The sequence below is a fragment of the Heteronotia binoei genome, chromosome 2 (assembly GCF_032191835.1).
Source record: "Heteronotia binoei isolate CCM8104 ecotype False Entrance Well chromosome 2, APGP_CSIRO_Hbin_v1, whole genome shotgun sequence".
In the NCBI taxonomy this organism is placed as follows: Eukaryota; Metazoa; Chordata; class Lepidosauria; order Squamata; family Gekkonidae; genus Heteronotia; species Heteronotia binoei.
The window spans coordinates 168,883,674-169,004,286 of NC_083224.1; the positions used below are offsets into that span (position 1 = coordinate 168,883,674).

The 120,613-nt window shown below is 42.2% G+C and overlaps 3 protein-coding genes across 4 annotated transcripts; 1 reads left to right on the forward strand and 2 right to left on the reverse strand.

Annotated features, from left to right (window-relative positions):
- Nucleotides 1–2,284: 2,284 nt before the first annotated feature.
- On the reverse strand, nucleotides 2,285–51,771 carry SWT1 (SWT1 RNA endoribonuclease homolog). Its single transcript, XM_060232397.1, has 18 exons — nucleotides 51,329–51,771; nucleotides 38,187–38,259; nucleotides 37,185–37,240; nucleotides 34,594–35,347; nucleotides 33,294–33,359; nucleotides 31,516–31,645; nucleotides 31,305–31,403; nucleotides 28,776–28,964; nucleotides 24,725–24,818; nucleotides 21,220–21,344; nucleotides 19,857–19,999; nucleotides 18,991–19,129; nucleotides 15,865–16,010; nucleotides 14,666–14,850; nucleotides 10,504–10,635; nucleotides 6,889–6,955; nucleotides 4,731–4,795; nucleotides 2,285–3,201 (listed from the first exon to the last, which is right to left on the reverse strand). Exons 2-18 carry the CDS (start codon nucleotides 38,241–38,243, stop codon nucleotides 3,096–3,098), a joined length of 2,553 nt encoding a protein of 850 aa, XP_060088380.1. The 5' UTR covers nucleotides 38,244–38,259; nucleotides 51,329–51,771; the 3' UTR covers nucleotides 2,285–3,095.
- TRMT1L (tRNA methyltransferase 1 like) lies at nucleotides 51,664–80,751 on the forward strand. 2 transcript variants are annotated; one of them, XM_060232396.1, is made up of 19 exons: nucleotides 51,664–51,831; nucleotides 52,368–52,532; nucleotides 52,572–52,601; nucleotides 54,372–54,624; nucleotides 56,856–57,014; nucleotides 57,990–58,100; nucleotides 58,916–59,029; nucleotides 59,685–59,749; nucleotides 63,400–63,529; nucleotides 64,167–64,290; nucleotides 66,043–66,122; nucleotides 66,505–66,745; nucleotides 69,880–70,092; nucleotides 71,565–71,755; nucleotides 72,388–72,466; nucleotides 74,386–74,552; nucleotides 78,044–78,103; nucleotides 78,332–78,458; nucleotides 80,203–80,751. In XM_060232396.1, exons 5-19 carry the CDS (start codon nucleotides 56,858–56,860, stop codon nucleotides 80,426–80,428), a joined length of 2,085 nt encoding a protein of 694 aa, XP_060088379.1. In that variant the 5' UTR covers nucleotides 51,664–51,831; nucleotides 52,368–52,532; nucleotides 52,572–52,601; nucleotides 54,372–54,624; nucleotides 56,856–56,857; the 3' UTR covers nucleotides 80,429–80,751. The 2 variants fall into 2 exon arrangements, with proteins under 2 accessions (XP_060088379.1, XP_060088378.1); XM_060232395.1 differs by lacking the exons at nucleotides 52,368–52,532; nucleotides 52,572–52,601; nucleotides 54,372–54,624.
- A 1,318-nt stretch (nucleotides 80,752–82,069) lies between these two features.
- Nucleotides 82,070–102,565, reverse strand: RNF2 (ring finger protein 2). The gene is made up of 7 exons (XM_060232398.1): nucleotides 102,291–102,565; nucleotides 91,161–91,249; nucleotides 90,751–90,911; nucleotides 89,587–89,802; nucleotides 87,515–87,787; nucleotides 86,167–86,338; nucleotides 82,070–83,708 (listed from the first exon to the last, which is right to left on the reverse strand). The coding sequence occupies exons 2-7, from the start codon at nucleotides 91,245–91,247 to the stop codon at nucleotides 83,607–83,609; spliced, it is 1,011 nt and encodes a 336-aa protein (XP_060088381.1). The 5' UTR covers nucleotides 91,248–91,249; nucleotides 102,291–102,565; the 3' UTR covers nucleotides 82,070–83,606.
- Between the last annotated feature and the right edge of the window lie 18,048 nt (nucleotides 102,566–120,613).

Below are 120,613 nucleotides of genomic sequence, written 5' to 3' on the forward strand. Positions count from 1 at the left end.
GTTTTTGTATTAAATGACCCCCACATGTGATTCTTGATGACCCTCTGCATCATATTGCTTTTCAGAGAGTACAAGAAAATTCTGCAAAAGCTGCCTCTGGCTCAGTAAACAAGTTGTTTGGAGGTCCTGTAAAGAAGTAGCAGCAGTACAAAGTGCTTGTCCTTTTAACCAATAACACTATTTACTGCGAATATACAGGAGGAATTACTTCTGTGGACTGTACATTTGTAAAGAGCAATTTGCCTCCTGGATATACTGGGTCCTTCAGTCCAGCACTGATCCTGCTTAACAACTTTTGGATTCTAGACAGAAATGGTCCCCATATTATCAGATATGAGCAGTATTTTACCCTAGATTTCAGATAACTCGGCTTTGAAAATTCCAGTGGAACTACCTCACTGAAACTGGAGAATGCTATCTTGTAAGTTTCATAAAGCACATGAGCATTCTCCGTTTAAACCTTTAGATGTCTTGTGCAGTTCTATAGTGTTGACAGGCAAGTATAATTTGCACTGCCTGATTCTAAAATAGTGAAATTTATTCCAAACTTTAGTTATGCATTGGGTTAAATTCGGTGAGCCACAGCCACTAGGGTTTCAGATCTTTACTGCATTCACATCCTCCCCTGAGTAGTTTTTGACCACGATAAAGCTTATTCCTGGGACTGTGGGACCTGGTGGAGGTGAAAAGATGCAAAGCCACCTTTTCTTTCTACCAGAGCAATTTCATAACATAGATCCCACAACCCAGGAGAAAACTTTCCCATTGGATGGAAACAGTCACTAAGCGGGGGAGATGCACTGACAGATTGCTGAATCTAACTCAACCATGTTTTTGTAAACAATGACATCACCTAAACATGTGCATATATACTCTGAAAAGGAGCAGGAGCAAACAATAGATCTTCCAAGATGTTACTTGCCTATCATGTATAACATAAGTCTCAAGATCACCAGAAGTTTCTCTGTATCGACAGGATTAAGTCCTGGGTTGCTGTATTCCTCTAAGAGTATCACAGGAATGATGGGAGCTGCATTTTTTGTTCAACAATTGTATCTCAGAAAGGAGAATTCAAGTAAGTATTCATCAGGTTGAGAGGCTGAGATCCACCTTCCCAAAGAAAAGCTTTAAAGAATTAAAAGCCATAAGCAATCACAGTAGGGGGGGGGGGAGAAAGCATTGGGCCTAAGCTTGCAAAGAACCACCACCATCCTCACATATTCTTTGAAGCTGTATAAGAAATACAAATTAATAAAGCTCTACTTATGTTCTCGAAGAGCCAGCAGGAAGCAGACTCCAGACTAATCCTTGAGGACTATCCCTCTTCTCACTGGTCAGTTCTGCTTTTAAACCAAGGACAGATTTTCCACCCATCGTTTTTTTTATCCCTAGGATTCCAGACCCTGACAACTAGGGCATAATCAGCCATTTTACGTCCAGCTGCTGCTTCGGTCTGTCACTATACGAGTAAACTAGTAGCATCTTGGCAGATTATAAGCATCACACCAAGTATTCCATCTACTTGCAGGACTCACCGTGTGTGTAGAATATGACTCTTATGAATGATTCATTTGCTGCTTTTACTGAAAGGTGTGGGGAACCAGGGATATGAAACCTGGAGGGAGAACAGTGCCATCTGACTCCTGCAGTGTTAGCAATAATCTTTGGTGATCTTCTGGTTCTAAAGTCTCCAAGAAGGTCTGGATACCTGGCAAAGATACTTCACAGGATTCTCACGGCAGCAGAAAAAAGTCAGAAGATGGCCACTGTTCCACTAGTTGCCCTCTTCACCACCCAAACAGCCTTTTGACACTGGATTTGGGAGAGAACGAGTGGCCCAAAGTCACCCATTCAATTTTTATGGCAGAAGGAGAATTTACCCTTCAGTTTTCCAAGATCTCACTTCAACCACCTAGTATGTTTCTTGGCATAAAATAGCCTGTATTTTCCAAGGCGCTTCTTTCCCAATTCCTGTCATTTGTTGATTAGCTTGAGAATGCCTTTTGAGAAAGTGGTCAAGCGAACAAGTATCCAGTATTTTCACACATTAACATAAAACCTCTTGCCACCCTGAAAAGAATTGTCTTGTATGAGGAACCATGCTTTTTAGAGTTGCTACTCTCCTGGATATAAAATAAATGATCCTACAATGAGCTGATGAACAAGCTAAACCAGCTGGACCCTTTTTGAATATAAACTTAAACCATTCAAATCTCACTTTTGTGCTTTGCAAGGGCAGATATTCTTGCCTCCAACAAGATATAGATGAAAGGAAGATCAAGAATTCAAGGGGAGCAACAACAATTTATGCCTTTTTTATCCTGCAAAGGCTTCATGTTTTTATGTATACAGAGTAGGTCAGAATCCCTCAAATGGTAATTTGCAATAATCTTTTGATTTTACATTAATGGGTGAATTATATTTTCACCCTGCCCTTCTTCCAAGAAACTCTGGGCAACATTCATAGTCCTCCATTTTAATCTTCACAACAACCCAATGCTGGCTCTCAATGTATCTTATTATTTGACAATAAGGCAGTTCAGCAATTTACTGGAAGACTGGCTCAGTTTACAAATATTTTACAAATATTTTTTAGGATGTCAAAAACAACTATACAAATAAATAGCTTCACAATTGTGTGGCCTGCTTTAAGATAAAAATCAGCAAAAATACAGCAATGGCTAGAAAAAGACTATAATAGGCCGGTTTTTACTCATGCTTCTCAGAGATAGAAATAAATTTAAAAAGTTAAATAGTAGTGAATTTTGTAAATAAATAGCAAAAAAGCTTTTTGTATTCTTCTAAAAGGTGCAAAAAGCATAGAAGCTTTATACACTTGCATCTATTCAATGAAAACACATTTTCCCTGGCAAATCAGTTACTGCTGCTCTTGTAAATCAAGCCGAAATCACTGTAAAAATGGAAATGAAATTTTTCTGAAGGTGTAGGGACTGCAATCCTAAACTTGTTTACTTGGGAAAATAAATCTCAATTCAACTGGAATTATTCCCAAAGAATTATGTATAAGATTGCAGCTTTAGGCTAAGAAGAAAAAAACAATACTGTTCCTTCATAAGCTTCAGACGACTGCAGGATCACAGCCATCCTCTGTTTTTGGCTTCCAAACCGACAGATTCATAGAACTGTTTAATAGCATGTTCCAGTTGAACTAGCTGGCTACAACCGATTGACAACCGTTCCCTGGAAAGAGTGAAAAAAGAAAAGTTGCAATTTGCAAGTACAAGCAAGGGCCTTTTTCAAGAGTGATAGCAATGTGACTTTTTTTTTTTCAAAGTAACTCTTATCAGAAAACAAATCTATTATTACTCAACCTTAATCACAATAATCAAAATAAGATTTGAATCCAATGGCACCTTTGGGGGTATGAGCTTTTGACAGTCAAAGCCTCCCTTCATCAGATACAAGTTTTAACTCTTGAAAGTCCATATCCCCAAAATCTTGTTGGTCTCTTAAGGTGCCACTAAACTCAGATCAAGCTGTTCTGATACAGAACAACATAGTTACCCTCTGAAATAATCAAAATACCTTGCACCAGTCTCTGTGCTTACCACGGTTTCACTGTAAATGAAGATAAAGCCATGAGAACTTTTAAAAGCACTAGTAAAAGCCAGTGATTAGTTGCTCTTGCAAGTACATAACCCTTGACCTCAAAGTCCCACACCTCCTCTTCCAGACACTGAATAACACCACCCCCTATTAAGTATTAGTATATTAAATAGTATATAAGGAAGACCTCCAAGCATGTACAAAATGCCATTCCCTCCCCACAGCATGAGTGCAACTGTCCTGACATACTTGGAATTAAGGACTACAGGACTTCACTTTAGAGCAGGACTCCATCTAGCTATCAAATTTTTATACCACCCTTCCTCTAAGGCACTCAGGCCAACATACATTATTTCACCTCTCCTGTGTTTTATCCTCACAAGTATCCTGCAAGATAGGTCAGCTCTAAGACTTGTGTGACTGGACCAATTTCACCAAATTCACTATATCACTGGCTCTCTGTGCAAGTCTGGAGCTTGGTGCTGCTTAAAAAATACATATATCTGCCATCTGCTTTGACTGTATTTTGAGAAAAAGCAGCTGAGATTTTATTTGCCTTAGGTGTACCCCACCTTTCCCCATAACTGGGGATCCAAATGGCTTGCATCATTCTCACCTCAACTTTTTCCTCCCAAAAAACCTTTGAGGATGGTTGGGCTGAGAGCGATTGGGCCAATCAACAATGTTCTCACTCCCCTGATCAATATCTCTTCTGTTCAAATTTCAGTGGTAATGAAAATCTACATTTCTGAACTCCAGAGCAGCACTAGCAGCAGAATGTTTAACAACACAGCCTAACAGACTGCCTCTTTGAAATAATCCCAAGGAACTTGCACGCTATACAAAAGCATGAATATTTAACATGTCCCCAAATTAATTATAACCTACTTCAAAGACTGGAAGCCTAATTAACTGCTGGATGGCAAGATAACAGACAAGGTCAGACATAGCCTATGGTTCAAAGTCTGAAAAAACACTGGCATCATAGGAAACTTTGTTCATTTATTCTAGTGAGTACATGTACTTCACACAGGGCAAGTGGAAGCTCTGAAATTCACCTCTGTGCAGGCATACGCACGCACATGTGCACACAAACCATTTTGCTGTCACTTCAAAAATGTTTGAATAATAAGAGAGCAGTTACAGAAGTTTAAAAACGTTACCTGTACATCCCCTGGGAAACACAAGCATAGAACTCTTCAGCAGTAAAAGTTATGCTAGTGTTTATCTAAGGAGGGAGAGAGAAAAAATGCTGAAATGCTTGGAAAGTTTCACTGTCTTAAATGGCTGGCATTGCTTAATGGGACACATTCATCATAGTTAAGAAGAAAAAAGACAAGGACTGCTTCAGAGATGTCTATTGTTGAAATGAAGGACTGCACCAAAGGTCATTTTCCACCGGTGGAAGCACAGCAGAGGAGATCTTGCTGTCTTCCCACTGCAGACATTGCTCCATTTGTTCTATTTTTGAATACCGTTTGTGCTCAACCCCTGAGAAGTATCTGGGGAGCACCACAGCCAGAGGATGCAGAAGTGCCTTAAAACTAGTGGAACAGGGCCTTCAGATTCAGCTCACCATCTTTAAGGGAGGGGATGGCAACTAGGCCCCTGACCGAATGCAGCCCAAAGTCCAGCAGTTGGACTGTGGGAACAAAACTAGAACACATGACACTGAGTGGGCTATGAATCTTAACATTATATACTCTGATTGGGAGCATCTTCCCAGGGACTCAAGCACTGATCTTTTATGTAATTTACCACTGCCTTTAACTGGAAATGCCAGAAGTGGGTGGAGACTGAGCAGCAGGCCCACCATCCTCACTTGCTTTTCAAAGTAAGCTACCAAGAAGAGCAGTATTGTATCCTATAATCTCTCTTGAATGGCTTTTGAATGAATCTTTTTTTTTTTGGGGGGGGGGGGGGAGGATGAACATAGGAACATATGAAGCTGCCTTATACTGAATCAGACCTTTGGTCCATCAAAGTCAGTATTGTCTTCTCAGACTGGCAGCAGCTCTCCAGGGTCTCAAGCTGAGGCTTTTTCACACCTATTTGCCTGGACCCTTTTTTGGAGATGCCAGGGATTGAACCTGGGACCTTCTGCTTCCCAAGCAGATGGCTCTACCACTGAGCCACCGTCCCTCCCCAGTTGTCCAGTTGTGAAGGGGGTCTGCTGAAGAGGAAGAAAAGGACATTGGTAGAGATGCGTACTTGAGGGGAATTTATCTTAACTTGTGATTCACACTACACAAGGTTTGCCCATGCTACTAAATTTAATTATTTCATACCATTTAAATTCTAACAGTTTCCTGGCCTGATTCAATATGGCTTCGCTGACATTCTTATGAGTTTCTTATTTTTAATTTTATTTCGTACATGAGAATACAAAATACAGCTCAAAACAGACCCATACACACAACTTTACTCACAAATAATCCTTTTGGCATAATGTGAAATCCAATATGCTTCACAACATCTCTTATTAAACAAAGGAGTAAGCCTAACTAACTTTACTATCTCCAAGTTTTCCTCAATCCAGTTTATTTGGAAGGTACTTTGTCTTCCAAAAACTAGCCAAGACCAACCAAGTGCTCGTTAACAAGCATTTAACCGCTTATTTTATCGATGCATCTAGCACACTGACATAATTCAATAAAAACAGCTCAGGGGCCTTGGGTAGTACTATTCCCAAGACCGTTACAATTGTATCAGCCACCATATTCCAGTATTTCTGTGCACACTCACATGATCAATGTGGGGGGAAAAAATCAGCTTGTAGCTGAGAAATCTTTGATAGCCTGGACTGAAAGGCAGCGTAAATGTTCTTTCAGTCAACAAGTGGACAGATAAATGCTTTCTGTCTTTTACTGGAAATCCCTCCCAAGACAGATTCAAGAGTGCACAGAGGCAATAGAATGCCCACAGTGCCAACATTTTGTCCCATGGTGATCTCTACTGGGGCAATTAAGCTTTGGTCAATTGATCTTAAAAGTTGCTCTAATCCTCCCCCCTCACATGATTCTATTTGAATCAGTCAGACCTCAGCAGCTGATGTGCTAGACTAATACTGTGAGACAGATTTCTAAAGTTTAACTGTCTAACTTGTGTGACAACTCCTCAGCTGTTTTGGGGGCCCACTTTCATGTTCCCTTTTCCACAGAAGATGTATAGCAATCTCAAGTTCTGGGGAAGTCTCTCACAGTTTAAGTATCTGTTCCACCTTTCAAGTTTGAGTTGTATGGGAGTATTCTGATTCCCCTCCCCCTCCCAGCAGGTACATACAGAATAACGCCAACTAAATATTTTGACAAATAAACCTACCTTGTTTTTAGTTAAGAAGTTATAGAGGGCCCAGACATCCTGAAAGCTATTGTTTGGCATTAAAATTCTGAAAAGGGAAAAAAAACCAAGATAAAAAGATAGACACCAAAACTCTTCATAAAGTATTTTAATGTGACTATGCAAAAGGTTCAGATTACCATTAAGATTAAATATTAAGAATGGCATTATTAGCATGTAAAAAGAATGCGGGGGGGGGGGGGACTAGAAAAGTTTGCACTTCTGTAAGGAATGAGTGTATAGCTTTCCACAAAATTTTAATAGGCTCAAAACACAAATGCCTTTGCATTTATAATGTCCAGTACAGACATCATTGCTTTACAATGGCTAGCATTAGCAATGGTTCCGTGCCTTAACGCTGGGTAATGTCCTGTATGAACAGTAAAATAATGTTTTAGTTTGCTAAACTGAGCCCCTGTCCTCAGAGGGGCACATTCCTAAGATCTGTTTGTCACTTTGCAAGCAGAGAGGGATGGAAAGGTAGGCAAACTTCTTTCGTCATGGAACAAAGCAGGTACCTCATTCCTCATCAGAAGAAGTGTGCACGCACATGAAAGCTTACGTTCTGAATAAAAGTTTGTTGGTCTTAAAGGTGATACTTGACTCCTGCTTTGTTCTACTGCTTCAGACAAACACGGCTGCCCACCTGGATCTATCTTCTTTAGTCATGGTTTGCTCCCACCAGATTAACATTTGACCATGGTTTCACATCCTAGTTTGTGGACAATCTGTAACCATTAGGTAGAAGATATTGGATTTATATCCCGCCCTCCACGCCGAAGAGTCTCAGAGCGGCTCACAATCTCCTTTACCTTCCTCCCCCACAACAGACACCCTGTGAGGTGGGTGGGGCTGGAGAGGGCTCTCACAGCAGCTGCCCTTTCAAGGACAACCTCTGCCAGAGCTATGGCTGACCCAAGGCCATTCCAGCAGGTGCAAGTGGAGGAGTGGGGAATCAAACCCGGTTCTCCCAGATAAGAGTCCGCACACTTAACCACTACACCAAACTGGCTCTCCCAGTCAGATGGAAGCCCAGTCCACGGTTTGTGAGTTTGAGTCCTAGGAAATTATCACTGTCAAGATTGCCTAGGGCAGTGCTGATGTAATAATGCCAAATTGCTCAGCCATAGTCATGCATATTCTCCTATCTCCCCCTTTTAAAGTGCAAAACCCTCTATCCAACTATGTTATATAGCAGGGGTGGCCAAACTTGCTTAATGTAAGAGTCACATAAAATAAAAGTCAGATGTTTGAGAGCCACAAGACATGAACATCAGAGGGAGGGAGGTTGGGAAGGAAGGAAGGAAAGAAAACAGAGGGGAGGGGTAAAGAAAGCAATTTTAAATGCATTCTCCAAGTCACTGGCTGGCCGACGGCAGTGGGGGCTTCGAGAGCCACACAATGTGTGTGAAAGAGCCACATGGGGCTCCTGAGCCACAATTTGGCCACCCCTGTTATATAGCCAGTGCCATTATCTGCTGTTAGGGCTAACCAGATCCTGACTTAAGGAAGAACCCTGTTTAGCCCCAGATATCATCTGAAGCACACAATGCCATAACACTACTGAAGCTAAGCAAATCTATGGTCTTCATACCTGAATGGGAACCCTACATGCGCCTCCTTAAATTCCATGGATAAAGAAAGGACAGATAGATTGCCAATGTAAGTTAACCATAGTTAATGACAGTAAGGCCTAATGACAAAATGCATGCTTGTGTTTGACATTTCCTCAAACATTCCTTGAGCCACTTTAAATATGTGAAAATCTGAGGCTATTTCCACTCAAATGATTGAGAAATTTCTTTTTATATGCAACAGGTGGAGAAGATATGCTGAGGAACTTTTATGTGCTACCTTTTTTGATGGATTAGCCACAGTCTCCCAATATAACTTACACTGAAAGCTACTCCAACATTAACCTGTCTATATGCACACTGACAGATAAATTATGGGTAAGGTTTCAGCATGTACATGAAACCTCAGTTGTATTTCAGCTGCAGTGTCATAACTATTCACCCAGCATGGCTCTTTTTATGAGCATTACTTTACTTCTTTCAACTGGATAAAGATTCTTGACTTAGGAAGAGGGAAATCCCAAGTATTCCAACTGAAATTTTATTAACAGCCCAGGGGGCTGTGCTTCAGTGTTGGGCTTCTTAGCCAGACAAAGGCATTTGTTGCATCCTTATGGACTTCAATCCTACCCATACTTTTATTCTCAATGCCACATATGACTAGCAAGAACATTCTAAATTTTGTTCTGGTTTTTGACCATATTAATTAACTCATTCAAATATTCTAAATTGTACACACACAAAAACACAAATGGACCTGATTTGTACATAAGATGCAAATACGCATGCATTTTGGAGATGTGAACAGAATTCTAAGTGTAGCATATATGTTATAGGCAACAAATACCTACAGCAGTCCAACACTAATGGGCAACAATGGGAACCAGTTCTTCAGCTATCTGCTCAAAGATTTCTATGCCTAGATTGCACAGCCCAACATAAAGCCAACTTTTATTTCAATTAAGGGGCGGACCGCTCAGAGGGGACAAGCCACACTGTGGTATTTTCTGCAGTCCCCCTAAATTGCCATTAGATGGCAGCAAATATTTATGTATTATTAAAATACAAGGAACAAATCTTTTCAAAAAGGATAATTCCATACAGGCAGCCAAGTTAGTCATCATCCAGCAAAATTAAAAAGGAGTCCAATGAGCATCTTGACGAATAAGGACATTTATTCCAGCATAGGCTTTTATCTGATGAAGATAGGAGCTCAGATTGATGAAAGCTGATTCCTGTAACAAATTCTTAGTTTTTAAGGTGCCACTGGACTTATTTCATCTTTATGGATAACAAGCTCGCCGCATGAGCCACCACCCAATATGTTATTCCCAACATATATGTTTCCAGACAATTTGTTTCTTTTCCTTTTACATACTACATCTCTATGCCACCTTGTGTTAAGTGCTACAGCTGGCTTCTCGGGCTGGGTTCCTTCTGGCTCCTGCTGGATACCCAGAGGGGGCTCCAATCCCTGTCCCTGGCGTTTCTGTGCCCCTCTGGAATGCCTGCCTCCTCTCCACCTGTCTGACCTGCTGGCAACAGAGCCTCATAAACTGCTCCCTGCTCAGGCCGGTGTGGCTTTTCAGGCTCTTGGGAGAGCTTTAGGACTATAGAACATTGCATCAGTTCTGACTCAACTTATTAATTCTAGTTGGGCCAATCACACTGCCAAATGGCCTGATCTGTGGCAAACACCCCAACCCCACCCCAGTGCTGGTCTCGTAATCGCTGCCAACAAGATTTGTTCACCTCAGGCACATCACACCTTCTTGCCTTCAGATATAGGAGTTCCACTGCATGATGGTGAAGCTGCCTTTCATGGCAAAGCCCAAGGGCCTGCACTGAAAAGAAGATAGCTGCTAGCCAGCAGGTCATAATGGAAGGACAACCGATATTTCCAATGCCTGGAATTAATACGGCTCCACAGGCTGTATAAGCTCCAACACATAACCAGGACACTGCTACATTGAACCTCAGCAAGCATTCTATTGTGCTCAGCATGCACACACATGCAACTTACTGTTGGATTCCTGTGAGAATTTCATTCACAGCTGCCATTAATTCCTGCAGGCCTAAGAAAGCTTCTTTGAACGATGACCTGTACTGAGCAGTGTCTATTGCACTGAGATCCAGCTTCTGGAAAACTTCGAGCCTAAGGCAGGGAAAAGGGTGAGACTGATTTTGAAGAAGCCAGGTACTACATATAAACAAAGGGAGGGGAGGAAGGAAACAGACAAGTCTATTTCATTTGCTAACAAAGGCCTGCTTGACCCCTCAATTTCAGCTCCCATTAATGTTCTGTAAGTTTACCACTGCAGTCACAGTTGGGCTGCTTCGACAATTTTTATTTTGTGTTTCTTTATGCAAGGTATGTGTCAAAAAAAGGTAGTCCTCTGTGGAAGCACCAGTCATTTTTGACTCTGGGGTGGCATTGCTTTTACGACGTTTTCATGGCAGGCTTTTTACGGGGTGGTTTGCCATTGCCTTCCCCGGTCATCTACACTTTCCCCCCAGCTAGCTGGGTACTCATTTTACCAACCTCGGAAGGATAAAAGGTTGAGTCAACTTGGAGCCGGCTACCTGAACCAGCTTCCGCTGGAATCGAACTCAGGTCATGAGCAGAGGGCTCTGATTGCAGTACTGCAGCTTTACCACTGCACCATGGGGCTCCTGTAAGGTATGTGTAGGACTGCTTTTCCATACAGCTCCAAGCAGCTTCTGTAGAAAAATAGCCAAACTAAACCACCACCACCACAAATGAGACTTTTAAAAAATCAAACCAATTAAAGCCAAATCTTTCTTTAAAAGCTTTGCTTTATGCTTGTTCCTGAGAAGCGGTGAAGATGTCACAGTCCTCATTTTTTCTGGGCAGCCCATTCCGTAAGGGTGGGGCTACCACAGGGCTAACCTCCCTTACTGAAGGCACAGTAAGCAAACCCGGCTGGGACAAGCAGAGTGCTCATCCTGAGCTTGTAATGGGAGAGGTGGTCCAGAAAATAAATGTGCTCTAGGCCAGTGGTCCCCAACCTTTTTGGCACCAGGGACCTGTTTTGTGGAAGATAATTTTTCCAGACTGGTGGGGGGTGGGATGGTTTCTGGATGATACAACTGTGCACTTTATTTCTATTTGTTTGGTGTCATGGTTAAGTGTGCGGACTTTATCTTGGAGAATCAGGTTTAATTCCCCACTCCTCCACTTGCAGCTGCTGGAATGGCCTTGGGTTAGCCGTAGCTCTCGCAGAGTTGTCCTTGAAAGGGCAGCTTCTGGGAAGAGCTCTCCCAGCTCCGCCCACCTCACAAGGTGACTTGTTGTGGGGGAGAAAGGTAAAGGAGATTGTGAGCCGCTCTGAGACGCTGAGATTTGGAGTGGAGGGCAGGATATAAATCCAACGTATTATTATTACAATGTAATATATAATGAAACAACTCACGGCCCAGTTGCTAACAGGCCACGAACTGGTACTGGTCCATGGACCGGGGGTTGGGGACTCCTGCTCTAGGCCACACAGAGCTTGAGAAGTCAACCAGCACCTTAATTTGAACACAGAAACAAACTGGCAGTGAATGCTGATGTTCTGACTGCAACCTTTGTATGTTGACTGGAACAAGAAAAGCCTGTCATACTTACTCCAGTCAAAATCAAATCACTGCATTCTGCACTAACTAGGGTTTCATTGGTAAACCAAACTGCTGGTGTAACTGAGCAAGGAGAGGAGAAGACACTGAGGAGACAACCTCTCAGGGCCTCAAGGAGCCTGGAATTCCAGACTTCTACCAGAACCTCTGTTGAGTCACCTTCCAGATTTCCCAAGTTCTCCAAAGCATTCTGGAAACCAACTGGGATCCATATACCTCTACGGGCAGATCAACTTAACTGGGCTTTCATTCTAGTGGAGTGATGTGGGGAAGATCATCTGTACCATGAACTGGTAATGATCTGATCTTTTGTTCAGTACACCCTGTCAATGTACAGAAACTGAAGAAGATATGAAACAACCTTTTGCTGCAGTTTATCTCATCTTGTGTTCTAATAGTCAGCTGTGGCCCCCATCAACTGATAGCTAAATCTGCACATCGGGGCCACATGGAGACTAACTAGATCTTTCTATGAATTTGGGGGACTCCCCAAGTTTGCAGAAAAATCTGAAATCTTTTAAATACCACATTGGGGGGGGGGGGGTTAAAAGCCCTACAAAATAATGCATGGTTTGCACAGGAGCAGACAACACAACACAACTGGCTACCACCTCCACCATGGCGGTGACAGTGACCAGGAGCTAATGCCAGGATCTAAGAACCATTTGTGCCTAAATTACATCTTGACAGTATTGTACTACATGATTAATTATTGGTGAGCACTGGTTCCTATGCATAATGAATTGCGATGAGAAGACTGAATGACTAAAACATGCTTTTGTCTACCTGGGATGCATGTGGTCACCCATGTTGCCCACAAATTGCACAGAAGTTGACAGCATATATGCTGCAAGCAACACGTGGGTGCTTTGTGGTCACATAACTCTTTAACTATAAGACTATTTTGGATGTGTTATGAACAATAAAATATTGGACTTTTGAACACAATTTTTGGACACAAATAGTTTGAGCTATATTATATAATTCTGAAATTACTGTGACACAGTGGTGGTGGTGGTGGTTGTAGCCTGGCAGCAAAGGCAGTGAGCCACACCAGATCCAGTGACAGCAGCTGTGACGGTAATGAAAGGGTTAACAAGAAAACTAAGGATGCATAGAGCCTGCGTCAGGTGATCTGAGGGTGGGGGCCAGAGTGCTCGGAACTCTCAGAGGTGATTGACAACTAACGGCTGAGGGCAGTTAGTTAGTGTCAGACTGAGTCTAAGGGAGACTGCTGAAGAGAGCAGTTGGTCTGAGACAGGAGCTGAGACAGGAGCTGAGGAGAGTCTTTGAGAGAAGCAAAGCTCACTGTTCACTCTATAAAGACAGCCACGGGGCTGTGTGTGACTAGAGAAGAGTCACAGTTAAAAGACCTGAGAGGTCACAGACACAGAGACACTTCTCTTAAGAGCTAAAGAGGTGGTTGAGGGAAAGATGTGGGTCTAGAAGTCTGAAGGGCTGGGAGAAGAGACACCAGTCGACTTAAGGGACTTGGCACATTATACCCAAGAGGCCAACCCAGATTAGTGTTGGAGAGTGAAAACTGTTGGATCTGTGAAACCTGAGAGACCTAAGCGAAATTGGTATTATAAAGCCTGAACTACGAAGAAACTGTTAACTGCTTGAGATACAATATAGCCCATGTATATATTTCCCATTCCCCAGTTGAAGACACTGTGTGTATGTTAATTTCTGTGGTTTACTTTAAAGCTCTCTGGTGCCAGTATATTGGGAAAACTATCAAAGCTGCTGTGGTCCCCTACCTACAAACTGAGTTTATATCCATCTGAAAGCAAAACAAAAACCCCGAAGAGACTAGTAGTGAGAAATCCATATTACACCCACCCCTTGAGTTCCATAGCCGTGAGGTAAAATTCAAGAGGAAGAACTGAGGTGGAAGAGGGGCTGGAGTAGCCATAAGCCGCATATAGAAGCGATCCAGTGAGACCGCGAGGCGCGCTGTTATAGCAGCACTGATAAGGAAGCTGGGCCCAGACCCAAGAGCAGCAGCGCTGACTGCAGTGGAAGCAGTGGCAGGAGCAGCACCTGCAATGGTGGGTGTGGGGGAGGAAGCCACACCAGCCTGGCAGCAGGAGCAACAAGCTGTGATGGGGGAGAGAAACTGGCGGGGCAAAGCTAGGAGCTGTTTTGGGGCTGCCAGAGTTGTTGGCAATAGAAGTGCCATAGTGACCATGGAGGGTGACAACAGGCCCAGCAGTGGAGGCTGGGTGGTGCTCAAGGCTGGCGAGGGTTGCAATGACAAGTGAGAAGGGAGCCATGGCACCCCAGCACTGGCGGGAGCAATAGAGGGGGGGAGGAGCTGCTGCAGGCCAAAGCCAGGACAAGGGCTGTGTCTGTCTGAGTTGTTGTTGATTGGGGAGGGAGGAACCATGGCCTTGAGGATGCATACAAAGATGTGAAAAATTAGAGGAAGTATACAATGACATGCAATGGTTAAGAACAGCTCTAATTTCAGATGATGGCGTACATCCAACTATAGGTAAGTTTAACAAAAGCCAGGCCCAATGGCCATTGGAAGAAATTACCTGTACAGGTTCATTGTGTTCCAGACACTTTCAAGGACAGACCAGATTTCTTGGTGTCTAGTTCCTTGAGCCAATGGCTCTTCTGGTAGTGGCTCGGTTCTTGCCTCAGTGTGTTGAGTCAAAGCTGTATCTTCCATTTTTTCACAGGTCGCTGTTGAAGAATTCTGTCCAGTACCTGTCTCAAACTTAAGCAAAAATGAGCAAGCAAGTAAATGTATTGGATCTGAAGAGATTAACAATACTGCCATGGTAAAATTAAATGCAGAGAAGTCCAAAGCAAAGACTATAAAAGAAAATGTTTCACTCAATACTTGCATGCCAAGAATGGCTCATTCTTTTAAAAATACGTAATGTTTTAATGAAGCATTAACTTCTGTTAGTCGAGGGAGAAAGATGTATCTATTTATAGTTATGAAGCAGTTACTAACAGCATGAGTTTTCCTTAATACTTAAAGCATCACACACGTGCTGCAAAGTTAATGCATTTACACTCAGCTGGTACTTGAAAGAGTTGAACTTTTGAAAGGAACTACATACCTCCAAGCACCCTCTTATATTTTGCTTATGAAAGGTTTGCTGCTGTAGGTTTTGAATAACTCAGAAAGCAGCTGGGGGGTGGAAAACACCCCAGGGATTTTAATAAATAAAATAACTTCCACCCCAGACTGGGGGGAGGGGCCTCCAGCCAACTCCACATATTCCGTTTTTAAAAATCAGTCACACGGGAACCGGGCAATAATTTCACCACAATCAATGCTAAAAATCTCCCATCCAGGAGCACAAGGGACAGCATCCAAGCAGCCTCTCAAAGTGGTGCAGTAAGTGTGGCCTGCCTGCTTTTGTTCAGCCCATCTGCCTGGAGCAACTGGCAGCACATCAGAGGTATTCAGAGAGAGCATCTCATGATGCCACAGCCAGCACCTTACTTTGCTTCCTTTTAAGTGAAGCTCGGCATCATGCTAAACCATTCTCTTATTTAGATGCCCTCTCACGCATGGCATCCTGGACCATCCAAACCAGGCAGACTCTGGCTTTACTGGTCCAGCTGCAACAGCAAAAGCTTGCTTGCAAATACAGTCACTGTATTATAGGAGGCTCCAGAGGGGACCTGAGAGGTGAGAGGGCATGCTCCAGCCCTGAGCTTAGAAAACAGTTTGCTGTTAGGTGTGAATTAAACTTATGCCAAAAACATCTCTAACCTTCTTGAGAGTCTCATACAGATTCTTCACTGAAGCAAAGGCCCGCGGAAGGACACCATTATAGCTTGACCTTGAGCTGAATGTATCCAAAAGCATTTTGGTTTCCTGAAGCACCAGCTGGACTGTCTCATGGCTATCCTCTCCAGCTGAGAGGGTCGCTGAAAAGAAGAAATGGCAGAAGGTGAACAGGCAGTGAAAAGCAAACATAGCCGCAAGGCAATTCTCAGATTAGTTTCATTCAACCTCCACTTCAAGAGCAGCAATACAAAAGTAAGACACTCACATTTGCTTGGCCACTACCTCATACAGCAATTCCCAACATAGAACTGCCAGTGTATTTCCTGATGCCTTTTTGCATCTTTGACAATGCATCCCTCCCCAAAGCAAAGAGGTGACCCTGGGTTTCCTCCACCATGGCAGTGTAGAAGGTTCTTTAGAATACCAAAGAGACACCCACTTTTGGGTCTACAGAGGGCATCCATTCACAACTGCAGCTTCCTCCATGCTTGGCTTCCAGCACCCCAAGGCAGCCATTTTGTGGCAGTATCCACTTCCCTTTCCCAAAATTCCCATAGGATCGAGACTGGGGGCACCAATCTAATAAATGCCCAAACCTCAAAGAGATCGTGGGCTTAACAGAGCCTCCTATTTTAATGACCTGCTAGTCACACCCATTTTAGGGGAGGTGGGGCTTCGAATCTCTTGTCTGGTGAGCCTGATAAATCAACCAGTATGAGTTCCTTTTTGTATGCCCTTCCATTCTTGAGCACCAGACAAACATGCACTGAGGAGCCCTGACCTGGATAGCCCAGGCAAGCCCAAATTCATCAGATCTCAGAAGATGATCAGGGTTGACTGTGGTTAGTACTTGGATGGGAGGCTGTCAGTTTGGTGGAGCGGTTAAGTATGCGGACTCTTATCTGGGAGAACCGGTTTAATTCCCCATTCCCCCACATGCACCTCTTGATGTGACCTTGAGTCAGTCCAAGTTCTCACAGAGTTGTTCCTCTCAAGAGCAGTTTCTAGCGGAGGTCTCTCAGCTCCACCTACCTCACTGGATGTCTGTTGTGGGGAGCGGAAGGGACAGGCGATTGTAAGCCGCTCTGAGACTCCTTCAGGTAGTAAAGGGTGGTGTATAAATCCAATCTCTTCTTCTTTGAAATACCCAGTTGAGAGGTGGGGGCAGGCTTATTCAGTCACCTCCCTGAATATCCTCCAGGCCCCCAACAGGGGTCAGTCACCAGAGGGCAACATGACTTTCAGGTGCAGGGACACACACACAAAAAATACAAAACCCCAAAAAGATACAAGGGGAGAAGTTTTTTCCTGGCTGCTGATACCAGAAGAATGCTGTGCCAATAAGGCAGAAGGTATTATGATGAAAATCTAGTGTGATGCAGTGGACAGAGCACTGGGCTTCAAGCAGGATCCAAGCCCTTGTTTTATTATGAAGCAAGAGGCAGAACAGGTTAAGTTTACTTCTCCTCTCTGCAGTCCCCCTATCTGCATAGTTATTAATCCACACAGCTCCCACAACCTCTAGACTCTACACAACAGCAGATAGGATCAAAACCTTAATATTTAAGTCAGTGTTAGACAGGCAGTGTACAGGCGGAATCTGCAGAATTGCTGAAGCATCAGTAGATACCTGTCATGAGAAAGTGCCTTCTCTATATTGATTAATCTTTCCTTTCCTTTTGTATCCTTATAAGCTCACTGATTCACAAATCTTGAACAGCAGAAGACACTTATTTTTTTTAAACACAAAATGTTTCTTTTTTAAACAGAAAACTAATATATACAACAAAAAAGAGCAAAATGCAATCTGCAAAATTATACCAAATCATTACAGAGTTTGATTATTCTTTTCTTTTTGTGATGCAAGGGCTAAAAGGACAGACAAATTTCTCAATTGCTAGAACAATCTTAGGATCCTTATCACTGATCAAAAGAGCCAGGGTTTCTGGAGTATGGAGGGACGAGTGGTTGAACAAAGGCCGAATCTAGTAATCCCACATAATCTCAAAAAATTTGCATTCCAGCAGAGTTTGAAAGGATTTATCATTCCTGTTAAGGTCACAAGGATGGATTCTATCAATGTAGGGCCTATTCAAAAATGTCCCTTGCTATTGATTAATCTGACAGTTTAACTGAATCCCAATGCAATACTCCTTTTCCTATTTGTACTATCTAAATAGGAAGAATAACAATTGACAAACCCAAAAATGTTATCACCTGCATATCAAGAGGTTATCATCTGCACATCAAAGTGAACTGCTTAACTACTCTCAGTTGGGGTATCACCTGCATATCAAAGTGAACTGCTTAAACACTTTCAGGGGGGGACCTATATTTTTATTCCAGGAGCATGGGGGGGGGGAATCATGCTAGTGATTGTCTTAAGATGGTCAAGGGGGCAGTTGTCCAGTTGCCCTATAAAATGACATCAGAAAAAGGAATGGGGTAGAAGGTTTGTATGCGCATGCACATTGGCATGCCTCGAGGAGAAACAGGATGGCCTGTATCTACCACTGGAAAGGAGCCCCCAGGAATCTCGCATTGCACCAACCTAATGCTGCTGTAACTTACATGTCTCTAAGTATGTGAATGTACATAGAAAGCTAGACTGTTATTTTATAGCATCAACTTGCTTTTACTTAAAGGATGAGCTGTTTTCTAATCTCTTTTAATAACACTTGTTGCTTTTACTGGCATGTTCTACTGTGTGTGCAAAGGTCCAAACCTAGACTCGGTACATTATCAAAGACAGGACATCCCAGGATTCCAGGGAAGGAACAGAGGGATCAAATCACTTTAAACATTGCCTGACGGAATCAGGAGAACCCTAGGTCTTGTCACACTACCCCTCTTCCCAAACCGCCTTCTACAAGATCATTGTAACCAGTTCAAAACCTGTTTTAAGACCTCTGCAGAGTTAACTGGGATTTTAGTATTTTTTTAGGTGTTGAGAATTTCTGGAGACATACAGCTCCTTAACAGAACCACAGTTCTGAGTATCCTAGGTGGGAAAGCCATCATTAACAAAATTTAGGTATTTTAAATATGTCTTTTGATTCAGACTTTGAAGTGCAAAATACAGAACATTCCCATGAGCAAACATTTTACCTTTACAGAGATGTGTTGATAGATATTCAATGGTTGAAAGATAGCATCTTGGTATGATCTGTCCAAAAACAGCTATCCAGTGTTTTTTGTAGCATTCCAGTAGGTCTGCTAACGTCCATGGAGGTGTATGATACACTACCTAGAAAAGAAGTTTAAAACTTGGTGATAAGATTTGTGTTTCTAGAACTTAATCAAATATTATGTCAGAACCCTGTTGCTAAGGTAACAATGAGTGCCTCCTCCTGACTCAAAGGGGGGAAAAGGTTCATACTTTCAAAATCTCATCTCTAGTCAAGACAATCAAGGATACCGCTTCCGGGAATGGAACACCAAGCAGCATAGACTCCTCCCCTTCCACCAGAAACTACGCTATAGAGCATAGGTATCCAATGTTGCCCAATACCTGAAATCCTTAAGCGATCAAGAAAATGCTTGGATTTATACAATCTCATATTTATTTATTAAAATATTTAAATCCAGCCTTTCTTTGTGGAGAATCAGAGTAGAAAGTGGGAGGAGGAAATGCATGCCTAAGTCTCAGTGATGTAACAACAACTTATGCTCTGGCATTAAGTCTGAACCAGTTCACTGCCATCAGAATACGAGATGCACTGCAAAATCATCAAAAGCAAAACAGATGAGTCTCTGCCCTGAGGAACTTACACTGAAGATCAAATATCCTAGGTATTTCTGGATTCAAGTATATGCTTGCCATTTAGCTAGAACCGACAGGAACTACTAGTAAATATTTTACATATAAACAACTGTTAAAAGTGTGTGTCTAACTAAATTGCAACCATCATAACTGTAACATTATAGTTTTATTTTTTAAAAACATGTTTGATTGCATACTAAAAGACAATCACCTCTGTCCACAGGTCTCCATACGCAATCTTCATTTCTGCTTGCAATATACATGACAAGGCTTCTCCCAAGCTTTTTTCAAGGTCACAAATAATGCCTAAAAGATGGTCAGAAGACATCTCCCTAGGGTTCTTGGGCACTGTGTCTGTTAAGCAAGTACAATGGGTATTAAACTTATTCAGTTGAATGTGTTCACAGTTTACGTAAGAGAATGAATTATTACATTCCATTCATAGCCTTTGGTCAAGATGACTGCACTGCCATCAATGCTGGCTTGCTTTAAAGATTCTCTTCCATATTTCAGAAATAAAGTATCTACTGAAAATCCGTGCTGTCTGGGAGACAAACAGGCATACCAATGTTTTAATGAAAAATTGATGTTCATACAGTTTCTAGCACGCCGCTAAGCTAAAAATAAGTGAATTCTGTATAATGCACATAAAATCCTTTAAGAGGACAAGGAATAAGCTTATACTGGAGCTTTGGTGCCGTTTCATTAGTTTCTTCATCTTATTCCTGATAGGCCACCCTCTCGTGAAAGGTCTTTTCAGCCTTTTCATTCACAAAAGACATGAGGGCTAGGGATGATGCTCCATCAGCTATTACAGGATAAGGGATAAGAAGAGAAGTTTCTGCAAAAGCCACATTGCTCTATTTCAGTTGCACCTGCAGTGGGATCAATTACTTGCCCTTCTGCAGACAGGGCTGCTTTTCTTCCTGCTCCTCCAGGCTGCATACTATACAGCTGGTAACTGCTGTAATGCCCTCTCCTTTAACCTTATATAAGCCCTCATGAGGCATAATGGATACCATGTACATCTAATACCAAAATGGCTGGCCACTGTGCCATTTGGAAAAGCAGCCAAACCAAGCCACCTGACAGGCAAAGTGGAGGGTCTCTTTGTACTTGGAGCATAATCCAGATTTGCAGGCAAAAAAAAAAATGATTTTGTAAATTAACCAAAAAAACCAAGGTAAGACTAATGAGGAATGAACATACTCCAGGACGCAAAAAATGTTGGCAGTAGCCAAGCATAAGTTGAAGGGGGAAGGGGAGGAGAATCCACATGTTCAGGCCCCTAAGAGCTTACAGAATAAAATTTCTATATCCCCCACCCTTTATAATTTCTAAACAACCACAGCTTATGTCAGCAAAGTCTATGAATTCCATCCCTTGTGCTCTAACATCTGGCAGAATTATCAGCACTGTAGGAAACAATGATGGTTAATGGGTGGACAGAAATTTTAATCTCATACGTTACGTTTCCAGACACGCCCTGCCCCCAAGAAAGGTTATTTGCAAACTAAAATATTAGTCGGTTCAGATTGTTTTGCCATTTAAACAATGGGCTAAGAAAAACTAACCTTGCAACAAAGTACTGCAAGCTGCACTATTTACAGCCAGCTTCTTGAGTGCAGTAACCAGCTCTGCTTTTCTAAGTGCCTTTACTTCACTCACCAGGGCTTTATTGCACAAGTTTTTATCATCCCTGTGGAAAGAAATCTGCTTTTGTTTTGTGTTCTTGGAATGGGAAGGAAGACAGCATTGATGTATTTTATCCTATGGCAGATGAGAGCCAATGCCTATTATAATGACTGGCTCTGTATACACTTTGAAGCCATTTAAAGAAAGAACTTCTAAAGAAACAACATGAGTTGCCCTTGACAAATCCCTGTTACGTACACTATACACATTTATCTGCACTCTGCAAGAGAAAGGCAGAGGATGCACACAAGTCACGTACTTCATTAGCTACCTGTTCAGAGATTTTCCAAACCTGTTCAGGTTTCCCAAAATCACTTTTACTTTTATACAGCTTTATACATTATCAAAGCAATCCTAAAGAAAACAGAAACACACATCTACATAGTCTTTAAAAAGCCATGAAAACAAAGTTAGAGAAATCAGCAACAGGTGTATCCTCACACCTTCAGCTCATTTAACTCCAAAGGCCTAGTGGGAAAGAGTAGTTTTGCTTGCCTGCAAAATGATGACAATGAAGGGGATAAATTCCTCCCAGAGAAGCTAATTCCCCTCAGTAACCAATGAAAAGGCCTTGTTGCTGGTGAGTGCTAATGTTGTGTCCATTTTAAAGGGACATCCTGAACAGTGCCTCATTGGCAGATTAAGTGGAAGGATTGACAGGGAAGCAAGCACTCTCTAAGGTCCTTTGGGCCCAGACTGTTTAAAACGTCAAAAGGCCAAAAAATAGAACCTTCAATTGTGCCTAGAAAGATACTGATAAACAATTGCTGGTCTTATGTGCTCCCTTCTGCTTACCTCCCAAATCTGGTTGAAAGTTAACTGAAAAAGAACAAGATAATCACTGTCATCCAAAAAAAAAAATAAACTGCAGCTGATCCACCAACAGCTTGTCCAAAACAGCAAGCTAGGTCTATCACTACATATTGCTGGATCTATGGATTCCACCACCCCCCACCCCAGCTACAGCCTGACCACTATGTCCTTCAAAACAGACCATGATAATAATAAACTTACCATTTAATTGACCAGATTCATAAAAGACCTTGTAACTGGTGGTATCAACAAGGGGTAAGTGGTGGGCTGGACCTATCCAATTGGTTTGATGACAGCCTCCAGGGTAGTCAACTAACACTCATCCGAGCAACTGCAGTTAGCACAGTCCTTGACTTCTGGCTACAAGTTTTCAACCAATATGGAGTTGTGCCATCCTGTTCTGAGGGTGTGGGCTCATACACAGTGCTGCCTCTCGGGGGGGTGTCATGGGGAAGGGCCCACACCAGCATCCTAACCCCCTCTCGCCATTGCTTCAAGCTCCAGAGATAATAACTAAGCTGCCACTACCAAGCTTTTAACTTATAGAAAGGGGGGGTACATCTTGGCTGTTCTCCTGCCCCAGGTTCTTACAAGAAAGATCCTGAATGCTTTGGGCTTTCTTTCTTTATATAGGTTGTGCCATGCAGCAGACCTGGAACTGCCACAAGCAAGACAAAATGTACACCTGTCAAGCTCCTCCTCTTAACACAGCAATGAGGATGAAACCAGGAATTTATTAAGGGGTTAAAAAAATAGCAGCCAGGACAAATTAACAGATTTCTAAGGGGTTTGGAATAACTCAAGAACTGAATAATATCAAAGTGGTAAAAGCTACAAAGACGACACTCAAAAGAACATATTAGCCCTAACACATTTAGCTACCCAGTTATTATTCCTGTCACCATCGTTCCTCTCTGTGAAAAGGACAGGAAACCAAAAAATCAACCCTGCCATTTCTAATCAAGCCTCTAGCAACTGAATAAAAGTGAACAAGATTCTTTTCTCCAATTGTCACCAGTTTTCCTTGGCAACAGAATCTTCTTCTATTCATGACAAGGGTCTAAACCAAAATGAATGTGAGCAATCTGCAAAACACTTTGCAGACAGGTTCACTTTTTGATATTTGTTTAGATTATATTCTGTGAGCTTTATAATAGACCTAGAGCTTGGTCCAGGCCATTTTTTTTTAATTTGGCAGAATTATATTTACCTATCTTGCTCACAGCAAGTGTTTGGATCTTAATTATATCCTATTTTGAGTATTTGTTAATTCCACACACTCTCAGCCTAACTTTCATAACTGAGATGTTATGAGGATAAAACAGAACAGAGAAAAGATATAAGACACTTTGGGTCCTTGTTGGAGAGAAGGGCAATGAAGTAAATAAATGACTTATTTAACTTTGTGTTTATTCGTCATCTTATTTTTATCTTCACTAACGCTTATATTTTTAAACTCGATGCATATATGTAACACGTGACCATCATTAATGAGAACCTTTCGGCTGAAAAGTGTTTAGCTGAATATGTTTTCTGTGGTCTATACATTGTATCTAATAAATGTTTTGTTTGAAAATGATGTTCTTTACTGGGGAACTGATCTGGTTTTGAGACTATGCACACTTTACAGACCATTATATTCAGTTTAAATGTTCATAACTTTTTTGGCTTCCTCCTCAATTTCTGTTTCATTTTCTAAATGAATGGAATCTGCTGTTATTCATGTGAATAACCATTATGTAACCAGCCAAGTTCCAACTGTTTTGTATACTTTTCATTACATTTAAAAAATGCTTGCTTCTTGTATTTAGATACTAAAGTATTTCCTGGTTAAAGAACACATGGATCACCTTGGCAATCAGAGCGATTGCCCCAGCAGTCCTAAACGAACTGCCAGCTTTTAAGCATTACAAAAGGGAGCTTCATTCCCTGACCTGGACAGCCCAGGCAAGTCCGATTGTGTCAATCTCAAAAGCTAAGCAGAGCTGACTCTGGCAAGTACTTGGATGGGAGCAATGTTCTCTCTAAGCTGCAGAGGCTTGTGAGCAAAAATTCTACTTTGTGAGCTACTGGCATTAAAGTTGTGAGCTACTGTATAAACTGATGTGCTCTGGGGTCAAAAATGTGTGAGCTGGAGGCTAAAAATCTGTGAGCTAGCTCACGCTAACTCACTTAGAGGGAACACTGGATGGGAGATCTCCTTTGAATGCCAAAGCCAGATGCAGGGGCAGGCTTTATCCAGCTACCTCTCTAAATATCCTCCATACCCCCAAGTATGGGTCAGTCACCAGAGGTCACCATGGCTTCTAGTTGAGCACACACACATACACAAAAAAAAATATCAAAAGGGGAGGGGGGGCTTCATTCTTCATTAGCCGCAATGGATCTCCAGAATTCATCAGTACAGAAAGGAGCAACTCAGACTTTAAGAGGTTTGTCTCATGGTCACTGACTTATATCACCATATATATTCTTAAAGAGTGTGTGTGTGTGTTCATGAGGAACTACTTTTCTCTATCTGAAAACAACTCTCCAGCTGGAAAACAAATGTGTCATTCTCATAGGACTTACGTCAGTAATACAACTTCGGCTTCAGGGAAGAGTTTCTGGTACTGCAGGCAGCATTGCAACACACGATCATCATTGTTCTCAATATTCAAACCATCTATGAATTCAACAACAGATCAGTATGTTCTGAAAGTATCTGGGTGCTTAATACAGAATAATATATTTGATGAGCTCTAGAAAATCAGATAATACCCCCTTTCATGCAGTATTATGGACACACCATATTCAGAAACAACAGAATCTGCCCAATTCATTCCGAGTTGTTCCTACGATTCAAGAAATGGTGGAAGGAACACACAAGCCTGAATCTTACTTGCAGTCTCTCCCAAAGTGAAATCTGTGAGCATTGTTTGAAAAGGCACAGAATCTTTTTGCAGCAGAATTTTCTCCATGGAATCATTTCCAAGCCATAATCTTGTCTGTACCAGGAATCCCTACAAAGGCACATTGTCAAACTTGTAGCAATTAGGAAGAATCCCTTCTATGAGACCAGGAAGGATAGTAGTTTTTTTTTCCAGGGTCATCAACATGCCACAAATGTAGCTGCAGAACAGTACAACAGGAACTTTGGGGGATCTCTTTACAACAGGGGTGGCCAACGATAGCTCTCCAGATGTTTTTTGCCTACAACTCCCATCAGCCCCAGCCAGCATGGCCAATGGCTGAGGCTGATGGGAGTTTTAGGCAAAACACATCTGGAGAGCTACTGTTGGCCACCCCTACTTTACAAGACTAGTGTCTTTTTTTCTAGTTCTCATAGTACTTTCTCCATATTGTTACATATCCAAAACGGTTTGCATGGAGTAGATATAACCCAAAAGACCCTGGAAATGAACCATTTGATTCTATCCAAGTTTACTCAGAAGCATCCTCCTTATTTCGTAGTGATCATTTAGAATTGAAAGTACGAAGTTGCACAGTTAGAAAGTTGAGCATGAATCTTATCAGATTTCCTTTTAATCACTCAATAACCAAGAGTTCATAAATGAATAAGACTAAAAAAAGGCTGATCTTCAGAGTTGTATATACACTTTAGTGAGATGCTCCTACATTAGTTTTGTGATGTTCTTGTGTACCTGTTCCTTCTTCTGTACCTTCTGTAGTAGCAGAAACAAAATGTAGACTCATGCATTTTGCTGGCTTCCCCCTTGCATGCAGCTACCCTTTCACTTTTCTGTTTAGTAATAACCCCTAGTTTGCCTTGTTGCCCCAACTGTTAGACAATGTAGCAGGTACCCACCAAGCCAAAATCAGAAATGCACTGATTCAAATACTGATTTGAAGGGTCACCACTAGTAATCGTTTGCCAATCCAGACATCATGGCAAATAAATAGAAAACAGAGAGAGAACTCACGTGTGCAAGAGGGGAGGAAATACACAAACCAACACTTCATTTAAAAGACATAATTTCAAGTAGATTTGGATTAGTTTTATTCCATCGGGGCAATGGCCATTACAAGCAATAAAAATAACGCACAATAGAATACAGTAAAACTAGATCAAAACACTATAAAATTATATTTTGAAGCATAATTCATAAAAATGGAAATACTCCTGTACTGTCTGTTGACTGCTAGTTAGAATCTTAACTGGCCTATACTGACTCTAACTTGTGCAGTTTAAAGGAGATCTTGAACAGATATTGTGCCCTATGATGATCCAACTTAATTAATTTGTACCATGGTGAGAATTTAGTTTCTAGTATATCTTGTCTGTCTGTGGCAGCATCCTGTGTGTATATTTGTGCCTGGCCATTGAAATCAGCCCAAGAAGCTCCTCAAACAACATCTGGAAAGTTATATGTTTGAAGGATTTTGTTATAGTTGAGTTGCCACTTGGGATCTTTTAGGCTTACTGAAAAGCAAATGCTTGAAAGATGACCTACTGGGGTTCTCTTCAATTTCATAATTTCAAGTATCATAAGCTACTGCAAGTTACAAAAATTCTTGATGTGTATTTACCAGCAAAGAATTGTAAAAGTTCTCACCAAGTCAAACTTCTCTAATGCAAACTATGTGACTGACCTGATTCTTATCAAGGATGTACTTTCAGCAATAAATGTTGATGCCTTGCCTTTTATTATAACGTTGCACCTTCACTGAATATGTTCCAATTTCAATGGCGCTTTTCTCAAGTGAGAACTGACACCAAAAATTTCAAAAAAGTTAATGGTTAGTTACTTTAAAGATGTCTATACCATCTTTTCCCCCAACATGGGATGAAGTTGGCTGGACAGCTTCAAACTTTCCTGGATGAAGTGAATTGTTTTCCAGTTTGGTATTAGGTCTGGCTATGGACTAAAACAGCCTTGTCCACCCTAGATGACCTGCACTGGGAGATGGGAGAGAGGCTCCCTGTTGATTATCCTGGACTTCTCAGTGGTTTCTCATGACCATAAATTATGGACCACTTTTCTGAGCTAAACTTCTGGATAGCCTTTCTGAGTGACAGGCACTGTTCTGCAATGGTCACAGTCCTATCTGGAGGGCAAGTTTCAGAAGGTGGTGACTGAGGGATTACTGCTCAGCCCCTTGACCTATTGGGCCCCACAAGGCTCCATCTTGTCCCCTGCACTCTTTAATATCTACATGAAACCACAGGGTGAGGACATCTGGAGACTGGGCTAGGTTGTCACCAATACACAGATTATGGCTCTAGAGTGCAATTCCAGCTGATCCCAGGAAGGCCACAGAAATCCTGAACCAGCGCCTGGAAGCAGCTTCGGGAGTGGATGTGGGCTAATAAACAAGCTTCATCCCAACAAGACAGAAGTGCTACTCATAGACAGAAGGTCTGACTTGGGATTTAAGGTGTCACCTATTCTGGATGGGGCTGCACCTTGAAGGAACAAGTCCATACTATGGGGGTGCTCTTGGACCAAGGCCTACTGCTGGATAAGTGGCAGCTGAGGCCAGGGGTGGCTTGTAGCAGCTCTGACTGGTTAGTCAGCTGCGGCCTTTACACTGTGATGCATGCCCCAGTTACATGTACATTAGATCACTACAGTGCACTCTGTGCGGGGCTGCCCTTCAGAAGTGTTTGGAAACATAAATGGTACAGAATGCGGCAGCCAGCCCATTGATTGGCAGAACTCACAAGGACCATATCCTTCCAGTCTTGGCCCATCTACACTGGCTCCCAATTTGCTTCCAGGCACTATTCAAGGTGCTGCTGTTCACCTTCGAAGTCCTGTATAGTTTAGGATCAACATACCTGGGAGTTAATGCTTCTGAAATGTGATTTTATTATGTCTGTTTTAAGTTGTGAGCCACCTTGGTGGCTCTTGTGAGGGCAGAAAGATATAAATTTTGTAAAATAAAGATGGCTTACTAATAATCAGTAAAACAAACTAACGCAAAAGTATAAAAGCACTGCTTTAATATCCCCTTCAGTCATACGTTTTGCCCCGTTCTGATAATCTGGTTGAGTTGTTGGGGCTTGCAACATTACACTGTAGATTTTACAGCCAAGCATGTATAGATCTTCTGGAACCAGTACTGGGGTGATATTACACTACCCTCAGATCAGAGGAAACTAAAAATGTTATTGACTGGAATCAACTCAAGAATTACAGCCTCTGTTGCCAAGTTTTTGTTTTCTGCTATGAAAATAAGAGCAAAATTAACATCCCATGTGTAAATGTTATGTCTTTAATTTTTTAATTTGTGGTTATGGATCCGGACGAATACTGTATTTGGAATTTTTGTAGGTTATTAATTGTCAATTGTTTTGTGTTTGTATGGCTTGTAGGCTGCAATAAAAGATCACTACTACCAGAAGTGACGAGGTGAGCATCAACTGCCTAAGCCTAAGCAAGCAATGCAGAATATGGGATTCCAAAGGCATAGGCAATGCAGTAACCCTTCCCCACTCCTATACGAAGGGGTACCCACTGGGGTACAACACCTCCAAGCCCTGTCCCTGACACGATATTCAGAAGGCATTACAAACAGAAATCTAAGAAAATATTTTCCGTTATTCTGATTAGATAGGGAGTGCCAACATTAGTCAGGCAAATCTGTGACAGAACCCACCACCTTTGCTACAGCTTACATGTTTGCTGAGAAGCAAGTTGCACCGATTGTCCCCACAGCTTTGGATCCTGGTCTTTCAGGCACAGGTGGATGAAATGTACAGCAGGGATTGCCTTTTGAGCAACATTTGCCAATATTTTTCCTCTCTTTAAATTGTCCAGTTCCTGTAAGACCACCCAGGGGATGACAAGCACAAATTTGCCAATGCCTAAAACAGAAGACAAATATGGTTTTCTCCCTAATAAACATACTGTAGTTCTACCAAACACTGTTTCCAATATGTTCATTTAAATACAGATGCTGTAGGTACTAATAATCTTCAAATTCCTGTATACCAATATACAGGGATTTTGATTAACAAATTATATTAGAACAAGGAAATGCCAAATTCTAGTCAGTAATGACACCGATTGATTTCACACTCAGCTTACCCCGCTCTCCCGTTCATCTTCTCTGCATGGCGTCCGCTGGATTTCCCACTATCTGCGTCAGAGCTACAGGAAGCATCACAGCTTTCGCGCAGCAAATGGAAACCGCTAAAAACCAGTTTCCGTTTGCTGTGCGAAAGCCACAACGCTTTCTGTAATTCTGGTGCAGACAGTGGGAAATCCGACGGATGCCGCGCAGAGAAGATGAACGGAGAGCAGGGTAAACTGAGTGTGAAATCGGTCTCCGATTCTTCTTATTCTCTTCACAAGTTAAAAGAAAAGCTATTTTCAGAATGTATCAAACTCGCTCATCAGAACACAACATGTTTTCTAAAAGCCAGAATTCTACAAGAGTCTCACACGTGCAGAACAGGGGCAGCAGAGCAAGGATTGCCACGTCACTGAGCTGAACCTCCCTAACTGAAGAACAGAAAATATTTCAACCTTCAAGTAACCAAGGAGCAGTTAGTGGATGCAGAACCCCACCTGGACGCTAATTTCTTCCATCTCAATTTTTAAAAATGAGTTATTTTAGTTTGTAACATGACAAGCCTGTTTTCAGGAAAACGTATAGCTAAACTATCAGTAGAGAGTCTAAACATCTCCTGCCTGACTGAGTGCTGGAGGCAACTGCCCCAGTACCCAGATAAAAGAACTTCTCTAGTCCCTGCCAACCTCAGACAGTGGGGGTAATTCAAAATAGCATGTGTTCTGCTTCTTCTCCCCGGATGCCTCTTCCAATGAGAATTAGAAACATGGCACCAAAGAAGCAGAACACAGATTTTTCAGCTCCTCCATTAAGGGTTAGCCTCAATTGCAGGCAAATTCAATGGAGAAGGAGCAACTCAGCTTTGTCTGTTCAAGGACCAGAGAACTAGCCTACTGCAAAAGGCAATGGCTTCAAACTCTATTGCATAGCAATAAGAGATGCTTCATCTGCTAGCAAAGATGCAAGACAAAATGTTTAACTAGTAATACAAGTGGGAGAAAGAAGCCAATTTAAATGCAATAAATGATTAGTGACCAGCAGGGCCTTTTTTTGTAGAAAAAGCCCAGCAGGAACTCATTTGCATAATAGGCCACACCCTCTGACATCAACATTGTTTCACACAGGGCTTTTTTGCCGAAAAAGCCTAGCAGGGACTCATTTACATATTAGGCCACATCCATGGGCACCAAGCCAACCAGAACTGCGTTCCTGCTTAAAAAAAGTCCTGGTGACCAGCAACCTAAACAAAGGGACTAGGAACCTATTGATGAACAGCCTGATCACAACACATTGAGGACAGAACATGCTTGTTCAAAAGGCACACTAAGAACAGAAGATTCAGAACAAAGCTTGAGTCCAGTGGCACCTTTAAGTCCTACGAAGTTTAATTCTGGGTATAAGGCTTTCCATGTTGGCACATTTCTTCAGACAGCCCATGTGCAGAAAAACTTATATCCAAAATTAACCTTCATTGGTCTTAAAGGTGCCACTGGACTCAAAAGTTGTTCTATTGCTTCAGACAAATGCCTGAATCTAGAGAAGACTCAGGTTGTTTTATCTTTGAGCATCACATTCTGACAACCAGAATAAAAAAGTTAAGCTACACAGATGCTCCCAAAGCACCTGAGATGGATTTCAGGACTCCAGACTATCTTCCTTGTTCCAGTGATTATGTGCGTACCTAGTTTTGTCTTTGGAATAAGGCCAAAATTTACTACTTTAATCAGTCAGGTGTGCTGAAACTCAGCTTCATGTAGTTTGTATTTTTTTAAAGAGAAGAAATCAAGTGCCCATGTCTTTCTGTATTAAAAGGAGGCATGGAGCAATAGAGAGTCAGCCAGGTTGCCACATTGTGTGCCATTCCTTCACCTGTCATATAAATCTGGGGGTGGGGGGAACAATAGACTGTTCTGTTGAGCTTTGAAAGAGTCAGTGGGTAAAACAGAAAGCATGGCACAAAAGCTAGTTTACCATTTGTTATAAGAAGGGGGAATTTAGAATATTGCCTCCTGAGAAGCAAAGTGCACAAACAAAGGTACGGAGCACCAATAAGGAATATATGCAAAGCAATAGCTGTTGGGCAAGATATATGGAGAATGTGTATTTCAGCTATGCAGTTAAGTCCACGCACCTGGGATATCTGTGTTCTTCAAAGTCTTGATGAACTTTAGATGGCTGATCAGTATGTTAGTATCAATCACAATCAAAGTATTCATGTCAGAAATGTTCCCTGTTACAAGAACAAGCAGGACAGTAATGAGACATTCAATCATTTGGATTCCATGTTCATTCCTCTCTTCCCGTGGAGGAAACCAGAAAACATTCTACCCAAGTAAGCTTACTAGAAGACTTGCTTGCTTCGTCATCTGGAGGATCTATCTCCATGCTGGTCAACTCTCCACAGGTCTCCACCACAGGCAAAACTATCTTTTTGTCAGCACGAGCAGCATGCAGATCTTCTACTATCTGCATCTGTGAGGACAGCAATATAGATGTAAAATAAACCATGTGCACATTTTGATCAATTAAGGCCAAGAGTTTCCATATATGAAGAAGAGTTGGTTTTTATACCCCACCCTCCACTACTCAAAGGAGTCTTGGAATAGCTTACAATCTCCTTCTCTTCCTCCCCCCACAACAGGCACTTTGCGAGGCAGGTGGGGCTGAAGGAGTTCTGTGAGAAAGAACTGTGGCTGGCCCAAGGTCACCCAGCAGGTTTCATGTGGAGAAGTGGGGAATCAAACTCGGTTCTCCAGATTAGAGCCTGCCACTCTTGACCTCTACATCACACTGGCTCTCAGAGATCTTGCTTCAGCACATTTTCAGACTCAAACAAGTAACAAGCTTATCCACAGCCATAAGCTTGGGCCATGGAAAACAATGTTATTTACAGGAGGAAGAAGCTCTCTGTGCTCTTCGTGCCTCCTTCTCCCTGTTCTCCAAACTCAAAACTGGCACAGGAATAACTGGGGATGGGGGGGGGGGGGAAGAGAGAAGGGACAGAAAATATACTAAGCATTTTGAGTAGGCCATGGGATCACATGCTGACACCCCCATTCCCGTCTGTGATGCCAAGCCTTAAATCAAAAGGAAGTATTTTTTCTGGCATTAACCATAGTTGAAGTTATCTGCTAAATCACGATTCTTCCAGCAAAATAGATAGATGACTGGCAACGTTAACCTTTCTTAGTGGAAAGAACTCATACTGGAATGATTACGTTGGGTAATAATTAATAACTATTGTATGACATTGTGCACAGAATAGCCAGGAGATGCTAAGATTGTCTGGCAGCCAGTTCTAGCCCTTTTAGCGTTGTTATGCACCACTAGGTGGCAAGCTAGCCTTGTTTTTTAGACAAGAAACATCTCAGAGGTGGTTTCCCAATGCCTGCCTCTGCATCACAACCCTGATATTCCTTGGAGGTTGCCCTTCCAAATAATAGCCAACCCTTAGTTTCTGAGATCTGATGAGATTGGACTAGCCTGGGCTATCCAGGTCAAGGTACTATGTGAGGTACCGGGAGAGAATGCAGTCTCCTTATGCTTAAGTGAGCATCCTCATTATGCTTGTACCAGCCCCACATGGAATCATATAGTTGGAAGGAACGTATGCAACACCAATAATGTTTATAATTACTGGAGGTTATATCTGCTGATTAGGGTCACCAACTTCCAGGTGGACCAAACAGAATTCAAACTCCACTGTGTTAACAAATGCAAAACATTAATATACTTTACTAAGTGTATATAAATCAGCTTTTTTTCCATACAAAGTATCAGGTGTACAAGAATATATCTTTATAAGCAAATAGGTGACTCTCTAAAGTCCTCATAACTGTTGGAAGTCCCATTATGTGGTTGATTGGCTGTTTCCAAAACTCTTTGTCAAAGAACATATGCTAACATTCATTAGTCCATTGGAGACATAAATATCAAACACCACTATTCTGTCAGAATTACTCCTTAAATGCTGGTCTGGTGGGTTCACTATAGTCTTATCTCACTAGAATGCAGAAAAATAATTTATCTCTGGACATGACATCCTTAATCCATGTCAAGCTGTGTTGATTATAGATGTATAAGACAAATATAAGACTAATAAAACTACATAGCCTCTAACCTCTTCATCTATATTGGTAGTCTCAGTAGGTTCAGCTAGGAAAGAGTGGTGCAGACCTCTGATGTTCTGTAAAAGAAACAACAGTATTAGGATCTCATGTCATTAGGATGCTTTATGACCATTAGCCAACTTCAGTGTTTTGGTTTTGAATAGAAAGGTGTGATATAAATAATACCTTAAAGTCACACCAAAAATGTTACATTATAGAAAACAGGGTGAACCTTGTGGGGATGAAGTTTTACTAGCTGGAAGCAATTTCCACACCAATTCCTGTTCTACAATAAAAGCAGCTACCCGAATGTGGGGCGATTAGAGACCTATGCAGTCTTTTCAGCCTTCAAGAACAAGTATTATAGAATTAGATAACTGATACTGGACTCTTGCTCCTTACCACCAATAAAGATTGAAAGCTGTGCCGTTAGGTTTCTTTCTTTTTTCTTCATCTGTTTAACTAGAGAGGGGGGTCTCTCCAAGTGAAATAATGTGCTGATTTCAGACTGGGTCAAATCAGTGCTAGTGCATCAGTGCTAAAAAGGCAGCCAGGAGGGAAATGTGTTGAACTGGAACTTATGGAACCATAAATGTATTTTAAATACTTAGCCATCTACTTCCAGTCATTAAACTATAGAATCCAACCCAAGTGCTTTGATTCATAATCACGGTGCCAGATAGGCACTGAGAAATCTAATCTTTTAAAAAATCCTTTTGAAAATAACTCAAAATAATTTCCTTTTAATTCTCCTTTCCCTTTATTCAACACACCTACAAAATGTGTGTCTGTGGGGGGGAGGGACAGAGAAACCAAGTCTCAAAGAAAATACCAGAGCATGGCAATCTCAGTGTAAATTGTGCTTGGCAGAAAAATCCATCCACCCACCCTCGCTCCCTCTGAAGAAGAACAAAAGGTTATACCTGAAACAGCATGTTGCTGCTCCTAAAGGAGCCACAGGAGGAGTCAGGCTTTGCTGTAATTCTGCTGCAGGAGCACTGGCTTTCACTTTCCCTCCCCCATCCCTTCCTCCCAAAGGGGGCGAGCTCAGCCAATTGAGGGAAGGGAGGCATGGCTTGGTTCTTTCCTGCGTGAAGCAGAAACCGGGAAGAAGGATCTTGGCAAAAGCTAGATGCTGTGGCGGCGGCAGCCCCACAGAAGTAAGTAAGAGGGAAGTAGTTGCTCAGGGGAAGGATGAGAAGCTTGCAGGGAATGGATATGGCCCATGGGCCACATTTCTGACACCCCTGCACTAGCAAGTGAAGGAGCTTGGCTATTTCAATTTGTTTAATTTTTGTTTTTTTACTTTACCTGATTCACATGCAAAATTTCTTCCTCCCTGTTCTTTATGCATGCCCTTGCACAATAAGTATTACCAACAGGTTCAAGGCATTGCTGTTCCTTCTGCTTTTGATACTTCCAACCTCTGGACAGTTCAGTCAACGAAACATGTTTCATCTCCTTGTCGCTTTTTTTGGGTAGCTCAGGTGAAGCATGCTTTGCTGTTTTCAGAAACTCTGCTTTGCCCTTTTGTAAGACTGACATCCTATATGAAGAATCATCAAAGGCTGGATATGGCTTTTGGGAAAGTTTCTGCAGTCTACTGACTGTAGTCAAATTGGAAGGCTTTTTCCCAGAGTGGGAAGAGCACAGGGTAGGAAGCACGGTTTCCACAGACTGCTCTAGCATATGCGTCACTATTATTTCTTTTTGTTTGGTGTGTTTCACTCTGGCCTTTTTCTTCTTCTTCTTCTTTTTCTTCTTCTCCCAGCTGTTTAGGACCTTCAAGTCTCCCAACTCCTTTTTCCTTCTTTGAGCATTAGATTCACTGCAGGCATTTGATTCAGAGTCTTCACTGCTAGGAAAGGCTGCTGCAGTGTCCTTATTGCTCCTTCCATCTCTCTGAAGTGTAGCCTTTTTTTTAAAATGCAAAGTGACCTTTTTACGCTCCTCAGTGGACAAGAAAATAAAAGTGTTGCTGCTGGTTCCTTCTGAAGACTGTTTTTCAAAAGCTTTGAGATCAAGGCTTCTTTCTGTTTTGGTGCATCCAGCGACATCATGAAACCTGAGGACGCATCATGGAGAGGAACTATTACAAAGGAACTTGTAAAAGGTGTTGGTTGAAATGCAGTTTCTCAGGGAACAAAACACAGACTTTTGAAATTTTAGTTACAAGAGGATGGTATGAAAGGGAAGGAGTCAACAGCTGAGAATATTTTCCCCTCCTCCTACAGCGCAAGACAGTTCAGCAGCCCACGGCTGCAGTATAAGGACCCAGGCCCAAGACCATCGGCAAACAGACCAATACTAGGATGCTAAGCCAAACACCAGATGGTGTACTGCATTGAGGAGCTACAAAACAAAACCTCTTGAATAGTGACTGGCTTCCCCTCACCATCCTGTGTCTTCTTTGTGTGTGTGTGTAAAAAATAGAACGCGTGGCATACTTTTCTCTATAGGCACACCTCCTAGCAGCAGGTCCTTCTGAAAAACAACAAAAGCAGCTGCTCTACAAGGCTACAAGCTATGGGCTGATTGCAGAATTTACTGCAGCATTTGGGGCCAAGCAACCAGCAAGCTGTTCATCTGGTCCCAGACCTGAGTGGTACCAGTGCCAAGAGGAGGGTATCTTTTACCACCACCACCACCCCCATGCTGTATTGGAGAGTACTTCACCCTCCCTAAAATCTTAGGAGCTCAAATGGGGATTTTCTTTGAAGGGGGGTGCGACAGAATCTTGGTTTATAAATGTGAATTCATCAAAGCAAAGCAAATGTTAGGCATCATTTTGTGCATGTGAATAGCTTATAATTTAACAGGCAGAGGCCTGACAAAGATGGATGAGGAATCCCTGCATTCCAGAAGGCAGACAAATATCAAGGAAGAGGAACTTCATGCAGGGGAGTAACGGATCCCCGCCTCTTCCACATTATCCAGCTACAAGTCAATCTAGCCAATCAACTTAGTATGCTCGTGAGTGGAAATTTAGTTAACAGGAGGCTTAAGATGCAACATCACCTTGCTGATTTAAAAGTAATGTTTTTCCAGCATAACTGGAGATTCCCTCCAGAAACCCTTACTTCGTCTATGGGTCACTTTAGTTCACCATCCCTACTGAAAGTGGAAACACATAGGCACCTGCAACAAGTTTTGCCCAGTGCTTAGAAGCTACAGAAATTCAGCCCTAATAGCTTCCTCCAAAAGTCCCAAAGCTCATTGATGCAGCCCTAGGTTGGTAGTCTTTATGGGTTAAAAAAGCAGCTGTCACAGCAAATAGGTAGAACCCAATCCTCTTCCTTTCTGGCCAAGAAGGGACAGGGTAGATCTCACTCCTTATGTTGCTAGGAATAGTTTCTCCTGAGCAAAGCAAGCCCCAGTGATGTGGGGCACAAGAAAAACCACCTATTTGCTCTTGTGAAGAAGGGTATTCTTGATTGCGCATCTCTCAGTGCTGGGGCTCAGAACAGATGTAGACAAGTCTGACACCTCTTGTTCAGTCTGAGGAATGGTGGGAAGACAACCCCCAAGTTTCCTTCAGACACAGTGCATGCTAAGTGACTGAGAGAGAGTAACAGTAGCCTAAATTCAGATTTTACAGACTAACAAAAGTTATGTTTACAAATGAACAGCAGTTTGATTCCCTTCATCCTGTACCCAAAAGAGAAAAGAAAATTAAGGTCCCCAGCCATTCTCCCATGTGGAGAAGCTTTCTTTAGATGCTGTAGTGAGTCAATTTAACTGGATTAAAGCCAGACAATTAACATAATCTAATTACAAACTGAACTCCAATCTTTAATTATGCAAAATACATTAATGTCTAACCTGTAAAAAGCAACTACAAAAGAACAATTGATACAATAATATTTTAAAATTACTGCCCTTAATTGCAAAGAGCAGTTTACCTTTGACTCCACAGCTGTTCTTTGGCATTACAATTGCTTTCTGCCCCATTGTATTTCTGAAAAAGAACAACGTTGACAGCAGTTATAACAGCCTCATCATAAATATGTAGCAGCACTCCAGTCCTCCACACCAAATGCGCCACAGTAGAGGGACTGCTACTTATTTAAAATATTGTAATCATGCTTTTTGACACATGCAAATCTACAGTATGGTTGCCTGGTCTCCCACTATAGCAATCACAAGTGGTCACACAGTATGAGTAGAATGGAATACAAAAACAACTGTATGAATTCCAAATAAAACTTCAATTACAAATAATCAGTCATGTACATGCACAACTACAGAACCTGGAACGCTCCAAAAATATGCAGTACTATATTTACAAGATTGAAAAGGTTCAAGGTAAATGGCAGAACCAATATTCCACAGAAGCCAAAATCCAAATTCTAATCATAGATGGAACTTCAAAATCCAAATTCCTTTTTAAGCATCCAGTGCTTCCATTTCTGTTGAACCTAGATCTCATTAAAAACAAAAAAATCCTGTTTATTCCCAGTAGGGTTACCAGCCCCAAATTGGAACCTGGAGTTCTCCAGGAATGACAACAAATCTCCAGATCACAAAGATCAGTTCCCGTCTAGGAAATGGCAATTTGGAGGGATGAGTCACAGAGTCTAAGAGAAATGGCAGTCCTAGTGTGGCTACAAGAAGGTAGATGCTCAAAGACTTTGTCTTGACGGACCATAAAGAGTAGGACTATAACCCTAATTCCCAAACTTTTACTTAACATAGGGGTGTGTAATGTGCCAAAAAGGAGGAATTACTAATATTCAAAAGTGTGTCAAATACCTGAAATGCATTATATTACTGTTATTGCAAGTGACGGGATCTGATCCATTTGTGAGGTTATCCCAACCTGTTTTCGGCAGCACACAATATTTCTACATTGTGATTGTGAACAAGTTCCAAGTACCATTTTCTCAGCATTCATCCTTTCTTACCTTGCTGTCTGATGTGTCACATTTTATGTTGGGTTTCCTGTTGTCCCTTTGGGACATGCTAACACTTCAGAACCTAAAAAGCAGATAGGATATTACTTCCAACACACATTTACAATAATTATTTTCAGGGGAAATTATTTGAACAAAACTGGCAAATATAAAACTTCTCCTTATGTGAAATAAAACTCATAATTAAAGCTGTTTTCTTGTGAGCAATATTTAAGTTACTGATCAGTTTTCATCCCTATATCTAACAGAACCAGTTCCCTTTGTGGGTGAAAAATCAGCCAAATCAAACCAGACTTGGGTCCTTTTTTAGGGTTCTTCCAGTTGCAATAAAGAGATGCAGGATCCCTTAATACTCAGGGAGGCCTTGATTTCAGAGAAAATATCACTATGGGAAAGGAACAATAAATATTTCAAATTTCAGGCTAAGAGGAGATAAATTTCCTTTATGAAGACAGATAGGCAGCAAGAGGATGAAAAAGGCAAGATAGATGGCTATTTGGATATCCTAAGTTAAGAAATAAAGGTTTGGGATGTGAACCATAATGTAACTGGAGAAAGGATGAAGAGCGATGCATGATGGACCCATTCCAAATTTTATGATAGGGTAAAGTTAAACCCTTCCAGAAGGCCTAGACATCCTCTCACAAGCACCCAAGCCATGCTCAGGGACAGGAAGCAAATGGGAGTGAAATCTGTCTTGACCAGACTATTTTCAAAGTTCTTATGGCTCGTGTTCATTTCAAGGGAGGGAATCCCAAGGCAACACCAGTGACTGTACAGCCTAGTTAGTCTCTTAATTTCTTTTCTTTTTTATGGTTGGCTTTAAAGGAAACGGGTGCGCCACAGCACCCAATATACTAAACCCTTCTACTGTATTCTACTGTATTCTTTTTTTGTATTGGCAAACTGGAATTATATTTATAATGCTATACTACATGTTAAAAGTATATTGGGTGGACAGAAACACCTGAGAAAAAGATGTTCTCAGTTTAACCCATGCTTGAGGTGAAACAGAGTAATTAACATTTCCTGTCGTTCTCACCATCACTCTCCAATTTGACAAGTTTATTGCCTTTTGTTGTTTTCCCAAGCAACTTATACTAACCAGACCAAACTGTTCTTTCAATTTGTTAATTTCACTATCTCCAGCTGGTGCAGAATGCTGCTGCACGGATGCTGACTTCATCACCTGTACGGGCACGGATCCATCCTGTGCTGCGTGAACTGCACTGGCTACCTATTGAGTACCAGATCCGGTTCAAGGTGTTGGTACTTACCTTTAAAGCCCTATACGGTCAGGGGCCAGCATACCTTCGGGACCGCCTCTCCCTGTATGAGCCCCATAGATCCTTACGATCAGCAAACCAATAACTTCTGGTGATGCCCGGCCCCAGAGACGTCCATCTGGCCTCGACGAGGGCCAGGGCCTTTTCAGCCCTGGCTCCTGCCTGGTGGAATGAGCTTCCCTGGAGATCCCCCTGCTTCAATTCCGCAGGGCCTGTAAAACAGAGCTCTTTCGCCAGGACTTCAGCTGAGGCAGTGGGCGTCACTTGTTATCGGCCTCCCCCCCTCATTTCAGCCCAGCGCTACAAGATCTCCTGGGAGAATCTGCCATCTTAGTCTGCCTAATTTTAGAGTTTATATATTTTAAACTGGTCTTTTATTGTTTTTACTGTTGACAGCTTTTATGATGTAACCCAGCCTGAGCCTGCTCTACGGGAAGGGCAGGCTAAAAATCGAATTAAATAAATAAAAATTGCCACTTTATACTATTTTGCATGCCTAACCACTACCCACAAGCCATAGGCAGCACTGTTAACTGTACCCCATGTCATTGTCTGATGAAGTGTGCTTTTAACACATGAGAGCTTACATTCTCAATCAAACTCTATTGGTCTTAAAGGTGCTACTGGACTCCAACTTTGTTCAGTTGTGCAAGAGGTCACTGTTAAAACAGAATACAGAGAAACAGAATGGTTTCCAATTGGCAAAGGTGTCAGACAAAAATGCAATTTATCTCCCTATCACTTCCATCCGCATGCAGAACATATCATAAAGAAAGATGGAATAGATGTAGCTGAAGGGGGAATTAAAGTTGATGGAATATTAACTGGAAGGAAAACTTTCTCCAGTAGAACATGGCACTTGATCCCAAAAGATTCTACAAACCCTAAGGAATATTAACTATTTGAGATCTGCAGGTGACACCACATGAGAAGAGAAGAGTCACTGGAAAAGACAATAATGCTAGGAAAAGTTGAAGGCAGCAGGAAAAGAGGAAGACCCAACATGAGATGATTGAGTCAATAAAAGCAGCCATGGCCCTCAGTTTGCAAGACCTGAGAATGGCTGCTAACAATAGGACATTTTGGAGAACATTAATTCATACATCAAAAGCAACTTGACAGCACTTCTCTAACACACATAATGCCCAGTAATCTTTTGATATAGTGTTTCAATGTCTTTGTGCTCTAGTGAAATGAAACTGTATTTTGGTTCATAAAGATACATTTTTTCAGAGATTGGCATCTGTGGCCCAAGTTCTCACCTGGGGTATCTGGCTGCTCAGCCACACAAGAGACCAGAAATTCCTGACTGGGTTATAGACAATTAAGCTGGCCAGGGAGGAAGGCATGTGTCTGAAGCAGTACACATGCACACACAAAGCCCCTATTTGTGCCTCAACTCACAGGCAGAGAAATAAAGAACTTTAGTGATGGTGGCAACCAAAGTAAGAAGACTGAGAATGGAGGGCTGGGGGTAAAAATAGCAGGAAGAGGGCAGGTGGGATCATTTTTACATTGCCAACTATATGTTTGCACAAAAACATGATTCATTATTAGTATTAGGGACAGGCAATGGCAAATTGCCTCTTTTCACTTCCTCCCTTGAAAAAGCCTATGCAATTGCCATAATTCAGCCATGATTTAATGGCACTTTTCATCACCAAACTCCACCAAGGCATAAAAAACAGTATCTTTATATGTGTAGACATGACTGGGGGGGGGGGGAAGCAGATGGGGCTGCTACAGCAACCTAAAACGTCACATGGAAGGAAGGAAGGAAGGAAGGAAGGAAGGAAGGAAGCAGAACCAGTGGCATTATGGGGAGGAGGCATACTGAACTGGCAAGGAAGGGGATTTTCTTTGCCCTGGAAATCCTCAGGTTAACACTTGTTAATTCAAAATATTTATAGCACTACACTCAGACAAATATCAGTTGGTTTTTCAGTGCAAAAATTTACATGAAATCTACAAAAATGTGTACCAACAAATTACATTATCAATGGGTTCTGCATACCCAGGACACAAACTCCTGGTAAACATTACTCCTCTCATTCACTCCACAGTGGAGGATATGTAAATCAGACAGATTACTGTCACTTCTAATGAGAAGAAGCCCCCCCTCAAGTTGAGTCTTGCCTGATGCACAACAGTAAGATTACAAAACTGTTGCGCTTTTTTTTTTAAAGGGCCATAAAAATGCTAAAATCATTTCTAGCTCTTCCCGCGTTCTCTTTTTTGAGATGTGAAAGAAGCCAGATTTCTCTTCCTAATGCCAGTATGTCAGCTTACTAAGAGGGTAGCTGCTTCCACAACCTGTAATAAAACTCTTTAAAAATTAAAAAATAAAAATAGCCCCCCCCACCCTTTTCTACCTACAGGGGGGGGGGGGACAGGAAAGTAAAATTCAGCTCCTTTCAATCTGAGGTCCATTTAGTATTTGTAGTGATAGCAGAGTTAGTGAACTAGCATTTAAAATCATTCTTAAGCCAAGAAATAGACAGTGAAAGAACGGTGGGAATACGGAAATATAAGTAGGAACATTTGTGTTATGCACCCAGGCTTTTAGATACCTGATTGAAGAATTCAATTAATGGAACACAGGAAGAAATCTCCCAAAACTGGCACCTACAAGGGCATAAACTCTTACAGTCTAAAACTGTTAGTGCTTCAGAATTAGTAAATATTCAGGGGCTAAACTGCAATTTAATCTGCCTGCAGATGTAAGGAAATAACAAGATCTCAAGTTGGAGGTAGATCCTGGATGATCATAATAATTAGTAATAATTTTATTAAAAGCTTTGTCTGCTTAGAACCTTTGTTTAGACAGTTTCCTTGTCCTTGCCATCTCTGAAGAAAACCTGTTTGAGGTTAAATATATAGTAGACGCTATACAGAAATAAACAGATCCCTGTTTGCAGGCTCTGTCTTTAAAAAATGAGACAAAAGTAGGAGAGACTTGAAAGAGAAAGCAGCCTTAAGATCCACTAATGGATGCACAACTATAATTGCGAGAGACCTTTGCTGAATTCAGTTTTTGATCATGAAGGGGAAAAACCAGGATGTCTTTCAGTTAGGCACAGTGCGATAACACACTTGTTTTTTAATCTGAAGACCAAAAGGTTTATCTGTTTCTCATAGCCTTGCAAGTCTGGGGAAAGTGTAGGAATCTTCATCTGGATGTTGAAGGTCTTGAATGTCTACTGTTAGTTTATTTTCTCTCTATACTAGACACTCCCAGAATTTATATTAGATATTTTGTTTCCACTGAAGTTTCCACCTGCCTTTTTTGGCAACATTTTTATGATTCCTGTAGCGGGAAAACCCTATTTATACGTTACCAATTTCAGCCGGATCAATAACAGAGGCAGCGGGAGGCGACATCAGGAAAACAGCTTTCTTTATTTAACGTGCACATAGGCCGTGTACACGGGCTGCAGACCCCAGAGTCTGAGCAAAATCACAGAGGCACACTGGTCTTATATCCCCGTCTTGCACAATCCTTTGACCAATCAACTTTCTGCATTACTTCATCTCTCTTCCTCACTTACAATTATTTTGATCAAATATTTACCTCTCCTTTCTGCACCAAGCCTTACCACAACCTTCTACTTCTGCTTTTCTGTTTCCGTTTCTCTACAGTTTTTGCTTTGCACCTGTTCCTTCTGCTTCCTGCCTTACTAGTGCAAGCTCTTCTAGCTTTATCTAGTCACACTGCAACAAGCTCTTATTATGCCTTATTAACTCTATGCCTTATTGATCCCTTTATTAATATTCCTTATTGATCTGCCATCACATTTCCTTGTTATATTCTATGTTGTCCATGCCTTGCAGCTCTACTTTTACTGTTCCCTTGGCCGAAATATCTCTTATTGAATTCATTACTGTTTGATGATTTTAAAGCCGGAGGGTCCTCCATAGTGTATTGATAACGCAAAAATGATCTATATTCTGCTTCAGGTATGATTATAGCAGGATTTCTAGCATGCTCATGTTAAAGCTAGCATTTTAATTGGATGACATATCAGCTCAGAAACGGGAATGTTTTGCCTTAAACCATTCTATTCTCTCTCTTTCTTTGCTGCCTCTCTTCTGTCTCTCCATGGAAGAGCCAAAATAGTATGTCAAAGTCAGTGTTAACCACAGTATCTGGTTAAGTCCTAAAGTATCTTATGGACCAACACAATGTTGGGCTGGAATTCATTTTATACAGTGCATAAACTGGTCTAGAAAGCTGTCAGTGGGGTGTATGTGTCTTTATCATATCAGTGGGCATCCATGAGACACAAGAAATTCCCTCACCAGTCCCTGCTTTGTCTTCTGATTTCTGACACCAATTCCCAGCCACCTTTCCCTATTATTTCTCCTCACCTCCTCCTCTCTCCTTCTTCTCCACTGGTCCCTGCTACCCCTTGCTCTTGCTGCTCCTCCTTCCTCATTATGACCTCCCCATCACCTCACACTCTGCCCACTCACCCATCTCCCCCTTCACCATTCACTCGGTAGGCTGGCAGTGGCCACCCACATGAATGAAACACCACTGCCATCAGCCTGCCACAGCAGCTCCCCCTCTCTCTCCCACCCACCCCAAGCAGTAGAGGGGGGCAGCAGTGGCACTTCATCCACTCACAGCAAAACAGCATAGTTTCAAATGGACACAGCAGCTGGGATGCAAAGAGCTATAAAATGAATTCCAGGAGACCAAAGTGGTTTGAAACATATTTTGCTTAAACAGCTGTCCACAGTGCTATATAGCAAACAGCTTTTGAGTTTCAAAGCCAGTTTGACATATGGCACAGAGGTCAGCTGTGTCAAGCACGTAGCTTATTGGGCTTGCACAAGCCGCTTGCATAAACTTAAGCAGTGCTTTGGATCCTGGCCCATCTCTCTTATTTGACAGAGCAAGTCCTTGTCAGCTGGTGATATCAAGAGACAGGTCAATGGGGAGAGAAGTGCTGGAAGTGGAGGACTATGTGCTGTCTCCTGTCTCAGACTTGAGAGATGACACCAGAGTTTAGAGGGATAGAGAGGTCAGGAGGACTAGGGGTGTGCATTCGGTTCAGCCTAACCGAACCAACCGCCGAATCACCCGATTCGGCTGTAAACGGAATCGCATACAGCCGAATCCAATTGGGGCCCATTATGCGGGAGCCGAATATGGCTCCCCGTATACTTCCGTATAGATATTCGGAAGTATACGGAATTCAATGCAAAAGGCGGGAAAGGGGCTTCTGCAGCCTCAGGGGAGCTGCTTGCCTCTTTCCCCGCCTTTGGTAGCCTTTTCCCGCCTCTCCCATAGCCTCCCTGGGATCAGGGAGGGGGGGAGGGGGAAGAGGACCCCAGCAGCCATTCCAAAGCATGCATTTGCAAAATGCATTGCAAATGCATGCTTTGCAGGGCTGTTGTGTAGCTGATCCCCCAGCCATCAGCAACACTGTTGTTCTTTTGATCTTTTGCTTACTTGGGTATCCAAATAAGCACTGTTGTCTGACCAATCACAGAGCAGTGCTATTTTTTGAAACTGCTCTCTGTAGGACCAGAGAACCTTTTTAAGGAGTCTGCCTGGCTGGACTCCTCCATTGCTGCTGTGTTGGTGTGAGAGATTGTGCTGTGCTGGCCCTTGGCCTCAGCTGCTGCTGCTCTCTCTCAGCCTTACCAGACTTGCCTGGAGTAGAGAAGACGTCTAAGGTAGGACAGTCTTGGGGTTCTTGTTTTTATTTTAGTTGGTAAAAGGACTTTTTAAGACTCAGAGTCCCTTTACTTATCCAGATTTGGGTGGTGGGTATCTTATTTGGGGTTAGGGGGTTCTGCTGGGGGAGGGGGCCTGGGATGGGGGGGGTTGCCAATTTGCCCATATCTTACTTTAGTGAGAGGACTTTTAAAAGTGCAGTGTCCTTTTACTTTTCCTGATTTGGGTGGCTTAGATTTCTTGGGGTTAGGGTGAAGTTTTTTTTGGGGGGGAGGGGTTGGTAAAGTTCCTGTATTGTTAAAAGTTAAGTTTTTTACTGTTTTAAAAGGATTCTGTGTTTGATTTGTTGCTGCTGTGTTGTGCTGCTGTTGTTCCATTTCTCTTCTGGTTCTTGGGGGGGGGGGGGGCTGTTTCGCCTAATTTTCATTGTTTAAAAGGCTACTTTTTAAACAGTTTTGTTTCTTGGCCTTTTCCTGGTTCTGGTTTTGGGGGGAGGAAGCTGGCACCTGGGTGAGAGACCCAGAACCAGCAGGCTTGTTGTGCTTGGCCAGCTCTCCCCGTGTTCTTTGGGGCAGGGCTGGAGAGCTGGCATCTGTAGATTGTGTGTTCTGTGGCAGGGAAGCTGGCACCTGGGTGAGAGACCCAGAGCCAGCATGCTGTTGTGCTTGGCCAGCTCTCCCTGCGTTCTTTGGGGCAGGGCTGGAGAGCTGGCATCTGGGTTTGCTTGAGCAGATTGTGTTTTGTGTGGCAGGGCTCATAGAGTAGATAGATGTATATAGTGCATTTGGGTGCTATAGAGATTCTCTGGTGTGAAGTTAGGTTTGGCTTTGGGTGCCCCAGGAATTGGACCCTCTGGCCCAATCTTTTTGGGACTTGGGGGGGTTTTGTAGGGGAGAGTCCCCTGCAGGTCCCCTGCAAATTTGGGGGATCTCCCTCAAACCGCCTTCAGGCGGCTTCAAATATACCCTATTTGCCATTGATTTCAATGGCCCATAGGGTATAATGGGGCCGTATATTCGAAAATAGCCGTGCATCTACCGTATATGCGGCTATTCCGACTACGGAATTCAGAAATATACGGGATTCTGTATTTTTCCCCCCTGTATATTTCCGAATCCGTGTACTGCCAAATTTTTTTTTTTTTGCACATCCCTTGTCAGGACACATAGAGGATCTTTTCCTTCCTGCTATATGATCTTTTCCTTTGAAGTAGAATGCTATTCTTCGGGGCAATTTCCTCTGTTTCCACTCTCTCACACTTCTCTCTCAAACATGCACAAATCACATGCATGATTTCACATCTTGCATCCTGGAGGATGGACATGAATCCAGCATCCAACACTATCAAGTTAACTAGAATAGGTAACATATTGGCTGTATCTTACCTGCATTCTCCAGTATGTATTTCCTTTAATAAAAATTACTTACTAGTTTTAGATCTGACTGCCGACTCTTCTTTATTTTTATCCCACCCTCCCTGCAAGGGGACTCAGGGATGGTCACAACAAACAATATACTGAACAAAAAATTAAACAGTTTAAAAACCCTAGAAACAGCTATTTCAGATTCCAACTCAATCACAAGATGACATTTTCAAATACTTTTGATGTCCAAGGTAGACAGAGGCATAAATGGTTCTCTCTGCCACTTTTGTAAGTCTGCCACCACACCTAGCCCCTGTTTTGCTGCATTACAGCTTTGAACACTCTGCTACTTTTCTCATGGTTCCCTGGCAGTACTAAGTCCAGAGAATCCAGCAGGGAGGAGGGAAAAGAAAATTAAACAATGAAAGCAGCTGTTTTACCCCACTGCTCTATCCAGTATACATAACAATTCAAGTAGCAAAACCATGAGTATTTTCTTAACAACAGAAAAGTCATTTGAAGGCAACTTATGGATATGCTATCACCAACCACCACTAAATTACTAAACTGCAACAATCACAACTGAACCCTTGTTTTTAATTAACCTTTCAAACATGTCGAGAAGCCAAAAATGCTACTTGATATGTTATAACCACTGCTCCCCAGCAACTTAAGCAAAATTATATATAAACATGCCCTCAATTTCCTGTACCTAGTATAAATACAACTAGCAGGAGAATGGCAGGTGACTGATGTCATTATTATTTTAATCAGTGTGTATGTTTATATACTATAACAAAATTTGAGTTCCGTGGCACCTGTATAAGCTTTTGTGTGTATGCACACTTCATCAGATACATTGAAACAGTTTTTCTCAGGCCTTACATATAGGTAGAGAGAGTGGGGAGGTAGTTGCCAGGGAAGGCTAGTTAGAGTCAAGATGCATAAGAAACTGGGCGATAAGTATAGTTGAGTTTGGATTGAAGCAGCTGTTAATGCTAGCAAATTAGCATACAAATACAAGAGTTAAAAAACAGATGTGAAAACTAAGTTTGGGTCCGGTTGTACTTTCAACCTTCCAGAGCACTCAACGGGGAAACCTCAAAGTAGCTGTTTTACTGCAAATATTTCAGAAACAGACTGGAATGGGAGATCGCTGAATTACTAGTTATTACAGGACTCAGGACAACGGAACCCCCAGGGCTGAACGGAAACATCAGCTTCATATCTCATTACACATGCTAAGTCATTCATTTCTCATACCCAGAATTAAGCTTTGTTAGTCTTAAAGGTGCCACTGGACTCAAACTTAGTTCTCACATCTTTTTATTACCTCTTGTATTTGAAGGCTAATTTGCTGCCATTAACAACCGCTTCAATCCAATCTCAGCTATACTTATTGCCCAGTTTCTTAAGCATCTTGACTCTAACTAGCCCCCTCTGGCAACTACCCCACTCACCCTCTCTCTGTCTATATGTTAGGAAAATACTTTGCTGGCCTTAAGGGTGCCACTGGACTCAAACTTTGTTCTATTGCAAAGCTGGAGTTCAACAGTACCTTTAAGAAAAAGTGTTATTAAGAATGTAAGCTTCCATGTGCTAAAAGCACACTTCATCAGACTATGAAATGAGGTACAGTTAGTAGTGCTACATATAGGTACACTGCTAACTGTACCCCATTTCATTGTCTGATGAGATGTGCTTTTAGCACAAGAAAGCTTACATTCTCAGTAAAACTTTGTCGGTCTAAAAGGTGCTACTGGACTCCAACTTTGTTCTATTGCTTCAGACCAACACAGCTGCCCACCTGGATCTTTGTTCTATTGCTTCAGACCAACACAGCTGCCCACCTGGATCTTTGTTCTATTGCTTCAGACCAACATGGCTACCCACCTGAATCTGTTTATACACTGCTCAGTTTGTTTTGACCTCTTCAGTAGCTGCAAGTGATTCACACCCTCTGTGACTGGATCTTGGATGCTTTTCATTAAAACTTGCTTTCCATTGTGCTCTCTACAACAATAGTATACAATTTAGTACGTAAACAATTGCTGAACTGTTGGTTAGGAAACCCAGATTACTGTGTGGATTACTTAATGTTTTTACTTATTTAATCATTTATTTCTTAGTGACAATGTTTTAAACTGCTGCTGTATTATGACATAATATGAGCTGCCCTGAGCAGTGGGCAGGATATGAGTCACAATACATACAGTATGTCACAGAAATGAGTACACCCTCTCACATTTTGTAAATATTTAAGTGTATCTTTTCATGTGACAACACTGAAGAAATTACACTCGGCTACAATGTAAAGTAGTGAGTCTACAGCTTGTATAACAGTGTAAATGCGCTGTCCCCTCAAAATTACGCAACACACAGCCATTAATGCCTAAAATGCTAGCAACAAAAGTGACAATGTCCAAATGGGGCCCAAAGTGTCAATATTTTGTGTGGCCACCATTATTTTCCAGCACCGCCTCTTGGCCATAGAGTTCACCAGAGCTTCACAGATTGCCACTGGAGTCCTCTTCCACTCCTCCATGACGACGTCACACTGCTGGCGGATGTTAATAGGCCTTGTAAACCTTCACCTTCCACTTCAGGATGCACCACAGATGCTTAATAGGTTTAGGTCTGAAGACATGCTTGGCCAGTCCATCACCTTTACCCTCAGCTTCTTTAGCAAGGCAGTGGTCGTTTTGGAGGTGTGTTGGGGTCGTTATCATGCCCAGTCTCCGAAGGGAGGAGATCATGCTCTGCTTCAGTATGTCACAGTACATGTTGACACTCATGATTCCCTCAATGAACTGTAGCTCCCCAGTGCTGGCAGCACTCATGCAGCCCCAGACCATGACATTCCCACCACCATGCTTGAATGTAGACAAGGCACACTTGTCTTTATACTCCTCACCTGGTTGCCACCACACACGCTTGACACCATCTGAACCATCTGCAGGGCTGTCATCCCAGAAGGAAGCCTCTTCTAAAGATGATGCACAAGAAAGCCCACAAACGGTTTGCTGCAGACAAGCAGACTATGGACATGGATTTCTGGAACCATGTCCTGTCGTCCGAAGAGACCAAGTAAACTTATTTGATTTAGATGGTGTCAAGCGTGTATGGCAGCAACCAAGTAAGGTCTACAGTCAAGCATGGTGGTGGGAATGTCATGGTCTGGGGCTGCATGAGTGCTGCCAGCACTGGGGAGCTACAGTTCATTGAGGGAACCATGAATGCCAACATGTACTGTGACATAATGAAGCAGAGCATGATCCCCTCCCTTCGGAGACTGGGCCGCAGGGCAGTATTCCAACATGATAACAACCCCAAACACATCTCCAAAACGACCACTGCCTTGCTAAAGAAGCTAAGGGTAAAGGTGATGGACTGGCCAAGCATGTCTCCAGACCTAAACCCTAGTGAACATCTGTGGGGCATCCTGAAATGGAAGGTGGAAGTGCGCAAGGTCTCTAACATACACCAGCTACGTGACACCGTCATAGAGGAGTGGAAGAGGACTCCAGTGGCAACCTCTGAAGCTCTGGTGAACTCTATGCCCAAGAGGGTTAAGGCGCTGCTGGAAAATAATGGTGGCCACACAAAATATTGACACTTAGGGCCCTATTTGGACATTATCACTTAGGGGTGTACTCACTTTTGTTGCCAGTAGTTTTGAGGGGACAGCACATTTACACTGTTATACAAGCTGTAGACTCACTACTTTACATTGTAGCCAAGTGTCATTTCTTCAGTGTTGTCACATGAAAAGATATACTTAAATATTTACAAAATGTGAAGGGTTGTACTCACTTCTGTGACATACTGTAAATAAATTGCCCCTCTCCCCAGTAAACAAAATTTCATGAATCTGGCAAACTGTGTTGCAGCCCACAAAAGCCCAGGATCCCTGTTATCAACTGCTTTCTCCCAAAAGGATCTGCTCCATCCATCCTTTGAGATGCTAAGGATAACCGGCATTTATGGCGGCAGCACCACTCCTCCTTTGCCTTAGAGAGGCATGCGACTCCATCTCTCCTTTCCTTTCAGCAACTGTAGAAGGGGGAAACAAGTTTGGGGAGGCTTTCCGTTGACCTTTTAAATATCCTTTTGCTTAGTCTTATGGTTCCCGCGTTGTATTTTTGTATGACTTATATCACTGCTATGTTATTTAGAAACCACTCCAAGCTCCTAGGATGAGCAGGACAGAAATGCCTCATAAAATAAATAGTTTTAAACTTTAAGATATAACATTCTTTGTCGCTCTTCAACACTGCGAGCACCCAAAACAGGACGCAGACGGCCACTTGGGTCACAGTCTTACGCACAGTGTCTCCAGTCTAATCTCGTTGATTGCCGTGGGCTCCAATAAGAGTTACCAGGCATAGGACTGCACCGTGTCGGTCCTTTCTAACACAGCCATGAGAGCCTGTGGCCTTTCTCAAGGGGGGGGGGGGGTCCGTCGAAGCTCCTGAGTGACGCCTCTCTACAAAGTTTTAAAAACACCGCTCAGAAGTACTTTCCTGGGAGAAGTCACCACCTAAAAGCCGTCAACAACTGAACAACCCCAAGCCCCATCTTCCTTCAGAGTCCCACTCAAGCAACAAGGAAAGGGGAGGGGAGAGACCCGTCGCCACTGACCTTCCTCCTGCGCGAGACCTTACCCAGTTCATACAGCCCCCTTCGAGAACCTATTGGCCCTAATCTTTATTCCGTTACCGTTCGGATTTGTTATGTCCCGGTGTATGTTGGGGACTGTAGTTTTTTTTAAAAAAAATAAAAAACAAAAGCTCTTACCCAGTTTTCCCACCTCACTCTCCGTAGAGAAAGAAATGGCAACGAACCATATCCGTTTTCCTATGCCTTGTTGTTGAGAGTTAATTTCTATGTATGTCAGAGTCCACCTTCCTTTTAGTAGATGTATGCGTACTCTGCCATGCCGCGGAGCATTCTGGGAGTACACATTCTTTTCTTACCGTCTCCTGTAAGAAGCCCAAGCTCGCCTCTTTGCGTTGCTTTCTGGGTATACTGGGGCGGTGGTTTCTTTCGTTGCATCTTGGGTAATGTAGTTTCTAATTTCCTGACTCGTGACGCGGGCGGTAGCTGCACTCCTATATTGCGAGACTGTAGCCAGGTAGGATTCTACTGGGAGAAGGATTCATCGGAGCGGCGCGCTCTTTTCTCGGAGGAGCGTCGTCTTCCCCTTCGCCTGTTTTCGTTCACCTGTAAGGAAGATGGCGGCTGAGAAAGTGGGGTTGCTGTAGAAGAGGATGAGGAAGAGGAGGAAACTGTTGAGTTTAGTAAGGACCGGCGGGAGGGGATCAGGAATTGTCTAATATGAGAGATTGGGGTTTGGTCGGGAACCGTATTTGTCCCGGCTCTCGTCCTAAATCTGCTGCTTTGAGGGAAGAGTTTAGTCACATATGCACGTTACGTATCTAGCTCAGTGTTTCCCAGATATACAGTTGAGGCACACCTTATCTTTGGAGGCGGGGTGAAGTAAAATTGGAGGCACGCTTTACACCCGGGGAGAAAAAAAAAAGTGTTACTGTTAGGGTATATGAAAATAAAGGATGGCAGTTTTTATCACTTCATTTACCGTCTGCCTTTTTCGCAAAAGCTTCCAAATAATCTGGGTGTCTGTATTTGATTGGGGGAGTGAGAACTGTATGGCTTGCAGAGAAACAATGGCCAGCCTACTTTTGAGGGACGGTAATTCTGGAGCATCCGTGTTTTGGGGAGAGACGGAACTAGTCATGCCCAGATGTGGCAAAAGTAAGTGGTGGAAGCTTATTGGAAGGGGGCCATGGGGTGGATGGATGTTTTAATTGATTAGATCTCTGTGTCACATTTTTCCCAAGTGGACTGGAGTAACTATATAACATTCCCTGTATAAGTGTGTCGTGGTTCACTGTTTTGAGATTACTGACCTGGGTCAAATACGAAGTAGTGGCTTCTCAAAGGATGGTGAGACGGTCATCCAGTAAGCTTCCAAGGCAGAGTGGGGATTTGACACTCTAACCACTACACCACACAACAGCTCTGCTTTCAAAAATACAAGAACAAAGAGGTGAGCCTAAAGCTGATTTTGAGAGAGAAAAAATACTTGTTTGCTTTTTTAGCAGAATGAAAAAATCAATGTCTGGCCAATATGTTTAGATTTAATCTGGGGACAACAATGAAATGAAAAATAACTTCCTGTCTTTATAAGCAATTCATTATATAGAGTTGCCCCAGAAGACTGTGAGAGAAATCTCCCCCACTCTGTTCTCTCTACTGAGATATGGTTGGTGGTGCATTTTCTGGCATACTCCATCTCTTTCACATTTACAATATGATCATAGATTTTGGTTGTGAGTAAAAAGAATTTAAGAATACAATTAACTGGAATGTGCACAGACTCCCTTTTTGCTTTTGCGGTAGACAAGCAATAGCTTCTGAAAATAAATCTGCTTCCCTGAGCTTGTGCAGAATATTCACCTTCTGAAAGATAATGTCATTTTAAATAATGTGTGTGATGTAAATATGAACAATTCCATACAACATCTAGCTGTTAACTGATTACTCAATAGGAACTATTTGTAATTGTATGATATCTTAAAGACATATTAGTATTAACCATTATAATATTGTATGGAACATGTTTACTGTTACCAAAAATCATAGAACAAGTTTTCATGACTTATTACTGAGTATTGGCAGGTAGTGGAAATGGTGAAATTGACAGAGTATATTCTGTTTCAAAATGGGCAAAGATCAACAGGGACTTCTTTATTAGTTTGTTTGAGAAGCCTTCCATCAATTTTATGTCAATTGTAAGTCTGCACACTTCCAAAGTGTTTCATGTTGTTTGAATTTTTAAAATGCTTGTGATATTTTCTGTTTCTTGTTTGTGGCATTTGACTGAATGGACCCAAAGTCTGCATTGTTGTTCACATTGAGGGTATTAGAAAAGAGGGTGTTCTCCCCCCCATACCTTCCAACATTATTTCTCAGGTAATAGGTGCAAAAGTAGCACTGTGGTTTGGAATCAGCTTTCGTAAAATCACCCTATTGTTGACTGAAATAAAGCATAAACCTCTTTTATTGTTCTTTAATCACACCAGCCCAAGTGGCAAAAATGGTACCAAAGACCTGTCAAGCCACCATGAGAGTACACTTCCTATGACATGTGTTTCAGAGAGGTTAGTCTGGAGCCCTTTCTTTGGTTCCTGTTTTGAAAAGAAAACTGGGCCTTGATTTTATTGAATTGATAATGGTATTGGCCCTGTGGGATCAATAGTTGGCAGTGGGAAGGAAAGGAATAACAAATAGTTAGCTTTCACTATGGATAAGGCAGATGGAAAGCCATGGTGTATTCTCAGACAGAAAATGCAGAGAGATGACATGTAATGTAATCCTGGTATCTTATCAACAGACATCAGGAGTGTTACATTGATACAAGCTCCATGTACACACTACTGGTATGTGTGGCAGTTCAAAATGCTGTTAAGTCACAGCTGACTTATGGTGACTCCATATGGCTTTCAAAGGAAGAGACATTCAGAGGTGGTTTGCTGTTGCCTGCCTTCATGTAATGACCCTGGTATTCTTCGGATGTCTCCCATCCAAATACTGGCCATGGCTTAATTTCTGAGATCTGACTAGATCAGGCTTTGTTGTTCAGTTGCACAGTCAATTCCGACTCTTTGCAACCCCATGAACAAAGTCATGCCAGGCCCTCCTATCTTCCACCATCCTCCGAAGTCTGTTCAAATTTGTGTTAGTTACATCAGTAATGCTGTCCAGCCAATTTCATCTTTTGCCATCCCCTTCTTCTTTTGCCTTCTGTCTTTCTCAGCATCAGGATCTTCTCCAGTGAGTGCTCCCTTCTCATTTGGTGGCCAAAGTATTTGAGCTTCAGCTTCAGCATCTGACCTTCCAGGGAAAAGTCAGGGTTGATTTCCCTTAGGACTGACTGATTTGATCTTCTTGCAGTCCAAGGGACTCTCAAGATTCTTCTTCAGCACCACAGCTCGAAAGCATCTATTCTTCTGCGCTCGGCCTTCCGTATGGTCCAGCTGTCACAGCCATACACTACCTGGGCTATATAGGTAAGGGCACTGGCATGTACACACTACTTTTACAGGCACAATTACCACTGTCTGAAATAATTAGATATGAGTCAGTAGCACTTTTGAGACCAATGAGAATTTGGAGGTAAAAGCTTTTGAGAACCAGAGTTACCTTCGTCAGATTTGTATATAGTTGTTCTGCAAACCAACATGGCTATCCTCTGAAACTATGTGAAATAATAGAACAAAGTTTTAGTTCACTGGCACCTTTAAAACCAATAACTTATTCAAGGTATAAGTTTTCATGTGCACACACACTTCTTATTATATGCAACCTCCATTATGAAATGCAGCCTTAGGCATGGTTCCTGTTGTCATTTCCTCTCAGCCCCACCTTTACTTAAGAGCAGAACCATTAGTGGAAACTTTTCCTTTGTTTCCCCTCCTGTTTTTTCTCAAGCTTGCATACCAAAGGGTATAACTATTTCCTTAGGAATATTCCAGCAGGTCCTCTTATGCAGATGTTTTCCTAAAGCAATCAGAACTGTTAATTGTAAATCTTCTTTTCTATTGTTGATCTCCACTAACTGTCCCTTTTGTCTGGCAAATTTCTTATAGCTTGTGGGAACCTGTTTGCCTCAAAGTAATGCTACATCTAAGCCTGAATATTCTCTTGCAGCATTTACATTTTCAAGTAAAATATGCCAATCCACAGTTTGTGTATAGTTTAGTTTCTTGGTACAGAGAAGGACCAGTACAGTTACTTAAAAGTGGTAGGCTACCAAATTAGCAATAAATTCAGATAGGTAGCCATGTTCGTCTGATGCAAAAGAATAACATTTGTACAACAAAACCCAAAATTAAACTTTGTTGGCCTTAAAGGTGCTACTGGCCTCAGAATTAGCAACAAGGCTAATGTATTTCTGAGAAAATTCTTCTCTGCAATAAAAATGGAAGTCAATGTCAATCCCATCTGCTGAGTATTGAAGGAATACTGAAGATCAGAATTTTCTCAGAAACATCTTTTAACTAAAATTCAAGTGTCCCATGTGAGATTTGCTACCCTGATGCAAACTTTCAGATCTGGGATCTTGATTGCCTACATTATAAGTACATTTACTGTAAATTATTATGTCCTGTATGCTTGGGATAAAGTGAAATGCCTTGGGGAAATGAGAGCCCATGACAAAAGGAATGGTGATTTTTCTTAATGATTGTAACTATTACATCAGTGAGTCTTCAGTGTTAGGCTGTCTCCAGCGAGTCATTTCCTATCAGGGCTTGGTGGACATGCCCTGGATTCCAGCTGAATAGAGGGGACAAAAGTGTCCTATGTATAACAAAGTAGCAGGTTTAGCTTCTAACAAAGTCAGAGAATAAGATTCTGCTGTGAGCTGGCAAAAGTGCTGTGGATCTCTCTGGAGATCTGATGTGGGGTAGTGTAAAAACAGCACAGGTCTGTTCCAGAGGGAACCAACCCAGGTAAGGGCTGCTCTTGGAACCTCTCACTCTTTAGGGAAAGCAACAAAGTTTGAGTCCAGTGGCACCTTTAAGACCATTTTGGGTATAAGCTTTTGTCTTCTTCAGATACACACACATGAAAGCTTATACCCAAGATTAAACTTTGTTGGTCTTAAAGGTGCCACTGGACTCAAAATTTGTTGCTTCAGACCAACACAGCTATACACCTGAATCTACCCTTAGGGAATATAAGGCTTCTCTAAATTTTGCCTTTGCTCAGTCTAGTAAAGGTGAACAAATTTTAATCTTCTCAGCAATTGCTTCCAGCCAAACCCATGCTTGAGTAAAAGTTACTTTCCAGAATACTTCTGTGTTAATAATAATCTTTTGTTTGGGTGATAAGAATTAGAACCACAACAGTTCTGTAATGGTATAAGATGCCCCCCCCCTTTTTGTAACCACATGCTTCTTCATATCTGTATTTGAAAGCTAATTATGTTTTTTGATTAAAATTGTATTGAATCTAGGTCTCTTAAATTTTTCTGGTTTTAAAAAGTTAAACTGTAGAACTGATGCATGTAAATAGTAGGGCACACAACTGGCTGCTCCCAGATCTAAAGCTTGTTGATTTCAAGCTGGTAGCCCAGGCAAACCTAGATTGCCTCCAACTTTCCCTTTCAAGCTCACACTTTACATGCTGCTTTTAATATTTTGTACCATTTTAGATTGTATACTGCGTTAATACTACTGCACCTAATAAAAATGTACTCTAAACATAGTTCTTAATCTTTCCCTCAATGTGTCCACAGAAATGGAAATAGACCATCATGGTATAGAAATGACTATGAAAGAAATACAAATTAACGAGGAAGAAACAGAAACAAAAATGAAGGATGAAGAAACAGAACAAGAAATGGAAAAAAAACCTAACAGAAACCTACTGGATGCATCATCTGAATCTCCCAGAGGTTTGTTAGTCCACTGCAAGTTTGTGATGTGTTAGAGATATTTGTATGAATCTGGTTATGGAAATACATTTTTTAACATACTTCCTGAAATAGAACAATGTAGTTCTTTCTTTTTCCCCGAGCTATGTTTTCTAGCAGACAATATTGAAAAACGTCTGAAATACCAGTTTCTGTATCCGTTCTTAAAATTCCTCTTCCAACATTTTGTAAGCAAAACATTAAAATATAAATTAATGTACCACTTAAATAGTTTCCACACATTCACTGTATTTGGACAGCAATGAAAGTACAGCCATGTAAACAGCGCGTGATTCATCCTTCAAACTAAGGTGCTCAGACCAAATGTTTCAGATTTTGCAAACAAGCTAATGTTTGATTTTACTATGCATGAACCGCTTTCTGTTTAAAAGACTCAACCATATGTAATTTTGTGCTCATTACAAAAATTGTTCCTTTAAAGGGAAGTTAAGAGATAATTTAAACCATGGGGAATATTAACATTAAGTCTTGTACTTGGGTAGGAAGAATCAGTAGAGGGAAGTTATCTTGAGTGTTGATTTTACAAAAAGAGCTATGGCACTGATGCTCTTTGGGAACAATCTTCAGCAGGTCTGTTCAAACAAAGTTCCATATTATTCAGTGGGGCTTACTCTCTAGAGAATGTTCTTAGGATTTCAGCAGGGAAATTCTGTGCCAAGAGACATTTTTTGCTCAAATTCTGCAGACAAAGCTGCGCAGTTTACTTCTGTTTAATGCAAAGCAGATGTAGTAGCAGCAGGCAGATGCACTATAAGTAAGTGATAGGCCAGGGCTGTATGGTTAGGTGTATGTGCAAGATGTCATAGATTGGAGGATACAGAGATGACGGTATGAAGCTTCCAGTTGCTGCAAAGCTTCTGAAGAAGTAACTTTTGATTACAAGCTATGTACCCCTGCCAAAAAAGTAACTTAAAAAAATGAACTGTTTTGTTTTAGAGAAACACATTTCAATTCAAAGAACACTTGCTGATCTAGAGAAATTGGCTGGTCTGAAGGAAGATGGCATAATCTCAACTGTTTCCCAGAACACAGACTCTGATGTGGCAGGTATTTAAGCTAGCTCCAGCAAAGAGAAAGGTATGGCTGAGAGGGAATGTATGTAGTCCTAGACTCTTAGAAGTGCACCTAACCTAATGACTACAGGAAAACAGCTAATCATAGATCCTGAATAACTGGAGAGGGTTCATCATTGATCTTAATTTGCAAGCCAGAAGAGGGGCCATGCAGGGTAGTGGGCTATGAGCTATTGTTAGGAGTCTGTGTATGTGTGGAACACTAGCTGCTTAAGTGCTGGCGAATAACAATATTATGTATAACAATTGCAAAAAATGTAAGTAAATTCATGCACCATTGTGGGAACTTGCAGATATGCCTTTATCCTCTCTGCCAGTTGCAAGCCAGGAGATGCACTTGAGCTAGTCCTGCTGGCAGAGGAAAGCAACTGGCAATGGCATCAGCACTGCATGTTTGTTTGGAAGAAGAAGAGGAGAGATCAGGCATCATACCCCTGCCTGGTTCTTGGCATAGTCAAGCTAAGATTTAACAGCTGAGATACTATGTAAATAAAACTGCCTCCCAGCTGAGATCAAAGTAAAACAGTCCAAAGCAGCTCTCATAATCTAATTTGGTTACAAATTAGTTCCTTCATAATCTAATTTGGTTACAAAGAGTTGCTTTGTTTTGATCCATCAAACTTGGTTCTTGAACAGTTTGCTTGGAAAGCAAATGTGATTGTCTTGAAAACCTCAGAACAGTGTCCAAGTTAACCCTGCAAAGCAGATGGGAGGGAAAGCACCCTGTAAAATGGGTGCTTATTAGGGTTATTGTGTCTCTTCTTATTTTGGTCTAATTTATATTACCAGGTATCAAGAAATCTTGTCCTCTTTGCCCTGAAGACAAGTTCAAAGCTTGTTATGGTAATAAGCTCCATCGCCACCTTCAGAATCTTCACTGGAAAGTGTCTGTTGAGTTTGAAGGTAAAGTTGGCTTAAATACCACTGTATTTCTGTACTGTAATGTCACCACTGTGTTTCTGTACTGTAATGTCACATTGGCTTAAAGTAAAGTTAATGTTGCAGTTTTTCATTTCTTGGTTAGTGCTTCAAGTTACAAGACAAAATCCACCGTTCATAGAATCATAGGGTTGGAAGGGTCCTCCAAGGTCATCTAGTCCAGCCCCCTGCACAATGCAGGAAATTTACAAATACCTCCCCTGCACACTCATCCAGTGACCCCTGTTCCATGTCCAAAAGTTGGCAAAAAACCTTCCAGGATCCCTGACCAAACTGGCCTGGAGAAAAAATGCTTCTTGATTTTCTCTGGGCATAAACACTGATACAACCTTTTGTGCCCTCCCTCTCATGATCTGTCTTAAGTTCACAGAATTAGCATTGCTTTCAAATGGTCATCTAGCCTCTGTTTAAAAAACCCCAAACAAGGAGAGCCTACCGCCTCCTGAGGGTTGTTGGGTAGCTTGTTATAAACTAAAGTTTAACTTGACCAATAAATCTGATCAGTGTTGATAAGATACTTTTTTGTCTGCAGTTGGCTTAAACTGAAGGCCCAGACAGCACAGAACTTGCTGTCTGTCATGTATCATTCTGAAGTGACCAAGCCCTTTCTACATTCCAGGCTACAGAATGTGCATTTGTCACTTAACTTGTCGCCCCGTGAAACCAAATGTTGCCGGAGACCAGGTACTACAGCTGTAGTTATACAAATGCTCGTCTTTTTGCACAAGCTTGGGATAATTAAGAATGTTTCAGTTTTGGCCTGAGAGGCACACGGAACAGCTTACAGTGACACATCATATATACAAAAACAGGATAAAACCAATGACTGAAGAAAGCAACAAATCATACCAGAGCCTAGCAATGACAACCAATGAACAACCGGCAGCATAAAACACCACAGGTCAAGAAAAGAACTGATTAGCTCCAAATGCGTTCTGAAAAGAGCTTTATTAATTAAAGCCAACAAAGGAGGAGTGAGATGGTCCTTCTTAGGCAAAAATTTCCATTGGCACTGCCACCAAAAATGCCCTATCCTGCATCACTGTCCGCTATACCTCAGATGGCAGAGATTATGGAGAAGGGCCTCTACTGATAATGTTTATGTCCTGCCTTTGCTTGTGACTCAAGGTGGTTTAAAAGTTAAAATTAAACCCAAATGATAACCTAAATTTACAAATGAGATTTTTGTACGAGAAGATAGTATGTGACATACTCTGGTCTCATACTGTTGAGGGGTTTCAAGGAGAAGTCCAGCACCTTGAATGGATCAGAAACCAACTCTGAACTAATGAATGTGTTTCAGCATGAGGTTATATCATTAAATTGACCTTCCCCCATTATATAAATTATTAATGTTTATTATGGTCTCTTCCAGCAGCTGTATTCTGAGCCAGCTGTAAGAAACCATTAATGAGTTCAGAGACTAAGAGCTGTACTTTCTTACCCTTCCTGTCTATTCTTACGTATGGAATTGAGGGAGGAAAAGAAATGCTGAATACGCACGTTCTTAATCATAATATTTATACCTATATTTTGTACTTATTTTTGAACAGGCTAGAGGGATGATAGTGTGCCTGTTTTATTATTTGTCATTTATATAGATTATTTACATTCTATATGAAGTTACGTTAAAAATAATTTTTAGAAGTTTACATAGAATACTGTACATATTGACTTAAATTTACCTTGCGCTCTGCAGATTAATTACATGTCAAGTTGAGGAGAAACAGTTTGGTGTAGTGGTTAAGAGTGGCAGACTAATCTGGAGAATTGGGTTTGATTAGCTACTCCTTCTTGTGCAGCCAGTTGGGTGACTTTTGGTCAGTTACAGTTCTCTCAGCTCTTTCAGCCCCACCTACCTCACAGGGAGCCTGTTTTGGGGAGAGGAAGGAGAGGAGATTGTAAGCTGCTCTGAGACTCTGAGTGTAGCCTGAGACTCGGAGTCACCCTGGCGCTAGGGGTTCTGCCACGCACTACCCCCCCCCCCAGACTCTAATCGCACACTTTGACATCACCTGAAAATGCTGGCTGAAGCAGCCACCTTCTCCTTCCTTCCCTCCAAATTGGGGCAAAGGAATAATGATTTAGGCAGCTGCTGCCCAGCCCTCTCCCTCTGAAGCGGGGGAGTATCTGATGGGGTGCGAGCAGGAGGGAAGGGTCAGCACAGGGAGGGGGCGCCTGCCCCCACCCCACACGGCAAGGGGACGCCCTAGACAGCCACCTACCTTGCCTACTCCCATATGCTGGCCCTGGGTGAAGTATAGATCCAAACCTCCTCCTCCTTTTGTCCTGACTAAAATTAGGCCTTTGGAAATGGTGTAATAGCAGCACATCGGGAATTCTAGAAAGCAAGTTTTTATCAAGTTGTTAAAAAGCCTATAACAGGTTGGCAGGAAAAGATTAGGAGTCAAGGTACTTGCTTTACACCTTGTAGAGATATTACATTTAAATTAAGATGACATGGAGAAATGTGAAGTGAGACAATTCTGCTTCCTTTCATTCTGCCATGAACCAATAATTCCAGAAAGCTGAATCATGAGCTCACAAGTTTTTGTGGGTAAAACACTAGAAAAGACAGCCCAAAGCATAGTAAGACTTTATCAAAGATTTCAGGTTTTCACGGCTGGTAACATCATTAGGGTTTGTAGAATCTTTCGGGATCAAGTGCCGTGTTCTACTGGAGAAGACTTTGCTTATAGTTCTGAGATTTTAGCTGTGGATGAGCTACACATGAACTTCTAAATAAAGACAGGAAGTGTTTGCCTTTTTTAATGCATTAGCATGGTCTTTAGAAACATGTGGACAATTTACAGATGGTTACATGTGAAACTGTATGATACAGCATCATAATAATAATAATTTGGTTATCGTCTAAAATAGTAAAATATGCTACATTCCATATTCTTCTTTAAAAGCCATTCAAAGTGACCTCACCTACATGAAGCCATCTTCTTAAAAGTCACAGTAGAGCTGGTTGGAACAAAGTTAGAGCTGGTTGTTGATGAGCTTCTTGGGCAAGGGAGTTTCATAACAAGGTTAACACCATGTTACCTTGCTCCTCGTTTTGCCAGTGTTAAGAAAGGTCTCATAGTAACACAATCTTCAATATCAGTGTGCAGATGGGATACATATTGTATAGGACAGGGGAGTCAAACATGCAGCCCAGGGGCCCTATCAGGCCCCCAGAGGGCTCCTATCATGCTCCTGAGCAACTGGCTGTCGTCTGCTTCCTTCTCCCTGTCTCTTGCTTCCTTCTGCATCACAGCTTGCTTTGCCAGGCTTGCTCAATTGCACAGGAGTTACAAAGCAAAGCCTCTATTTTCTCCACTGGCTGAGGCTCCTCCTTTGGGGAGGAAGGTGGGAAGGAGTGCTTGCTTTGCCAGACTCCTCCCCTTCCTTGTCCCCTGGGAAGGAAGGAAAGAGCCAGAGCTTCCTTTGCACAGTTCCCTGGATTCCATAAGAGAAATGCAAAGAAACCACCTTTAAGACCCAGTGCTAATGTTTTAAGCATGTTTTATTTTTATTTTTTAATTAAATATTTAATTGGGTTTGTCTGTTTCCTTTATAAAGTTTATATCTCTGCTACCTAATCTTAAATAAGTACACATATGGCCCAGCCTGACATGGCCCAGCCCAACAAGGTCTCATTTATGTCTGATCTGGCCCTCATAACAAATGAGTTTGACACCTCTGCGAAGAAAATGCTTCCTGAAGTATTCTCAACCCAGCTGTTTAGGTCTTTAATTTGTATTTTATTTTATTAGATTTATATCCCGCCCTCCCCTTAATGGGCTCAGGGTGGCTAACAACCAGTAAAACAACATCAAAATATAAAACAATACTATACAGTAAAACAGTCAGTAAAATTACAAAGCAGTAAGCAGCACAGTCCAAGATCTTCAATGTTTATGGCACTCATGATACTAGTACAATGGCGTCAGTCATAATCAGCATTTTGAATGCCCAAACTGTAACTAGCAGAATTCTTTTAGTACAGTTGTAGTGTGCAACTCGAACCCACTAATATGGGGGAGGACACAATATGAAAATCAGTAGCTTCTGAACAGTGACTTCACACAGACCACATTACAGTAATCCAGCAAGACTTTGAAGAATAGCAGCTTTATTAAATACTTTATCTTAGGGGAGAGAACAAAACAGTATTAGAATAATAATTAAGAAGTCTCATTAGAACTTTCTGCTAATGAAGATACTGTGTTCTCAATGATATCATCCATAGATGTCTTTAATGGTTATTCATTTTTTTCTTATGTAGTCTAATCTTAATATTGAACAGCTTTTCTGATGCACTAACTCTACACTTTGTGCTGTAGATATCCCTAAAGATGGGAGCCCATTACCACTGCATTATCTGTTCAGCAACCATTACCCGAAGGGCTGATATGATAGGGCATGTTAAACGGCATGTTAATAAAGGAGAAACTGAATCTAGGTATAGCATTGGTAAGTATTTAGGTATCCTTGTTTTATTATAGAAATCTTGCATTGTGTTCATTGCATGTTACAGGTAGAATGCGTGATGCAGTTAGTATATATGGGAATATATCATCCTGTCTATGTTGTCGAATTTGAAGCCATTTTAAAAAGGATTTTCCATAGCCTCTGATATCATTAAAAGGCATTATGGCAGATCTTTCTTTATTAACTCCCTGACTAACATGGATGAATTAAAGCCTTTGTCTTTCAGTATTCGCTAGTGATGTGAAATACATTCAAAAGCTCTGTTGCTTATTTCTGCCCCCGCATACCCCTACTACAGAAGTCAGTAGACAATACTGACTTTGATGGACCGAGGGTCTGATTCAGTATAAGGCAGCTTCATATGATCTGCTTGTATCAAAATAAAATTAGAAATACTGTGGCAACAGTTGCTCAGCAAAAATCAGAATAGTTTATTTCTGATTTTGCAAATGCGGTTAACAGTATTTTTATTGGCTGAGAAATTTCTTTTTTTATGATTGCAATATTCTGAGCTGCCACTAGTATAGATCTAATGATTTTGAGTGCTTCTTGAACATCATAGAAAATGTACACACAGTCTGCTTAACACTGTTTCTCCCATTCTGAAAAATATTCTTAGCCCATGCTCCGAAGTCTACACATGAAGTTCTGAAAGAAACAGACATAGATGTACGAGTCCTTCCTAACTATTCTACACCACAGAAAACGGATTCCTATTTTAATCCCAAAATGAAGCTTAACAGGTAAGAAATATTGGGTTCTAGGGGATTATTCTAGGGAGCATTTAAAATATATTTCCTTTACACATTTTCAAAGTCACATAGTAGGTGACTGATGTTTCTGTAGTACAGAATCAGAGACTCTCGCCAAAGGCCAGTCAGTGTGCCAATGCCTGAAGAAGGATTTTAACCAAGATCACAACCCATCAGGCACAACATGGACATTGCTGGCAAAGTACTATGGGTTGGGTCCCAGCTGTGGTGGCTGGTATCCACTGGGGCTGGAGGAGCAGAGGGCAGGGGAGTCAGTGGTAGGCAGAGCAAACTAATTCTGGTTTTCTCTCCATCCTTGCTTGCAGTGACACTTTAGAAAAAGGTTAAGCAGAGCAGTACAGTCCCTTCACATGTACCTGATTCCTATGCAGATTCCAGTCTAATGCAGCCTCTCATTTTTGCTGTGTCGGCAACAATTAGGAATACCCAGTACAAGAAAGAAATTCTGCCACATCCCGTTCCCCAGCCCACCAATGAATACACTAAGAAAAGTAAGGTTAACAAGGCAAAGGAGGATCTAAGGGATGCTGGTTTCAGAGCAGAGGCTTTCCAGAAGCCCCAGCATCTCTTTGCTTTTAGGAGGCAACATTTTTTCAGAAGTTCTGGTAACAAAATGCTTGAATATATGCAAAGTGACTATTAATGGTGCAAACCTATGCATGTTTAACCAGGTTAGTCCTCCTATACTCAAGAGGATTCAGTCTTAGGCAGTTGTCTAGAGGGTTGCAGACTGGACTGAAAAAGATTTGGTTTTCCGATGGGAGGGGGAGCTCCTGCTTTCTACTCTGCAACTAAGTTACCAAAGGAGTTACTTTCCTTCACTGGTCTCAGAGCCAGGGGGAAAGCTGAAAGACAGTATTATCTTATTTGCCTTCGCACTAAATTTAATTGCAAAAAACATCTACATGACTTCTTCTCACCTGAATTTACTAAAAGGAAATCGTAGCCTCCTTCTCATTTGAAGGAGAAGGGCTGGATTTATTCTGTTGAATAGGCCCGAGTGTGAATACGGAAGAAAATGGAGGCTTGCCAGCGAGAATGGTAGTCCCTTCAAACTTTGGTAGCTATACTTTTTTCGTCTGAGATAGCCTTTGATAACTCAGTATTTCTTCCTAATCCCTCTTCCCCAAGAAAGAAAAAAACATTAACAGGGCTAATAAGTGGCTTCTTATGGATGTGTTGGTCAGTCAGGCATTTGAAACCTTCCCAATAGACTAATGTACTGGTATGGATTGACCTGGCTTAAGAAAAACCCTCCAACACTATAGGGAAGGACTTGCTTGCCTCCAGTGCTCAGGCAAAAGACAAGACAGAGACTGACTTAGTTAGCAACCTTCCACTTCCTGGAATTCTGGTAAGGACAGTAAGGATACAGGCAGAAGGGGGGGGGAGCCATAGTTGATGGGGCACTGATCCATTTGCCCTAATTAGTAGGTCATAATGGACTAGTCTGTGATGGATCCATTGGTTCCTTTCTGCTATCAGAAGATTTCATACTGGATCCAATACTGCCTGCTCTATGTGTGTTGCCACATTATAGTAGTGGGAGTTTATTCTATCAAAAATAAATCTAATAATCTACTAGACTTAACACAACAATATTAATAACTACAGGGAAATGTTTTTCTGCAACTCTTTTTAGAAAATGTTGTTAAAGATCAAGCAAGAATAAAGTGTATTTTTACAATTGTTTTCATCAGGATTCCTTTTCTCTTCTTTTAGGCAGTTGATAGTCTGTGCTTTGGCCGTTTTAGCTGAGGAGCGGAAGCCTTTGGAGTGTCTGGACGCATTTGGAGCCACTGGTAGTATCTTCTTCTGGGCTTGGATTCACTAAGTATTCTTTGTAAAAATAGATTGTATTCACATTCTGTCATGCGCCTGGCCATTCCAGCAAAGGAGATACCAATAATGGAAATAGATAAATACTTGGAATAGAATTTGTAAAAGTCCTGTTGCTCTTGGCAGCCGTTCTGGGAGCAAAGATCTGCATATTTTCCAGCCTTAGAGGGAGCAACCTCAGTTCACAGCATGTACACAGAAGTTAGAAGAATTTGTTTTTCATTACATGTACTGAGAATGTGAGTCTGTTTCTCTGGAAACTGGTTTAAAGAAAGAAAAAGGAGAAATCTCTTTTACCATAGTGCATGCATATAACTGTTCTATTGCATGTCTTTTGCTTCCTAGGGATAATGGGATTACAGTGGGCAAAGCATCTTGGAAATTCTGTAAAAGTCACAATCAATGATTATAATCAGAATTCTGTAACAATGATACATGAGAACTGTCATTTAAATAAGATGAAGGTAGTGAGCAGCCGCAAAGAGGAAGATGACTGTGAAGAAGAAAGGGAGGAAAATATTCCTACCATTGAGGTGACACAAATGGATGCCAATGTCATCATGTACTTGAGAGCATTTGATTTTATGTAAGTCAGCACTTTCCTTCTCTGATACTTCTCAGATCCTCAGGGGAATATAGCTTGGTGTGGAAGATCCAAAATTGTAATACTTTTGCAAAAGGCAACACTGATTTGTTGACAATGACAAAACATTACATTTTATGGAATAGTCAGCTACTGAAAGGGGGTATAAAATGGAGTAAATTCATGGACTTGATATTGTAGGAGCATGTTGCCACAACTTAATAGAAATTTTGCAGAAATTAACTGACAGTCTGTATGCATTTAAAATTATATATGTCCTTTAAAAATGATTTATTATTCAAAGGACTTGATGGAACGAATCCAATTAAAGCAGCAGTTTATATTGCTTCCATTGCATCTGCACACTATAAACCTGTGGAACTCTTCTAGGTGGTCAGGGACCTATTGGGTTCTAGCCTACAGGAAGAGGTGGACTACTCTGTATCCACTTCATTAATATTGCTAAGACCTTTGTGCATAAATCTCTCACATCAGTTAGGAGTTGGATTCTACATTAGCAGGACTGTATGGTCCCAAAGTTCTGGCTTGTCCAGTTGTGTGGGATCTCTTTCAGCTTGTTCAGTCTGCAGATGGGACACCATTCTTGGAAGTTTAAGACCTAACACCTGCCTTGTACAATGCTTGCCCTCATGACTGTTTCAGTCTGCCAGAGGGAAGGCTAGCAGACTGAGTCCAGGAGACAGTAAATGCCTACCTGAGTAAGAGGGTGATCACCCTTGTATTGAAGCGGGCAATGGTGCATCCACTCCTAAAGAGAACTATTTTGGACCCAGGAGAGTTGAATAACTGCCATCCAGTCTCAGATGTCCCACTGTTGAGCAGGGTGATTGAATGGGTAGTGGCTAGGCAACTTCATGGATGATTGAATGAAGCAGATTGTTTGAATCCATTCCAGTCAGGTTTTGAGCCTAGTTATGGGGCTGAAATGGGCCTTGGTTGCCCCAGTGGAAGACCTGCTCTGGGAGATAGACAGGGAGAGTGCAAGGCATAGAGGCAGTTTAAATGGATGAGGGTTAACAAGCTGAAACTTAGTCCTGATGAAATGGAGCTGCTACTGATGAGTGGAGAGGTTTGACCCAGGAGTTGCAGTATCTCCTATTCTGGATGGAATTGTACTCCCCCTAAAGAGGCAGGTTTTTAGTATGGAGTGTTGCTACTCACTCTATGATTCTATGACCCAGGCTTCTTGTTTGGATACAGAGGTTGCAGTGGTGACTAGGGCACCTTTCACCAGCTTTAGCTGGTGAGCCAGTTGCAGACCTTCCTGGCTAGAAAGATGTTGCCACTGTGGTGCATGCCCTGGTAGATTAGATTGCTGCAATGTGCTGTATGTGGGGCTGCCCTTGAAGACTATCTGGAAACTACGGTTGGTACAGAACGCTGCAGCCAGTATTGACTGGAATGAGTTATAGGGACCATATAATTCCAGTCTTGTTCTACCTACAGAGAATCCCAATTTGCCCAGTTTAGAGTATTGACTTTTAAAGCCCATATGACTAAGGCCAGCATAAGTTGAGGATTACATATTCCTCTATGACCCTATGCAACCACTTTGGTCATGTTTGAAGGCCCTGCTTTGGGTGTTCTCATGTCTGAGACTAGACAGGTGGGAACCTGGGAAAGGGCCTTCACAGTTGTAGCACTGAAGCTAAAGAACTCTGTCCCCAGGGAGATTCGTCTGTCTCCCTCTCTCATCCCTAGCAGATGAAGACTTATTTGTTTGGCATTCCTTCATTAACTCTTATTAGTTCTCCTCCCTATTTGTGTGGGTTTAAATGATCTATATTTGTAATTTAAACACTGTTTTTAACATGCTGAAATGTTTCTGATGTCCACCACTTGGGACTCTATATTGGGTGAGAAAGCGGCATTAAAAGGTTTTTTAATGAATACTTAATATACAACAGTACAAAAGGCAGCGCATTTTGCCACAGCAATTGTAATTATAGCAAACAAAAACAAACCACATCAAATAGAGGATCAGTCAACAACCTATTGAGACAAAATAGTCTTCACCACTTAGATGTCCATGGAAAAGATATCTGACAAACCTTTTGGAAGTGTGATGCTGTATAATAATTATAGCTCTAAATAAGATTGTATTTTATTTTTAGCCACCTTGAACCTATTTTATAGACAAGACAGAAATCATTTAAATAGATTTCCCTACCTTGCCTAAGATGGTGGAGGATCCAGTGAAAGGCCTCCAAGGAGGCTCTCAGTGAATGTTCTGATTCCTACAGAAGGAAAGAGATCTCCAAGTACCTGGGGTACGGATCATTTAGAGAATTTAGAAGGCAAATTCTGCACTTACATCTGGAATCAAACTGGAAAGGATTGCAGATTTTGCAACACATGTTCACTACTGTGTGTTCCAGCCAACAACCCAGTTGTAACATTTTGAAACTTTCAGGAGGTTGTCAAAGGCAGCTCCAGCATATTATAATGGTAACTATAACATCACCAGAACATAGAAAACCATATTAAAGTCATTACTTTCCAAGAACTACTACAGCTGGTATACTGACAGAAGCTATATTTAGCTGGGGAAACTTACTTGCGCATGCCCTCTGAGGATAAAAGCATGTGAACTTATCTGGAAATGTGTCTTGCTGCTTTTGTATGTAGAAGAGAGCCCATGGAGAGGAAACAAATAGATACTGTCTCTATATGACCCAAGTACCCACATTTTTATTTTATGTTATTTCAAATGAAAGTATGGATAAGATCAGTAAAACTCTAAGGATACTTACATAGAAATTAGTTCTGTTGAAATTTGTTAGACCATACAAACAAAATGCCATAGAGCAGTTAGGATAGCTTTCAGGGAGGAGAGGGGATCAGGTGCCCCATTTCCTCTTCTCCCTTCATCCCCCAAGTGCATGGCATTTTGTCCACAAAGATCCCCCAACTCCCCCCTCCAGAATATGAGCTGGGGGCATCACAATGGACTACTGAGGGGAGGAGGAGGTTTGAAACATCTGTGGCCCCTTGCAGTCTGTAGAGCCCTACCCTGTGAGATTAACTTTCGAGTAAACATGAATAAGATTGTGCTGTAAAGCTTGTGTATGATTTTTAATGTATGTTTATGTGCTCTTGCCCACTCTGCCCAACAGACATCTGGACCCATTTGGATCTTCAGTGAACTATCTAGATGCAGCGTTCAGAAATGTGCGAAACCTTGGTATTGTGTCAGTGACATCGACAGATATCAGCTCTCTGTATTCCAAGGCTCAGCACGTGGCTCAGCGCCACTACGGCTGCAACATTGTGAGGACAGAATATTACAAGGAACTGGCAGCTCGCATGGTAGTTGCTGCTGTGGCAAGGTACACTTACAGTTTCTGGGGGCAACTGCCTCACACTCTAGTAAAAGACAGAAGCAGCATTTTTCGCTAATTGAATCCTCTCATGTAGAGACTGTGCAAATTGCATCTTTCTTTCCAAGTCTTCCAGAATTAGCTAGGAACATATCTGCTGTAAAAGCAAATTAAACACTTCGGATCAGGACTTCGCAACATGGCACACAAAGCTGAATACAGATCGACAGCCATGTACTGGGACCTGCTGGGTAGTCTGCAGTCCTTTTTTCAGTCACCAGCAGGCATTAAATGGGATTGAGCTCCTGGTGGATAATTTACATGACTTCTACACTGTGTTCAGCTTGATGGGTTACTACTTCTGCAGGCTTGGAGAACCAAGAGCACAAGCATCTGGGGGAGAGCTTTGCTTTTAACTTTGAACAGTACGGGAAACAGCTGGCTCCTGATAGTAAAGAAATACTGTGAGTTTAGCTTCAAATCTTGGAAGTGAAGTCTTGCCCCTCCCTGTTTGTTAGAGCTTCTTCCTCCAGACTGAGAATTTAATCAAGTTTCCCACAACTGCATGTCTGAGGGGGGAGGAGGCTGATAGGACTAAATTCATCATGCCGCCTCCTTTTCTGGCTATGTCTGTGTTCATTCTAAATTCACCTTCACACCTCCCACCCACCCACCATCCCTCTCCAATGCGAACCACACAGGAAGACATTTAGAGCTGTTAAAATGTGTCAGCCTCTCATGTTGTAGCATTCTTATCAGTATATAATTTTATGTGGTGGAACCAAAGTTAAAACACCTGGACAGCTGGCAAGAAAGCAAGTCCAAGTTCCTGACACCTAGTTTCCTATGTTGAGGGATTTTTTTAAATCTTTCATTCCTTCTGTACCCCAATCTGAAATTAAACAGCCCCAGCACAGATTTATCAGTTCAATAAAGACTAGGGTCAAGGCATTTTTTTTTTACAGATTTTTAATTATAGACACCATTTCAAGAATGGAGTATTATGTAGTTCAAAAATTAACGGTTCTTAGGTTTTGGATTCGTGATATATTAAGCCTTTTATTGTACTTAAAAGGATGTGAGATGATATAGTACAGCCTGATCTCATCAGATCTCAGAAGCTAAGCAGGGTTTGTACCTGGATAAGAGACCGCTAAGGAAGACTTTGCAGAGGAAGGCAATGGCAAACCACCTCTGCTTAAATCACTTGCCTTGAAAACACTGTGGGGTTGCCACAGAGTCAGCTGCAACTTGTTGGCGCTACACACACACACACACACAAACACACACTGTGCTCAGAACTTATTAAGAAGGCATTGTGGGTCATACAGTTCATTGATTTAAAAGTAGGAAATATAGAAGGTCATGTAAGGAAATCAGTTAGCTGTGACCACACAACCTTCAGTCACTATAAACAATAGGATATTGAGGGAGGGTGAGTTCTTGCTAAATTTCCTAAGTAATAGCTTGTGTTTTTGCAGAGCTGCTGCACGATGCAACAAAGGCATTGAAGTTTTGTTTGCAGTGGCCTTAGAACATTTTGTTCTTGTAGAGGTGAGAGTATTGAGAGGACCCTCTCCTGCGGATGACACTGTCAAGAAAATTCGGTACCTCATCCATTGTCAGTGGTGTGAAGAGAGGGTTTTTAAGAAAGAGGGCAACATGATAGAAGGTAAGAATCTGTTTTTATATACATGTAGTTCAAGCTTGATACCAGTGACTATCACAGCATCTGTTTTGGTTTTGTTGCTGTTGAAAAACTCTGTGCTAATAAAAGCGTTTTAGTATTGTGTGTTGCATGACAAATTGTGTTTGTTTTTCATTATTATCATCAAATTATCATTGTTTTTATCTTGCTCTTCCTTCAAGGTGCTCCCCCTCACCCTTGTGAGATTAGACAATGCATGTCTATCAATGCTGAGTAGGAATCTAAAACTCTGCACACGTCTGTCATCATCCACTGCACCACACTACCACCTAGGATAGAAATGGTCTATTTGTGCACCTTCCTGAACTTTTGCGAAGTGTACTGAACAGAAAATTAGTCCAACAAGCCAGCTTTCCACAGTTTGGCTTTTCTGAGTGGCCACCCACTGGATTCTGAAAGAGCACCCTGATACCATGACTCACACTGCTCTTAATACCTCCTGCAGGCAGTTGCTTCCACCACACTCGATAATTAGTGTGGGGTGGTGGGTTTTTTTTACTTAGTATATTGCATTTCCATTAGATTCATGATTTTTTAAAAAACAAGCTTCACATATTTGCTTATTAAATGCATGCAAATAATTTTTTTCCCAACAGAGAATCCTTATCGGCAGCTCCCTTGTGACTGCCACAGTAGTATGACAGGGAAGACGGCAGTTGAACTTGGTCCTCTGTGGTATGTAGAGTTTCTCAGTTTTCAGACAGCCAGGCAGGCCTCACTCAGGAGACACTGGTGGCTGCCAAAGGGAAATGAGATGCTTAAAGGGTTGGGAAAGGTCACTTGATCTCCCCTGAGCTGGGGAGACTCAAACAGTTCTTTCTTCACTTCAAAGCGCTTAGGGTTGCAATGATCAAACAATGCTAACAAAGTAGAGCGAGGAAATCAATAAGGCACCTCTTTGACCATGATTAAGAACCCTGTTTTAGAGACGTGTTTATTGACCATAGGGGTGGAGGTTGCTCCAGGGAGAGGGATGTCCCACGCTTCTAAGAGAATAGCTAACGTCTTCTGGCTGTGATGGGTGAATTAACTACCACAGAGGTTCCCCACAGTGTGTGGTTTGTCATCTCAGCTATTACTAAGCACAGCGTCACAGAAACCCATGTGGGCAAAATATATTAAATGATTTCTATTGGGGGGTGAGGAGAGGAGCAATAGAGCAGCAGTAATCCCCAATAATGTTTAAAGCGAGTATTAGTATTGCAGCTAACACTGAGTCTCATTTGCTTGTCAAAATATTTATGCCTATTGGTGCAGAAATAGAGGGTCCATGTGTGCTTTCCTGTATGTGGCATATGGATCTACATTATGAGCTTAACCATTGGTCCACAGTCTATGATGCCTAGATTTTGTCTACTCTTAAATGGCAAGTATTCTTCAAAGTCTCAGCCACAGACTTTTTCTTTGGGCACTTCCCAACTCCATGTTTAGCATACTGGTAGACTGTATTTACTGTGCAAAGGCAAGAAGTGCCATATTTACCTGAAAGGAAGAAGGTGACCCTGAATATAAGACAAGCCTCCTAAAAAGGCTATACACTACTGTACATAATTGTAACCTGTACACAAATTTAAGACAGCTCATGTAGAAAAACAAGCTAGCTTCCATTTCAAGTAAAACAGGGTGGATATTTCACACAATCTCACAGGTTTTTAAAAACATTTCTAGCTCTTATTGCTTTCAAAGACCTTAAAAAACATCATTATATTGTCAAAACAACTTCGGCAAGGCTTGTGGAATGACTTCAAAGCATATCCCCAGTAGCCTTCGGAAGTGTTATGATCTGTTTATACCAAAGCTGATATTAGACTACTTGAATTAGCAGATATATAACAAAATTGTATGATGCATCCAGGTTGCAAAATTCAGCTTTTTTTGGCGGCACTTTTAAAGCTATAACTTATATATTTCAAAAACACAGAACATGTGATTGTGATGCATTAAAAAATTCCTGATAGCCCTGTTTGTCTTAAGAAAAATCTAAAAACAAATCAATACAACACAGTTTATTATGACCAATCAAAATGACACAAAATCTCCAAGCTTTCCCAAACTGTTTACTGGGGTGATGTTAAAAGCACTGCAGAGCCAGTGGTTAAGAGTGGTAAACTGGAGAACTGGGCTTGATTCCCCACTCCTCCACATGAAACTTTCTGGGTGACCTTGGGCCAGTCACTTCTCTCAGAACTCTCTCAGCCCCACCTACCTCACAAGATGCCTGCTGTGGGGAGGGGAGGGGAAAGGTGAATGTAAGCCACTTTGAGACTCCTTGATGTAGGGGAAAGCAGGGTATAAAAACCAACTCTTCTTCAAGGTACCTCTGCACTGCAAGAAAGGAGGTGTCAACACTGACAGCCTTCACAGTAAATATAAAAAGCAGTGGTTAATCAAAATTGTTTAACACTACATGGAACACATAGGACCCTTAAAGGCTGAGACCAGGGGGTGGGGGATACACATTACTTGGACAGGTACTTTTTTTGCAAGTCGTCATCTTCCAGTTGAAGAATCTCACCCTTTTTGTTGAATTAGGCTGTTTAATGGCTCTGGTTTTTAAATATACTTCTCTAAAGACTCAAATTGTTATTTCTTAGGTCAGGATCCCTCTTTAACACTGGATTTTTAAGAAGAATGTTGTTTGAAGCAGTTCAGTATGGCTTGGAAGACATCCAGCCCCTTCTGAAAACACTCATCTGTGAAGCAGAGTGTACAACTCACAAACAGTTTTCAATACACGGCCCCAGCACACAGAACAAACAAGGTAAGATGCAATTAAAGTTTTTTTCAAAACCCTTTCTGTTAAAAACTTCACCTGGATAAACATTGTGAAGCACTGGCTAATTAATAGCAGCAGGCTTTTTGCATACAAACACCAATTATTATTATGAATGTTCCAAAACTATGTATAGTATCTCGTTAATTGGTTGAACGTTCATCAGCTTCAAATTATGGAGTTTTTCAGCCTTGTCATGATAGCTTTATTGTTATTTAGCTGTCAAACATTTGTACACATGAAATTCACAGCCACCGGAGGTGATGGCAGCCATTAGCATAGAGCGCTTCGAGAGGGGATTGGATAAACACATGGAGCAGAGGTCCATCAGTGGCTATTAGCCACAAGGTATAGATGGAACTCTCTGTCTGGGGCATGTGGTGGTCTTTATTCTTGGTGCTTCGGGAGCAGTAGTGGGAGGGCTTCTAGTGTCCTGGCCCCACTGGTGAATCTCCTGATGGCTCCTGGGTTTTTTGGCTGCTGTGTGACAGTGTGTTGGACTGGATGGGCCACTGGCCTGATCCAATATGGCTTCTCTTATGTTCTTAAGAGCATCTGCCCCAGCATTCCTGACACGGCAAGAGGCTGTTTACTAGTCCTCCAGCCTAGCTGCAGTAAAAAGAGTAACTTTTTCAGTTTTGAGCATTTCTGTAGGAAGGTACCATGAGTGTGAAGGTGCATGCTTGTTGCTTAGTAAATTAGACCTCTGTATACTACTCTGCTAGCCTCATCCCTTCTCTGTTCCCTTAGGACAGGGTTTCCCAAAATTTTCTTTTCTTTGGCCCGGTTATTTTTACATTTCTCCTTCGTGGCCCACTAAAAGTTGGGGGTGGAGCCGGAAGACAAGAATTGTCATTTCCTGTGGTGTCAAGGGCCAAGTGATGTCACTTCCGGGGCACACTGAACCAAAACGCCACCTTTTCCTGTAATGTCACTTCCAGGGCACTCCCCCAAACCTGCCTCTTCTTCTGAAGTAAATTCATTTTCAGAAAAATCTCTCTGAAACTCACGTTGAGCCAAAATGGGGGTGGAAAGTGGGCAGTCCTCTCTTTCCACCTCCACACCTGCATGCACCTACCTGTTTGTGTGTTCTTCTCCAGCTTGCAAGCACTCCTAATGCCCATGTTCAATTGCCTTCACCACCTACACACCCCTTCCTCAACAGCACTGGCCAGTGTATGCATTTGGGAGTGCTGTTGCCATTGCCATCAGGAATGCCAGCAATGTGTACCACCCACACTGGGCCCTGACACCTACCTCAAAATATGCTGACACATTTAGTAGGCCCTTTCTTCAGCTGCTACTGCTGGAACCCTGCCTCAAGCTACAATCAAGCTTGCGTGGTTTCAAGAAAACCTTTCAACAGCTATTTTTCATACTTTTCTTTGGTTGAAACACTGGAAAATTGCTGTGAAAGGTAGCAGAGAATTGTACTGCAAATAATGAATTAATTTCAAGTTATATGAAGTTCATACAAGCTTTTCTGCAGTTATCCCAAAAAGGTTATTTATGAGGGGCTTGCAGCTTTTTACTGGCTGTGTTTCCCATGCCTTTAAAAGCAACCTGTTGTGCAGATACTTAGCCAGTGGACTTCTTTAATATCTACAGGAGGAGTTTAATTTTGGTGTCAGACAGCTGTTAAAAGCAGGACCACTAAAACGGTGCCAAGTTCATAGTACCATCACTTCCAGTGCTGTTGAGATATACCACAGTAATCTGCAATAATCTCTTTCTGCGCCACACCTCTCACATTCACTCACTCACTCACACACAAATCTCATAGAAGGCCAGCTGGTTTCAACTTGGGGTACCAACTTTTCATTGGCAGAGCTCCTATGTCTGCAACAACAGTATGATGACCAGAAAAGTTTCATACAGCAAAGTGGAAGGAAAGAAAGAGAAAGGGAAAGAATGAAATGGAAGGAAAGGAAAGGAAAAAAAGACATGGAAAGTAAGAACATAAACATAAGAGGAGCCATGTTGGGTCAGGCCAGTGGACTATCCAGTCCAAAGTTCCCTCATACAATGCCCCAAAAGCACCAGAATGTCCACCAGAGGGGCCAGGGCACTAGAAGCCCTCCCACTGTTGCTTCCCCCCCGCCCCAGCACCAAGAATACAAACAGAGCATCACTTGCAAGGAAAGAAGGAAGGGGAGGGCAAAGGGGGGAGAAAAAGCCTTCCTCACCATCAAATGATCCCAGCCAGCAACAATTCTGCCCAGGGGTTGTTTCATAAAAAAAAAATAGCTACTGGAATGCCCACTCTCCGCCCCTCCCAGCTGAAAAGCATACACACACACACCCTTCTTTGCCTCCCAGGGAAATATCCCCAAAAGAACATACTGCAAAGTACATGAAAACCCATACTTTAAAGAACACTTCATGGGTCTAAAATACCAGTGGATGCCAGCTTTTCTCTCAAACACTAGAAGCGGGGGAGAAGGAAGGAGGCAGCCCAGCTCCCCTCTGCACAACACAGAAATGGGGCGGGGCTAGCTTTGGCTTTTCTTGTGACCCGGTAGTGATGCTTCCATGGCCCGGTACCAGGTCATGACCCTGCAAATGGGAAACACTGCCTTAGGATAATGTTTGTTCATAATCATGTTGACTTACTCTTCTGTGATGAAGGACACAATATGTATTACCATTTCTATCCATAGTAGTAATGTAGCTATACAACCTGTTTTCAGCACACATGGCCCTCAGCATAAGGTGTCCCTCAGCATAAGTAACTGCTTCCACACATGACCTTATTTGCAACAAAACATCACATCATGCATTAGTGGCAGAAATGATCTTGTCGTTAGACCAAAACACCCCTTTCTGCGGGACTCAAGCAAAGGACCAGCCCTCATCAACTCCTCATACCATTAAGAACTTCTGTGAACTTGTACTAATGATCTCTCACAGAACACTGGCTTCCTGCCAAATGCTGGCACACTACACAGTGCAACACAGATAGCAAGAGTCCATGGCTTATAGTTTGAGTACCTTGTGAATAATGGTGACATTAAGGGCTTTTTTTTAGGGGAACATGGTGGAACAGACTTCAGAAACATCTCTTTGGAAACAAAGTTGTCAAAAAATATTTAAAAGTTTGTGAGGGGCATCTGTGTGTTTCTCCATTTCCCTCTTGAGGGTTCCAGCACCTCTTTTTCCAGAAAAAAACCCCTGGTGACATACTATTAACATGTGTCACACACAACTCAGAATATTAGAAGTGTGTGGAAGCTTCTGAGAAATACAGGTGTCCCCCTAAATGGACAGAACTAAAATTTTAGCATACATCACTTGAACGAAAGAACTAATGCATGGTGAGTAAGCACTGACAGCTGCTGAACTGGTTATGGAGCCTTAGCCCTTTAGTGGTAAAAGTGCTTGTTTACATTATTCACTTTTGTCTGTTACATGAGCATTGTTTCGAAGGAACTTCTTCTCCCATGCAGACGCAAACTCATTCTGATTTCCTTGTATTTTAGAAGAGTGTGGTGTGTTTATTAGGACATCAGGTGCTGCAGCAGATTACTACATTGTACATGGTAAGTAGCAGCTGGATGACCCCATAGCCTGGTGGCCAGCTGAGGCTGGTAGAAGGATGGCACACCATCTCCTGCAGTAACAAGTTAGCTGGAAAAAAGCATACGAATCATACAGATTTTTCTGTTGGAGGGTAAAGCTGGGCCCACACCGTTCAAGTTATCTGTATTTCAAAAGTTCTTTTGTGCTGTTGTTAATATGACATCTTTACATTTTTACATATGTTCCAGCAAAAAGAAAGAGTAGTGAAATGAACCAAAATGGAGCAAAACGACAGAAGTTTGAGAGTAACGCTGAACATCCTGCCTTTTATTATAATATCCATAGACACAGTATCAAAGGAATGAATATGCCAAAGTAAGTAATAACCTATTTTAAAAATACAACAACCAAGATTGAATGGGAAGGAGGCATGAGAACATAAAATAGCCCTGCTGGATAAGATCAGTGGTGCATCTAGCCCAGCATTCTTTTTCACATGGCAGTCAACCAGTTGCCCTTAAGAGCCAGCAAACAGGGCATAGAGGCCAAGCCCTTCTCCTGATGTTGTCTCCTAGCCCTGCTACTCTGAACTTCGCTGCCTCTATATGAGGCTGCCATTTATTCGTTATGGCTAGTATCCACTGATAGACCTATTCTGCATGCGGTTAATTTCCTCTTAAAGCCATCTATGCTTGTGCCCATTACCACATTGGCTGGCAAAGAATTCCACAATATAATTGTTGAGTAAAGAAATATTTCCTTTTGTCTGTCAAGAAACTGTTTGCCTATCCATTTCATTGGATGCTCACAAGTTCTACTCTTATAAGCAAGGTAGAAAAAGTTTTCTCCACTCTTTCTACCAAATGCACAATTTATAAACCTCTTATTTTCCTCCTTAATCACTTTTTTTCTGAACTGAAAAATCCGAGACTATTAATCTTTCCTCATAGGAAAGGTATGTGAACTGATAATTTTGGATACTCTCTTCTGAAATGTTTGTTCTGCAATATCCTTTTCAAGATATGGCAATCAGAACTGTACACAGTATTCCAAATGGAGTCATGCCATAGCTCTTTAAAGGCTGGTAAATTAACAAGCAGTCTTTTTCACAGCTGCAGTGCACTGAGTTGACAGTTTCACTGAGCTATCCATTACAATCCCAAGATCTCTTTCAGTCTTGATTTTGGCCAGTTTAGATTCCATCAGCATGTATTTTAAGTAGGAATGGGCATAAACCGGGAACATAAGGTTTGGTTATGGTTTATGATGTGCCCTGTTGGTAAAACTACGGACCATGACAAATTTTTAGCCACCTGGCATATCGTTTTGGTGCTTGAGGTTTGTGGCCCTGGCATGCTACAGCCCAGTTGTGGCCCAGAGGTTTGTGGCCCTGGCATGCTACAGCCCCCAAACTCGCAGGGGATCTCTGTCTGACTCCACTGCCCCCCAAAGAAGGTGCGCCTAAGAAAGCTTACAGGCAATCATTTTGACAGGTACAGGTTCAGGAGAGTATAGAACTGGTCCTGTGCAAGCTAGAAACACCAAACTTGCAAGAGATCTCCATCTGGCTTTGTTACCTGCCCTCCAAGTTGTGGCTTTAAAGTTTTGTAAATATTTTAATTGAGCTGAGACAGTCTGTCTAAGAATGTATCCACTCCCACTGTCCACAAACAATGTCAAAGTTTGTAGGAAGTTTGTGCCAGGTGCCCTGCCATGAGCTTGACTTTGCAAACCATGAACAGGGCTTCGTGGTTCAGTTCATGCCCATCCCTAATTTTAAATTGGGGTTTTTTTGTGTGTGCATCACATTACGCATATCTATGTTGAGCTTAATTTGCCACATTGTTGCCCACTAACCCAATTTAGAGAGATCCGCCTTGGTTTTCACCATCTTGAATAATTTGATATCATCTGCAGACTCCATCGCTACACTGCTTACTGCCAATCCAAATAATTTAAGAACAATTAAATAGCACCAGTCCCAATACTGATTCTTGTGGGAACCTTACTGCTCACTTCGCTTCATGACAAGAACTGTCCATTTGCTCCTACTCTGCGTCCTGACATTTAACTGTTAATCTATCCTCCGATTACTTAATACTCTTTTTTCCCCCTCTAGGTTAAATAAGTTTTTGCATTACCTCTCTGAAGCTGGGTATCGAGTCAGTCGAACTCACTTTGACCCCATGGGCGTTCGCACTGATGCCCCCCTGGTACAGTTTAAATCTATTCTTGTAAAGTACAGCACACCCACTTACATAGGAGGGCAATCTGAAGGCCCTGTGCAGGCTTTGGAGGATTCCCAGGCAGGAACTGAAGGTGACTTCACAGAAGAAAGTGTGTAAAATGACACTTCTAGCAAGTGGGTTGATTTTTTTAAAAAACTGAAGATTTATTTCAAGAAGTACAACTGAGCCAGTGATCTCCAGAGACAGCATGACCTGCTGACTGATTTTAAGTGTTACAGGATTGTTTTAGAACAGCACAGAATAGCAGCCACTCCTCCTCTCTCCTGAGATTGTAGTTATTGAATTTTGCAGCTATCGTGAACTTTCTCTGAAGCTTCTTGTTCAGATGCATACTATTGCTTAAGAAGATGGAACAGCAGGGAGCTCAGATACAAAGTACTTGTGTTATTACTACGACTTAATAAAATGTCCTACCTTTTGTTGAGGGTTGATTTTTGAAGAGCTGGGAAATGGCAGAAACCTCTCCTCTGGCATTATTTTGGGATTTCCAAGTAGAATATTTAGTAGTGACTCAACAGATTTTTCTAAGAAACAGTTGTTGGGGCAACAAGACTGAATCCTCAGGTTTGTCTTAGTGGCGATAACCAAATGATGAATTAAGCTCCCTTTTATGCAAGACACTTCATGCACTGTTTCCTTTGGGCGAAGTATGAGGCAGGAATGACCACTTATTTTTCTACACAATGTAATATGCAGTACTGATGTTTCTTCAAATACAGCATCAATAACTTCTGTTCTTTCAAAATAAGGGGGGTGCTCTGCTAGTGTGCTAAAGATCAGATATTCAAAGACATCAGCAATGCCATATGATTAATATTAGCAGAAAATTCTGGCTATTTCTACTCCAAATAATAATTATCAGCAGTATGAAAGCCTGTAAATGTTGATGTGATTAGAAATTAGCATGCAGCTGTTCTTGACATACTGCAGCCTTATTTCTTCCTCTGAAACAGAATGATACATAGTACCTGCCTCAGTTTAAGAGTATTCCATTTCCCAATGGTGTTCTTGTTAAATATCTTAAATCTGTTGGGAACTTTGTCTGCCCCCTTCTAGCCATATGCTCCTTGTTGGATCCCACAATCTCTTCCACAGGTAAGAATCCTTGCGTGCAATTAATGTACATACAGATTGCCATTAGAAATGGAGTAGAGCAGGATCTTGAACCCTCTTAGAGCACACAGGATGAAACAAAGCAAGACCCCTCTGAGCTCCATTCTTCTCACATCTCTTTTGGTGATGGAATTAAGGGATACCTTTTATACAGGTCTTGGGTATTTAGAGGGTAAAGTCAGCACCTGCATCAGGATCTAATCCCTCCCTGGAATCAAACCCCTCTTTAATGAGCTCTGTGTCCCTGACTCACCATTTCAGCATCACTGCTGTAATTCTGAAATTCTGTTGCAAAATGCCAACCTAACCAAATGCAGCACCAAGACATGTACAAGTTGTTTTCAAAGCTGTAATAAGGCACACAGTCATTAGGGGTTTTTTGATTAAAACAACTACTTTATGTATTTTAAGTAAATATAAATATTCAGTAAATTCACTGTAACATGTAAGTAAAAATTCACATTCTCCCATACTTTTAAGTTGGGAACAATACACACCTTAGGTAAATTTTCAAAATTTTACAGACACTATCCTGTTTATAGGGCTAAACCTTAGATAAAAATCACAATGCAAATTTATGGTTCTGCTGCAGCTGATGTTTGCCCATACAAAAGCACTTTTCACAAAAAGAAATCAGATTATATTTAGTGGACATGCACTAGCAAGCTATTTAAGTTGTACGTTACACCAAAAGTACTCAACAAAAATCAAATAGACATGGTACTCCCTCCCTCCCCACCCCAGACTTCTTGTAATTTTCATGGCATAAACTGCTAACATAATTTAGGAATGTTCAGTATTGAAGTTTTAAAAATAAGTACTATGAAAATTGAGTTCTGCAAGACAAAAGAACTGATAATCATGTGTCTCCCCTAAACAGCGTGGAGCCAGGTCAAGGGAGTGTGGTTGCTAGGTTCTTCGCATAAACAATCATAATGAAGAGGATTAAGCTCTGTTCCTAATTTTACGAGGCAGAGACCCAGGTACTGCACTAAAAAAAAAGTTTCAGTAAAGAAGTCTGTTTCATCATCAGCCTTACAGAATGGTGACTCAGTAAATGTAGGCAACAGCTATGGGTAAGATACACTGCTGATTCAACAAAGCCAGTCACGGCTATGTTTAAGCCTCAACACAGAGCCAACCAAATGTTGAGTTCAGACTTTTGAATCAGATGCAGACTAAACGCCACCTAAGCGCTTTGTCGTCAATACATTTCCCTAAGTGCCAGATGTTTATTAGTGAGGCTAAGAAAGACTGGGGAAACGTCAAAAATATTATTTCCTGCACGAAGAATATCATGAGCGTGCTCTAGAAAGATAAAATGTGTTGTGCTTTTCATTTTGCTTTCATTTAGTTAGCTGCTTGATCCTGAAGCCTCCCAGCCTTGCAGCAGGGATTTTCCCCCCCTGAACCCTTAATAGCTCCCTATTAGGCTGAGAGCTGGCTTCAGAAACATGTACTCCCTTTCTCCTGCAGTCTCACCTAGGACAAGCACCCCTGTCATGCTTTCATTACTGTTAACCATGGCTAAAGTCTGGGTTGATATACTGCTTAAAGGTAACCTTAGGGTTCAGATTGGCGGTTGGAAGGGAATTTGCACCCAGGTAGGGAGTACACACACATTCCAAATGCTGGCTCCCGGTTTGGGAACACAGGCAACATTACGTGAGAACCACTCATTTATTTACAATTTTTAGAAAAGGACTCTCCTTCCCAGTGAGTAATGTGTGGGAGCTGTTTTTCTTTTCTTTTTTCCTCCCAGCATCACATGTACTAGCAGACTGATTCTAGCCATATGATGTAACCCTCCCTACTGCCTCTTGCCAATACTTATCAAAGTGCTGGCTGAACTCTGCCACTCTGAAGCCAACCAGCATGATACTCCAGATACACTTCCTGCTTCTAGTATTAAACATACAAAACAAAAACCACCAATTTAAAAAGCATATTTGATAGCAACAATGGAATGTACAGACTGTTCAGTCCTCTGGGGGAGCAAAAGACAAATATCACACAAATACTGTCTAATTGTTAATAATATTCACCAAAGAACCCAGGTCTCTCTCAGCAGTTGTCCATGATTCAAAGGATGGTGTTTCACTTAAAAGTAAGCCAGAGCTATAAAAGCAAGTACAGTTCCAACTCAAAGCCTTTGTCAAGCTTATTTGTGTTCCTTCGTTGGTGCGTAGTAAAGTTCCATGGGCTTATTCACTTTCCAGTACTTTTCGCTGACCAGCTCCAAGGAAAAAGAGCCATTTAACACCTAAAGACAAAGAGCCAGATTATGACATTTGAAACAGAATCAAATACATAGTCAGAGAAGGCACTTACACAACACATTGTAAACAGCATTTAGAAGACAGTGTTTAGTCACGTTCAGTCTATAAACAGGCTAATATAAACCAGCTGTTAACCCCACTGCCAAAGTGAAAAGCAGGTTCACACAGAGGATGCTTTACTAGCTTCCCCCATCAATTCTTCTATAAAGCTATTCTTGTTCGTTTCGTATAGAGAAGCACAATAGCTCAGCAGTAAGCTAGCCATTCACTTGGGACAGGCTACTAAAAGAAGCTACGTTTCTGGATAATGTTAAAAAAATTCAGAATACATAAAAGAGAACTCCAAGCCTATTTGCGCTCAATACCAGCCCAAATGAAATCTTTTCAGGCTCACTATCAGCCTAAATGAAGTGTCTTGGATTACTTCTGACTCTGCACAACAAATATTTAGAACTTCAAAGCCTAAAACTTTGATTAAACCCTGAGAGCTTGAATGCAGATGGACACCTGATGTTTTAAAACAGCTTTCCTGCCCACAGTATATTCTTCCAGCTTACACTGCCAACCAGTGCTAGAAACATTTACAGTTCTTAAGCTGGAGTCAAAATGATACCAAAATGAACAAGCTGACTAGACAACTTTTCCTTATGCCAACCATGAAAACATAGCTCACATGCACATCCAATCTCTTTTGTGGTTATTAGAAGATGATGATACTGGATTTATATCCCACCCTCCACTCCGAATTGCAGAGTCTCAGAGCGGCTCACAATCTCCTTGATCTTCCTCCCTCACAACAGACACCCTGTGAGATGGGTGGCGCTGAGAGGACTCTCACAGCAGCTGCCCTTTCAAGGACAACCTCTGCCAGAGCTATGGCTGACCCAAGGCCATTCCAGCAGGTGCAAGTGGAGGAGTAGGGAATCAAACCAGGTTCTCCCAGATAAGAGTCCGCACACTTAACCACTACACCAAACTGACTCTCAATCAAGGACATGAAATAAAGTTATGACCTTGTGACATGGTGACACATGCTTTAGATGTTATGAAGTTCAAATGGTGAGTGGAAGAGAACAACAGCAGTTAAGACAATCTTAAGCACTGTATTTTGCCAAGGGTTTCTCCCAAACATGTTTGAGATGCTGTGCCAAGAAGCTTATAGCTGCAGCATTCTGAGGTAAGAATCAAAGGTGGCTATCCAGTTTGAAAGTCACCAGGTTTTTTTCCAAGCATACGTACCTTTTTAATGGCCCTCCACCCCCCAAAAAACCAGTTACAAGAGTCAAAGTTATAGGTATGCAGAGAGACAGGGACTTCAAGTTCCAGTAGCCACAATGTACAAAGTGAAATCCAGACAAAGTCCATGTGATACCCCACTTTTTCCCAGCCCCATGGTGCAGACTGGTAAGCTGCAGTACTGCAGTCCAAGCTCTGCTCACAACCTGAGTTCGATCTCGGCAGAAGCTGGGATCAAGTAGCCAACTCAAGGCTGACTCAGCTTCCATCCTTCCAAGGTCAGTAAAATAAGCACCCAGCTTGCTGGGGGCAAAGTGTAGATGACTGGGAAAGGCAATGGCAAACGATCCCGTAAAAAGTCTGCCGAGAAAATGTCATGATGTGATGTCACCCCATGGGTCAGTAACAACTCGGTGGTTGCACCTTATCTTTAAAAAAAAGGACCCTTGTGTTTCAAATCAGTGTAAGAAAAACATATGGCTTGACCACTGGTTTTATATCGTTCTCAGCCTTCTCATAAGGCCAAAGCTGCCTAGCAGTTCTTCGCTGTGCTCCAGTACTTCTCAAGCCTGCTAGCCTCTCCAACAGGAGAAAGCTTGCACAGAGTTTTGCGTCATTTTGGAAGGCCTAAATAAATGGTCTCATATCCATTTTTAAGGGCTGCACTGAATTATATCAGTTTCAGAGCAGGCTAATATACGCATATACAAAACAGCCATTGTGGTCACCTGGAAGTACTTTGTCCCAAATAAAAAGAGCTGGATGTTATACAGAAGACTGATCTTTCTAGCATAGATCTTACTTTCTGGAAGCCTGATGTCTGAAAATCCCATAAAGGTAACAAATGAGCTAGAAAGCCAGAGATGATGGCCATCTGCATTTTGGCCTTCCTCCAACAAATTCAATCCTGTGAGCTAAGACAAACAGAAATGGAGACTTTGCACTGCTTGCTAGCTAAGCAGAGATCCGAGCCTGGATTTTCTCTTCATGCATTCAAACCCATGGCATTTATCTGGCCCTGATCAGCTGCCTAGGCGCATACATGCTTGAATTTACTGTAAAAGTGCAACTTTATTCCAATTCACAGAAATATTCATTGAAGTTAGCTAAGCCAGCCCACAAGAAGAGCTGAAGCATCAGTGTATCTCAAGACTGTGGTACTTCATTTTGTCCCAATTAGATTTTTAGTTCAACCAAATTACTCACAGTGAACTGTCCATTAGCTGTAGCAATGTAAATCGTGTACTGCTTCTCACTCGCCGTTTCAAGATTCATCTGATTAGACTCTCCTTTACTCCGGAGTTCTTCCAAGGCCAGTCTCACCGCTAGGTACTTAGATAAGTGATCAACTGTGGCATTGCCAGAGGTCTTTATATATCTGCAACAGGAGTAAATATGTAGCCAATATAAAAGTTACAGTTATTTGTACCCCATCTTTCTTGAAGGCAACTTACAAATAAAGTATACAGTAAAGCCCCCAAATGTCTGGAGCCTATACCCCACTAAAAGCCCTGGCAAAACAGACCTGCAGTGCTCGCTGAACGCTCTAGGCGTAGCACCCACTTTCACCTCTTCAGGGAACCTACCCCACAGGTTGAGAGCTATGATGGAAAAAGCATGGGCTCTGGTAGAGTGATGAATCAGCTAGCAGGTAGCAGCCTGCAGCTGGCACACAGGGCCATACAGGAAAAGGCAATTTGTAAGCTATACGCCCACTAGGCCATCTTTTAATGTCATAACCAGAACCTAGAACTGGTCTTCGAAATAAACCAGCAGCCAATGTAGCGGTTTTAAGATGGGCGAGTTATGTCCCATCATTTAGTTTCTAACCATAATTAGACTGCCACAATCTGAACCAGCTGTAGTTTCCCAATTGACTTCAAGGGTAACCCTATATTGGATTATTACAATAATTCAGCTGCAGAGTTACAAAAGCATGAATTAGCACCGCCAGGTCACCTTATTTATTTTATTTTTATTTATATCCTGCCCTCCCCTGACAGGCTCACGGTGGCTAATAACAGGTAAAAATAATATAAATTTAAAAACAGAATATACAATAAAACCATAAGTACATAATTTACAATCAGCAGAAAGTCCAAGATGTATGTCAATGGTACTAATTATTATTTAGCGCTACATTAATTACGTTTCTAGTTATTATTTAGTGCTCTGACCTAGCCTATCTAGAAAAAGGAGAGGTCTGGGGAACCAAATGTGGCTGACAGAAAGCACTCCTGATCGCTACATCCTGCTTTTCAAACAGCAAGGCAGGGTCCATGAGCACCCCCAAACCTTTAACCTGCTCTGCAGATGCCTGCTCTACTCCATCCACAAAAAGCAGTATTTATTTATTCCACCTTGTCTTGATTCAGCTTTTTCTACCTTCATTGTTAAAGGATCACAAGAAAATCAATCCAACCCATGTGTGATGAGGAGCAACCTCAGCACTTAAAGAGTTCAACAACACACGCAATATGAAAAAATTCAAAAAGCCTAACATGCCACCATTCACAATGTCGTTTCTAAACGCAAGGTAACTGCTCCCACTTACCTTGTCTGCGCACTATCATCATTTTCCATAAGGGTAGGATGAGGTCTGAAAACTAGTTCTATTTCACTTGCCCCATCCAATACTGGGTCTATAGCAACCGTCGTATTGTTATTGTCTAGTTCTAGCCCAGAATCGTCTGATGTTTTGGTCCTTTTGTTACTTGGCCCTGCTTCCTGATTGCTGTGAGTTGAAGCGTTGCTACAGTGTGAACTGTCACCATTGTCTTCTGCACCACTACCATTCTCAATCTGTTGCTTCTTGCCTCTCTGTAGTCTAAGGAACATACAGAACAAGTTCAGGAAACCACCCAAGCTTGTCAACCAGTTATTTTGCAGAGAACTCATAGGACCTATGCAGACAAAACCCATGCACAAGAGGATTCCATTCAGTGGCCAACTTACCCCACCCTTTTTTGTGCCGGCAGAAAAAACAAGTCGGATCTGTCCCACAGAACCAAATGAGAAGTCCATCACTCAGTTCAGTAAAGATTCACAGAACTACTAGAGGGCTACTCAGTGCAATCTACTTCGAAAAGCCATCGAAGAGGGGTTTGGAAAGGTTGAAGGAGCTGGGGATGCTTAGCCTGGAGAGGAGGTGGCTGACAGGTGATTTGATCACCATCTTCAAGTACTTGAAGGGCTGTTATTTAGAGAATGCTGCAGAATTGTTTTCTGTGGCCCCAGAAGGTGGGACCAGAACCAATGGGTTGAAATTTAATCAGAAGTTTCCAGCTCAGCATTAGGAAAAACTTTCTGACCATTAGAGCGGTTCCTCAGTGGAACAGGCTTTCACGGGAGGTGGTGGGCTCTCCTTCCTTGGAGGTTTTTAAACAGAGTCTAGATGGCCATCTGACAGCAATACAGATCCTGTGAATTTAGGGGGAGATGTTTGTGAATTTCCTCCACTATGCAGAGGGTTGGACTAGATGACCCTGGGGATCCCTTCCAACTCTATGATTCTAAGTCTTAATGAGCAAGTGGTGGGCAGCTGTTTGGCTGGCAACTAAGCTATGCAGCTTTTTATTTTTAATTCTAGGTGAGTTACAGGCACATCAGTTCAAGAACAGATGAGTAACATGGCCAGCACTGATGGGAAATCACAGGGTCTTCTCACATGATCTCATATGAAGATATGATTGTGTCAGAGTAACAAATTCATATTCTTAAATAACTGGTGACTGCAGAGGAAAGCACAAGCCAACAGCATGGTAACAGAATACCCAACATGGAAACGCATAAATGGGCAAACTTCAATCAATAGAGACAGTGAAATTTATAGCCCAAGCCTGCTAGAATTGTGCTTAAAAAAAAACAAGCAGCTTCTTCATGTAAGATTTTTAAAAGTAAGCAAAATGTATTAAGATTCTTCTATAGATCTGTGGTCAACCACATCTCATATACTGCTCTAAACCACCCAATTTCCACTGAGGCTCAGCATGATCATTTCCAAGTTGTTTAAAAGAATGGATAGAGGCAAATAATGGGGGAAGCAGAAAGAAACTGGCCTATTTCCTTTCAGTGGAGTGCTGATCATTTTGTAGAAGGGAAAGTGAAAGAGCTCTATAAGGAGAAACTTCAAGGAAGACATGGAAAATATTCCTAACAAATCATATTCACTGTGCTGAAACCTACTATGCATGCATATATATACCATTTAAAGCACAAGATATGCTATTCTAACCAACACTGCACTTGTAGCCAATAACATTCCAAAGGTGGTGTTGGGTATACTGCTACAATGCTACTTATGGCAAGGAGCTGTAGATTTATACGGCTTGACGTTTGCCAGTAACAGAGGGAAACATGCCAGAACTTATTCAAGGTTTACCTTTCATGCACCTCCAAGTTAATAAATCCATGAAGATGCCCTTATACCAAGTCAGCTCTTTGGTCCATTTAAGTCAATACTCTTACTGGAAAAAGCTCTCTAGGGTCTCAGGCACAAGTTTTTCCCAGCTCCACGACCAGATTCTTCTTAAAATTGGAAAAGGCAGGGACTTAAATTGAAAACCTTTTCCTTGCAAAGCCATAGTCCTTTCCCTCTTACAGCTTCAGTGATTCAGAACCTCCTACCTGTTTAAAGCCTGAATTTTCAGGCCCTCCTCAATGCTGTGGCTCAGAGCCTGCTGGTTATTGTGCTTGCTGATCCTCGCGAGGACTCTCTCTTGATGCGCCTCATATTCATCACGACTTGGGTAGATTTTACTGATGAGGGCATCAAAGTTTGGGTCGGGTCTCAACGACCTTTTTGAAACGAGCTTTTTACGACACGTGGGGCACTCTTTGTTTCTGAGAACCGAAGAAAAAAGGCAAAAACTAGAACAACAAATTTGTCCTTCATTCCATGCTTCATAAGCTAACACTTTGCTACCTGAACCAGTGCCTTGACAGCTTTGTGAAACAAGGCTACGCAAGATGTTCCGGATTGACAATAAATACTTTGAAATGAATGCAGTCAGACTTATCTCTGCTTCACGCTGAGATCATACACATTAAACGTTGTGATTCAAGATACAGCAAGCAGCAGTGGGGGCAACAGATGGAGGGAGGTTCAAAGTCTGGCCCAACCGCTAGTAAGTGAGGGAGGGGAAAGAAAGAGGAATTTCTCGAGAGAGCCAGTGTGGTGTAGTGGTTAAAAGCAGCAGACTCTAATCTGGAGAACCGAGTTTGATTCCCCACTCCTCAACATGAAGCCAGCTAAGTGACCTTGGGTCAGTCACAGTTCTCTCAGAGCACTCGCAGCCCCACCTACCTCACAGGGTGTCTATTGTGGGGAGAGTAAGGGAAGGTGATTGTAAGCTGCTCTGAGACTCCTTTGAGTAGTGAGGAGCGGAGTATAAAAGCCAATTAATCTTCTTCTCCCCAGTTGATACTGAATGCGCCAAATGATTGCTTTTAATAACACACTTGGACCAGAGAGACCTGAGTAACTTTAGGTCCATCCCCATCTCTCTTGTGATAAGTCTCCAAAAGTTGTTGAGAGGATAAAATGGGGGAGGGGGAGAGAAGGAAGAGACAAACAGTAACAAATGCACTAACTGAAAGTCTTCCCTCTCCTCCAGGCTCCAAACAGAACACTTTAAAAAGACTTGGTTTAGGCCATAAGAATAGCAGGACAAATTTGGAGTGTGGGGATGAGGAAACCGATTTCCTTTAAGAGTGTACCCAGAATCACAAAGGTTTTACATAGGAGTTGTAGCTAGTCCAGACTTCATATGTAACTTTTTCCTTGCTTACCCACTCCTGAGGGCTGTGATGATACAGTCAGCACAAAAACGATGGAGACATTCCTTCGTAGTCATGGTGTTTTTCAACATATCCAAACAAATGGGACACATCAGCTCACTGTGGAGGCTTCGGGGTGACACCACTATTTCCAAGCCATCTGTTATTGCTTCCTAATGATAAACAGAGTTCTCAGGCTAAAGTAACTTAGACCTGGCCAAAGATACTATTTTTAAAAAGTTATCCATCTAAGTTTCCTATTTCTTGAGGTAAATATCTGAGATTTGAGCTTTGTTGCAACATTTTAGACTATGAATTAGAAATTAAACAATTCACAGGCGGGGTAAAAAGAAAATCACATTCACAACCATGCTACGTCCCCTGTAACCTAAACGAAGAGGTAAAAAACAACCCTGCCATACCTGAGGTGTTCTCTGAAGTTCATACAAGCTGAGCTCCCACGTTTTGCTTAGAGGCTGTGTTCCATTTGTTTGCACAGCCTGAGACATAGCTTTAAAAGACCAAACAAAAAGAAAACATCAGCATCAAGAATTTATACTGGTTATAAGCATAGGGCATTTCCACTCACACAGCCAGACTGGGATGGGTTCAGACACTATTTGTCCGTTCTGCTGTGGTATGACTGGGGGGGAGAGGTAGATTCCACATGGCTGAATCATTCACTGCACCTCTTTAAATAACCCAGCTCTAGCAATTACTGCCACGACAGTGCAGAATGACTGCAAAGGAAGAAAGAACGAGCTCAAGAGGAGAAGAATGGTGTGCTGACTACATCCCTCAGATTATTTCCAGTTTAGGCACACATTCTCCCTCATTTCATACAGGTCTTTTAATCCAGAGATAGCCATCAGTGGGTAGCTCTCCAGCACACATTCTAATCCACAAGTGCCAATGAACACATGGGATTTCTCAATAAAGGCCAAATTACATGTTCAGGTTTTTTTAAGGGTTAAGTCCAGTGAACCACATAGCAGCTGCAGGGAATGGCTTTTCAAAGAGCCCTGAATGGGCTCAGAATGCCACTGCTGCAGGAGGAAAGGCTCCTGTCCTGCCCCCCAGACATTTTCTTATATGGAAATAGCACTGAAGGAGGAGGAGGAGAACAACTCCTCTCATTCTTACACAGGATTGTCTCTGAAGTGTTCACAGTACGGCTGAAAGGAGACTGACAGGCACTGTCTTTAGTGACCATATTTCATGTACCTTACTATAGCAGGTTTCAGGGCACAACTGTGCAGGTTTTAGCCTACAAAGCCTTAAAGAGGTTGGGACTGGATATCTTCTCCAACATTCAGGTCATCAGTGGAAGTATTACTCTGAGTCCCCTGCTTGTCAAGTGGCTAAAACCTTGGAACCACCCATCTTCTGGACACAACTCCCCTTCTTGTTACAGCCTCGTATGCCATGTCTTAAGGGAGGGGGGGGGGAGAAAAGCCTTCTTTTTGCAAATGGACTTCTATCCACAGAATCCAAGATAACATTATAAGCTGTATGTAAAAACTGTTCTATACCCAGGGGTCCTTGTGGCTTTCCTTCCTTGAAGACCACAAATTGTTTTTTTACTGCCTTCAGATATAGTTACTGTATTTTCAGTGCAGTAAGTTAATTTTTCCTCTAAGATGTCTTGCTACTTAGGTGGAAAGGCAAGGAGGGGGGAATCACTAAATAAATCCCCTAATTCCTACCAACATCAGACCTAATTTTCTAGGGAAAACATTTTAGATACTGATGCATCTGTCTCTGATATTAACAAACAGGCATGGAAGAATTTCTCATGTGAAATCAGGAAGAGAAGAAAATTAAATTAAGAAGTCCTTACATTAGGAGAGGGAGCAATATAACTGTATTTGTCAGAAGAAACTAATATGCTAACTTTTTCAGCCTTACATTTTTTCTATGTCTTAAATTATACCAACTGTTTAGAATATCTTTTACCAATTAGTAGGTTATCATTCTTTTTTGTCGTTTTTGGTGGTTTTCCTCATTTTAAATGACAGGCCAGCTTGTAAAATGTTAGTGCCTCTTAAACTGCCATATACACCCTAGCTGCCTTTTCTGATTACTCTCTACCATTGCAATCAAGACAACATTGGCATTTCATTATTCAAAGCAGTGTAGGGCTGGACTTCTTATATAACAGCCATCAGAAGGGCCTTGGTGTACATATTCTGTTGCTTGGGGGAAAGGGAAGAATGAAGAGCTGGATATTCATATAAGGATATATCAGACAAGAGGCTCTGCAGACAACACAAGGAGGTGAGGATCCAATCAAAATATATTTTAAAACAAAAACCAGTGGCACCTGAAAGACTAACATTTATCTCAATATGAGATGTCATGAGTCACTGTTCGTTTTGTCAGATATGTCTGGAAACCAAACTTAGAATCCTTCTCTATGCCATAAGTTACTGGGGGGGTGGGGGGCAACAACCAGGGAAGTTTACAAAAAGAAGCACAAAGATACCGAAAGAACAGAAGCTATCAGAAAGCCAACAGCGATGGGAAGGCATGCTATTGGTGAGGCAGTGGGTAGAAAGGACATCCATGATGGGACATTAGAAATCACCCTCTCACACTAGAGCAGTAGGAAGGAAAAGGCTAAAGAGCCACTGATAGATCAGCAACCAGCATTCAACCATCTCTCTCTGCCCTCCACAGTTTGAGATTTGAAAATTCTGAACTCTAAAAGGTAAGCTATTGTGTAGATTGCCTACTTAGACACAACTGCCTAGCCAGACAGCAAGAATAGGCTCACAAATTCTAGATTTATGGGATACAATGCTACATATAATGCAAACATCCTTGTACCCCTAGTCCATATACTTCTAATAAGATGTCTAACATACTGTAGTACTTTAGTACCGTAGGATCTGTGTACAATCCAAGCCAAGATTAATTGCCAGGTCTTTCCAATGCCTAAAAGTAGCATCAGCCAGTCATACCTGATTAAAAACCCTGCTCCAAGTTTGAAAGCAGCTAAGCTCTATTAATAAGAGACATACCATTATAGTACATAAACACTGTAGACATGTTCCAAGTGTAGTGAATTGCCATCAAGTGACCCAAGCAAAAACCACCTATTGCATCTTGCAACAACATAAGAACATAAGAGAAGCCATGTTGGATCAGGCCAATGGCCCATCCAGTCAAACACTCTGTGTCACACAGTGGCCAAAAAGAAAAAAACCCAAGTGCCATCAGGAGGTTCACAAGTGGGGCTAGAAGCCCTTCCACTTTGCCCTCCCCCCCTCACTGCAAGCACCAAGAATACAGAGCATCACTGCCCCAGACAGAGAGTTCCAACAATACACTGTGGCTAATAGCCACTGATGGACCTCTGCTCCATATGTTTATTCAATCCCCTCTTGAAGCTGGCTATGCTTGTAGCTGCCACCACCTCCTGTGGCAGTGAATTCCACATGTTAATCACCCTTTGGGTGAAAAAGTACTTCCTTTTTTCCATTCTAACCCGACTGCTCAGCAATTTCATTGAATGCCCATGAGTACTTGTATTGTGAGAAAGGGAGAAAAGTACTTCTTTCTCTACTTTCTCTATCCCAAGCATAATCTTGTAAACCTCTATCATGTCTCCCCGCAGTCCACGTTTCTCCAAGCTAAAGAGCCCCAAGCATTTTAAGCTTTCTTCATAGGGAAAGTGTTCCAATCCTTTAATCATTCTAGTTGCCTTTTTCTGGACTTTTTCCAATGCTATAATATCTTTTTTGAGGTGCGGTGACCAGAATTGTACACAGTATTCCAAATGAGGCCGCACCATCGATTTATACAGGGGCATTACGATACTGGCTGATTTGTTTTCGATCCCTTCCTAATAATTCCCAGCATGCCGTTGGCCTTTTTTATTGCAATCGCACACTGTCTTAACATTTTCAGTGAGTTATCTACCACGACCCCAAGATCTCTCTCTTGGTCAGTCTCTGCCAGTTCACACCCCATTAACTTGTATTTATAGCTAGGATTTTTGGCCCCAATGTGCATTACTTTGCACTTGGCCACAATGAACCTCATCTGCCATGTTGACCCCTACTCACCCAGCCTCAACAGATCCCTTTGGAGTGCCTCACAATCCTCTCTAGTTCTCACCACCTGAACAATTTAGTGTCATCTACAAACTTAGCCACTTCACTGCTTACTCCCAACTCCAAATAATTTATGAACAAGTTAAAGAGCATGGGACCCAGTACTGAGCCCTGTGGCAACCCACAGCTTACCATCTTCCACTGCAAAAATTGCCCATTTATACTCACTCTCTGTTTCCTATTAATTAGCCAGTTTTTGATCCACAAGAGGACTTGTCCTTTTACTCCATGACTCTTGAGCTTACTAATAGGAAAATAAAGCCTCCAAAATAAAATTTAATGACCTCAAAGCGACCATACTTTTCCTTTCTTTAATGCCTGTTCAAATGTACTGTGGCTTTTTAAAAAAAAGAGACACTAGCAATAACCAGAGTGACCAAAAAGATCATTTTCTCTCTTTACCAGAAAGCCAAAGATATGGCAAAAACATAACTGCAATTTCACAGCATTTAACATGTAAGGCAGCTAGCAAGTTATCACTGGAATAAAGATTAAAGGTAGGAGAAAATATAAACCTAGGATTAGAAAAAAAATTCCACCGAGTATTTATTTGATTTTTATCTCATCCTCTGAAAAACACAAACTGGCATACATGGTGGTTTTCTTCCCTCATTTTATTCTCACAAACACCAAATGAAGTAGGTAAGAGAAAGGGTCACTCAGCGAGATTCATGGCCTAATGGGGATTTGTACCTTGTTCGTTCCAGCTGTAGTTTAACACTCCAGTTACTACACCACATCACAAGATGTTCCAAATTCAGCTTCAGATTTTTCTTTATGGTAAATCTGGAGGGGGCAATCTGTTGACAAGCAGACTCCCCACCATTTTAACACTCTTACATTACTTTGGCTTTCCTCTATCACGGGTGGTCAATGGTAGCTCTCCAGATGGTTTTTGCCTACAACTCCCATCACCCCAGCCAGCATGGCCAATGGCTGGGGCTGATGGAAATTGTAGGCAAAAAACATCTGGAGAGCTACCATTGGCCACCCCTGCTCTAAATTATTTTGACATTTCAAAATTAGCTTTTGAAAAAAAATCTCCAATGGGAGTTCTGGTAAAAGCTGGTATAAGAACTGCAACAGACACAAGCAACCTTTTTTTTTCTTTTTTGACCATCAAGTCACAACTGACTTATGGAGATGCCATGGGGTTTTCAACGTAAGAGATGTTTAGAGACTATTTTGTATGTATACAACTCTATTTTATGTTCGTCTTTCTGTGGTGTTGAATAATTTTTTTTTAAAAAAAATAGAGACAGTTTGCCATTGCAAACTCTCATCACAACTCCTTGGTAGTCTCCTATCCAAATGCTGACCCAGGCCAACTCTGCTTAGCGCCTCTGCACACAATTAAAGGAAATATAGAGCCCCACGGCGCAGAGTGGTAAAGCTGAAGTACTGCAGTCCTAAGCTCTGCTCACAACCTGAGTTCTATCCTGACGGAAGCTGGGTTCAAGAAGCCAGTTCGAGGTTGACTCAGCCTTCCATCCTTCCGAAGTCAGTAAAATGTGGACCCAGCTTGCTGGGGGGAAAGTGTAGATGACTGGGGAAGGCAATGGCAAACTACCCCGTACATCTGCTGTGAAAACGTTGTGAAAGTGATGTCACCCCAGAGTCAGAAACGACTGGTGCTTGCACAGGGGACTAACATTACCTTTTTTAAAGGATATATATATATATATATATATATATATATATATATATATATATATATATATATATATATGATTTTATATATTTCCACCACTGCCTTCAGATTACCAAAAGGAAGTATTTTAGCATCTTCTAAAAACATGCATTATATATCATTTTGTGGGGCAATTCAATCAACAGGTATTAGTGTTTAAAATATATAAGCAAGAGAATTACTTGCATTTTATAGTATAAACATAGAACTACTAAGGAAACTAAGTCTTACCAATAGTTTGTAAGACATATACCCTTCTGTGAATTCTGTTATGCAAACATCAGATCTAAAGCTTAGCCAAAAAATAATCTTGTATGCTTTAGATTTGTTTTTTCCCACAACTAGAATCTTGGCTGCAGCCAGCGGAGAGAAATGTAAGACCATTTATAATCTCACATAGTTTGACCAACTCCTTGAAGGATTTGGAGTAGGAGAAAGGAAATGAACTTTTCCAACTGTAGTATACCATGTTACAGCTGACAAGAGGGGTATAGAAGGGGGAAATGCAACGCCTTCAACAAATCTGCACTGTAACAAGTTTCAACACCTTCAAATCCAGTGAATACCACATTCTTTTCTACAATACTGGTCCTTCAGAGCCAGCCTTCTCAAAACTGTCAGCAAGTCACTCGGGGAGATGCAAGAGCCATTGTGGTATAAGGATGCAGAACCAGAAAACCCAGTTTCAAATCCCTACTGACCACCCAGCCATGAAGCCCAGCAAACAGCCCTGGGCAAATTGCTATCTCGTAACTTAGCCATACAAAAGCTGAGCAGACATAAGAAGCTCCCCTAAGAATTTGGCCCATTATTCTGTTTCCAACAGTGGCCAGCCTGTTGTCTCTTGTCAGTTTTCAAGCACAGCATGAAAGCCACAAGCCTTTCCCATTCATCACAGCATTTGGTGCTTCAAGACATATCACATCTGAACATGGAAGATGCATTTGGTATGGTAATTAATGGCTGCTGACAGGGCTACCTTTCATGATAGGTTATGTCCAGAGGGTAGAATTTGAACCCTGAACCCCAATAGCTATAGCAACTGGTTTAACAGCCCACATAAAATTTTTGGTACCACATGACTCATGTTGACTGGATGCCCCCAGTACTGGGACTAAGAATGCAGACATGCCTGTTTCTGTGCAAATACCAGTACTGGGGGGGGGGGGGGGACAAATATTGTTGTGTTCACAGAGATTTTGTTCCCTTTCCTCAATTCATTTTCTAGAAGACCGTAAAGCAGATACCTTGCCTCTCAATTTTCAGTTCATCAGCATAGATGCCTGGGGATGAAATAATTGTTTTGCCTTCAGACTGCTTCATGTAATGTTACTGTTAACTCAGGAACCAATTCCCAAGATAACAATATGTATCAGATATCATTATTATTATGCATATGTACCAGTTCCACTCTTGTCTTTCAGGAAGAAGTCCCCAAAGTTGTGTCTTTTGAAAGAGAAAGCTATAATTTATACTTGTTAAAACCATAACTATATTGCGGGTATCCTACCCTTCCTGCAACAAGCTCAGAGCAGTTCTAATGGACTTCACCATCTTGCCCCCTCCAGCCACACAATGTTGAGAGAGAGGTGATGATTTTTTTTCCTGAAGTGTCTCAAAAACATTTGTTCTCAATATCAGGAAGCCTCCTACAACACTGTGTGCTACTCCAACATCACTAAATGCCGTACAAAAAGTAAGTCACAAGTTGGAGTCCTTTTGGAAACCCATAGAGAATTTCACTACTATTGAAGCTCCTTTCTTCCCTCAAAATTTTCTGAAGTTTTGTCTGAGGAGAAATTCCACAGATCAGTGTGAATTTCACCACAGGAAAAGTTTCAACAACATTTCCAGTCACAATACTGGATTTATTTGAATCTTAATTTGTCACCTGACCTTCAGTAGCTGTCCTAGTGACCTGCTCTGCTCATGGAAACACAGACACTTCTTGTTCAATAGCTGAATAAACGAAGGATCAACAAAATAGGAGTCGATTGCACCTTTAAGACCAACTAAGTTTTATTCAGAACGTAAGCTTTCGTGTGCATGTACACCTCTTCAGATGAGAAATGAGGTACAGTAAGCAGAGCCACATATAGCTGGTGGGTTTGGAATGCCAAGTGGTACAAAGTTAAAAACCAATAGCAGAATAGTAAAATTAACAAATTCAGAAAACCTTTGGGATAATGCACGCTAATGCAACCCAGATCAAAGGTTTCTGAATTTGTTCATTTTACTATTCTGCTATTGGTTTTTAACTTTGTACCACTTGGCATTCCAAACCCCACCAGCTATATGTGGTTCTGCTTACTGTACCTCATTCCTTGTCTGAAGAAGTGTGCATGCACATGAAAGCTTACGTTCTGAATAAAACTAAGTTGGTCTTAAAGGTGCAATAGACTCCTATTTTGTTCTACTACTTCAGACCAACACAGCTGCCTATTTGGATCTAAGCATCAACAGTAATAATTAATACAACAATGAACCACTTCTTTCTATCAACTAGTTCTACTATATCTTGAGTACAGGCTATTTCATGCAGAAATTAAGCTCCTGTTAAATCACTTCTGTATCATGTACTCAAGATGGAGAGAAGATGACCACTAAAACTTTTTGCAGGCAATTAGCCTACAATGGGTTCAAACACTTAAGAGTTACATAATAGCTACACAAGATGCAGCAACAAATCTCTCCCCACTATAGTTACTAGATAGTAGAGCCTTTTTGGTAGAAAAAGCCCAGCAGGAACTCATTTGCATATTAGGCCACACCCTCTGGTGCCAAGCCAGCCAGAACTGCGTTCCTGTGAATTCCTGCTCAAAAAAAGCCCTGCTAGACATCAATTTTCACAGCAACAAAATCTATATTTTTAAAAAGAAGGGGGAGGCGACAAGGAATATAAAAAAATAGAACAAGAAACAGAAAGCACGATTTCACTCATTATACCAAATTAAATCACAGGCAACCTTATTAGGATTTGGAATCCAGTTAGGCCAAAGGGTGTTGCAGTAATATTGTGCATTTTTACTGGAAGCACCTTACTGGATGAATTGGTTCTATTTGAGAATGTTTTCCTCAGAAGGAAATGAAAAAAATAGTTTGACTTGTTTTTGTTTGCTTTTGAAGAAATGTTTTCTGAATGCCTGATAGTTTAGGCACACGTGTTTCCAAAACAAAATTGGAGGCACATCATGTCACCCTTCCATATACTAAGGTTTAGCATATCAGTGAGAATTGCCCACTCACTGAGAAGCCCACTCACATTTTCTGCATGATTCACTGATCTGAATGTCTGTTCTGATAGGAAGGTGAACCCAACACAGTCAGCCACGAAGACACACAACGGACAGCCTCCTGAAAGTAGGTAATTCTGCTGAACATCTGCATCAGAAGGAACTGACTGATCAAAATGCACCCCATGCAGCAGAAGACCTTGCCTGCCCTCACTGATTACAAAGAGCCTAGTCCAAAGCAGTGAATCATACAGAGACACAGCAGGCAGCATCCCCTATGTGAAGACTCTAGGAGCCATAAGTGATTCGTCACAACACACTGGCACACATAGTGAAGAACTACTAGCCTAAAGCACACACTTCACAGACTAGTCAATCAGAAAAATGTGTGAAAGCAGGGCGGGGAGCAGCAAGTCACCCTACTAAGTAAACAACTGCTTTCAACAATATATTAACAACACTTCAGACAAGAGGAGCATGCTCCAAAATACACACAAACATCCAAAACATAACAGAAAGTGGAGACGAAGGAAGCATATGCCCATGCAGCTACCTCTCTCCGCCCTTTACAAATCCACCTAATGCTATCTCTGAATACAGCTATTCACAGCAAGTCACTACTCCTCTCTAGTGGCAGAATACACAGCTGAAGTTTGACTTCTACTTTTGCCACCTGCATTAACCAAACCTAAAGCACAACTAAATTTACATTAGTGTCTCAAAACTTAAGTTCTTGCCTACAAAGCTCATGCAAGTAAAAATCAGGGGGGAGAAGGGACAAAAGAGCAAAGGGTAACCTAACAAACCAACATAAACAGACACATTATGACAGCCACTCTACTGTTCTGACATGTCCACAAAAAAAGATAAAAGTTATCAGCTTCATGTCAAAAGCCAGCAACACTATGAGCAGTTCCTGTTCTAGACAGTTCTACAGCAGGTGTGGCCAAACTGTGGCTCTTTCACACCTATCGTGTGGCTCTTGAAGCCCACACCTCCCCATCAGCTGGCTTGCAGAAGGCATTTGTCTCTTTAAATCACTTCTCCAAGCCAAGGCAGCTTGGATAATGCATGTAAAGTTAAAGTTGCTTTCTTTCCACCTCGCCCTCCATCTTCCTTCTCTCAAACATCTGACATTCATGTCTTGTGGCTCTCAAACATCTGACATTTACTCTATGTGGCTCTTACATTATGCAAATTTGGCCACCCCTGCTTTACAGAGACACTGATATCTTTCCATGGATCCTGCCAGAACTCAAATCGTAGAACATCTAACAAAGTATGAAGAGACAGGACATAGATATACCAAAGTTTACATGAAGTGGCCTGGGCTCTACTCAATGAAAGCATATACTTGAATTAAAATTGCGTCTTTAAGATGCCACTAGATTCCAGTTCATTTTCTTGCTATGCTAGCAACCAGAACTCTCCCCCAACAGTTACTTTGCAGGCTGCATCCTTTGGCTTCCACTATTCACAGGACAGATAGCAAGATGCCAACAGTACATTTTCCTCTCTAGGCATAATAAAAGTACCGTACATCTACTCCCCTAGTAACCCACCCACAAACTCACACACTGCACTATATCATACGGAGGGGTTTTTCCCCTTTGCAGTATATGAATGAAACAAAAAAAACCTGAATAAAGACCAAAGATGCACTAGCAGGAGAGCCCTACCCCTAGTTAGTCCAGGGGCGGCCAAACTTGCTTAACACAAGAGCCACATAGAATGTCAGATGTTTGAGAGCCACAAGACATGAATGTCAGTTGTAGGTAGGTAGGAAGGAAGGAAAATAGATTGGGGGAGAGAGAGGTGGACAGAAAGCAACTTTTAACTTTGTGTTCTCCAAGCTGCCAGCAGGCTTGGCTTGGAGAAGTGCTTTAAAGAGACAAATACCTTCTACAAACCAGCCGATAGGATGGTGGGGGCTTCCAGAGCCACACAACGTGTGTGAAAGAGCCACGTGTGGCTCCCGAGCCACAATTTGTCCACTCCTGCTCTAGTCAATAGGCTTGAACTGGAATAACTGCGCCAGAGGGCTACACAAGAGGCACCCATCCTATGATAAGCGCTCAGACTTCTACGCGGCCCCCGCCCCCTCCCCCTCCGCCCCGCTTCTCTCCCTCTTTCCAATCCGGAGGAGAGGCTCATGACAGCCGATGGGGCCAGCGATAGAGGAAGACAGCCACCCCACACATCACTTCAGCGGGATGGAGGAGCGCAGGCGGACGCAACTGCTCGACTGAAAAGTAGAGGGGAAGAGGGGGGTGGTGATAAGGCGAGCAGGACCCTGCTGCATCCCGATCCCGCGCTCCTGCTTCCTCGAGAGCAACGGCGCGAGCCGCCTCCCAAGTCAGGGGGCGTCCAGGGTTTTTGCCGAAGCTGGGGCTTCTGCCACTCTCCACGGCGCCACCGAGGGAGCCTCCCCCTTGGAGACCCACCCCCAGCTCTACACAGCTGAGCGAGCCTAGCGGCGGCGGCGGCAGCAACCGCCCCCTCCCCACTCACCGGCCCCGTTGCTGGCTCCCTCTCGGTGGCTCGCCCGCTCCCTTCCCCTGGCTCGGCTCTCTTGCCCGTCGTTGTTGCCGCCGCCGTCCCCTCCCCCGCCGTCCCCTCTTCCCGCAGCCAGGGCTGAGGCGGGTCGACAGCGGCTGCCTCAGCCCCCCTCCCCCCCTTGTAAGCCACACAATATGGCGAGCGGCAGACAGCCGCCTCCGCCGCAATGGACGCCGGGAAATCTAAAGAGGGGACTTGTATTATTCATGGCCGCCGAGGCCTGGAAGCAATAAGGGAGGGGGGGAGAGCAGGAGGCGGTGTAGTAGTGGAGTTCTGCCCACCGGCGACGTCTCCGCATTCAGTCTTTTGACGAGGTGGTAGACTCGCCTCAAGGCGAGGGCCGTTTCTTAAGCGTTTTGTTGCTAGCGCACCTTCAGGCGGTATTTGACCCGCACTTCTGCACGTTGGCATGAAGAGCCTAGGTCAGGAGTGACCGAACTTACTTCGTGTAAGAGCCACATAGAATAAACATCAGATGTTTGAGAGCCGCAAGACAGAAAGGAAGGAAAAAATAGTTGAGGGGGAGGTAGGGAAAAAAAGCAAGTTTAACTTTAAATGCATTCTCCAAGGTGCTGGCTGGTTTGGCTTGCAGAAGTGATTTAGAGAGACAAATGTTTTCTTGAAGCTGGCTGACAGGGCAGTGGGGGCTTTGAGAGAGCCACGCAATATGTGTGAGCCGCATGTGGCTCCTGAGCCACAGTTTGGCCACCCAGGCCTAGGTTCAGCAGACTGAAAGTGTAAGCTTGCCAGCCTCAAGGTGGGACCGGCCTGGACATCTGGCATTACAACTGATCTCCAAATGACAGAGATCAGTTCACATGGAGAACGTAGCAGCTTTGGCAGATGGTGTTATGCCTGCTGAGCTCCCTTCCCTCCAAAAACTTGCACCCTCCCCAAACTTCATCCCCCCCCCCCCCCCAGTATCCAGATATTTCCCAACCCAGAGCTGAAAACCATGTTTAAAAAGAAAGAAAAACTTTTCCTCACTGATTTTGTTTAAAATCCCATTTCCCTTACTTCCTTGTTTCCTTGGTCCCTCATACCTACAGGACCATCTCTCCCCCTGCACAGCTCCTCCGCAGCTTTGCTCATTGGAGCAGGATCTTCTGTAGATGCCAACCTGCAAATGGGCAGAATCAACAACTGCCCAAACCAGTGTTCCCTCTAGGCTGAGGTAGTGTAAGCTAGCTCAGTTTTTTAGCTTCTGGCTCACGTTTTTGTCATAGCTCAGAAAAAATGGCTCCAGTAGCTCACAAAGTAGAATTTTTGCTCAGAAGACTCCACAGCTTAGAGGGAGTAGTAGTAGAAGACGACCATAGATGTATACCCTGCTGCCCTTCTCTCTGAATCAGAGTCTCACAGAGGCTTACAATCTCCCTTATCTTCTTCCCCCACAACAAACACCCTGTGAGGTGGGGGGGGGCTGAGAAACCTCTCACAGAAGCTGCCCTTTTAAGGACGACTCCTATGAGACCTATGGCTTACCCAAAGCCTTTCCAGCAGCTGCAAGTGGAGGAGTGGGGAATCAAACCCGGTTCTCCCAGATAAGAGTCAGCACACTTAACCACTACACCAAACAGGCCCATACCTGTGCCTTTTCCATTGTGGTCCCCACCCTGTGGAATGTGTTTCCTGAGGAGGTCAGGAAGGCTCCGGCACTCCTGACTTTTCTCAAAACTATACAAATCTGAATTATTCAAGAGGGCTTTCTACACAGGCAATAGGATAGCGTTGTACAAAAGGCATTGCAAAGTTACTTGGATAAATTATTAGGAGCTACTCTGTGTACTGCTGTATAGTTTGCTGTGGGTGGATTGGATAAATTTGCATCATTTGATATGTCATGTTAACATGCTTTGCTTCAGTTCTGTTTTTACACTTTCTTTTTACACTTAGGTTTTACAAGCTAAATCCCATTTCACTGTTTATTGAATGTTCCATTGTGTTGATTGTATTGATTCTCTCTGTGTAATCTGCCTTGAGTCCAAGTGAGAAAGGTGGACTATAAATAATAACTAAATAAATCTCAGACAACTGATAGACACCAGGTCTCTTTACTACTACACCAAACTGCTTTCAGGCAGCAAGGCTGGGTCCTTGAGTACCTCTTCTCCTGCTTTTCAGAAATCCATTTTCCCCTCCTTCCAAGACAAGCAGATCCAACCCCTTCCCAAGGACAGGAGCATCGCCTATGTCTTGTTTGAATTCAGCTTTCACAAACCCCCAAGGTGGCTTTTGTCCTGCTTTTCCCTCAGCTTCCTTTAAAAAAAAACACTTTTATTTCAGCCTTTCCTCTCCCAACATCATCTCTCCTTTGACTGGAAAGATTTGGTGTATTCTTCCTCATCCACTGCATTCAGGGCTGGCGCTAGGGTTTCTGCTGTCCAAGGCAAGCCCCCCTCCCCAACTTCCTGCCTCACCTGCATTGCCATCTCTCTCCAGCTATGTATTCAGGACCTCAACTGCCTTACCTGCTTCTGAGGAAAAAGAGGAATAAAGCTGAATTTCCTCAGCATATTGGTAACACCACACTTCATTTCCTCAACTGACATCTCCTATAGTTTCCTGCAGTTGTCACATATGTGACAAGATATGGCTTACTACCAATGTCAAATGTAACATTAGTTGTGTAATGAGCCCAATGTAAATATGCTGAATGTGAGAAACTCTGTAGAACAGAGCCCATGGAGGAGGAGTCTATAAGCACCACCTTCTGGCATTACCATCCAGAAAGCACTAGAACTACTTACCAACCATATCCCAGAAGGACATCATGGTTGATGATATGCTTGAGAGGTTCAAAAGAACCCACAGGATTACACTCCTTATCTCTGTTATAATGAAGGTCATTGACCAGAGCGACCAAAACAGTCCCAAACCTAGATATGAAGCCTGACTGAAGTGGATCTAGATAACCTGATTTATCTGAACATTGGAAATATGAGAGAAGGTATATGCCGGGCTTTTTTTGAGCAGGAACACAGTTCCTGCTGGCTTGGCATCAGGGGGTGTGGCCTAATATGCAAATAAGTTCCTGCCAGCCTTTTCTACAAAAAAAGCCCTGTGTGGAACAATGGTGATATCAGGGTGTGTGTCCTAATATGCAAATGAATTCCTGCTGGGCTTTTTCTACAAAAAAAAAGTCCTGGGTATATGAATGCAAGGTATAGGAACATCTACTTTTCAAGCACTCGTGTATGTGTGCATTGATGTTGCTTCACAATACATTATTCTACTTATCTTCAGGGCTCTTTTTCTAGCAGGAGCTCCTCTGCATATGAGGCCATGCCCCCTGATATAGCCAATCCTCCTGGAGCTTATAGTAGGCCCTGTACTAAGAGCCCTCTAAGCTCTTGGAGGATTGGCTACATCAGGGGGCGTGGCCTAATATGCAGAGGAGCTCCTATTAGAAAAAGAGCCCTGCTTATCTTCATCTTTTTAAGGTAGCCCGGTATTGTGATCCTTATATGGTAGATGAAATGCTGAAGCTGAGAAATAATGGGCTGCATAAGACCATCATGTTGAATTTTTGCACATGTGTGTCAGACCCAGAATCAAGGAAAAGGCAATTGAAGTTAAAGATCTTTATTCCAGCTTCATGGGCTTACACACACGTTATTGGAACTGACCTCTCTGTCATTTCCCCCAACTTATAAACCTTTGCCCTGACCGTTATAATTCAAGCCAAAGTGCGCCAAGCAAAAGCGGGTTTTTTGCAAAGCTCTCATCACTGCAGGTGCTCGCTATCAGTTCATGGTTCGCATCTCCTCCAGTTCTCAGTCTTGGTTACCTAGCAACTAGCCAATTCCCAGACATGCCATCCTCCCTCCAGATAAGCAACAAGTTACAGTTATATCAAAGGCATAGCAAGTGCAGCATAGCATTGAAGCACAGCCTAGCATTGTATAATTGGATACACATGACAAGAGGAACAAGATGGAGTGACTCTTGACAATGTGAACCACCTATACATCGTGGGGAAAATTAGGACCCCAAAAAAGTTTCCCTTTATACACTGAAATGAAAAGTGTGTATAAGACACACACATTAACTTCATACAATATATAAATATAACTTCAGAAATACCAGTGTATGGTTCGTTATAAAAAAACCAGGATATAATGGCCATAAAGAAATCGCACTGAAATGGCAATAGAGTCCTGTTGGGGCAAATATATGGGTATCTGTATGGAGTAGTGTCTGCGTAGATGTTTTTCAGGTTGGAAAATGGCACAGTACCCCTCTCCCCTCACTGTTGTCCTGATTAGAATCAGGCCTCTGAGAGCCAGAAGTCTGAAGAAAAACATGCTGGGAGCTCCATTCATGAAATTCCAATCATATCTTTTGGGTCGACCCAATGCGTATGTGGGGGGAGTGTTGTGTGTGCAGGAGGTATGATCCAGTGGCTGCAAGTTACTGATCTCTATCTTGTTATACTACTCTACATTCAGAAATAACTGCGATGTGCATCTGCCTTCTTTGAACTCTTCTTGCTCTTCTGCCAAACACTGTCTGCATATGGACCAAAGAAAACAAAACCCACCCTTAGCCGTGGGCAATAACCATCTAATATTGAAGAACACAACCACTGTACTATTACACTCTGCCATTTGTAACGCTGATGTCTTCCTGTGATCCACTGAAGGCCTGGAACCTGTTCAGAAGGAGAACGCTGAACAGAAATCAGAAAATTCTCATGTTCAACTGTCATTTGCTGCATTCGGGGACTTTTCTCCTAATCAGACTCAAACGTTCTATAGGGTCATTGTTATACATTGTGCAGCTGGTGGGCTTGAGGGATTAGTGGATGCTGGAGGTGATCACTTGGCAGTCCTAGCAGACAGTAAAATCTGTTCTGGCAAAACCTATTATGTTCTATGCAGCTGAATGGAAATAGCAGAGTGGGAGGTATAAACAACAGAAATGGCTTGTGCTTCTCTGTACTTTTGGGAACCGATGGAAACTGGTGCTTTGTCAGATATCTTCTACATCCTTTGATGAGAAATAAGAAAGACTGATTTTTCGGATACTAGAAATTGATTCCCAGAAACCTAGTAGTTAGATATACTGGCTGATTTTATAGACACACAAGGGATTTGAGACTCTGCAGTAAAACTACAGATCGCCTTTGGTTTTCTAAACAGATGATCCACAGCATGACAGATACTAGATCTCAAAACATTTTAAAGCACTGTTTCCATGCATAACTAGCTGTTGTTTTCCCAAGTAGGCCTGGCAAGGCTGGGGAATTCCTGGAGATTTGGAGGTGGAGCAAGGGCAGGGGCAGGGGGAGACTCAGCAGGATATTATGTCACACAGCTTACCCTCCAAAGCAGCCATTTTCTCCCAGGGAACTGATTTGTGTCATCTGAAAATCAGCTGTAATTCTGGGAGATCTGTAGGCCCCTGGAGACTAACACATGAATGCTGGCTACCAATTAATCAGAATAAGGTCCCAAAACTATATCTGTATGTAAAACATAACAATCACAACTCTTATTTCAAAATGCAAATTTATAGAATACTCATCATAAACGAATAAATCAAAATTTGCAACCAATAAATCACTACTCAAATACGAACCGATGTGGATGGAGTCAAAACACAGCTGACAAACTATTCCAAGTTGATGTGTATATGCCAGACCATAAATATTGAAAACTCCATCCAAACAAGGTCAAATACCATAAGAACAGTCCCAGTTATTATATCCAAAAATATAATAAACACTAGAAGCTCTGACTGACAAGCGCCCATGTGTCTGCTAGTTTCAAGTAGCTGTCTTCATCAAAGTTGAATTGGTTTCCAATATGATCACAAGCTGTTCTTAGTCTGGAACCAGTCTTTATATTAAATTGGAGAGCCAGTTTGGTGTAGCGGTTAAGTGTGCAGACTCTTATCTGGGAGAACGGTTTGATTCCCCTCTCTTCCACTTGCAGCTGCTGGAATGGCCTTGATCAGCCACAGCTCTCATAGAGTTGTCCTTGAAAGGGCAGCTTCTGTGAGAGCTCTCTTAGCCCCATCTACTTCACAGGGTGTTTGTTGTGGGGGAGGAAGATAAAGGAAATTGTGAGCCACTCTGAGTTCAGAGTATAGGGTGGGATATAAGTCCAATATCATCATCGTCATCTTCTTCTTCTTCCCTGGACAGTGTTGGCAGTCTTGAACAGTTTGCCAATGCTGCCCAGGGAGGAAAGCTTTGCTCCAAATGTAAGATAAAGATTGACTATTCAGTGCATTATCAGCAATTTGGTGAATACAGGAAATGACTTCAAGGTGATACTCTAGAATTTGGGCAGCACTCTATGGTAAAACCATAGAGATTTGTCCAAATTCTAACTCATTGTCATACCAGTGATATGCTGCCACTTCTGAATATTCACCGTAAGTGACATTGCACTACCAGTGCAGTCCCCCCCCCCCTTTAAACAAATCCTACCTCAGATCCTCCAAAAGCAAGAAAAAGGGGAAGTGGGAGATCTGGTCTTCCTCCTTTTCTGTCTTCTGTAAAAAAAAAAATGTGTCAAAGGAGATATGGGGAAGATCACCCCAAAATCAAGGATGAACAGGTGATATATTGAAGTCCTCTTTCCAACAGTATTGAATCCAGTGCAAATCATGCATGTGGAAACAGCCATGGTGTCAGAAGTGAAGCAAGTCTAGAGAGTCCTTATAGGACTATGCCATTTTCCTTGACCTTTGTCTCAGTCGACTACAACGGTCTGCAAAGAGGAATAGAAAGTGCAGGGAAAGTCACTTCTTTATGACCTGGGAAAAACAGCCAACAATCTCAATAAATCCTTTATCTTTGCTGAAAAGGGCCATAATCGTGACTGTTCTGGCCAAGTTTGATGCTCAGTTAGAGGAATGGACCATATGGAGGGTTGGGTGGCCAGAATGGTGTTGTGCACAATGCCATGACATCACTTTTGGACTTAACTGTAAGTGATATCACTTGGACCACAACCCTCTAGAGCAATCACCCAAATCTCTATGGTTGTACACAGCATGTGGCTGGAAGTGACACTGTGGCATTGTTGTGCATGACACTGTAAGACCTAGTCCTGCCCCCCCAAAACACCCAGTCTAGACCAGGGGTGACCAAACTGCGGCTCAGGAGCCACATGTGACTCTTTCACACATATTGTGTGACTCCAAAAGCCCCCACCATCCTATCGGCTGGTTTGTGGAAGGCGTTTGTCTCTTTAAATCACTTCTCCAAATCAAGCCAGATGCAGTTTGGAGAACACAAAGTTAAAGTTGCTTTCTGTCCACCTCTCTCTCACCCAATCTATTTTCCTTCCCTCCTACCTATCTACCTACCTACACCTGACATTCATGTCTTGCAGCTCTCAAACAACTTACATGTATTCTATGTGGCTCTTGTGTTAAGCAAGTTTGGCCACCCCTGGCCTAGACTATTCCTCTTTCAAATATGAGAAACTCCATAGGACAGATCCCATGGAGGAGTAGTCTACTAGCACCACCTTCTGGTATTATCCGACAGGAAGCACTGGAAATACTTACAAAGCAATAGAACAAAGCAGTAGAGAAGGGCACCTTTAAGACCAACTAAGTTTTATTTAGAATGTAAGCTTTTGCATGCTCTTAAGCAGACTTCATCAGACAAAATGGGAATGGCAAGCAGCAATACTTAATATAAGTGGGCAGTGTGGAATCATGGGAATGTTTTTAGCAGATTAAAAGAATCACAAATAGGGATCTGGGATCTACTTACAAAGCAATCACTCTTGATATTAACCAGATCCCAGAAAGATTTCATGGTTGATGGTAAACTGGGAGATTCAAAAGTATCAATAGGATTACACTCCTCCCATGTGTTTCCTGCCCTGCCCTGGATGGTTCAAGCTAGGCCAATCTCATCAGATCTCAGAAGCTAACCAGGGTTGGCCCTGGGCAGTACTTGGATAGGAGACCACATGATTTATGGGATAAGAATAAAAGGGTGAAAAAGGAATTAAAGGTAAAATAAAGGGTTGGTGTTTTTTTCTTTTATGGATCTATAGAGAGAGTGAAAAGAGAATTAAGATGTTCCAGCTGTAGATGAAAAGCAAAATATATTCCCTTTTAAACTTTCTTTTCTTTTTCTACTTTTCTTATGTTTTTTTTTCTTAATTGTGTTTTCTTGTATATTTTATGTATTTTCATTAAAAGCTTGATAAAATTCCTATTTTAAAAAGAAGATAACCAAGGAAGTGCAGGGTTGCTATGCAGCCCATGGCAAACCACCTTTGAAGGTCTCTTACCTTGAAACCCCTATGTTGGCTACGACCTGAAGGCACTTTCTATCACCATCTGTTTCCCAGTGAAAGTCATTGACCAGGGTGATCAAAGCGTTCCCAAAACTGGGTCTGAATTCTAACTGAGGTAGATCTAGGTAATCAGCTTCAGTCAGGCATTAGGAAGTCTTATATTTAGAAGATTTCATTTAACTAAGGAATACAACATATAATTTACAGACTCATGTACATTTGGATTTGTGTTGCTTTGCCATATATTATTCCAGTTATCCTCCCAACAATCTTATAAGGAAGATCAGAATTGTTATCCCCATATTATAGATGGAATGCTTAGGATGAGAAATAATGGGCTTCATAAATGCCACCACAATGAATTTTTGCACAAGTGAATCACCTCTGCAAAACTGAAAAAAATTAGGAACCCCCCCCCCAAATATTCCCTTTACCAGGAGTCATTTTGTAGAAGAGGAGGTGCCAGAGCTCATTAGTGCAACTCATTTGCATCACTGATTTGCATACGCCACACACCCCTGATAGCACTGGAAGGTGTACTCAATTACATCAGCTCAGCATTTACCTTAAAATGCTTCTTGAATTATAATTGTCATAATAAAATCTTACTCCCATCACACTTTTAACATTACTTTCTTCTATGTGGCCACAGTGGCATTATGAAGATTTCCATCTGTTTGCTTTGTATGTTTTGGTTATTTTCCCACTTGTTGTAAGGAAAGATATTAGAAAGTTTGCCAAAATCTTAGAGTTCAGCAAAATTCTAACTGGGAGTTTGAACAATGGAGTCCAGAAGCAAGTATGTAAGGGGGGTAATAAAGAAAAACCACAACCAAATTTAGAGACTCTGGAGCTCTGCTCTTTTGATATAATATATAATCATAACATCAGAAATTCCACTGTATTTTTCCATTAAAAAATGGGACATAATGGGCTGATCATGTGATTTTAGGGGGGGTATTTGTGAATTTCCTGCATTCTGCATAGGGTTGGACTAGATCAGCGGTCCCTAGCCTTTTTGGCACCAGGGACCAGTTTTGTGGAAGACAATTTTTCCCTGGGCCGGGGGGAGGGGCGGTGGTGATGGTTTCAGGATGATACGATTGTACATTTTATTTTGGTGTGGTGTAGGGTTGCCAAGTCCAATCCAAGAAATATCTGGGGACTTTGGGGGTGGAGCCAGGAGACATTGGGGCGGAGCCAAGAACAAGGGTGTGACAAGCATAATTGAACTCCAAGGGAGTTCTGGCCATCACATTTAAAGGGACAGCACACCTTTTTCAATGCCTTCTTTCCATAGGAAATAATGAAGGATAGGGGCATCTTCTTTTGGGGCTCATAGAATTGGACCCCCTGGTCCAATCATTTTGATACTTGGGGGGTACTTTGAGGAGAGGAACTAGATACTATACTGAAAATTTGGTGCCTCTACCTCAAAAAACAGCTCCCCCAGAGACCCCGAAACCTCCATATCAATTCCCCATTATACCCTATGAGAATCGATCTCCACATAGGGAATAATGAAGTGCTCAGCAGACGTTTCCATCAAAACCCCCCCCCCCCCATTTCTGGTGACTCTGAAGCGAGGGATTGGCCTCTCTTCTCACAAGTTGCTGCCAACTTCTTCCAAGTAACACAGACACCCCATCCCAAGAGGAAGCCTTTCTCAAGTAGAGACTGAAGCCTCCAGAGCTGGAAAGGCACATGGTCCTCTGTGGGCGGGGCTTCCCCCCACCGGCCAGCTGATTGGGGGCGGGAAGAAGCCTGGGAAAACGGAAGAACCCCCGCTGGGACCTGGGGATTGGCAAGCATAGTGTGGTGGTTAAGTGTGTGGACTCTTATCCGGGAGAACCAGGTTTGATTTCCCACTCCACCTGTAGCTGCTGGAATGGCCTTGGATCAGCCAGAGCTCTCGCAGGAGTTGTCCTTGAAAGAGACAGCTCTCTCAGTCCCACCCACCTCACAGGGTGTCTGTTGCAGGGGAGGAAGATAAAGGAGATTGTGAGCCCCTCTGAGATTTAGAGTGGGCAGGATATAAATCCAATGTCTTCTTAAGAACATAAGAGAACATAAGAGAAGCCATGTTAGATCAGGCCAATGGCCCATCCAGTCCAACATTCTGTGTCACACAGCGGCCAAATATATATATATATATATATATATATATATATATATATACACACACACACACACACACACTGTGGCTAATAGCCACTGATGGACCTCTGCTCCATATTTTTATCTAACCCCCTCTTGAAGGTGGCCATGCTTGTGGCCGCCACCACCTCCTGTGGCAGTGAATTCCACATGTTAATCACCCTTTGGGTGAAGAAGTACTTCCTTTTATCCGTTTTAACCTGTCTGCTCAGCAATTTCATCGAATGCCCACGAGTTCTTGTATTGTGAGAGACTGAGAGAGCTGTCTCTTTCAAGGACAACTCTTGTATTCTTTTTATTATTATTACCACATTGTAATATATGATGAAATAATTATACAACTCACGGCCCGGTTGCTAACAGGCCATGGACCTGGACTGGTTCACAGCCCAGGGGTTGGGGATCTTTGGACTAGATGACCCTGGAGATCCCTTCCAACTCTATGAGTCTGCAATATCCATTAAAAAAAATTCCCTGAAGCAGCACCCTGGAACAGTTATGTTGCAGTATCACTTCAGTGGCATTCCCTCCCATTTTGTGGCCAAGGCTAGGAGTGAAAGGCCTCCTGTTGGAATCTCTGGTGGCCATGCTGCTATATCACTTCTATGAGGGTAAAAAAGGAAGTGATGTAGGGTAGCTCTAGGAATTATGGATTTTCACCAGAAGTGACATAGTGGTGTAGCTAACATCACAACCCCAGCCCTGGTTGCTAGGCCTGGCAACCCTAACTAGGAGGTCTCCTGATGGATGACTTACTTGTACCAAATGCACAGAAACCTGAGGAAAGGGTTGCATCACTTGTTAAAGCCTTGTATAAACAGGCTGAACATTGTAAATCTACTGATGAAATAGAGCAACTCCTTAGACTTGGAATTCTTCCTAATGCTAAACAAAGGACTCTCTGATGCAGCTAATAGAGGCGATAAGCCTTCACAAAGTCATAGAGATGGCCAGGCAACTGGAGTAGATCAAAGCCCAGAGGAGGGCGCAAAGGCAAGCACAGAGTGGTTTGGAGGTGGTAACCCCTGCTCCGCAAAACACCAGGAACAGTGGCACCCATTTTAAAAGTCACTTGTCATATATCAGGTAAAGCAGCACAAAGCAAAATCCAGAAAAAAAAGCCCAGCCGCTCTAAAATCACCTTACAGCAAATCCAGTCTTTGTTCACAAGATGCAGGAAAGCTTATGACCTTCGAGAGATTTGCCATTCTAGGACAGCGCTGTGGAGGAAATGCATTTTGCTCTTGCGCACTGGTCCCATAATGATGCAACAAGTTTTCTTATGTTCCATATTTTGCAAATACATCGATCCTCCTTCTTAGCAGAAGGAAAGATTCTAGATCTGATGTCACAGTTATTTCACAATAGGATTCCAGATACAAAAGATGCATGCTTCTACCAGGCATATGAATAGAGGCTGTGTCAGATCAAACAGCTGCTCAAGAAGATCCAGAACTCCAAATGAAGTCTCACATTGTATCAAGGCAAGATGACTCAAGTACTTTGATAGCGCTTCAGAGTGGACTAGCAAGTACTGTGCTGGCTGTGGGCCAGAATTAGGAGAAAGCCTAACAACAAAGAGGGAGGCATATTGTCGTGCCACAATCTATGTGGAGAGAGATTCTGGACCAACAAGGTCATCCAATTTGAGGAAGAAGAAGAGTTGATTTTATACACTGCTCTTCACTACTCAGTCTTGGAGCAGCTCACAATCACTTTCCTTTCCTCTCTCCACAACAGACACCCTGTGAGGTAGGTGAGACTGAGAGATCTCTAAGAGAACTGTGACTGATCCAAGGTCACCCAGCTGGCTGCATGTAGAAGTGTGTGGGGAATCAAGCCCACTTCTCCAGATTAGAGTCTGCCACTCTTAGCCACTACACTAAACTGGCTCTCTAAATGCCATGGATGAGTCAAGTAGACATAAGGGTGGGGGGGTGCTGACAGTGGGAATGACATCAAGAACACAATCTTATCCTGCAACTGTTGCAGAATAGGATCAGCACAATGGAAGGATCTTTAGATCACCGCACACTATCACTACACTGTATCCTGGGAAAGGCTAACAGCTAAGTAGGACATTGATGGTATTAGGTTGCTGTGAACAATTGTTCTAAGTATATTGGGATACTCCTTGTGTTCCCACAACACCCGTTGCGATATTGTTGCACAGCTGAGAACACATTTGTTTGCTTTGGTGTTCTAGATGAACTTGTGACTGACTGTACAACTTAATTCACAGGAGCAGAATTTCAAACACTGGGATGTCTTATAACCACATTACTAATAGCCCTTACTATCTTCAAGCAAATGGAAGGTGGGTGGGAGAGAGCAGTATGGACTATGAAGAAAATATTGGGAGAAAATGATCCACATATTGAGCTCTTAAACTGCAAACCCAAATAACTGTTGGATAGAGCCCAGCAGAATTGCTAACAGGAAGATAAATCAGAACAGTCATTCCTATTGTGAACTGCTGTGACCTGAAAATAATTCAGACTACCAAATTAAAAGAAGTCATGAGCCTGTCTGTAATTGAAAACACTTATGAGCTGCTTCACATACTAAAAAATCCTCATGTTCCCTATATGGATGATTGACAGATACAGCCTGGGGGTTCTGCGCTTGGAACTTAATTCCAAGGCACATGGAAGCCGAATTTGGATCAGGACTGCAGTGCATGGGAAGACAAAGCTTAAACCTTTTCCCAAGTACGATTTCCCCAACCTATGATCTTGCACCTTTGGGGAAACTTACATGTAGCCATCAGTACACGCAAGTTTCCCCAAGGATCAATAGTGATTTCTTGAGGGTATTTTGAGTTGTGAAAACAGCATGAGAAAGGCTGAAACACTCTTTCCCTGCATGCTGCAGATTGTGTCCCTCTGTATGAACGGTGTCAGTCATATGGATGACAGGAGGATTTTATTTGAATTGACCATCAGTAGCCTTGAGACAGAATTTATATCTCACTCGATGGAGAAAAAAGACATTGCCGATTCCAGCTACTATACATGAGTACATCTTCCAACTTCTGAGAAAGTGTCTTTTTAAAAAAGGCAGATGTGTAGATAGTTCAATTCTGTTATTATTACAGTCATTTGACCAATGTATAATCAGTTTTACAGTTTACACAATGAACATTTATACCAGATAGTTATAACAAAATTCAGTCACTAGGTGGCACTGCAATAGGCTATAGAGGGGGTGAAGCTGAATTAGGGAAAGATGCCCAGGAAAGGACTTGCAGGAGTTAAGGCTGGAGAAAATTATAGCTGGGAGGGCTCTGGAGAGGGATGAGGTGTCATGGAAGAACGTTTACAGATTTTTTTACTTTGTGTGGATCATGACATATAATGTGTAGGAGGAAAATTGCAAACGTGTGGCCCATAAGTAGATCAGCCTCAAAGAATTTTTAAAGAGACTCTTTCAGTCCATGTGTACCCCAACAACAGGAGTAACCCAGAAGCTCGTAAATTCTGAGGGCGACAGAGGCATCTGTCTCAGCTGGAAAGCCTTTGTCCTGTAAAAGTGGCTGGAATAACAACTTAAATGGAGTGGTTCTGTGCAGGGTTTATTTTTTTTGAGCAGGAACACAGTTCCAGCTGGCTTGGCATCAGGGGTGTGGCATAATATGCAAATGTGTTCCTGAAGAGCCTTTTCTTCACCCCCCCCCCTCCATCCTGTGGATCATCCTCAGACAAGCTGTGAAGTTTAGACCAGATCATGAATCAAATGGGGCTGAGAACAGGGTCAAAAGTGGGGGAGGAGAAGAGCCTTTCAAACAATTTGCTGTTGAGATTAATCTTTAATGGAACAGTTACTTGATTTTCATGGAAATGCAACTAAGTGTCAACCTACCAGCAGCAGGAATTACCACAGACTGGTATTCAGATCCAGCCCATGGACCTATGTGTTTTGTGGTTGGTCACGCTTGTGAAATTAAGTGTTTTTATTACTTTCTTACAGCAATGAGGGCCTGGGATCCTGAAGATGACTAAAAATAAGTGACTTACAAAGGATCATAGCTGCTAGGACTTTTCTCTCTGTGCTTTGTTTGATGTGTTTAATTGTGGCGGCAAGAAATAACTGGTTGCTTGAAACAACATGTAATTGAATAGTAGGCAAAATGTGAAATCATGTCAGGAAGTACAAATGTAACGTAAAATGCCTATGGTGAACTAACTTCTCTTTCTGGGATGCAGCACTGCATTAGCAAGTTGAGTTGCCAACTCCTGCTCAGTAAATTCCTGGACATTTGGGTACAGTGCTCTAGAGAGGGCAGAATCTGGAGAACTTAGGGAGCTCAGTGAGGTCAAAGCGATGTTATATAGCAGGGGTGGGCAAACGGTGGCTCGGGAGTCACATGTGGCTCTTTCATACATATTGTGAGGCTCTTGAAGCCTCCACCAACCCATCAGCTGGCTTACAGAAGGCATCTATCTCTTTAAATAGCTTCTTAAAGCCAAGCCAGCTGATAGCTTGGAGAATGTATTTAAAGTTGCTTTCTTTCCCCCCCCCATCTACCTACCTACTTACCTACCTTCTTGCCTGCCTTGTGGCCCTCAAACATCTGACATTTATTCTATGTGGCTCTTATGTTAAGCAAGTTTGGCCACCCCTGTTATATAGTCTACTCTCTGTCATTTGCTCCATTGCCGATTGCAATCTGGGGATCAATGCTCCCTCTAAGCTGTGGAGTCTTGTGAGCAAAACTTCTACTTTGTGAGCTACTGGCATTAAAGTTGTAAGCTACTCCATAAATTAGTTTGCTCTGGGTCCATTTTTCCTGAGCTAAGACAAAAATGTGTGAGCTGGGGGCTAAAAAACTGTGAGCTAGCTCACACTAACTCTGCTGGGAAGCAGCTTTAATTCTAGGAACACTGGGGAACACTGCTGGGGAGCAGCTTTAATTCAGGCCTCACCTGGAGATTGGCAGCCCTAGTAGCAAGAAGAATTCCTAACCATTTCAGGAATTCATAATCTTAAATCTTTTCTAAGTGTGAGGACTGGCTAAAGAAATCCAGGTGTAGAAACTCTTTACTGGAGTTTGTGGGGACCAAGAAAGGCTGGAGGAATTCTTTTAACCTCACAATGTGTTTCTTATTTTGAAGTTCTTCCAGTAGCATCTGTGATAAGGGGTGGGACAATGGATTTAGCTGAAAAGGTAAACATTGCATTTTGGCATTGCACATGAAAGCTTATATCTTGAATAAAACTCTGTTGGTCCTTAACGTGCCACTGGGCTCACACTTTGTGTTGCTAATGGCAACGGGTAGAAGAGAAGCTGCAAATGTATCTGTCAAAGGGAAAAGAGTATTGTGATGGGAAAGTGACATAGTAACTTGTAAACTAGCTGGCAATTAAATGTCTTGTATGTTTTTTAAAATTTCTTTCATTGTCTTTTCTAGCATGTGTGCTTTATTTGTAAAACAGCAATTTTTAAAAACAACAAGAAAAGAGCTTGTGACAAGGGCCAAAAACACAAAAACTGAAGAATTAAGAGACAGTCACAAAGAAAGTTGCGCAAATGAAGCAGAATATGAAACTATTGCTGAGTAAAGCATACACTGTAGAACACTAAGCATATAGCCACAGTGTAAATTTTCTTTCTTCTAGTTACGGTATATACAAACATTTCCAATAAACTTTTAACAGGGTCCACCCAAGCTGGTTTAACTTGTCTAACAGCATCAGGACTTTTATTGACAAGCTAATTATTTTAATGAATTTATCAGCTCATGAGCAACTTTCATGCCTTTATATGAAAAGTTAATTTCTCCATCTGTGTGTCATCATCTCACACTGTCTTGTACCAGGATTCAGCTACTATTCTTGTAGTCATTTTCCATTGCCTAGTGATTTCTCATCTTATAACAGTGATAAGGGAGAACAAAAATTTTTTATGCAGCATCTTTTTATTTTGCCTTTGAAAAAAACCTCTAAAGACAAATGTGGATCCAGGATGACATTATTTTATTGATCTCCTCATAGATATGTACATAACCATCCCAAGGAAAGGTCATTCATAAGAACATATGAAAAGCCAAGTTGGATCAGGCCAACGGCCCATCCAGTCCAACACTCTGGGGCCACAAACAAGGTGCCATTACCTACTCAGTGGTTGGTAAGCATTCTTCCAAGACTTTGACCCTTGACTTGGCTTTCTTTATGTTCTGTTGGTACTATCCTGTGTCTCTAGGTCTTTTGGCCTGTTTCATGGTTCATGGTTCTGGCATTGACACTGGGGAACCCATGAGACACTAGCTCAAACTCTTCCTATTACATACTTGCAGTTCAGTAGGCCCGAGATGTGGAAAGGATGAAATATGTTGCTTCACTCTATGCCTCAATGGGAACCCCAAGCGGCTTACAACATTGTCCTCTCCTTGTCCTGATCTGGATAGCCCAGGCAAGCCTGATCTCATCAGATCTTGGAAGCTAAGCAGGGTTGACTGTGGTTAGAACTTGGAAGGGAGACATCCTTTGGAATACCCAATCAAGAGGACAGGGTATTCAGCCACTTCTCTGAATATCCTCCAGGCCCCTAGTAGGCGTCTGTTACCAGAGGTTGACATGACTTCCAGGTGCAAATGCACACACACAAAATATACAAAATACAACCCCCCCAATCTATTGCCCTCCCCTCCTCCATTGTATCCTCACAACAACCCTATGAGGTAGATCAAGCCGAGTGAGTGACTCCCCTAAGCTCATCCATGGGAGAAGGTGGATTTGAACCCTGGCCTTCTTAGATCTTAGTACCAGACTCTAACTGCACCATTCTAGCTCTCAACTGCACCATACCAACTTGATCACAACATGCTATCCAAAAGAATTCTTCATGTGCCTTTCCAGCAGACACCTGGTGAAGTGGAGTTGCACTGTTAGCCAACACGGCCTTAGTCAGGCAGAAGAAAAAGGGTGTTGGGGGGTGGGGCTAATAGCCTCCAGGTGGTGGCTGGAGATATCTCCTTATTACAAGCAAAGTTCTTTCTAAATTGAAGAGTCTTGTGAGCAAAAATTCTACTTTGTGAGCTACTGGCACGGCTTTTTTCAAGCAGGAACACACAGGAACACAGTTCCAGCTGCCTTGGCGCCAGGGGGTGTGGCCTAATATGCAAAAGGCGTCATGCTGGGCTTTTTCTACCCAAAAAAGTTGTGTGTGAAACAATCGTGTGGCTTGTATAAATAAGTTCCTGCTGGGCTTTTTCTACCAAAAAAGCCCTGGCTACTGGTATTAAAGTTGTGAGCTACTGGCATTAAAGTTGTCCCCAGAGCTACCACATAAATTATTGTGCTCTGGGGTCCTCCTTCCTGAGCTAAGACAAAAAGGTGTGAGCTGGAAGCTAAAAATCTGTGAGCTCGCTCAAGTGAACTCAGCTTAGAGGGAACACACTGATAACAAGTAATCTCCAGGCGACAGAGATCAGCTCACCTGGAGAAAATGGCCACCAACTTTGGAAGGTAGACCCTATGGCATTCTGTCTTGCTGAGGTCCTTCCCCTCCCCAAACCCCGCCCTCCTTCAGGCTCCACCCCCAAATCTCCAGGTATTTCCCAACCCGGGGCTGGCCACCCGCTCTAGTGTGGGGGCAAGACTGTCCAGAGCCAGTCAAGATCCTCTTTGGTGCCCCCCCCAGGCCCAACCCACTAAAACCAACCAACCAACCACGTGGTTTGCCGGGCCCCGTTGGTCCCTTGAGTGAGGGGGCGAGAGAGGGTGCCCTCGGCGGGAGGACGAAGAAGGCTTCATCTCCCGCCGTCCCAGCAGCAGCCTCCTTCCTGCCTGCCGCCTCACGCCGCTGCCAGGGCTAGGAAGGAAGGCGGCGCCCTCGGGGCGGAG

Excerpts from the sequence above, each read along its gene's own strand:
- SWT1 (XM_060232397.1), bottom strand. The coding sequence starts at position 38,243 with ATGTCCCAAAGGGACAACAGGAAACCCAACATAAAATGTGACACATCA. Across the intron at positions 35,348-37,184 it reads GAACAGCTGTGGAGTCAAAG|GTTTCATGATGTCGCTGGAT; the intron begins GTAAACTGCTCT and ends ATGCGTCCTCAG. Across the intron at positions 24,819-28,775 it reads ACTTGCTTCTCAGCAAACAT|ATGGTTTGAATATTGAGAAC; the intron begins GTAAGCTGTAGC and ends TTGAATTCATAG.
- TRMT1L (XM_060232396.1), top strand. The coding sequence starts at position 56,858 with ATGGAAATAGACCATCATGGTATAGAAATGACTATGAAAGAAATACAA. Across the intron at positions 58,101-58,915 it reads CACAGACTCTGATGTGGCAG|GTATCAAGAAATCTTGTCCT; the intron begins GTATTTAAGCTA and ends TTATATTACCAG. Across the intron at positions 70,093-71,564 it reads GTAGTTGCTGCTGTGGCAAG|AGCTGCTGCACGATGCAACA; the intron begins GTACACTTACAG and ends GTGTTTTTGCAG.
- RNF2 (XM_060232398.1), bottom strand. The coding sequence starts at position 91,247 with ATGTCTCAGGCTGTGCAAACAAATGGAACACAGCCTCTAAGCAAAACG. Across the intron at positions 89,803-90,750 it reads ATCACAGCCCTCAGGAGTGG|AAACAAAGAGTGCCCCACGT; the intron begins GTAAGCAAGGAA and ends TTCGGTTCTCAG. Across the intron at positions 86,339-87,514 it reads GATGATAGTGCGCAGACAAG|ATATATAAAGACCTCTGGCA; the intron begins GTAAGTGGGAGC and ends CTCCTGTTGCAG.